Below are 144,179 nucleotides of genomic sequence, written 5' to 3' on the forward strand. Positions count from 1 at the left end.
GTTGTTAGCTCATCAACTTATCTGGATTTGTGTGCTCTGTTCTACATTGTGATGTCATGTAGTGGTAGTTTTCAAGTTAACAGCTCCTTTTACCTTTTGTTTAGATTAGTAATTCAAGATCTGAAATCATCCAAATGATTGTAGTGAAGCTGTATGGAGTTTAAAACACAGTGGAGCACTTCCTGTATCGCCACATGATGACATCACAAGGTGGAACAGAGTGTTTTCTGTTTGAGAGAAGAACTCAGTTTAAATATGCAGGGTTTGTGTATTAAACTTGTGTGAATGAAACAAAACACAACTCAGGTCTGTTTTTAATGAGGAAACAAGATTAAAACATAGATCAGAAAATAGCATAATATGGGCTTTTTAAGATGTAACTTTTAAGCCAGAAGTTTCTTAGCGCCTTCAATTAGCTGACCATTGTAGTGTTTTGTTCCCCATTGCACATTATGGTATTCTGTATATAGTTATTCTGTATATACTTAAGCGTCCAATGGTATATTCTAAAAAAAACAAAAAAACAAAAACAAAACAGAATAATATATAGCAGCTTTTAATGGCCGCATTTAGGTAATAATGGAAAATGTATTCAAAATGTATTCAGCACAATTTCAGAGGCATATTATTTCCACTTGAATCATCTACAATAGCTTTAGACATAAATCCCTGTTGATGGATAAATAGCATTTGGTCCTTTTGCACCTTTAAAGTAATTAGTGGGATTTATAGACTTCCTCTCTGATGACCTCCATGTTTCCGCCTGAATGTGAGTGCACAGATCCTGGGCGGATTGTTCGTCTGATGGACTCTCAGGCCTCAGATGAAACAATGAATTTGGCTCTGATTACTCGTGTGCTATTAGTCTCTCCATTATGGCCGCCCTGAGGATTAGCCGACAGAGTGTCAGCCCGTATTTAACAGTAATAACCTTTCATTTGGCTGCCTTCTGCTCCCATTCCTCTTGTATCTCACATCTATAGTGCTCTCATCAACTGCATGGACTCAGGACAACACAGAGATCTTTGACAAAACTAATATTTTGCCAGTTCCCAACTTATTAGGGCTGTAGTGCTATTGTCGATGGAGTTTTAGTCAACCAAAAGTTTTACTTCTCAACTAAGTATTTTATAGATTTTAGGGATTATTATGGATCTGCAGCAGTTACAGCAGGTCTGTAGTGAGTTAACTGAAGATTTGGAAGTGAATCATATGTTTAATCTTTATATTTTTCATAACAATACACAGTTTCCTTTTATTTTTCTGCATAAATACTTGTTTTGCATGAACTCCTGGGTAGTTCTTATGAAGCTTTTAACCATATTATACTGTTGTTCCCTCATCAAAACCTTTTTTTGCTTAGTTCATGTATTAAGCTGAACACTCTCTGAGCACTCAAAAATGCTCAATTTGCATTCGGCCCGTTTTGTTGTGTCTTAGATAAAGCTCTGGACTACTCCTACCCATTTCTTCAGGCCGTAAACCATCACTACAAAAGCATAGCTCTATTGGCATAGCATCACAGGGATAGGGACTGCATAAATACTTGTTTTGCATGAACTCCTGTGTAGTTGTAGTGTACTGAGTGCAGTTTGGGTCAGATTATTGACCTTATTCCGCCCACTTTTCTTGTAAATGCTACTAAACCCGTGCTTTTTTTGTGGTGGCACTTCTGGATAAGCGGGAATGCCATTCATTTCAATAAAGAATTTGAGAAAAGTTTTTGGCTAAAATCTGATATAAAGTAGGTTTGTTTGTGTAAAATGTTCAATGTTCATGTGACCAACAAGTCAACAATGCACCGATTCTCTGGGAGGCTTTATAACAGCTTTGTAGTCGGCTTTGTAGAACTGATTTAACCAAGATCCGCAGTCCCATACTAAATAATACAACCCCAATTGAGGTGCCCATGGAAACATCTGGAATGGAAACTTCTGGAATAAGGTGAATACAATGTGCAATACTTAAGTCACTTTACGAAGATGTTATATTAGAGTCTAGTTTTAGTTTATTTTTAAGTATATTTTTTAAGTTATTTTAAACTATTCTATCTATTATCTTGTTTTATTGCATGTACCATTTTCCTTCTGTTCTTTAACTGTGCGGTGCAATACTGGAATTTCCTCACTGTGGGACTAATAAAGGCATATCTTATCTTATCTTATCTTATCTTACAAATCCATCCATCCATTTTCTTCTGATTATCCGAGACTGGGTTGCGAAGGCAGCAGTCTAAGAAGGGACTCCCAGATTTCCCTCACCCCAGGCACGTCCTCCAGATCCTCCGGTGGGACTCCAAGGCGTTCCCAGGCCAGTCGAGAGACATAGTCCCTCCAGCATGAATAGAGATATTTAATAGTTTTGCTAATTGATTGGCCAGGAATGTTTTTAATCAAACAAGAATTTCTTGAGTTGACTACAGCTTAGTTGCTTATTTATGCTACCTAAACTAACTATCCTTGGACAACTGGCCAGCAAGTTAAAAGGTAAACTTTTACTGCTACTGTTCCGCTGCCAAATAGAAGGGGGCCAAGCTCACAGCATACAGTATTTTTCCATTTGCCTTACTAATCACAGTCACTTACTCACAGTACATAATAAATAATAATAATACATATTTATTTATAGAGCACTCAATCTATAGAATCATTAAAATTGGATCAAACTAATCCAATAATAAATAAATAACTAAAATAAAAAGAAAAATCAATAAATAATCATCATTATCATTCATTCAGAACAAAATCTATGACGTTTCTTCCTCATGTTCACCACATGGTAAACAGCTGCTGTACTTTCTTCCTTACTGTTTACTCATAAGGCTTTTTTTTACAATGTTTTTTTTTTTTTTTTTTTTTAACATGGACGGACCAGGTGTTTCTGTACTTGGTTAATGTGCTTGTTAAAAATTCCCATTTGAACTCCAGGACAGAAAACCATACTGTCTTTGTAAAATACTGGAAAAAGCATGTAGACTTAGCTGGCCTGGCAAACAAGCACAGGGCACATCGACCACTCTGAGGAAAGTGAAGTTGTTAATTAATTATTTCTAATCCTGCCTATAACATGGCGACTTTATTTACGACTGAGCTAACAACATTAAAAACATTCATAATAATTGCAGTGGTTTTCTCATTCCAGTGCACAAAGCTATGCACCGGGGGATCAGCCCACTAAAGCCAGGGCCAACTCATCCCGAGGCTAATGGGCCATCACTAACTCACCCATGTGTGCTTTGGAGATGGCTTCTCCACAGATTGTTACTGTTTTAGTGAATCGGTCTTAACAGCCTTGGATTATGGTGCCAGCAGTGCACCGTCAGGTCCTGGTGTGGTTGGCTAGCCACACACACAGCACACACACAAGGTACAACTGCAACATTTTAACTGAAGCAAGAACAATGATTAATTGATTCTGTCATTGTGCGCCAATAACAGCCTTTAACCACGGCCACTTAACCAATCACCTCTCAAGCCATTCATATAAATGAACTGTCATATGCACAGTGTCCATAAATGACAACTATGACACATATTATGCGAAACTGACTTAATGAAGCTTTCAACCATGTTGTCCCCTCACTTTCTGCTTAATTCATGCATTAATCCAAGGTTGTCTTCTCTGAGCACTCAAAAATGCTCCATTTGCATTTGGCCTGTTTTGTTGTGTCATAGATAAACACCGGACTATTATATCAGGCCATAAATCATCACCACACTCATTCTGCTTTCTGACTGTGTTCACAGCAAAAGCAAAGTTCTATTGGCATAGCATTCACACACAAATTTGTTTACTACTTGTTGTTAGCATTACTGTGGCAGCAAAACTCACCTCTGGCTTCTGGCTATAAACTCTTCACTGTGAATATTTAGTATGCCCAGAATACATGAGGTAAATGAGGAACAACTTTGGGCTACTGCACACCGTTTAAAATTAACTAGTTCTGTTTCTTATGTTTTAGCACAGTAAAAATCAGATATAGTGCCTTTAAAGCATAGAGTACACAGGTCTTTCTCCATAAAACCACATATTCACATGTTTCACTTTCATTCTTGATGCTCTGAGTCCCCCTCCTTTTTTGAGATTAAGCTCAAATTCCCCTGTAATCATTTAGTTGACTAAGCTCTCATTGACCATTTAGTGACCTCTGATACTGTGAAACCTACTGGATTAGAATCATACCAGACACAAGTCACGTGCAAAGGACAACACATAAAACTACACTGTAAAACCTGTACACACACATTTACTGCCATCAGTGTAGTATCTGACCTGTGCCCCGTAGTGCAGTTCAGCGGCTGTTCCAATCATTGACCCAAATAATCCTCCATACTCCAGCCTATACAGTGGAGTGCTGATTAATGCGAGGTCGGCCCTAATCACAACACCAGTGCCCCCCCCCCACACACACACACGCATGCACGCACACACATACACACATACACACGAACACACACCCCTCCCCACTGCACCAAAACTCCCTGGCTATTCTTGGAGCCTGCTCAAATCACCATGGCCACTCATTGTTAGCCTCTCTTTTCCCCGCGGGCCAGACACAGAAAATAACTTTCCCTTTTCCCGGGCATCCTCTGATACGTAGCTAAATGAAGACATACAGCCCGAGGTCCAGCGGCCCGCTCAAGGTAACCTCTGCTGTCAGCGCACATTCACACAGGCCAGTTTGTGGGTATGTGTGTGTGTGTGCTGGACATGTACTTGCTCATGAGCACAGGTCCAAATCTTTAAAGGTCCACAGTTTGTGCATGTGTAAAGCTGCTTAGCTCTTAGTTTATTCGTATAGGGGTAGCTGTGGTTGAGCAGAGATATACCTAGCACATCAATCCATTCATCAAGAGGGTATTACATATTTAACATTTATTTATCCAGGTAGGTTGATTGAGGGCCAGTTCTTATTTACAAAAACCTGGTCAAGAGGAAGCACCACAAGGAGTACACGAAGAGCAGAACAGTGAGTTCAATGCATAGTAAACATACAATTGAAACATCAAATCTTTCACATATCAGGCTATTTACAATATGTAAGAGTAGAACAGAGGCACTTAAAAACAGGTGCACACATGCAACTGCATCTCTTAAAGGGCCCATATTACACTTTCTATTATATGTCATTTTCTGCTGTTATGTTGTTTCCTCACTTTGAGTTTTGTTTTGTTTCACTGACATTTTTAACACACACATTTTTAGGTTGAGTTCTTCATAAAACCCCACAAGAGTCAATTGTGCTTAATACAGGACCTTTAAGAAGGAGTTAAATGCAGATGAATGGATCAAAGTACGGTTCAGTGTTTATTACAACTCATTTAATCATTGCCAGAAAAATGGAAGTGCAGTAACCATGGTGATAAAGTCCCTGGAACACAGGTTACGAGCGTTGTTTGAGCTATTAAGAAGGGAATGATGGTGCTGAGGGTTTTTTACTAATGATTGTTTTGTAAATCAAATGATACCAGCTGTCAGAATGAAGCAGAGGATGTGAGAACTCTGCTGAAGCACAGTGGAGTGAAGCAATGGGAACTAAGCTAAAACAATGTCTGTGATTGGCAAAGAACTGCATGCTGAAGGCCAGCCAAGAATACACACTTCTTCAATACTTTATGAAGATGTGAGTCTGGTCACTGGTTATATCTCCCTGGTTTCAGATCAACGGTAGTGACATGTGGAATAGTCAATCATCAAATGGTCCATGGTATCAAACCAAATATGGCTGCGCAAAGAAAGTCAAAGATATCACAGGGGGCTGAAAAAAAATTACGTATTTCTGCAGAATTAATGAGCGAAGCCCTAAAGTAAACATTAAATTTGACGTGTTTTGCTCTCACTGATGGGTAAACAATAAGCTCTTCCATTTCCCACACATCACTGAAATAAACTAATCTGACTGGATAGCTCAGGTGAGTGGACATGAATTACCACAAAATGATATATACTAGAGGGGGAGGACATTCATCATGGAAAGAGATAATTTTTATGCCAGACTGAAAGACTGGAACAACATTTCCATGGAAACAAGCAGGAAAAGGTCCATCTCCAGGCCACATGAAGTCAGGTTTGTGGCAATACAAGTCCGCTTACAGTAAGGACGCATGTTTTTCAGTGCAATAAATGAAAAAAAATTGTCCTGTATTGTCCTACATTTGATTCTGGCCTACCCCTATCTCCACACATTTCTCTGTACTTGAGATTATATGAAAAAATAAAATAAAATCTGACTCTGGCTCGCCCTCTCCGGGTGGGAGTCTCTGCCTCAAGTGGAGGAGTTCAAGTATCTCGGGGTCTTGTTCATGAGTGAGGGACAGACAGAGCGTGAGATTGACAGTTGGATAAGTGCAGAGTCTGTTGTGATGTGGTCGCTGTATCCGTCTGTTGTGGTAAAAAAGGAGCAGAGCTGAATGGCAAAGCTCTTGATTTACCGGTCAATCTACGTTCCTACCCTCACCTATGGTCATGAGCTCCGGGTAATGACTGAAAGGACAAGGTCGCGGATACAAGGAGCCGAAATGAGTTTCCTCCGCAGGGTGGCTGGACGCTCCCTTAGAGATAGGGTGAGGCGCTCGGTCACACCGCATGAGCTCGGTGTAAAGCCCCTGCTCCTCCATGTTAAGAGTCCCGCTGGGACGAGGCCCCGGAAAGGACCCAAGACACTCTGGAGGGACTATGTCTCTCGGTTGGCCTGGGAACACCTTAGGGTCCCACCAGAGGAGCTGGAGGACGTGTCTGAGGTGAGGAAATCTGGGAGTCCCTGCTTAGCCTGCTGCCCCCACGACCCAGCCCTGGATAAGAAGAAGAAAATAGATTGATGGATGGATGGATGGATGGATCGGTCATACATGAAAATCTACTATTTGCTGGAGTGAAATGCAACTCTGCATGTTCTATGTAGACTACCAGTCAAAAGTTTGGACAGACATTTTCTTTTATAGTTTCTATTTATTTACATTGTAGATTTTCACTGAAGGCATCAAAACTATGAATAGATGCATATGGAACTCTCAAAACTTGAAATAAAATGTAAATAAATAAATACCCACCCTTTGCTTAGTACCCTCTTTGCACTTTGTATTTCGTGAAGTAAAAAAAAAAAAAGTGATTTATCCTTTCTTTTTTGAAACATAGTTTCATATATCTAGATTTATATATTTGGCGAGTTGACTAAGCTCTCTCTGACCAATTTGTGACCTCTCACACTGTGAAAGATACAGGATTCCAATCATACCATACATAAGTATGTATGACTTGTACTGAGCCTATGTCTAAACAGATAATGCACCCTATTCTTCAGTCTATGGTTCCTTCTCTTCAGAGTTTGTGCATTTAACTGTAAAAGGCTCTAGGGGTGGGGGGTTGGATGTCTCTGTGCTAGCTGAATTCATGCTTGTGTAAATGAAGCATAGGATCTGCTCTCCTCTGATACTTCCAGCGTGTTCATGGGTGCCATTCCGCTGCCACTTTAGCCTAGGCTGATGGCGCGTTCAAACAGAGGTGGGGAGGAGATGTGGCTGTGATGAATGAACTGGCGAGTATAAATGGAATGAACCCAGAATAGAGGTCTTTCATCTCACTGATAAGGCTGTCCTGATTACATCTAAATGTAGAGCAACATTTAGCGGCCGATCAATCAAGAGGAGCAGCAAAAGTGTGGGAGGAGACGGTGGAAATGAGTCCCAAAATGGTCGCCCAGTCTTTAATTTACTGTGACAGTGCATTAGCAGCCATCCGCTGGTCCCAACAATCAGCTATAAGTCGTCAGCAGCTAATGTAGCGTTTCAGCAGTGCGGCTCTGTTTAGTTTTTCCTCTGCTTATTCTCCTCAACCCCCTTTTGTAAAACCCATCTGGCCTGAACCCTGGGGGCGCGTCTTTAAAAAGCTGTCTCCGTTCTATTGCAGCGCGGTACAGTAAGTAGGCCTTAGCCCAGCACAAAGGAGGCCAACATGCACTCTGCTTTGGTAAGGAGATTCCTCGAGAGGAGGAATACATATTCTAATACGCCCGGGACCTGCACATGCTCCACATGTAAGACAAAAACAGGCTTTATGTGCCATCTTTGCATTACACATTTAAATGTTTCAAGTGCCTAAAGAATGTAGGAACTCCAATATGTTGAGCATGTTGCACTTTCAAAGCAACCAACAGGGTATCTTTGTCTAATCGTTCTTTCTCTTCTAGAACAAGTACCTTGGGTGTTGGGGTAAAATAATTCACAATTAGTGAGATTTGAGGTTGCTAAAAAGTCTGTTGATGGGATAGACTTTTAGTGTCTACGTTGTGATGAAGGAAGACTTAAGCCTCTATATTTGAAGCAACTACCATACTATAAAAATTACAATAGAATGACCTAACCTATGCACTCCGCAAAGCATTTTGCAGGGTAATAACTAATAGAGAAGCTACTGACAAGGACCCAGCTGCCTGACACCATGGCCCTTTTCCAAACTGCATTAAGTGGTGTTTTAAATGGAGTGAGCACTGAGAAGGTGTAGCTCATCAGTTCTTTAAGGTGTGAAAAGCTGCAGTTTACGCATTTGTCCAGCCAATGGCGCTGCGCTCCCTTCTGGTTCATTTCGCGCTTTTTCTAGTGCAAGACTGGCATACCCTAAAGTATAAGTAAATATACTTTAGGGTATGCTAGTAACACCTAGGGCTGAAAGTATTTTGCAATCATAGATCAGCTGCATTCTACCTGCAGCCATCCAATCCCTGCACAGATTGGGCCTGCAGACGTCACTGCACATATCAGGGATGTACTGTCATCGTTCACTGAAATAACTGGTTTGTCCAGAACGGTCTCCTGTCCCAAAAAGGAATTACCTCTTCCAGTGTTCTCAGCGGAGTGCAGATTGCTTCGGGAGTTCTTGATGTATTGTGTAAAAGAGAGGAAAACCCAAACAGCCAACAACACAACAACAGTCAAGCAGGTAGCACGTCTGCCCGTAACTCTTAATGATTGATTGGTGTTATTTCATTAACACATACAGTGGGTACGGAAAGTATTCAGACCCCCTTAAATTTTTCACTCTTTGTTATATTGCAGCCATTTGCTTAAATCATTTAAGTTAATTTTTTTTCCTCATTAATGTACACAGCGCCCCTATTGACAGAGAAACAAGAAATTGTTGAAATCCTTTGCTGTGACCCTCATGTATTTAATTCAGGTGCTGTCCGTTTCTTCTGATCATCCTTGAGATGGTTCTACTCCTTCATTGGAGTCCAGCTGTGTTTGATTAAACTGATTGGACTTGATTAGGAAGGCCACACCCCTGTCTATATAAGACCTTACAGCTCACAGTGCAGGTCAGAGCAAATGAGAATCATGAGGTCAAAGGAACTGCCTGAAGAGCTCAGAGACAGAACTGTGGGACGGCACAGATCTGGCCACGGTTATAAAAAAATTTCTGCTGCATTTAAGGTTCCTAAGAGCACAGTGGCCTCCATAATCCTTAAATGGAAACATTTGGGATGACCAGAACCCTTCCTAGAGCTGGACATCCGGCCAAACTGAGGAATCGGGGGAACCCAAAGTTCACTGTGGCTGAGCTCCAGAGATGCAGTCGGGAGATGGGAGAAAGTTCTAGAAAGTCAACCATCACTGCAGCCCTCCACCAGTGGGGTCTTTATGGCAGAGTGGCCTGATTGAAGCCTCTCCTCAGGGCAAGACACATGAAAGTCCACATGGAGTTTGCTAAAAAAAAACACCTGAAGAACTCCACGATGGTGAGCAATAAGGTTCTCTGGTCTGATGAGACCAAGATAGAACATTTTAACCTTAATTCCAAGATGCATGTGTGGAGAAAAGCAGGCACTGCTCATCACCTGTCCAATACAGTCCCAACAGTGAAACATGGTGGTGGCAGCATCAGGCTGTGGGGTGTTTTTTAGCTGCAGGGACAGAACGACTGGTTGCAACTGAAGGAAAGATGAATGTGGCCACGTACAGGGATATCCTGGATGAAAACCTTCTCCAGAGTGCTCAGGACCTCAGACTGGGCCGAAGGTTCACCTTCCAACAAGACAATGACCCTAAGCACACAACTGAAATAATGAAGGAGTGGCTTCAAGACAACTCTGTGAATTGAGCATCTCTGGAGAGACTTGAAAATGGCTGTCCACCTTCAACATCCAACCTGACAGAACTGGAGAGGATCTGTAAAGAGGAATGGCAGAGGATCCCCAAATCCGGGTGTGAAAAACTTGTTGATTCATGGCTGTATTAGCTCAAAATGTGCTTCTACTAAATACTCTCCGGTGTGTATAATGACTAAAATAAATTACTTAAATGATTTTAACAAAGGGTTGCAATATAACAAAGAGTGTAAATTTTAAGGGGGTCTGAATACTTTCCGTACACACCGTATATGTGAAAGGGATCCCTTAGACCCACCTGTCCCAGCGGGTAAACCCTTTCATCCTTGGTGTTTAAATGTCTGTCAAACCCTCTTCATTTGGACATGACTGTTGGAGCATGGCCTTTATCTGGAAGAAAATTAAGCTTCTATTCTCATCAGCGAAAAAGATGTATTTTGAGGTGGATGAGCCTCATAGATGTGTCATATATGAAAAGTGTCAATTATGATATGATCTCTAAAAGAAAAAAAAAAAATATTTGAATCACAGGTTAATTGTGGCCATCAGTGCACTCCAACTTCAGCTCAATTTGAGGAGACAGGCAAGCGGTTCATACAAAAAGCAAGTTTAGGGTGAGACTTTGGTCAGACTGGGCTCTGGTCCTGTCATGTTGTTGAAAATAACCAAAATAATACCTTCCAGATTAAATGCGATTAATCACAAGTTAACTCAGGATAATCATGCAATTAATTGTAATTTTAATCGACAGCCCTATTATTACTCAATCTAAAAAGTCAGTTTTGTTTCAGATCACCCCAGTTATAATCAAATTATACACACATTTTACATATAAAATGTTTTTTTGTTGTTGTCTTTTTTTTTTTTTGTGATCAGAGAGCTGGTCCGGACCAAAACGTTGAGGGCTGTTTTGTTTTCCCAGTTCAACCCGGTACACATTCATTTAATTTTCAGATCCGGCAAGCTAAGGTGGAGCGAATATAACAGGGCAAAGTAAAAATATTTATAGTAAAGGCACAATGCATTTCTGAACAAACCTTGTAGGCATTGGTATAGGCCATAATATTACTTGTCATCGGATCAAAGCAAAAATCACTGTGTGTTTTTTTTTATCTCTTGCAGATGTTGAGATTAGCTCCTCTGCTGCTTCCTCACTTTGTCTTCCCAGGTCACCAACCCAGGTCGGGATAGCCCTGTAGATGAGGCCAGCTCTGTACATCCATGGGTCACTTGTGGGACTAATGGCTGCAGTGATGGATTACAGTAATACCACTCTATCACACAGTGCTCAGGAGCGTTTACAGTGGGTTGTTTTCAGTTATCTGCTCATCCATCTTCAGACTGTGAGACCCTGTGCTCCTCATGGTTTCTGCCACCAACACTCTCCACAATGAAGAGGTCTGTTCAGGAGAATACTCAGGGTTACTGTTTTCACCTTGCAAGCATTTCAAACTCGATCTCGATACTAAGGTATACACTCGATACTCAATACTAATTCCAATACTACAGTGATAATAAAACATACTCTTTCTAATAGAATGTTATTTTCAACATGAAAACATTGTACTTTCTTAAATATTATCATGCTGCCTTATTTCTGTGTATTTTCTGTGTCATCCAGGTAGGTTCCACTGTGGTCCATGCACGTATATGTGTCTTATACTTGTTCTGATACAGCTCAAGATCATTCTAAAGCTGTTCAGGTTCATTCCTGTCCTGTGAATGTGACTTTTTTAGTATCAATACCTGCTCAAATGAGTATTTAGTTTTGATACTAGTTTTCAGTTAGTACCTGATTCTTTTGACAACCCTACTTAGGATATACTGCTGTTAAAACATGTGAATCATTCTGTGTTTACTACCACGTGTACTTGTCCCTTAGGTGGGTTTATCATACGTCAACCCCTCTGAGGCAAAAGGTTAAACCAGGGAACGGCTGCAGTGCAGTAGATGAGGACGCTTTCCCATATGAGAGGTCAGGAATATCAAACTGAATGAGTAGCCAACTGCACATGTTCTACAATGATGGGAAAAGCAGAATAACTACATACCGTAGGCGGTCTGGGAACTGAATATGAGAAGTTGCTTGTGGAAGTGATTATTGAAGTGTGTGAAGTCAGTAATTGTACTTGGTGATAAGGTTGAATGTAGCTCCCAACAAGGCGCTTTCACATTTAATTTCAAGAAATAATGGAGCATAACAGTCTCGCCTACTTCGAACTCTGCTCAGCTTCCAAAAGTAAATTTCCTATTCATTTTTCCCATAGAGTTCCCACAGAGTTTGAAGGCTAACCAGCTAGCCAGCTTTGGGGTGACTAATGTCCCAACAAAGGGTGGGCGGTCACTATTGAGCTCCATTATGGTAGAACTATAATAGAGAAACTATTTGTAAGAGTTTGAAGTGGCATTTATTGGCCTCAAACTTCTCTCCTCTGAGTTGGTTATTACTTCACTTAGTTTTCTTTTTCCTTGTAAGCAACTTTGTGTGTTTTGACATGAATGTACAATACCTTTCAACGACTGGCTAATCTCCCTAGAACTCTGAAAGATATGACGCAGTCTATGCAATCAAATATTCTAAAAAGTACACGTGCCAGGTAATGATTTAATGACGCAGACAAACTACAAAAGAAAACTCCGGGCTTGCTGCCATTTATTCTCACTTGTATTGAACTATTTTAGGTACAAGCATGTCTGGAGCGCTATAGGAAAAGTGTTTGTTCCTGGCATACTAGGCAAGAAGGCAAGTAGTTCTGAGTGTACCCTGCAACCTAAGAGATCCATGCTCTTTGTAGACATTAGTATAGTGTTTTTAAATATGCCTCCAAAACACAAAAACACAAAAACTAAAACAGACCTTCAGATAAATCTTCATAATTGAAAATGCAAATGTCCTTCCAATGTTTGTTGTTCCGTACTTGGCCAGCCAGAACCACACGCTTTGACAAAACTTTACAAAGACAAGTGGGTCTGGAGCCGTATCTTCTCTCCCCATTTTCAGGGTGCGTGACCATCAGGCGAATTAACCGATCAGAGACACATGCTCCGTTCATGTCGAAAACAAACACATGACAAAAGGGGAAAAATTATAAAGGACATAAAGGATTGAGAAACAGCGTAGATTTGAGCAGAATCAACAATCAAAGCACCATAAAATAATAAGTTACATATTGTTGTGAATGTCTATTATCCAGTTCCAGACCCTTCTGGATTCGAGCAGAATGTAGACATGACTGGCTGGTCAGGTAATGTTGTTCCATAAACTAGATCCAAATGTCCCAATCTGATTATCACATTAGAAGCCAACTGTCATTCTTTGTGCTTTTAATAACAAGTATAGAGTGTAACCAGCCCACACAGTTACCTGTCAGTCTGCAAAATGTCACTTAAATAAACCTGCTCATTGACTTGCTCATAATGACTATTGACTATAACTGAAGGAAAGCGACACCGGCTCTGAGCCAGAGCAGGCTTTCTAATCCTGACAGACAGCTCCAGCCTGGCACAGTGCACTTACCACCAGCATACACTTTACACAGCTCATTTGGCACAGTCCACTGTTTCAAGACACACATCGTAATACAGATCAAATTTGTTTCTGAAAGGAAATTAAAACAAAATAATAAAAAAAAGTATAAAAATATACAAATGCACTTAATGTTTGGTTTATGTTATATTTTCCCACTCTATTATGCTGTTTCTTCATCAAAAACATACCTGGAGTTGTGTTTTGTTTTATTCAGAAATGTTTAACACACATGCCCTTCATTCAAGTTCTTCTCTCAAACAGAAAACACTTCACATTGTGATGTCATGTGGTACAGGAAGTACTCCTGTATTTTTAAAACTCCATGCATCTTCACCAGAATCATTTGGATCATTTCAGCCCTGAAATTTCTCATCACTACTGAACTAAATGTAAAAAGGTCACTGTTAAATTGAGAATTACTACTATATGACATCACAAGGTGGAACAGAGCATTTTGAGCATTGGTGATATAGACAGACTGTCGTAAAGACTGACTGGAAGGACCAAAGAGACAGAACTCGGGGAAAGGTTTAACAGTGTTTATTTACAGATTTTCAAAGTGCAATATGACGGTAGATTGATGGGTGAGTTGAGAGCAGAGTGTTTGCCACGGTCCAGGGGTAGAGCAGGAGTGGCAGAGTCTGAGACGAGATGAACGGTCCCGTTAGGGAAGAGCAGAGCTGAATGGGTCCAGGAAGTGGGATCTAGTGAGGAGCAAAAGTATCCAATTCAACAGGAGTCAAAAAACATGAACAAAGCTACGCAGATGATCTGGTGCTGAGTGTCAGGTCCTGGCCCCTCTTATTCTCCCCAGATGCAGCTGATTGAGGATTAGCTCCAGGTGTGCACGGGAGGAGCACAAATCTTCACCCAGCTCCAGGCTCAGACACAGAAGGAAGGGGAAAAGGTTCAAAAAATGGCAGGACTGACAGGGATCATGACACAGACTAATAAAAGATTACTTAAAGATGTGTGAATGAAACAAAACAACACTCCAGGTATGTTTTGGAGGCTTTAACATGGCTTAAAGCTCACATTAGTCTGTTTTGTATAATATAGGACCTTTAGAGATGCATTATATTATATACCACCAAGATGTTTTTGCTTTACTTGGTTTTTTTCACTGAATGACATTAAAACTTTTTTTTTTTTTTTTTTTTTTTTTTTTTTTATATAATGTTCCTATTGTTAGAAGATACATTGAAAAGTACGTTTAATGCCATACTGTGAAAAATCCCCGGTGGACCAATAACATCTCCATGGAGACAAGATGGTGACTAACCGTCCACCAGAAAAGTTGCATAGTGGAACTACAATTTTTCTACTACAACTACAATTACAGCAAATGTCAGTATTGCTGTAGTTGTATATAAGACAAAAGCTCCATTTGTATCTTGAAATGTTTGTGTCCTTGGAAACAATCTCATGCTTTCTCCCAAAAGATAGCACACAACTAAATTAGTTCATTTTTTGGGGGTACAGTTTTTTTTTTTTTTCAGTCTTTGCCCAGTACACATATATTGTATAAGCAACTGAAGTTTGTGAAAAGCACTTTTGAATTAATTGCGGTGATTAGTTCATAGTTATGCTGGGGATGCATAAGTTAAGTGAGGAATAACTTCATCACTGCAAACAGTTTAAACTGTTTAAAAAGAACTTGCTCTCTGCGTGTTTTTAAGGCAATAAAAGTCAGGTACAGCGCAGTGTAAGTTCCAGGTTGTTGTTTTACATCTAATCACCTCAGGGTTTGTATGGACAGCTTTGTTCCATAGACATAGACATTTTGCTGTAGCCCTTTTGTAAAACAATGGTTTTAGGGTTTTGAAAGTAACCACTTGTCTGTGCATGAAATGGTGACAAAGCAATCACATAAGCAGCGCCATTATTGTGTCTTACAAAACAGCATAGATGTACATAACATCCATTGTCAGCCCATCTCATCAACTGCCTGCTACATTTAGAATGCTTTGCATAGTTATGGATCCATTATCCGTGACAGTAGTGGTGATTTTATGCAACGCCATATGATTGGATATTGTCATGCTCATCTGAAATACTGTCATGACTTAGGTGCTCTTAAATCTTGTTGTCAAAAAGATGTATTCAGTTTTCATCTTTACCTAGTGACCCAGGTGTCTAATCTACTTCTGCTGAGAAACAAATTTGATATTTCAGCTACTTCTTGAAGCTGCACCATCCAGCTTTTGGTGGAGGATGTGCCACCTGCTTCTCTCTATTCCCTACAATTATTTTAGCCCTTTGATCCAACTCCAGCACATTAATGCATGTCATGAAAATTTTATGAATGTACACAATACGGTATGCACTGAAAATACTGCACCTGCAAATGTATTGCACAATGCAACATCTGTGACAGCCTCATCTTCAAAGAGTCTTACAGGATGATTTCTGGCACACCTGATATTTGCAGAGTTGCACTTAGTTCCATTAACAGTGGTCTTTGGTTGCCCAAACACACAATATACTAAGTTACACAATCTGGACACCAAAAGCTCATTTGTAGTGTGAGATTTATTCAGTTCAGTGAAGTGATTTCTCTCTTGGATCTTTAGTGAAAAATGGTTAATGTACTCCATGGTGATGTTCATAATTGCAGAACAGCAAAGGAGAAATCAGAATGACATAGTAAAACAGTTTGAATGCCACTACTACGGTGCAAAATAGTCATAATTAGTGGTTGCTGGAGAACAGACACCTGGTTTGTCAGGGCTGTCCTGAATGCAGCCCCACTGTGGGCATCTCCTGCCTGTTCCTACTATCCTCTATCATCATCATCGCCATCATCATCATTATCATCATCATCATTCTCCTCTTTGTCTTCCGTACAGTCTCGGTTGAAGCTAATCCCTAACCCCCAGACATATGAGCAGGATTACACAGCATACCACCACCTGCACAGTACATTTAAGAGTAGGAAGAGCAGTTAGTTACAGAATACAAGATGTTTCCAGGAGTGGTAAGGAATAATTACAAATATGCAGTTCACTCTAATTGAGTAGATTAAGTAGATTATGAAACCTGTACTCATACTTGCAATTCAGTATAATTTTGGCAGGTCCCAATTGTCCCAACCCCACTTTAGTAGTGTTTTTCATGAATAGTTTATTTTTCTTAATATACATTTTGGCAGCAGTAAATATACTTGTAATTGAATACATTTTAGCCATGTAACTTTACTTTGATTTAAGAAGAACTTTTCAGTACTCTCTTTACTTAAGTTATGGAGATGCGCATTCAAAGAAATTTCTTCACCAAATTTTGTTGGAGGTTTTAAATATACTAACTTTTGGGATGAACTGTACATGTACTTGAACTGCATTCAGAAGGATGCAACTCAAGCAGGTCTTCACCGATCCAATCCTATTTTTCCTATAAAAGCCTGCAAGTGGCTCAGGTTCCACCGAGACTTGAACTCGGATCACTGGATTCAGAGTCCAGAGTGCTAACCATTACACCATGGAACCTCTACACAAAGAACAGAAAATCTGAGTGTTTCAAAGTCTGTAGGTATTGGGCCAGTATTACTCTATGTTCAATTAAGGAACGTGATCTGGGTTTAGAACATCTTGAGACTAGTTACTGTTGCCCTATTGTTTTGGCAATAGTAATGCTGCAAAATACCCCTTAAATATAGTATTACTCTACCTTAAAGACCCATCACTTGCTTGATAACGTATCCTAAATCTTTGAGCACACTCTATTTTCCTTTTGAAATGCGACTGCACATTTGCCCCTCAATTTGCAACATAGGCATGATTCACATTAAGCTCACTACGTGACACTAAACCAACCTTATTTGTTAAAGGAATGTGGATGCTGGCTCAATTCATGAGTAGTAATAGATGATTGAACTTGTAATTTTGGCAGCCTACTTGAGAGGAAATTTGCCCGAGTGCTTATAGAGTAATAATTACCAACCAAGTAGGTCACCCCAATGGGCACATTACCATTGAGGTTCCATGGTGTGTACATTACTGCACCGCAGATGAGTAAACCTCTGACTGCAGTTTGTGTAGCGGTTCCATGGTGTAATGGTTAGCACTCTGGACTCTGAATCCAGTGATCTGAGTTCAAGTCTCAGTGGAACCTGAGCAGCTTGCCAAGTTTTGAATTAGGCATAATCCACTTGGTGAGAACTGTAGGTCTGTGTTTTTAGAGTGTACCTCCAGTTATGCACTTGATTACCACTGTATACATTACAGCACCGCAGATGAATAAGCTTGTGATTGTGGTCGCCTATCTCAGCGAAAACTTGGATGTGGATGCTGGCTCAATTCATGAATAAAATTAGCAGCGTCCTTGATTTAAATTGTTCTCAATAATAATTCCCTTTATCAGGCCAAGAGGTGAGGTTTATGTGTCGCTATAGAGGTTCCATGGTGTAATGGTTAGCACTCTGGACTTTGAATCCAGTGATCTGAGTTCAAATCTCAGTGGAGCCTGAACAATTTGCAAACTTTTGAAATAGGCATAATCTACATACATCACTGAGGTTCCATGGTGTGTACGTTACTGCACCGCAGGTGATTGTGGTTGCCTGACTCACAATTTGGCCCAACAACCATAGACATTGAGAAACTTTTCCATTCTTCGTATAGAGGTTCCATGGTGTAATGGTTAGCACTCTGGACTCTGAATCCAGTGATCCGAGTTCAAGTCTCGGTGGAGCCTAAGATACTTGCAGAGTTTTGAAATAGGCATAATCCACTTGTTGAGAACTGTCAATACTGTAGGTCTTTGTTTTTGTTGCGCTCTAGAGTGTACCTCCAGTTATGCACTTGTTGAAGTCACACTGTCAATCACCAGAGTATTGAGACTTTCTCTGTATATTTAAATAGATGAATGAAGTTGTATTTTTGACAGCCTACTTGAGTGAATATTTGGCCCAGTACTTACGGAGTACCAATTACCAACCAATTAGATGACTCAAATAGACACATTACCACTAAGGTTGCATTGTGTAAAGGTTACCGCATGCTGGACTCTGAATGCAAAGCTCTGAGATCACATCTCGGTGGGATCTGATCTTCTCACACTGCAACTGTTACTGTTACTCTACTGATGGTGTGTTGTTGCAATAGTAATGCTGCAAAATATCCCATCAAAGAGAGTGTTACTATCCTAAAGCACCATCACTTGCTTCATAACATATCCTAAATCTTTCAACAAACTGTATTGTCTTTTTGAAATGTGACTGCACCAGGTGGATTTTGTCTCTTTCAATTTCCTCAGCAACCTCAGCAACTTGCTAAGTTTTGAAATAGGCATAATCCACTTGATGAGAACTTTCAATACTGTAGGTCTGTAAGCAGTTATGCAAAATACCCTACCCTATGTTAAATTAGGGACCGTGAGCTGGGTTTAGACCACATGTGTCAAACTCAAGGCCCGCAGGCCAAATGAGCCCTCCACATCTTTTCATGTGGCCCTCGACAGGGTAAATTGAAAGGTATGATGGTCTGAAAATGTCGTTTTATTGGGAGATACAAAGTTACGCAGCTATATTTTTACATCTTTCCAAACACATATGCTATATTTGGCACTTGAATAAGTAATAAATACAAAAACAGTTAATTAACAAGTTTAAAAAAGTTGTTAAAATTATTTTACTTCTGGCGCTTTGACGGCAGCCATTTTGCTGATGTGGCCCTCGGTGAAAATGTGTTCAACACCCCTGGTTTAGACTGTTGTGAGACTGGTTACTTTCAACATTACTGTGGAAACTTTCAGTTTGTTCATTTAGGATATGTTATCAAGCAAGTGATGGGATATTTTGCAGCATTAGTATTGCAACAACACATCATCTCTGGGGTAACAGTATCTAGTTTCAACCCAGCTCACATTCCCTAATTTAAGATTGAGTAACACTATGCACTTGTTTTTTTCACACAATCAACATCAACATAAGTTTCAGTCAGGTTCCACCGAGACCTGAACTCAGATCACTGGATTCAGAGTCCAGAGTGCTAACCATCACACCATGGAACCTCTGTAACTGCAAACGTGTTGTATTCACCTCATGGTCGGACAAAGGGCCAAAATTGCAGTAAGATTTCCATAGGAAAATACAGTTTGTTGAAAGTAACCAGTCTCACAACAGTCTAAACCCAGATCATGTTCCTTAATTTAACAGAGTAATACGATATTTGTCCTTGAGCACAGTAAGAATTTTTCTTCACAAATTCAGTGGATTAGCTTCAAGTTCCACTGAGACTTAAACTTTGATGGCTGGATTCAGAGGCCAGAAAGCTAACCCTTACACCATGGAGCCTCTACACAAAGAAAGAAAACTCTGCACGATTGGCTGCCACAATGATGAACTCATTCATCTAATTGAATGAGTTTATCACATTCCAGGTGTGAGAAATAAGGTTGGTTTAGTGTCACTTAATGCTAACCATACCTATGTTGCAAATTGAAATAAACAAGATCCACCTGGTGCAGATCATATTCCCTAATTTAACATTGAGTAATACTATGTGATAGGTACTCTGTAAGTACTGGGTAATTTTTTCACTCAAGTAGGCTGCCGAAATTAGAACTTCATTCGTCTATTTAATCTATATTTTGTGACTACAACAAGTGCAAAACTTGAGTTCTTTTCACACAATCAAAGCATAAGTTTCAGTCAGGTTCCACCGAGACTTGAACTCGAATCACTGGATTCAGAGTCCAGAGTGCTAACCATTACACCATGGAACCTCTATGTTAGGTTGTCCCTTGGGGTCACCTACTTGGTTCGTAACAAAAGAAGACGTTGGAATGTGTAAACTGGACAAGTAGGCAGTGAAAATATTGTTTTAGTGACTTCTAGAAGTGCATAACTGGATACACTTGTTCTTTTCACACAATCAAAGGGTAAAGTTTACTCAGGTTCCACCGAGATTTGAACTCGGATCACTGGATTCAGAGTCCAGAGTGCTGACCATTACACCATGGAACCACTGCAACCATCTGCATGTTGTATTTACCTCACAGTCTGATAAAGTGCAGTCAGATTTCAACAGGAAAAAAGTAACCAGTCTCATGATGTTCTAAACCTAGCTCATGTTCCTTAATTTAACATAGAGTAATATTATATTTATCCTTGAGGACAGTAAGCATTTCTTTAGACAAGCTTCAAGTTCCACTGAGACTTAAAGTCTGATGACTGGATTCAGAGACCAGAGTGCCAACCCTTACATCATGGAACCTCTGCACAAGGGTAGGAAACACACAAACTGGCTGTCTCCAGGTGGAACATGTTTATTTCAGCATTTTGTGAGTCACTCAAGTTCATCAAGTTCTGAACTTGATCCAACGTGCAGAGTGCTAACCAATACACCATGGAAGCACTGTGGGTATTCAGTAGCTGTCTTCACCTCGTGTGCTTATAAGTGGAACACATTTTTTGGGGAACAGTTTAAATCAGGGTATCCCAACCTTTTTGACTCACAAGCTAATTTAGATTCAGCAAATCTAGAAGATCTACCTTCAAATTATGTAAATTATTATTATTTTTATTGTAGGCATTCATAACTTGCCTTGTAAATCCAGAATGATATCTCTGTGTATTTTGGACTAGACCTGTTTCAAGCCCAGGCAAACGTGATTGTGTAATCAGAGTTGTTTTGTTTTTTCAGTCATGCATGACAAACAAAGGAGCTCATTCGCCACCTATCATTTACATATAAAATCAAACTTATCTCATCTCAGATTAATAGAGTTTACTGCTTTGTTCATTGATTCTACAGACATCCACAATGTTTTTCAACCCCCTGTTATATATTTTTTTCCATTATTTTCTCCGATGTGGACGGATCATGTGTGTCCCTGATTAGCTAATACACCTGTCAATCACACCAATCTGAAAAGGGCCACATTCACCAATGACCAGACTCACATTTTAGTATTGAGGACTTAAGTGTGTGTTTTGGATCACACATGCAGGTTTTTTATTATTGTTTATGTTCATGGTAACACTTAGGGGAGGGAATGGGAAACTGAGAGAAAGTCCAACACAAATTTGGTTTGAACATTCAAGTTAAACAATATTTTCACCTTAAATTGCGTGCAGTATAGATTGCTGATATTTCCAGCATGGGAACAAACTTTTAAACTTGGGATAGTGTCACTTGCAAGAGATGTGCTGGCTCCAAAAAGTGATGCTGTTGCTTGCTGTTTATAGTGCTGCTTCAACCAGTTGGAGGAGGCTTGAAGCTAACACTGAGTGAAGACATTGTTATCAGATTGCAGCACACGGTTAAGCAAGGCTAAGCCCTGTGCATTACTTTGAGATTGATATTGATCTGAGCAGAGTGGCGTTCAGCTGACTGCGGGCATGTGTCCCAAATGTTACCAGAGTCATCATTAAAGACAAATTGACTTATTGACATTTAAAAAAGCAGCATCTCCAATCACAGTTTGACAGTAAATGTAGGAACCATACATGTGGAGGTCGAAGGGCGAACAGTGGATACACCATAGGAAACACTACATTCACATTGCAATTGCTATTGCTGACTTTTAACCTCATATGGTGTAACAAAAAACAAAATACCTGTTGCCACATGATGCCTTTACACCAGGGAAATACAACCACGGCTGGTGCAGGGCTTGTGTAATGCTGGATTCAAGTCAGGCAATTACTCTTCATTATAATTGTAGAGTTACAATAAACAATATGTTTTAAATGACATTCTGCCCCACTATTGGAACAAATCTATTAATCTAATCTACAGTGAATTGCAAGTTGCAAATTGCAGGACAGATGGACCTTGCATTCCTTTGACAATGGTGGTTCCAGAGAATTATTCTTGTGGGTGAGTTAAGATTATATGAAGAAAGAGTGTACAATATACCATTAAACAATACAATCAACATGAATTACAACTACAATTAAGTCTTAATTAAATCTTACTAACTCTCAAAGGCAGAATACAATATGCCGGATTTCTTTTTTTTTTTCTTTTTAAATAAATTCATAAACAAAACAACAAACAATTAACATTATTGTTGTGTAGTCTGTTTGTAGACTATATATGTTAGGTTATTTTTTAGCCCATAGCTAACCTACAGCCTTTGTTGGGAGGGTTTCAAGACTTTCTTGCCTTGCCATAGTTCCCATTGATAGTAAATGATAGTAAAATTATAAATTATAAAATCTTGATAGTAAATCAATTTTTTTTTTTTTTTTTTCAGTTTCACCCAAAAGAGTGCTGAGACCAGAATCTATACTCTTTGTATACATTCGTGAAGAAGAAAAACGTGTAACTGCTTATCTCTCTGACATAACAGACTGAACAGTGATAGTTGTTGATATTCAACAAACACAGATCTTATGCCATCATTCACCCTACTGGTGCTTATGTCTGAGTAAGACAAGCAGCACAAGTACACCTAATGGTGCATGTGTGTGCATTATTTACATAGGAAACATATCATCTAGGCTACTACATTTTATTCATAGGAAATATATCATCTATCATTTTATTATTGTTTATATTACAAAAAAAAAACAAAACCAAGTTTGGTTCACATTTACTGTACCAGTCAAACCTTATTAGGCCCGAGCACCAATATGCAAGAATAAAGGAAAATAGCAAAAATCAAGCAGTAAACAATAATGCATAGAGAATTTTGTGGTTTAAAAAAAATGTTGTTCAATGAGTGCTAATTCTGAGTGAAGACCCATAAATATTGAAAGATGGCTCCGTAGCGCCACCTCAAAAATCCATTTACATTGTCCCAATGGGAGTCCTGCCCAGAAAAATGTCATCATAGATGGATGAAAGTTAGCATCAAAATTGGTCTTGTCAGGACATGATAAAATGTATATTATGGCCCGTCCTAAACCCTATAGGAAGTCGGCCATATTGGATCAAATCGGAGATTGGCAGAATCTCCAATCTCCCATCATAATCTTTTGACATCTCCTCCAATAGTTTGCATCAAAATCACAAAAGACACAAGCCCATGTGCAATAAAAGAGCAAAAAAATCAGTTACATTTTAAATAAAATGTTGGGTGTGGTCATGTCATGCCATGTCCAATGTCCATTTTTGGGTAAAAAAATAATAAATAAATAAATCTGTCTTTCACGGATTTGAATGGAGCCAATGATGTGCATATGCACATTTTTGAGCTGGATGTAATGACAGGAAAATTAGGGCTCCATCTTTTAAGATGGCTCAATAGCGCCCCCTTAAAATTGTATAAAATAATAATAATAATAATAATAATAATAATAATAATAATAATAATAATAATAATAATAATAATAATAATAATAATAATAATAAAAGCCAAACTTTTTGTCATGGACTTGTGAAATAATTTACAGAGAGGCTCTTTATAATGGGGAACAATGTAACAAGTAAGTACAAAGTGTAAGTGACAAAGTCACATCTAGACCATGTACTTTAATGAACTTGTCCTAGGGCTTTTATTCAACAGACTCCAAACTGAGGCAGCATTATCAAGACATATCTCGGATCAAAAGTTGTTTTAAAAAATTTACAAAGTCCCAGGCTGTGTTCCTAATGAGCTCCTGACTCTTTTTATGAGCTCTTAACATGACAACGACTCTACATTATGTTGTTTGTTTGTCATTATGTTGTTTGTGTATTTTAATGACCTGGACATAATGATATGTAACCTAAATTTCTATCTTTAAAAATAGCTCTTCAGAGCGCCCTGCACAGCTGTAATAGACTTAAACTAATGAAATTTAGTACAGACATCCTTTATGTGACCCTGACCAAAAAAGTCTATGGGGACCACACCCTAACACTGATGTGAAAGCAGCCATTTTGAATTTAAATATATAGATGTCCAAAATCTTGCACTCATACTTTAACAAATTTGTCCTAGGGTTTTTATCTGACGGATTCCAAACTGAGGCAGCATCAACAGGAGATGTCTCGTGTCAAAAGTTGTGAAGATCAGTTGTCTCTCCAATCCTTCACTTCATAGTTAATAGTGCTATTAATAAAGTCTCCATTTGTAATTAGAGTCACCACCTGCCCCTGTTGTATTCTCACATATCACCACTAGATGCTATCTACATCACTGCTGTCTGACAGTGAGATTAGCATTATCTCTGGCTTTACACATGATTGGTGGGAGTTTCAAATAAATGTTAAACTGAAGAAAATGCCTGACAATCAGAGTGATAACTGAATTACTGTTGGCCTTTGACACACCTCATTCCCCCAGTTTGTCTCACACTGACTTTATTGTCTCTTTCTGCAGCCTTCGACATAATGCATAAATCAGAGACAATTGTTTTTGATTTAGCTCCATCTCTCACCAGAAAATAATAGGAACATAAATTGAGTTTTCTGTTTGAAAGTGTGACATTTTAGAGCGCAAACTGCATTGACATAGGCCTGTTTGAATTTTTTAGTCTACTGCATGCTTTTACTAATGTATAATTTATAGCCTCTCAAAGTGCTTTACATCGCAGAATTCATTGACTGCTCACACACAATGGCCATACCTGCTTGTCAGTGCTTGTCTAATCTTAACAGATTTTGGAAGCTAAGCAAGACTGGGGCTGGTTAGTACTAGGATTGAAGAGTTATACTATAATGAGGTGTAACAGTGGGGCAGCAGTGGCTATCGTGGAAGCTGTAAATGTGTCCTCAGGCAAGACACTTCACTCAACTTACCAAGTGTGAAAGTGGTGTGTGAGTGTGGTAGCCTCCCACAAATCAGTTGCCTTGCTTCTATCAGTCAGTTAGTATCTTAACACTAACAAGTATGCAGTGAATGAATAATGCACTGTAAAGCACTTTGGGTGTCTTGAACGGCGCTTTATAAATCAAATGCATTATTACTGAAGTTGTGACTGCCAAACAGTGCCATCCCTTTTCAGCCTCCAATTACAAAGACACATTCAAACTGTCAAGTAAGAAGAAATAATTGCCTAAGGATGCAGGGAGATTATGCAAAGCAAGTAGTGGGGATTGAGTGGCGGTGAGTACGTCTGTGTATTCTTCAGTTTATCCTCAAACTGGGATTTTGGCTCAGATCTGGAGGAGGCTGCCCTTGGTATGCCCTTTCCACTTAAAGGTGCACTATGTAACTCTTCTGATCCGTGTGCCACGTGCTTGCTCCACAGTATGGTATTAAACTATCCTGCATTTATGGAATTAGTTGTTTTTAATCCAATCCTCTTTTTGCTATTTAATATATGACAGTTTCCAAAGTGCTGCAAAAGAAGACAGCAAAAAACAGTAAATAAACAATAAATTAAAAAGCATTAAAATATGTAAAGCTAAAATGATTAAAACAATAAAATAAATAAATTCATATAAATAAAACCAAAAGACATAGAGGACCACACAGCTGTTAAAAGTCAGAGAATAAAAGGTCAGAGCTGCCTCAAAGCATACGCTGGAGTGTAAATAAAAGCTAACAAAACGCCTTGAAAAACTGGTTGAAAGATGTCTCAAATGGAGAATATTTGCCCATAGGAAAGTTTACTTTAGTGATATTTGTGTGCTAAAATTGTTAGGAGCCTGAGTTTGAAGATGGGTTTCTGCTGACTCACCTTTCTGCTTGACCTATCACCCCTCACATGACGGATCACATGATTTCCCTGTTCTTTTTTATCGTTTTTTTGGATTTATTAAAGACAGTGTGTAAAGGTGATGGAGGAACATTTGCCTGAGAAAGACGGAGTGTATGGATTCTTTGTTACATGAAGAGAGGCCCAGATTCAACCAGTGCATGTGTCATTCAGCAAGACACTTTGACAACTTGTAAAGGCTGCTTTATAGTCCATTCTGCATCCAGCTAAGAGCAGGCATCATGACGCCATCTTTAAACTTCTATATATAATCATTGTTTTGTTGGAATCTACTGTTTAATTTGTATTTGTTTTTTGTTTTTTACTAGGACAATAAACAATGTTTAGCTGTTCCAAGCTGTTTTGGAGCAGTTGTCCACATAGTCTTTGTGGATCAAACAATCACAGCCCTTGCGGTCAACAGAAATTCAACGCAAAGTAATTTTTTTGTCAAGCATGTACACAGCAGAAGAAACACCGCAAGCTTTCTGATTTGTTGTCATGTGTTTCAGGGAGCTGTGCAGCACCTCCGCTTTGACTGGACTATGAACCAGCCTTTAGTGTGGTCAGATTGGAAGCTCTGTCTCAGTCATTCCCACCAAGAAGTGCGAAAAGTGAATGAATAATCTATACTCTGGATGAATGAAGGATTACTAAATTTCGATCTATACTGCAGTAGCATCAGGCCTGGGTCTACAGGGGTGCAAAAGCGTGCATTGCCACCTCAGTTAAAACTGTTTGCAACCTCATTTCAGGTGCCTAAAATATTGCCACATAAAGGAAGCATATTATATTTGCACCATGTGAGACTCACCCTCAGTCAGTTTGGTCTGCACCCAGACCTGAGCAGATCAGGACATAAGTATTTAGTCAATAACAATTTAACTTTTTATACTATATTGTAAATTAGTATATTCATTTTTACTGACATATTAAATGCAAATATACTGAGCCCATTTGGAGTCAAATTAGACCCTTGTACAGGGTGTCAAATACAGGGCTATTTTTGGGGTTTTAGTTTCTTCACAGATTTGTCATACTCCTACACCACATTTATGCAGCTGAGCCTTCAGTACTTTTGTTATTTATGTAATTATTATTATGCGTCTAGAAATCAGTGACATGAATGACATATGACAGCTCTACAAATGTGTAAGGCACTTACTGTGCAAATGTACATTCATGGAGAGATACTAACATCAGCAGAGCACTGGTCAGACAGGTGCACTGGTCAGACAGGTGCACTGGTCAGACAGGTGCACTGGTCAGACAGCTGCACTGGTCAGACAGGTGCACTGGTCAGACAGCTGCACTGGTCAGACAGGTGATAGGTGCTCCTCATGTGTCACAAACATCACCTGAAACACAGCCCTGAGTTTGAACAGTAGAACACTGACCTCTCACAGATGAAAATTTAAAACAAAAAAACAAAACAAAAAACGTGTTATTCCTGAAGAAATGTCCTGTATTTCCCTGAAGCGGAGTAGTTCTGGAACTGCAACATTTTCCTCCACACACGAGTAATATTCCTGTTGTTTCACTAAGACTGTTGCTCCTTCATAAACACACTTGTGAGTTGAGACAAGCTCCTCGCTGCCTCCTCTGCTCCATTCACATCCTCCATTTCACCCAAACAGCTCTGAAACTATTTGATTAAATGACTTCCTGTATTTCTAACTTACATCTAATCACTAGAAACGTGAAGCTACAAACAATGACTGAGTTATTTTTAGACACAAGACACAAGTATTGAAAGTTGACGCTTACGTTGCCATCTCCTGCTGCACATGTGCTCTCTCCAGAAATCTTATCAGATGTTCAATTCCTCCATGGGTTTATCGTGGGTTTATTCAGCGCTGTTTGAGCCTGCTGTGGTCCTCAGTAAGCCTATAAAATAACCAGCTGGCCTCTTGGGCTGCAAAAGCACATGTTCAGAGTGCAGTGCGGTGTGTTGGATATAATAATAGAACAGAGAACATTTAGGTTTTTAAAAGCAGGCTCAAGACCCATCTTTTTAGCACAGCTTTTGATTAGTATTTATCATTTTAGTTTACTTCTCTATTTATTTAGTCTTATTTAGGCTGGCTAGTGTGTTTATGTTTTACTTATGTTTTATTTACTTGTTTAGTTTTGACTTATTTTATTATTTATTGATTATTTTATTATTTATTTATTTTATTATTTATTTTATTATTTATTGACTTATTTTATTAGTTTTGACTTATTTTATTATTTTTAATCATTTTAGATTTGCCAGTGTTTCCTCTGAGGAGCCCTCTGCACCGGGAGCTGTGGTTGGCTGTGGCTGCTGGGCCCTGGCTCGTGGGCCCTGGAGGTTTGGTCTTGACCTCATCTCTTCTCTGGGCCCTGGGCTGGTGTCCTGTGGCTGTGGGTGACCCTGCTCCTGGTGCAGATGGTTCCTCTGGTGGCGCTCTCTCATCTGGTTCATCTTTATCCAGCCTATTGCACTTAAACATATTTTAAATGAAACCAAGGTATTTTAACATGTGTTGGGGTGGGGGGTGGGAGTGTGTGTTGGGGTGGGGGGTTGTTTGGTTGTGTTTATTGATGTGTTGGGGTTGGGTTGTTGGGCTGTGGGGTGGTTGGGTGGGTTTGGTGGGTGGGACTGATTTTAATGCTTTGTAAAGCACTTTGTGTTACTTTTTTTTTTATGAAAAGTGCTCTATAAATAAAGTTTGATTTGATTTGATTTGATTAATTTGTAACTATTTAATTATACTTTTGACACAGGATGATTTTGATTGCCCTGACCACATGCCACTGCTATATTGTTGTTTGGAGAAGTTTGTTAAGAAGGTAAAGTGCTACATAAATCAAAGCTATTGTTATCATTGTTTATATCCAGTGTGCCGTCTGCTGAAGCGTTCCCCTACATCTGAAACAGAATTGTCATAGAGCCAACTATCAGACTGGATGCTTGTGTGACGGATGGTACAAGAGCTCAAAAAGTGTTTTACAGCTTTCAGTAGGCTTATATGAATGCATTTCTGAAGTTCAAAATGTGTGTAATCTTTGCATTTATAGTAAAAGCCAAAGTTAAATCTGTCAACTGTACAAAAAGTTGTAGGAGTGAAGATGTTTTGCTGCTCATCCAAGCCGCTTCTTCAGTTCCGGTCAGTTTGCTGGTGGACGCTGCCTTATATCTATCTGAAGGGAGGAGCTAACTACACTGAATGGAAGAGTGCAGTGAGCGTTACATTGGAGAAACTAAGCAGCCACTCCATAAAAGAATGCACCAACACCGTCACAAAAGCTCCTCAGGACCCCAGTCTGCTGCACATCTCCAGCTCAAAGACACTAACCACTCCTTTGAAGATAGTGAGGGTCAGATCTGAGAACATAAATATTAAAAAGTAATCAAAAGCACAGTGCAGAACAACCCAATGAACTGCCACGCCACTGCTGGTAAATACCTCCATCACTCTATAGTGTCAGAAAACCTTTGAATGAATGTTAAGGCTAGTATTTAGCATCTTAAAATCTCTGTTGGTTTAACATTAACTATGTTTGTACCAAATTTCATTTGTCTAGGATGAAAAAGGTCTCTCGTTGCCATAATGTTTTTTGATTTTTGAGGTGGCGCTATTGAGTCATTTTGCAACATTTATTTTGTTTCACATAAAAATACAACATTTGTCGCCAATCTTGAATTTTAGGCCATAGTTGGATTAGTGTAGAACATCTATTTAGTCTACAACAAAGTCCAGTACTCTGAACCCCATGTATTTCAATGATACATTTATTATGTTACCACGGTAACATAGTTGCAGATAGAGGTATGTTCTCATTGGCTTTTTTGTTCAGTTTGCCAAGCCAGATGTCCATGCTGAATTTCAAATGTTTATGTCAAAGTAATTTTTTTGATCCAATTCAAAAGTTCAAGGGGGCGCTGTGGAACAAAAAAAATTCTGACATATACAAATTGTATATCATTTCATGCAGATCAAGATTTTAAACAAAATGTATATTAATGCCGGGAAATAGGATACTGCATGTGTGAGTTATGGGCACTTTAACACTTCAAAATATTGTTTTTTTCTTTGATTGCTGGCCACACCCACATTTTATGATGTAGAAAAATCCAAGACAGTTCCCTATAATCCCACATGGGGCTAGTTCATTTTGACCAATTTGCATGTTTCTTGAATGAAAATCCATGGCGCAAAAAATCTAAATGTGAGAGGTAAAATTTTGAAAAAATGGGGTTCCGCTCACAATGGCCAACTTCCTGTAGGGTTTAGGGCGGGGTCATAATATAATTTTTTACTTGTCTTGACATTTTCGATGTTTCAAATTTCATTTGTCTATGATAAAAAAGGTCTCCCATTGCCGTAATGTATTTCAAATTTTGTGGTGGCACTATTGAGTCATTTTGAATTATACATTTTTTTGAACATCAAAATAATAAATTTTTCACCAACCTTGAATTTTGGATCCAATAAAATTGACTTTTCGTTAACATTCAGGGGGTCAAAAATGGCTTCAATCTGGCCACCAAAATAAGAATAATGGAAACGCATTTTCCACCCATTATTTTTCTCCTAAACCATAACAGCTACAGTCATGTGACTTTCTCACATTGTGCCCCATCACAAATAAGGCCCCTGGGAATTTTTTCACAAGTCCACGTCAAATCGATTGTCTTCTACAAATTTTTGAAAATGAAATTTGAAGAGGGCGCTAGAGAGCCATTTTGTGAGTGGTGCCTTGATTTGCACATCATTGTGTTCACCTCACAAATGTGCATAAACACTTTATTAGCGTTTTCCCAACAAAAAATATGTGAAAGAGAAATATTTTATTGAAATTTTCAAAAAATTGCGATTTTGTTGGAAATTCACCCTGACCACACCCAAAGTCATAATTAAAATGTGACTGATAATCTTTAATCACACATGGGTTTAGTGGGATTTGGCCAAATTTGAAGTATTTGTGAAGAAAACTGTGTGAGGAAATGTCCTGAATGCGAGGGTGTGCACTTTTGTCATTCCCGAGGTTGATCCAATATGGCCGACTTCCTGTACATTTTAGGGTGGGGCCACAATATAATTTTTGTCATGAGTTTCGGATTTTTACGTTGACTTTTTTCCGAGTCGGCTCTTTGGCCCCATGAAAATCAAAGTTTGAGGTGGTGCTACCGAGTCGTGTTTTGTTATTTTTTCTCGGGGTCTTTTGTGACAATTAGAGGTCGTCGAGTTCTAATTTTTGACACCACTCACTGCCATGTCGGGGCATATTTACTACTTTTATTTTTGCCATATTCCATGCTCTGGACACGGTTTTAATGAGTCCCTCGCCGGGACGTTGTCCCAGGCTCGGACCTAATAAACTTCAGACAGTGTCAACTTTGCTTGTCAATGCTTAAAACATGTGTTTGCTTATGATTGACACCAAGGTTGGCTGATAAGGTGAGGGTTGTGGTTACTGGAGCCCCACTCTCCCCCACCATTTTTCAAACCTACAAACACAAAATAATGTAGTCTACTCCATTCAGTGTAATGAAGAGTGCAGTGAGTAGTACACTGGAGAAACTAAGCAACCACTCCATAAGAGAATGTACCAACACCAGCGCAAAAGCTCCTCTGGACCCCAGCTCGCTGTACATCTCCATGTCAAAGCCTCTAACCACTCCTTTGAAAACAGTGAGGTACAATATTAGCCAGAGAAAAAAAAAAAAAAAACGGTTTGAGAGGGGACATAAGTAAGCTATTTTTGTTAGGAAAGATGGTCATTCCTTAAACAGGAATTGGGGCCTTAGACATCATCGATCCCCCATCTATAACTCTATCCTCAGACCCAAACAAAGAGAACAATAGCAGGGTAGTTAAAGGTTGAATAGGGTGGTTTCAGCTGAAACTTAAGACAATAGCTGTTTACAGTTTCAGTGTAGTTAGCCACTTCCTTCATATAGATATAAGGCAGTGTCCACCAGCAATCTGACCCGAAAAGCAACGTCTTCACTCCTACAACGATTTGTCCAGTTGACAGATTTCAACGTCATCTTTTGTTATGAACCAAGTAGGTGACCCCAAGGGGCACATTAGCACAGAGGCTCCAGTTTTATCGATATTGTCCTCAAATTTGAAATGTGAGTGGTCAACAATATTTTCAGTTGAGATATTGTATATTTTTATCCCCAGCTACCTACTCCAGCTTTCTACACCTTCATTTAAAGCAAAAAATGTAAAAGTTCACTTTATCAGGCCATGAGGTAAGAACGAAATACGATGGGTATTTCGTTCTTCCCACTGAGGATCTGTGGTGTAATGGTTAACACTCTGCACTTTGAAGCACGTGATCAGTGTTCAGTATTTGTTGGAATTGCTTCAAACAGGAAAGTCTTGAAAGACATACTTTTCGTGGTGAAATCTGTCCCCACTGTAATTCTGTGTTTTTATTGTTTGCACTCTGGACTCCAGATATGAACTTCTTGAAGTCGCAAAATCAATCGCTAAAGTATTGAGACTTTCTTTCTTTTTCTGGACTTTGGCACAGTAGTAATAACCCAAGTTTAGCAGCCCCTTTGATTTTAACTTTTCTCCAATACCTACATAGTTCCCTTTATCAGGCTGCGAGGTGAGGAGGTTCAATGGTGTAATGGTCAGCACTCTGGACTTTGGATCTCAGGTTCCACCGAGTTCAAGTCTCGGTGGAACCTGAGTGAAGTTTACCCTTTGATTGTGTGAAAAGAACAACTGTATCCAGTTATGCACTTCTAGAAGTCACTAAAACATTAATATTAATATTTTCACTGCCTACTTGTCCAGTTGACAGTTTTCAACGTCTTCTTTTGTTACGAACCAAATAGGTGACCCCAAGGGGCACCATAATGCAGAGGTTCCATGGTGTAATGGTTAGCACTCTGGACTCTGAATCCAGTGATCTGAGTTCAAATCTCGGTGGAACCTGACTGCAGCCATTTTCATTGTGTGAGAAGAAAAAGTGCATCCAGTTATGCATTTGTTGAAGTTACAATATATATAAATTAATTAGATGAATGAAGTTATAAATTTGGTTGAGTACCAATTACAAAGTATTACTCAATGTTAAATTAGGGAACATGAGCTGGGTTTAGACCATCGTACGACTGGTTACTGTTACCCAACTGATGATGCGTTATTGGAATAGTAATGACACATTAAACCAGAGGTTCTATTTTGTAAATGTGGTCGCACACTGGACGCTGACGCCAGTGAACTGAGATCAAATCTTGGTGATCTTCTCAACAGCTTTTGAAATAGAAAGAATTTGCAACATATGTATGATTACCATTAAGCTCTCTACATGACACTAAACCAACCTTATTTCTCAAAACTGGAATGTGGATGCCTCCTTGATTTAAACTGTTCCCCAATACCCAATAATAGTTCCCTTTATCAGGCTATGGGGTGAGGAGGTTCCATGGTGTAATGGTTAGCACTCTGGACTTGGTTAGCACTCTGGTTTACCCTTTGATTGCGTGAAAAGAACAAGTGTATCCAGTTATGCACTTGTAGATGTCTCTATAACAATATTTTCACAGCTTACTTGAGAGAAAAGCCCCAATAGCCCCAATACCCAGAGTAACAACCGAGTAGATGTCTGTTTAATCCCTCAGTCGTCCATAGCAAAAGACGAAGATTAAATCTTTCAATTGGACAAGTTATTGTAGGAGTGAAGACATTTCACTGCTCATCCAAGCCAAAGTGAAGGAGGAGCAACACGTGGAGGAAGCCCTCTCTGCTTGTGCCTATCCGAAATGGGCCTTCAATAGATCCAATAGAGCTAAACAGGACCATAGGGAATCTGAACCTAGAAGGAAAGGTGTAACTATTCCTTACATAGCTGGTGTGTCTGAAAAACCTCAGAGAATTTTCAAACAGTATGAGATTCCTGTCTTTTTCAAACCTACAAACACAAAGTAATGTAGTCTACTCCATTCAGTGTAATGAAGAGTGCAGTGAGTAGTACACTGGAGAAACTAAGCAACCACTCCATAAGAGAATGTACCAACACCAGCGCAAAAGCTCCTCTGGACCCCAGCTCGCTGTACATCTCCATGTCAAAGCCTCTAACCACTCCTTTGAAAACAGTGAGGTACAATATTAGCCAGAGAAAAAAAAAACGGTTTGAGAGGGGACTTAAGTAAGCTATTTTTGTTAGGAAAGATGGTCCTTCCTTAAACAGGAATTTTATCCCCAGCTACCTACTCCAGCTTTCTACATGTAACCCAGGTGATAAATCCTTTATATCTCTTTTCTCCCCTTTCTCTCTCTCCTGGTGTTCCAGCCTATATTTTGTCTAAGTTGCCAAATCTCACGGTACTTTTAGTCATTCTTGGGGTTTTTGCACGTCATTACATCACATGGTTCACTCTAGCCAATCACAGTGAAGGTTCCGTGGTCACGTGATACGACGGGGCCAACCGGAGTTATTATCATACCGGTGCTAGCTGGGTGAGGCTAGAGGTGTGTGGGGAAGGCTAATGGAGAGGCGTGCTGCAGGGAACCGTTTGCTGTGACTCGCACACAAGTTAAAAAGGGCTGTGTGTGATATATCTGCGGAACCGGTCAGGTCTTTGACCCCGATGGCGAGCTAGTGAAGAAAGCCTACAGCGTTTACCTGTCCTGAGAGAGACGCTGACCTGTCCTAAGAGAGACGCTGACCTGTCCTAAGAGAGACCGCGCCGCGGAGCACGCAACGTGGAGCACGCATCGCGGAGCACGCATCGTGGAGCACGCGTCGCGGAGCTGCACTTCTCCCACCGGGCTGGTAGGGGGCTCTTGGCAGCCCATCATACTCTCCCAACACACCCACACCCATTGTTCTAACACACACACCTGTGGAAACTTTCCTGGAACTCTTTTGCACCTACCTCTCCCTCTGGAACCCAGTCCTCTCCCAGATGGGGCTTTGAACTGTGTGTGAGCTGGGTAGACATTGATAAGTTGCCTTTTTGCACATTAATTGGACTCAGACCTTTTCAATCTAGTGCAATAATTGTGGAACTCTGACACATGGCACTTTAACAATTATTGACTCTCTTGGTATTATTGCACTGCCATTATTGGTTTTGCATTGAATTATTTTTGAATTGTTTCAAGCGCTTGCTGATTGTAAATACTTACTGCACTTTTGAATGGCCATTCATGTGAACTGTTTGTCTTAAATGTTGCATGTCATTTATTATTTGTAATATATGGTACCAACCAAACTCAAGTTCAGTCTCCTGTCACTCCCTCCTAGAGCGTTCTCTAGTCTTCTGATTATTAGCCCATTAACCCTTTCTTACCACATAGCGACTGCACCATAGTATTGCCTCACTGCTAATTGATCACGTAGTTGCTACATATTTTGTGGCGAGCTAGCCAGGAGGGTTGTACAGGTGGACTGAATCTGGAAAATAGTAAAGTGACATTTGTTGCAAACATGGACACTTTGGCGAAATATGGCATAAAGATTCCAAATTCTGTTGCGGTTAAATACTCAGTAAAGGCAGAAATAGATGATGAAGTTGTTGAGTTCTTGGCTAAGTATGGTAAATTGTCACAAGTTAAAGGTATCTCAGAATCAGATTGCATTTTTGAACATATGATTCTTGTTGAGTTTGAGTCAAGTGAAACTCTAGCTACTTTGAGAAAGATTTTGCCGTACACTTATGCTAGTACTGAAAAAGTTAAATATGATATTTGTGAGCTTGCAACTTTGTGCTCTGAGTGTGAGAGTAAGCTTAAAACGCAAACTTACCTGAGTGACTTGGAAAGCTTAGCCAGACTTACTGGTCAAACCTATGCAGAGGTCCTCAAAGGAGTCATGCTCTGTCACTGAGCTCAGGAAGGAAGATGGGAATGATGATGTGGATGAGGATGTGAAGTCGTCGCTTTCTGAGGGCTCATCTGTACCTGAAGTGAAGGAAGAGCGGCCACAACCCCAAATGAATTCTGATGACTTTGTGCAGCGCCATTATATGCCCAGGCATTCGGTTGCAGCCATGTCAATTCCTGATCTGAACCCACCAGGCGTCCAACGGTGCATAGTAGAGCATATCATCAAGAGTGACGACAGCGCTTCACATTTGTCCCCCCAGAAACTTCGATCATTCTCTGGTCGAATCCCAAGACCCCCACATGAAAGTGACTTTGAAACATGGCGCTCTGGTGTTGAATTACTTCTCCAAGATCCTGCTGTTTCTGATTTACAACGTTCAAGGAAAATTGTCGAAAGTCTCTTCCCACCAGCAGCAGATATGGTTAAACATCTCAAACCAGAAACTTCCCCAAAGACTTACCTCCAAATACTGTTGGACCTGTTGAAGGCAGGAGTGATACGTGAGTCGGAGTCACCCTTTTCGTCACCGATCGTGGTTGTCCGTAAGAAGAACGGAGATGTGAGACTGTGTGTCGATTATCGTAAGCTCAATCTTCATACCATCAAGGATGCTTACGCGCTCCCAAATTTAGAGGAGTCCTTCACAGCTCTCACTGGCTCCCGATGGTTCAGCGTTCTTGACTTGAAGTCAGGATATTACCAAATTAAAATGGCAGAACTGGACAAACCAAAGACAGCATTTGTAACCCCATTGGGCTTTTGGGAGTTTAATCGCATGCCACAAGGCGTTACCAACGCGCCCAGCACATTCCAACGTCTCATGGAAAGATGCATGGGCGATCTACATCTAAAGGAGGTTCTGGTCTTCCTGGACGACTTAATTATCTTTTCAGAGACCCTCGAAGAACATGAGAGCAGGTTGCTGCGAGTTCTACAGCGCCTTAAAGATTATGGCCTCAAGTTATCGCCAGAAAAATGCAAGTTTTTCCAGTCGTCAGTGCGTTACCTGGGCCATATTGTCTCAGAGAAGGGAGTGGAGACTGACCCCGACAAGATTAGTGCTCTCAAATCTTGGCCGATCCCAAGAACACTCAAGGAGTTGCGGTCCTTTTTGGGGTTCACGGGGTATTACCGCCGATTTATCCACGGGTATGCGGCCATCGCCAAGCCCCTGAACGATTTGACCAGAGGGTACTCTCCAACTCATAAAGGCAAGAAACCAACACCCAAAATTCAGCTTGACCCCAAACAACCATTTAACGAAAGATGGACAAGCAGTTGTTTGGATGCATTCAACACGCTAATCGACAAACTTACAACGGCCCCTGTGCTTGGATTTGCAAATCCAAAAGAACCATACATCCTGCACACGGACGCAAGCTCTACAGGTCTTGGAGCAGCTTTGTACCAAGAGCAGGATGGGAAGTTGTGTGTCATAGCGTATGCCAGCCGGGGACTGTCTACGAGCGAGTCCAGATACCCAGCGCACAAACTGGAATTTTTAGCGCTCAAGTGGAGTGTCACTGAGAAATTTCATGATTATCTGTATGACTCTAGTTTTACCGTAATGACGGACAACAATCCACTTACGTACATCCTGACATCTGCCAAGCTCAATGCGGCCACTCACCGTTGGCTTGCTGCCCTCTCGACATATGACTTCAAACTGCAGTACAGGGCAGGAAGTCAAAACCAAGATGCAGACGCGCTCTCCCGTCGTCCCCATCACCTGCCAGCTGATCCTCACAGCCAGAAAGAATGGGACCTGGTCAATCAGTTCACCCGTGACCACCGTGACAACGGCACTGCAGTTCAACTCGATCCAGACGTTGTGGCCGCCATTTGTCGCAGCTGTCTGGTGAGAGCTTCCAGTCTTGAGAGTCCAACTGACAACTGCATCACTTTGGTTGAGTCTCTCAGCATGTCTGTCACTGCCATTCCCGACAGTTATGCTGATGAGGCTCACCAGGGGCTTCCAGTCGTGCCGTCACTATCCCACGTAGATCTCCAGGAGAAGCAGAGAGCCGACCCCTGTCTGCGTGAAGTTATTCACCAACTCAGAACTTGTGAGAAAATCCCCCCCACTGTGCACAAAGAGCTGCCAGATGTTGCCCTCCTGCTGAGAGAATGGAACCGTCTCGAGCTTCAAGACGATCTCCTGTATCGGAGAAGGCAAGAGGGAGAGCATGTGTCCTTCCAGCTGGTACTTCCCGTAGAACTACGACCTGTGGTCCTTGCCAGTCTTCATGATGATATGGGTCACATGGGGGTGGAAAGGACACTTGACCTCGTGAGATCACGCTTCTTCTGGCCACGCATGGCAGTAGATGTAGAAACAAAGATAAGAGCATGCAACCGCTGCGTTCGATGGAAGGCACTCCCTGAACGAGCAGCGCCGTTGGTGAATATTAAGACCAGCCGACCCCTTGAACTCCTGTGCAGGGACTTCCTGACGCTTGAGCCTGATCGTTCCAACACCAAAGACATCCTGGTCCTCACAGATCATTTTACCAAGTACGCCGCGGCCATACCAACTGTCAATCAAAAGGCGAAGACAGTTGCTAAATGTCTGTGGGAGAATTTTATTGTTCATTACGGCATCCCAGAACGTCTGCACACGGATCAAGGGCCCGATTTCGAGTCTCACCTCATAAAGGAACTCTGCGAAATCGAGCTGATGTATGGACGCTCACCAAGGCTACCTGTAGACCTCGCCTTTGGTCTTCCAGTTCGAGATGCCTCTTCCACCTCGCACTCTCAATATGTGCAGAACCTCCACTCCCGCCTGGAAGAAAGTTATCAGCTAGCGTCCAAGAATGCAGCCAAGTCTGCTGGGAGGAACAAAACTCGTTTCGATCTTCGGGTTAAACCTTCAGTTTTGGAAGAAGGAGACAGAGTACTTGTCTGGAATTTTCGACTCCGGGGCAAACACAAGTTGGAAGATAAGTGGGAGAAGGACATTTACATTGTTGTCAAACGTGCTGGAGATCTTCCCGTTTACACTGTACGTCCTGAACCTGATCCAGCTGGACAAACTCGAACCCTGCACCGAGACCTCCTGCTTCCATGTGGCTTCTTACCTGAGAGCCGAGAACCGGAACTGCAACCCATTCCAACTCCACGTAAACATCACACTCGCAGTCAACGCCAACCAGTTGTTGATCAAGAAGAGTGTTTGAGTGAAGAAGATGAATGGAGAGTTCCGCAAATCTCAATTTCACAACCTGTGAAGTTCCTTGTTGAAAGTCCAATTCCTGAAACTACACACTTACCTGAAAGTAACCTACCTGATGTTGGAGAGTCCTCCCGTGTGTCCGACGCTTTGGATCCATCTTCATCCAGTGAGGAGAAGGATGCTGGTTCTGGAGAACCTGTGGAACAAAGGGAAGTGGAACAGGATGAATACTTACCTCAAGAAGTTCTACCAGATCGTGAAGATTCCATTGTCCCTGAGACGCGGCCATCAGAAGGAAGTCCAGAGCTCGGGGGCCCGGCAGTGACATCTCCCAATTCGGCTTTGCAACCACCTACTGTTTCTGGTGATGCACTTACCTCTACTACTGACTTTGAGGGTAGTGATGTAGTACATGCCACTAACCCTACAGGTGCTGTTGACTCTGATTCTACTATCCGTCAGTCAACAAGACAACGACAACCTCCAAAGCGCTTACAGTACACCGCTTTGGGTAAACCGCTAATCTCTGTTGTGCAAACGCTATTTCACAGCTTAGCTGACGCATATCGTGAAGTTTTTAGCACTCCCACTTCTGAACGTCTGTTTACTTCGATCTCTCTGTAGCATCATGCACCGGAGTTGCATGGATTTAAGGGGGGAGGGTGTAACCCAGGTGACAAATCCTGTATATCTCTTTTTCTCCCCTTTCTCTCTCTCCTGGTGTTCCAGCCTATATTTTGTCTAAGTTGCCAAATCTCACGGTACTTTTAGTCATTCCGGGGGTTTTGCACGTCATTACATCACATGGTTCACTCTAGCCAATCACAGTGAAGGTTCCGTGGTCACGTGATACGACGGGGCCAACCGGAGTTATTATCATTCCGGCACTAGCTGGGTGAGGCTAGAGGTGTGTGGGGAAGGCTAATGGAGAGGCGTGCTGCAGGGAACCGTTTGCTGTGACTCGCACACAAGTTAAAAAGGGCTGTGTGTGATATATCTGCGGAACCGGTCAGGTCTTTGACCCCGATGGCGAGCTAGTGAAGAAAGCCTACAGCGTTTACCTGTCCTAAGAGAGACGCTGACCTGTCCTAAGAGAGACCGCGCCGCGGAGCACGCAACGTGGAGCACGCATCGTGGAGCACGCGTCGCGGAGCCGCACTTCTCCCACCGGGCTGGTAGGGGGCTCTTGGCAGCCCATCATACTCTCCCAACACACCCACACCCACCTAACACACACACCTGTGGAAACTTTCCTGGAACTCTTTTGCACCTACCTCTCCCTCTGGAACCCAGTCCTCTCCCAGATGGGGCTTTGAACTGTGTGTGAGCTGGGTAGACATTGATAAGTTGCCTTTTTGCACATTAATTGGACTCAGACCTTTTCAATCTAGTGCAATAATTGTGGAACTCTGACACATGGCACTTTAACAATTATTGACTCTCTTGGTATTATTGCACTGCCATTATTGGTTTTGCATTGAATTATTTTTGAATTGTTTCAAGCGCTTGCTGATTGTAAATACTTACTGCACTTTTGAATGGCCATTCATGTGAACTGTTTGTCTTAAATGTTGCATGTCATTTATTATTTGTAATATATGGTACCAACCAAACTCAAGTTCAGTCTCCTGTCACTCCCTCCTAGAGCGTTCTCTAGTCTTCTGATTATTAGCCCATTAACCCTTTCTTACCACATAGCGACTGCACCATAGTATTGCCTCACTGCTAATTGATCACGTAGTTGCTACATACACCTTCATTTAAAGCAAAAAATGTAAGCAAGGATGAGAAAAAAAAAATATTTTTTTATGTGTGTTCCAAAGTGAATAAATGCTTAGCAGACATAATTACAATGATTCTGACACTTGTGGGTAAAATTATACGGTGTTACCTTTACAAAGACCCCAAACTTGTGTATATACTACAGAGGGTTTGATAATGGTCATCATTTTAATTTGGAGAGGTCAGAACAAAGACAATTTCACCAAAATGACCCAGAAATCTAAGAGGTTAATTTAAACTACCCCCTCTATACCTACAAAGTTCACTTTATCAGGCCATGAGGTAAGAACGGAATACGATGGGTATTTCGTTCTTCCCACTGAGGATCTGTGGTGTAATGGTTAACACTCTGCACTTTGAAGCACGTGATCAGTGTTCAGTATTTGTTGGAATTGGTTCAAACAGGGAAGTGGTGAAATCTGTCCCCACTGTAATTCTGTGTTTTTATTGTTTGCACTCTGGACTCCAGATATGAATTTCTTGAAGTCGCAAAATCAATCACCAAAGTATTGAGACTTTCTCTCTTTTTCTGGACTTTGGCACAGTAGTAATAACCCAAGTTTAGCAGCCCCTTTGATTTTAACTTTTCTCCAATACCTACATAGTTCCCTTTATCAGGCTGTGAGGTGAGGAGGTTCCATGGTGTAATGGTCAGCACTCTGGACTTTGAATCCAGTGATCCGAGTTCAAGTCTCGGTGGAACCTGAGTAAAGTTTACCCTTTGATTGTGTGAAAACAACAAGTGTATCCAGTTATGCACTTCTGGATGTCACTAAAACATATTATATTAATATTTTCACTGCCTACTTGTCCAGTTGACAGTTTTCAACGTCTTCTTTTGTTACGAACCAAGTAGGTGACCCCAAGGGGCACCATAACGCAGAGGTTCCATGGTGTAATGGTTAGCACTCTGGACTCTGAATCCAGTGATTCGAGTTCAAATCTCCTGGAGCCTGACTGCAGCTTATCATTTTCATTGTGTGAGAAGAAGAAGTGCATCCAGTTATGCACTTGTTGAAGTTAGAATATATATAAATTAATTAGATGAATGAAGTTATAAATTTGGTTGAGTACCAATTACATAGTATTACTCAATGTTAAATTAGGGAACATGAGCTGGGTTTAGACCATCGTGCGACTGGTTACTGTTACCCAACTGATGATGCGTTATTGGAATAGTAATGACACATTAAACCAGAGGTTCTATTTTGTAAATGTGGTCGCACACTGGACGCTGACGCCAGTGAACTGAGATCAAATCTTGGTGATCTTCTCAACAGCTTTTGAAATAGAAAAAATTTGCAACATATGTATGATTACCATTAAGCTCACTACATGACACTAAACCAACCTTATTTCTCAAAACTGGAATGTGGATGCCTCCTTGATTTAAACTGTTCCCCAATACCCGATAATAGTTCCCTTTATCAGGCTGTGAGGTGAGGAGGTTCCATGGTATAATGGTTAGCACTCTGGACTTGGTTAGCACTCTGGTTTACCCTTTGATTGCGTGAAAAGAACAAGTGTATCCAGTTATGCACTTGTAGATGTCTCTATAACAATATTTTCACAGCTTACTTGAGAGAAAAGCCCCAATAGCCCCAATACCCAGATTAACAACCAAGTAGATGTTTGTTTAATCCCTCAGTCATCCATAGCAAAAGACAAAGATTAAATCTTTCAATTGGACAAGTTATTGTAGGAGTGAAGACATTTCACTGCTCATCCAAGCCAAAGTGAAGGAGGAGCAACACGTGGAGGAAGCCCTCTCTGCTTGTGCCTATCTAAAATGGGCCTTCAATAGATCCAATAGAGCTAAACAGGACCATAGGGAATCTGAACCTAGAAGGAAAGGTGTAACTATTCCTTACATAGCTGGTGTGTCTGAAAAACTTCAGAGAATTTTCAAACAGTATGAGATTCCTGTCTTTTCTGTCTTTTTCAAACCTACAAACACAAAGTAATGTAGTCTACTCCATTCAGTGTAATGAAGAGTGCAGTGAGTAGTACACTGGAGAAACTAAGCAAACACTTCATAAGAGAATGTACCAACACCAGCGCAAAAGCTCCTCTGGACCCCAGCTCGCTGTACATCTCCATGTCAAAGCCTCTAACCACTCCTTTGAAAACAGTGAGGTACAATATTAGCCAGAGAAAAAAAATGGTTTGAGAGGGGACTTAAACACTTAACGTTCCAACGGCCTGCGGGCGGCCTGTAGCCTTTACGTTACAACTTTACAGCAATGTATGTGTATTTCTGTGTCACCCACACAAACAATCTACACATCAAATGAAAACTACGGCATTCATCTTTCTGAATATGTAAACCATTTACACCTCGAATCACCACAGTGCTGACAGGAAAGCCATTTTTACAGAGAAGGCAGAAATGTGGATTTGGACTTCACTTACCATTGAGCGCTCTGGTTCTGTCAAACATCAACATATTCACACAAAGTTGGTCTCATTCGTTCTTACCACATAGCGACTGCACCATAGTATTGCCTCACTGCTAATTGATCACGTAGTTGCTACATACACCTTCATTTAAAGCAAAAAATGTAAGCAAGGATGAGAAAAAAAAAAATATTTTTTTATGTGTGTTCCAAAGTGAATAAATGCTTAGCAGACATAATTACAATGATTCTGACACTTGTGGGTAAAATTATACGGCGTTACCTTTACAAAGACCCCAAACTTGTGTATATACTACAGAGGGTTTGATAATGGTCATCATTTTAATTTGGAGAGGTCAGAACAAAGACAATTTCACCAAAATGACCCAGAAATCTAAGAGGTTAATTTAAACTACCCCCTCTATACCTACAAAGTTCACTTTATCAGGCCATGAGGTAAGAACGGAATACGATGGGTATTTCGTTCTTCCCACTGAGGATCTGTGGTGTAATGGTTAACACTCTGCACGTTGAAGCACGTGATCAGTGTTCAGTATTTGTTGGAATTGGTTCAAACAGGGAAGTGGTGAAATCTGTCCCCACTGTAATTCTGTGTTTTTATTGTTTGCACTCTGGACTCCAGATATGAATTTCTTGAAGTCGCAAAATCAATCACCAAAGTATTGAGACTTTCTCTCTTTTTCTGGACTTTGGCACAGTAGTGATAACCCAAGTTTAGCAGCCCCTTTGATTTTAACTTTTCTCCAATACCTACATAGTTCCCTTTATCAGGCTGTGAGGTGAGGAGGTTCCATGGTGTAATGGTCAGCACTCTGGACTTTGAATCCAGTGATCCGAGTTCAAGTCTCGGTGGAACCTGAGTAAAGTTTACCCTTAGATTGTGTGAAAACAGCAAGTGTATCCAGTTATGCACTTCTGGATGTCACTAAAACATATTATATTAATATTTTCACTGCCTACTTGTCCAGTTGAGTTTTCAACGTCTTCTTTTGTTACGAACCAAGTAGGTGACCCCAAGCGGCACCATAATGCAGGGGTTCCATGGTGTAATGGTTAGCACTCTGGACTCTGAATCCAATGATCCGAGTTCCAATCTCGGTGGAACCTGACTGCAGCTTATCATTTTCATTGTGTGAGAAGAAAAAGTGCATCCAGTTATGCACTTGTTGAAGTTACAATATATATAAATTAATTAGATGAATGAAGTTATAAATTTGGTTGAGTACCAATTACATAGTATTACTCAATGTTAAATTAGGGAACATGAGCTGGGTTTAGACCATCGTGCGACTGGTTACTGTTACCCAACTGATGATGCGTTATTGGAATAGTAATGACACATTAAACCAGAGGTTCTATTTTGTAAATGTGGTCGCACACTGGACGCTGACGCCAATGAACTGAGATCAAATCTTGGTGATCTTCTCAACAGCTTTTGAAATAGAAAAAATTTGCAACATATGTATGATTACCATTAAGCTCTCTACATGACACTAAACCAACCTTATTTCTCAAAACTGGAATGTGGATGCCTCCTTGATTTAAACTGTTCCCCAATACCCGATAATAGTTCCCTTTATCAGGCTGTGAGGTGAGGAGGTTCCATGGTATAATGGTTAGCACTCTGGACTTGGTTAGCACTCTGGTTTACCCTTTGATTGCGTGAAAAGAACAAGTGTATCCAGTTATGCACTTGTAGATGTCTCTATAACAATATTTTCACAGCTTACTTGAGAGAAAAGCCCCAATAGCCCCAATACCCAGATTAACAACCAAGTAGATGTTTGTTTAATCCCTCAGTCATCCATAGCAAAAGACGAAGATTAAATCTTTCAATTGGACAAGTTATTGTAGGAGTGAAGACATTTCACTGCTCATCCAAGCCAAAGTGAAGGAGGAGCAACACGTGGAGGAAGCCCTCTCTGCTTGTGCCTATCCAAAATGGGCCTTCAATAGATCCAATAGAGCTAAACAGGACCATAGGGAATCTGAACCTAGAAGGAAAGGTGTAACTATTCCTTACATAGCTGGTGTGTCTGAAAAACTTCAGAGAATTTTCAAACAGTATGAGATTCCTGTCTTTTCTGTCTTTTTCAAACCTACAAACACAAAGTAATGTAGTCTACTCCATTCAGTGTAATGAAGAGTGCAGTGAGTAGTACACTGGAGAAACTAAGCAACCACTTCATAAGAGAATGTACCAACACCAGCGCAAAAGCTCCTCTGGACCCCAGCTCGCTGTACATCTCCATGTCAAAGCCTCTAACCACTCCTTTGAAAACAGTGAGGTACAATATTAGCCAGAGAAAAAAAAAACGGTTTGAGAGGGGACTTAAGTAAGCTATTTTTGTTAGGAAAGATGGTCATTCCTTAAACAGGAATTGGGGCCTTAGACATCATCGATCCCCCATCTATAACTCTATCCTCAGACTCAAACAAAGAGAACAATAGCAGGGTAGTTAAAGGTCGAATAGGGTGGTTTCAGCTGAAACTTAAGACAATAGCTGTTTACAGTTTCAGTGTTGTTAGCCACTTCCTTCATATAGATATAAGGCAGTGTCCAACAGCAATCTGACCCGAAAAGCAACGCCTTCACTCCTACAATGATTTGTCCAGTTGACAGATTTCAACGTCATCTTTTGTTATGAACCAAGTAGGTGACCCCAAGGGGCACATTAGCACAGAGGCTCCAGTTTTATCGATATTGTCCTCAAATTTGAAATGTGAGTGGTCAACAATATTTTCAGTTGAGATACTGTATATTTTTATCCCCACTTACCTACTCCAGCTTTCTACACCTTCATTTAAAGCAAAAAATGTAAGCAAGGATGAGAAAAAATATTTTTTAAGTGTATAAATGCTTAGCAGACATATTTACAATGATTCTGACACTTGTGGGTAAAATTATACGTCGTTACCTTTACAAAGACCCCCAACTTGTGTATATACTACACATGTGGTAAGAACGACATACTCATTGCCACTGAGGATCTGTGGTGTAATGATTAGCACTCTGCACTTTGAAGCCCGTGATCAGAGTTCAGTGTTTGGTGGAACTGGTGCAAACAGGGAAGACTTGAAGTAGTATTGAGACTTTCTCTCTTTTTCTGGACTTTGGTACAATAGTAATAACCCAAGTTTAGCCGACCCTTTGATTTTAACTGTTCTTCAATACCGACATAGTTCCCTTTATCAGGCCATGAGGTGAGGAAAATGTGTATGTTTCCACAGAGGTTCCATGGTGTAATGGTTAGCACTCTGGACTCTGAATCCAGTGATCCGAGTTCAAGTCTCGGTGGGACCTGACTGAACCTTACTCTTTGTTTGTGTGTAAAGAACCAGTGCATCTAGTTATCCGCTTGATGAAATCACAATATCAATCACATGAACATTGGGACTTCCTCTAGGTCTTTAATAGATGAATGAAGTTTTGGCAGCCTACTACTGTGAAAATGTGGCCTATTGCATTCAGAGTACTAATTATCCACCAAGTACGTGACCCAAATAGACACATTAAATCAGAGGTTCTATTGTGTAAAGGTTGCCGCACACTGGATGCTGACTCCAGTGAACTGAGATCAAATCTTGGTGGAATCTGATCTTCTCAACAACCTTTGAAATAGAAAGAATTTGCAACATATGTATGATTACCATTAAGCTCACTACATGACACTAAACCAACCTTATTTCTCAAAACTGGAATGTGGATGCCTCCTTGATTTAAACTGTTCCCCAATACCCAATAATAGTTCCTTTTATCAGGCTGTGAGGTGAGGAGGTTCCATGGTATAATGGTTAGCACTCTGGACTTGGTTAGCACTCTGGTTTACCCTTTGATTGCGTGAAAAGAACAAGTGTATCCAGTTATGCACTTGTAGATGTCTCTATAACAATATTTTCACAGCTTACTTGAGAGAAAAGCCCCAATAGCCCCAATACCCAGATTAACAACCAAGTAGATGTTTGTTTAATCCCTCAGTCATCCATAGCAAAAGACGAAGATTAAATCTTTCAATTGGACAAGTTATTGTAGGAGTGAAGACATTTCACTGCTCATCCAAGCCAAAGTGAAGGAGGAGCAACACGTGGAGGAAGCCCTCTCTGCTTGTGCCTATCCAAAATGGGCCTTCAATAGATCCAATAGAGCTAAACAGGACCATAGGGAATCTGAACCTAGAAGGAAAGGTGTAACTATTCCTTACATAGCTGGTGTGTCTGAAAAACTTCAGAGAATTTTCAAACAGTATGAGATTCCTGTCTTTTCTGTCTTTTTCAAACCTACAAACACAAAGTAATGTAGTCTACTCCATTCAGTGTAATGAAGAGTGCAGTGAGTAGTACACTGGAGAAACTAAGCAAACACTTCATAAGAGAATGTACCAACACCAGCGCAAAAGCTCCTCTGGACCCCAGCTCGCTGTACATCTCCATGTCAAAGCCTCTAACCACTCCTTTGAAAACAGTGAGGTACAATATTAGCCAGAGAAAAAAAATGGTTTGAGAGGGGACTTAAACACTTAACGTTCCAACGGCCCGCGGGCGGCCTGTAGCCTTTACGTTACAACTTTACAGCAATGTATGTGTATTTCTGTGTCACCCACACAAACAATCTACACATCAAATGAAAACTACGGCATTCATCTTTCTGAATATGTAAACCATTTACACCTCGAATCACCACAGTGCTGACAGGAAAGCCATTTTTACAGAGAAGGCAGAAATGTGGATTTGGACTTCACTTACCATTGAGCGCTCTGGTTCTGTCAAACATCAACATATTCACACAAAGTTGGTCTCATTCGTTCTTACCACATAGCGACTGCACCATAGTATTGCCTCACTGCTAATTGATCACGTAGTTGCTACATACACCTTCATTTAAAGCAAAAAATGTAAGCAAGGATGAGAAAAAAAAAAAATATTTTTTTATGTGTGTTCCAAAGTGAATAAATGCTTAGCAGACATAATTACAATGATTCTGACACTTGTGGGTAAAATTATACGGCGTTACCTTTACAAAGACCCCAAACTTGTGTATATACTACAGAGGGTTTGATAATGGTCATCATTTTAATTTGGAGAGGTCAGAACAAAGACAATTTCACCAAAATGACCCAGAAATCTAAGAGGTTAATTTAAACTACCCCCTCTATACCTACAAAGTTCACTTTATCAGGCCATGAGGTAAGAACGGAATACGATGGGTATTTCGTTCTTCCCACTGAGGATCTGTGGTGTAATGGTTAACACTCTGCACGTTGAAGCACGTGATCAGTGTTCAGTATTTGTTGGAATTGGTTCAAACAGGGAAGTGGTGAAATCTGTCCCCACTGTAATTCTGTGTTTTTATTGTTTGCACTCTGGACTCCAGATATGAATTTCTTGAAGTCGCAAAATCAATCACCAAAGTATTGAGACTTTCTCTCTTTTTCTGGACTTTGGCACAGTAGTGATAACCCAAGTTTAGCAGCCCCTTTGATTTTAACTTTTCTCCAATACCTACATAGTTCCCTTTATCAGGCTGTGAGGTGAGGAGGTTCCATGGTGTAATGGTCAGCACTCTGGACTTTGAATCCAGTGATCCGAGTTCAAGTCTCGGTGGAACCTGAGTAAAGTTTACCCTTAGATTGTGTGAAAACAGCAAGTGTATCCAGTTATGCACTTCTGGATGTCACTAAAACATATTATATTAATATTTTCACTGCCTACTTGTCCAGTTGAGTTTTCAACGTCTTCTTTTGTTACGAACCAAGTAGGTGACCCCAAGCGGCACCATAATGCAGAGGTTCCATGGTGTAATGGTTAGCACTCTGGACTCTGAATCCAGTGATCCGAGTTCAAATCTCGGTGGAACCTGACTGCAGCTTATCATTTTCATTGTGTGAGAAGAAAAAGTGCATCCAGTTATGCACTTGTTGAAGTTACAATATATATAAATTAATTAGATGAATGAAGTTATAAATTTGGTTGAGTACCAATTACATAGTATTACTCAATGTTAAATTAGGGAACATGAGCTGGGTTTAGACCATCGTGCGACTGGTTACTGTTACCCAACTGATGATGCGTTATTGGAATAGTAATGACACATTAAACCAGAGGTTCTATTTTGTAAATGTGGTCGCACACTGGACGCTGACGCCAATGAACTGAGATCAAATCTTGGTGATCTTCTCAACAGCTTTTGAAATAGAAAAAATTTGCAACATATGTATGATTACCATTAAGCTCTCTACATGACACTAAACCAACCTTATTTCTCAAAACTGGAATGTGGATGCCTCCTTGATTTAAACTGTTCCCCAATACCCGATAATAGTTCCCTTTATCAGGCTGTGAGGTGAGGAGGTTCCATGGTATAATGGTTAGCACTCTGGACTTGGTTAGCACTCTGGTTTACCCTTTGATTGCGTGAAAAGAACAAGTGTATCCAGTTATGCACTTGTAGATGTCTCTATAACAATATTTTCACAGCTTACTTGAGAGAAAAGCCCCAATAGCCCCAATACCCAGATTAACAACCAAGTAGATGTTTGTTTAATCCCTCAGTCATCCATAGCAAAAGACGAAGATTAAATCTTTCAATTGGACAAGTTATTGTAGGAGTGAAGACATTTCACTGCTCATCCAAGCCAAAGTGAAGGAGGAGCAACACGTGGAGGAAGCCCTCTCTGCTTGTGCCTATCCAAAATGGGCCTTCAATAGATCCAATAGAGCTAAACAGGACCATAGGGAATCTGAACCTAGAAGGAAAGGTGTAACTATTCCTTACATAGCTGGTGTGTCTGAAAAACTTCAGAGAATTTTCAAACAGTATGAGATTCCTGTCTTTTCTGTCTTTTTCAAACCTACAAACACAAAGTAATGTAGTCTACTCCATTCAGTGTAATGAAGAGTGCAGTGAGTAGTACACTGGAGAAACTAAGCAAACACTTCATAAGAGAATGTACCAACACCAGCGCAAAAGCTCCTCTGGACCCCAGCTCGCTGTACATCTCCATGTCAAAGCCTCTAACCACTCCTTTGAAAACAGTGAGGTACAATATTAGCCAGAGAAAAAAAATGGTTTGAGAGGGGACTTAAACACTTAACGTTCCAACGGCCCGCGGGCGGCCTGTAGCCTTTACGTTACAACTTTACAGCAATGTATGTGTATTTCTGTGTCACCCACACAAACAATCTACACATCAAATGAAAACTACGGCATTCATCTTTCTGAATATGTAAACCATTTACACCTCGAATCACCACAGTGCTGACAGGAAAGCCATTTTTACAGAGAAGGCAGAAATGTGGATTTGGACTTCACTTACCATTGAGCGCTCTGGTTCTGTCAAACATCAACATATTCACACAAAGTTGGTCTCATTCGTTCTTACCACATAGCGACTGCACCATAGTATTGCCTCACTGCTAATTGATCACGTAGTTGCTACATACACCTTCATTTAAAGCAAAAAAATGTAAGCAAGGATGAGAAAAAAAAAAAATATTTTTTTATGTGTGTTCCAAAGTGAATAAATGCTTAGCAGACATAATTACAATGATTCTGACACTTGTGGGTAAAATTATACGGCGTTACCTTTACAAAGACCCCAAACTTGTGTATATACTACAGAGGGTTTGATAATGGTCATCATTTTAATTTGGAGAGGTCAGAACAAAGACAATTTCACCAAAATGACCCAGAAATCTAAGAGGTTAATTTAAACTACCCCCTCTATACCTACAAAGTTCACTTTATCAGGCCATGAGGTAAGAACGGAATACGATGGGTATTTCGTTCTTCCCACTGAGGATCTGTGGTGTAATGGTTAACACTCTGCACGTTGAAGCACGTGATCAGTGTTCAGTATTTGTTGGAATTGGTTCAAACAGGGAAGTGGTGAAATCTGTCCCCACTGTAATTCTGTGTTTTTATTGTTTGCACTCTGGACTCCAGATATGAATTTCTTGAAGTCGCAAAATCAATCACCAAAGTATTGAGACTTTCTCTCTTTTTCTGGACTTTGGCACAGTAGTGATAACCCAAGTTTAGCAGCCCCTTTGATTTTAACTTTTCTCCAATACCTACATAGTTCCCTTTATCAGGCTGTGAGGTGAGGAGGTTCCATGGTGTAATGGTCAGCACTCTGGACTTTGAATCCAGTGATCCGAGTTCAAGTCTCGGTGGAACCTGAGTAAAGTTTACCCTTAGATTGTGTGAAAACAACAAGTGTATCCAGTTATGCACTTCTGGATGTCACTAAAACATATTATATTAATATTTTCACTGCCTACTTGTCCAGTTGAGTTTTCAACGTCTTCTTTTGTTACGAACCAAGTAGGTGACCCCAAGCGGCACCATAATGCAGGGGTTCCATGGTGTAATGGTTAGCACTCTGGACTCTGAATCCAGTGATCCGAGTTCAAATCTCGGTGGAACCTGACTGCAGCTTATCATTTTCATTGTGTGAGAAGAAAAAGTGCATCCAGTTATGCACTTGTTGAAGTTACAATATATATAAATTAATTAGATGAATGAAGTTATAAATTTGGTTGAGTACCAATTACATAGTATTACTCAATGTTAAATTAGGGAACATGAGCTGGGTTTAGACCATCGTGCGACTGGTTACTGTTACCCAACTGATGATGCGTTATTGGAATAGTAATGACACATTAAACCAGAGGTTCTATTTTGTAAATGTGGTCGCACACTGGACGCTGACGCCAATGAACTGAGATCAAATCTTGGTGATCTTCTCAACAGCTTTTGAAATAGAAAAAATTTGCAACATATGTATGATTACCATTAAGCTCTCTACATGACACTAAACCAACCTTATTTCTCAAAACTGGAATGTGGATGCCTCCTTGATTTAAACTGTTCCCCAATACCCGATAATAGTTCCCTTTATCAGGCTGTGAGGTGAGGAGGTTCCATGGTATAATGGTTAGCACTCTGGACTTGGTTAGCACTCTGGTTTACCCTTTGATTGCGTGAAAAGAACAAGTGTATCCAGTTATGCACTTGTAGATGTCTCTATAACAATATTTTCACAGCTTACTTGAGAGAAAAGCCCCAATAGCCCCAATACCCAGATTAACAACCAAGTAGATGTTTGTTTAATCCCTCAGTCATCCATAGCAAAAGACGAAGATTAAATCTTTCAATTGGACAAGTTATTGTAGGAGTGAAGACATTTCACTGCTCATCCAAGCCAAAGTGAAGGAGGAGCAACACGTGGAGGAAGCCCTCTCTGCTTGTGCCTATCCAAAATGGGCCTTCAATAGATCCAATAGAGCTAAACAGGACCATAGGGAATCTGAACCTAGAAGGAAAGGTGTAACTATTCCTTACATAGCTGGTGTGTCTGAAAAACTTCAGAGAATTTTCAAACAGTATGAGATTCCTGTCTTTTCTGTCTTTTTCAAACCTACAAACACAAAGTAATGTAGTCTACTCCATTCAGTGTAATGAAGAGTGCAGTGAGTAGTACACTGGAGAAACTAAGCAAACACTTCATAAGAGAATGTACCAACACCAGCGCAAAAGCTCCTCTGGACCCCAGCTCGCTGTACATCTCCATGTCAAAGCCTCTAACCACTCCTTTGAAAACAGTGAGGTACAATATTAGCCAGAGAAAAAAAAAAACGGTTTGAGAGGGGACTTAAGTAAGCTATTTTTGTTAGGAAAGATGGTCATTCCTTAAACAGGAATTGGGGCCTTAGACATCATCGATCCCCCATCTATAACTCTATCCTCAGACTCAAACAAAGAGAACAATAGCAGGGTAGTTAAAGGTCGAATAGGGTGGTTTCAGCTGAAACTTAAGACAATAGCTGTTTACAGTTTCAGTGTTGTTAGCCACTTCCTTCATATAGATATAAGGCAGTGTCCAACAGCAATCTGACCCGAAAAGCAACGCCTTCACTCCTACAATGATTTGTCCAGTTGACAGATTTCAACGTCATCTTTTGTTATGAACCAAGTAGGTGACCCCAAGGGGCACATTAGCACAGAGGCTCCAGTTTTATCGATATTGTCCTCAAATTTGAAATGTGAGTGGTCAACAATATTTTCAGTTGAGATACTGTATATTTTTATCCCCACTTACCTACTCCAGCTTTCTACACCTTCATTTAAAGCAAAAAATGTAAGCAAGGATGAGAAAAAATATTTTTTAAGTGTATAAATGCTTAGCAGACATATTTACAATGATTCTGACACTTGTGGGTAAAATTATACGTCGTTACCTTTACAAAGACCCCCAACTTGTGTATATACTACACATGTGGTAAGAACGACATACTCATTGCCACTGAGGATCTGTGGTGTAATGATTAGCACTCTGCACTTTGAAGCCCGTGATCAGAGTTCAGTGTTTGGTGGAACTGGTGCAAACAGGGAAGACTTGAAGTAGTATTGAGACTTTCTCTCTTTTTCTGGACTTTGGTACAATAGTAATAACCCAAGTTTAGCCGACCCTTTGATTTTAACTGTTCTTCAATACCGACATAGTTCCCTTTATCAGGCCATGAGGTGAGGAAAATGTGTATGTTTCCACAGAGGTTCCATGGTGTAATGGTTAGCACTCTGGACTCTGAATCCAGTGATCCGAGTTCAAGTCTCGGTGGGACCTGACTGAACCTTACTCTTTGTTTGTGTGTAAAGAACCAGTGCATCTAGTTATCCGCTTGATGAAATCACAATATCAATCACATGAACATTGGGACTTCCTCTAGGTCTTTAATAGATGAATGAAGTTTTGGCAGCCTACTACTGTGAAAATGTGGCCTATTGCATTCAGAGTACTAATTATCCACCAAGTACGTGACCCAAATAGACACATTAAATCAGAGGTTCTATTGTGTAAAGGTTGCCGCACACTGGATGCTGACTCCAGTGAACTGAGATCAAATCTTGGTGGAATCTGATCTTCTCAACAACCTTTGAAATAGAAAGAATTTGCAACATATGTATGATTACCATTAAGCTCACTACATGACACTAAACCAACCTTATTTCTCAAAACTGGAATGTGGATGCCTCCTTGATTTAAACTGTTCCCCAATACCCAATAATAGTTCCTTTTATCAGGCTGTGAGGTGAGGAGGTTCCATGGTATAATGGTTAGCACTCTGGACTTGGTTAGCACTCTGGTTTACCCTTTGATTGCGTGAAAAGAACAAGTGTATCCAGTTATGCACTTGTAGATGTCTCTATAACAATATTTTCACAGCTTACTTGAGAGAAAAGCCCCAATAGCCCCAATACCCAGATTAACAACCAAGTAGATGTTTGTTTAATCCCTCAGTCATCCATAGCAAAAGACGAAGATTAAATCTTTCAATTGGACAAGTTATTGTAGGAGTGAAGACATTTCACTGCTCATCCAAGCCAAAGTGAAGGAGGAGCAACACGTGGAGGAAGCCCTCTCTGCTTGTGCCTATCCAAAATGGGCCTTCAATAGATCCAATAGAGCTAAACAGGACCATAGGGAATCTGAACCTAGAAGGAAAGGTGTAACTATTCCTTACATAGCTGGTGTGTCTGAAAAACTTCAGAGAATTTTCAAACAGTATGAGATTCCTGTCTTTTCTGTCTTTTTCAAACCTACAAACACAAAGTAATGTAGTCTACTCCATTCAGTGTAATGAAGAGTGCAGTGAGTAGTACACTGGAGAAACTAAGCAAACACTTCATAAGAGAATGTACCAACACCAGCGCAAAAGCTCCTCTGGACCCCAGCTCGCTGTACATCTCCATGTCAAAGCCTCTAACCACTCCTTTGAAAACAGTGAGGTACAATATTAGCCAGAGAAAAAAAAATGGTTTGAGAGGGGACTTAAACACTTAACGTTCCAACGGCCCGCGGGCGGCCTGTAGCCTTTACGTTACAACTTTACAGCAATGTATGTGTATTTCTGTGTCACCCACACAAACAATCTACACATCAAATGAAAACTACGGCATTCATCTTTCTGAATATGTAAACCATTTACACCTCGAATCACCACAGTGCTGACAGGAAAGCCATTTTTACAGAGAAGGCAGAAATGTGGATTTGGACTTCACTTACCATTGAGCGCTCTGGTTCTGTCAAACATCAACATATTCACACAAAGTTGGTCTCATTCGTTCTTACCACATAGCGACTGCACCATAGTATTGCCTCACTGCTAATTGATCACGTAGTTGCTACATACACCTTCATTTAAAGCAAAAAATGTAAGCAAGGATGAGAAAAAAAAAAAATATTTTTTTATGTGTGTTCCAAAGTGAATAAATGCTTAGCAGACATAATTACAATGATTCTGACACTTGTGGGTAAAATTATACGGCGTTACCTTTACAAAGACCCCAAACTTGTGTATATACTACAGAGGGTTTGATAATGGTCATCATTTTAATTTGGAGAGGTCAGAACAAAGACAATTTCACCAAAATGACCCAGAAATCTAAGAGGTTAATTTAAACTACCCCCTCTATACCTACAAAGTTCACTTTATCAGGCCATGAGGTAAGAACGGAATACGATGGGTATTTCGTTCTTCCCACTGAGGATCTGTGGTGTAATGGTTAACACTCTGCACGTTGAAGCACGTGATCAGTGTTCAGTATTTGTTGGAATTGGTTCAAACAGGGAAGTGGTGAAATCTGTCCCCACTGTAATTCTGTGTTTTTATTGTTTGCACTCTGGACTCCAGATATGAATTTCTTGAAGTCGCAAAATCAATCACCAAAGTATTGAGACTTTCTCTCTTTTTCTGGACTTTGGCACAGTAGTGATAACCCAAGTTTAGCAGCCCCTTTGATTTTAACTTTTCTCCAATACCTACATAGTTCCCTTTATCAGGCTGTGAGGTGAGGAGGTTCCATGGTGTAATGGTCAGCACTCTGGACTTTGAATCCAGTGATCCGAGTTCAAGTCTCGGTGGAACCTGAGTAAAGTTTACCCTTAGATTGTGTGAAAACAGCAAGTGTATCCAGTTATGCACTTCTGGATGTCACTAAAACATATTATATTAATATTTTCACTGCCTACTTGTCCAGTTGAGTTTTCAACGTCTTCTTTTGTTACGAACCAAGTAGGTGACCCCAAGCGGCACCATAATGCAGAGGTTCCATGGTGTAATGGTTAGCACTCTGGACTCTGAATCCAGTGATCCGAGTTCAAATCTCGGTGGAACCTGACTGCAGCTTATCATTTTCATTGTGTGAGAAGAAAAAGTGCATCCAGTTATGCACTTGTTGAAGTTACAATATATATAAATTAATTAGATGAATGAAGTTATAAATTTGGTTGAGTACCAATTACATAGTATTACTCAATGTTAAATTAGGGAACATGAGCTGGGTTTAGACCATCGTGCGACTGGTTACTGTTACCCAACTGATGATGCGTTATTGGAATAGTAATGACACATTAAACCAGAGGTTCTATTTTGTAAATGTGGTCGCACACTGGACGCTGACGCCAATGAACTGAGATCAAATCTTGGTGATCTTCTCAACAGCTTTTGAAATAGAAAAAATTTGCAACATATGTATGATTACCATTAAGCTCTCTACATGACACTAAACCAACCTTATTTCTCAAAACTGGAATGTGGATGCCTCCTTGATTTAAACTGTTCCCCAATACCCGATAATAGTTCCCTTTATCAGGCTGTGAGGTGAGGAGGTTCCATGGTATAATGGTTAGCACTCTGGACTTGGTTAGCACTCTGGTTTACCCTTTGATTGCGTGAAAAGAACAAGTGTATCCAGTTATGCACTTGTAGATGTCTCTATAACAATATTTTCACAGCTTACTTGAGAGAAAAGCCCCAATAGCCCCAATACCCAGATTAACAACCAAGTAGATGTTTGTTTAATCCCTCAGTCATCCATAGCAAAAGACGAAGATTAAATCTTTCAATTGGACAAGTTATTGTAGGAGTGAAGACATTTCACTGCTCATCCAAGCCAAAGTGAAGGAGGAGCAACACGTGGAGGAAGCCCTCTCTGCTTGTGCCTATCCAAAATGGGCCTTCAATAGATCCAATAGAGCTAAACAGGACCATAGGGAATCTGAACCTAGAAGGAAAGGTGTAACTATTCCTTACATAGCTGGTGTGTCTGAAAAACTTCAGAGAATTTTCAAACAGTATGAGATTCCTGTCTTTTCTGTCTTTTTCAAACCTACAAACACAAAGTAATGTAGTCTACTCCATTCAGTGTAATGAAGAGTGCAGTGAGTAGTACACTGGAGAAACTAAGCAAACACTTCATAAGAGAATGTACCAACACCAGCGCAAAAGCTCCTCTGGACCCCAGCTCGCTGTACATCTCCATGTCAAAGCCTCTAACCACTCCTTTGAAAACAGTGAGGTACAATATTAGCCAGAGAAAAAAAATGGTTTGAGAGGGGACTTAAACACTTAACGTTCCAACGGCCCGCGGGCGGCCTGTAGCCTTTACGTTACAACTTTACAGCAATGTATGTGTATTTCTGTGTCACCCACACAAACAATCTACACATCAAATGAAAACTACGGCATTCATCTTTCTGAATATGTAAACCATTTACACCTCGAATCACCACAGTGCTGACAGGAAAGCCATTTTTACAGAGAAGGCAGAAATGTGGATTTGGACTTCACTTACCATTGAGCGCTCTGGTTCTGTCAAACATCAACATATTCACACAAAGTTGGTCTCATTCGTTCTTACCACATAGCGACTGCACCATAGTATTGCCTCACTGCTAATTGATCACGTAGTTGCTACATACACCTTCATTTAAAGCAAAAAATGTAAGCAAGGATGAGAAAAAAAAAAATATTTTTTTATGTGTGTTCCAAAGTGAATAAATGCTTAGCAGACATAATTACAATGATTCTGACACTTGTGGGTAAAATTATACGGCGTTACCTTTACAAAGACCCCAAACTTGTGTATATACTACAGAGGGTTTGATAATGGTCATCATTTTAATTTGGAGAGGTCAGAACAAAGACAATTTCACCAAAATGACCCAGAAATCTAAGAGGTTAATTTAAACTACCCCCTCTATACCTACAAAGTTCACTTTATCAGGCCATGAGGTAAGAACGGAATACGATGGGTATTTCGTTCTTCCCACTGAGGATCTGTGGTGTAATGGTTAACACTCTGCACGTTGAAGCACGTGATCAGTGTTCAGTATTTGTTGGAATTGGTTCAAACAGGGAAGTGGTGAAATCTGTCCCCACTGTAATTCTGTGTTTTTATTGTTTGCACTCTGGACTCCAGATATGAATTTCTTGAAGTCGCAAAATCAATCACCAAAGTATTGAGACTTTCTCTCTTTTTCTGGACTTTGGCACAGTAGTGATAACCCAAGTTTAGCAGCCCCTTTGATTTTAACTTTTCTCCAATACCTACATAGTTCCCTTTATCAGGCTGTGAGGTGAGGAGGTTCCATGGTGTAATGGTCAGCACTCTGGACTTTGAATCCAGTGATCCGAGTTCAAGTCTCGGTGGAACCTGAGTAAAGTTTACCCTTAGATTGTGTGAAAACAACAAGTGTATCCAGTTATGCACTTCTGGATGTCACTAAAACATATTATATTAATATTTTCACTGCCTACTTGTCCAGTTGAGTTTTCAACGTCTTCTTTTGTTACGAACCAAGTAGGTGACCCCAAGCGGCACCATAATGCAGGGGTTCCATGGTGTAATGGTTAGCACTCTGGACTCTGAATCCAGTGATCCGAGTTCAAATCTCGGTGGAACCTGACTGCAGCTTATCATTTTCATTGTGTGAGAAGAAAAAGTGCATCCAGTTATGCACTTGTTGAAGTTACAATATATATAAATTAATTAGATGAATGAAGTTATAAATTTGGTTGAGTACCAATTACATAGTATTACTCAATGTTAAATTAGGGAACATGAGCTGGGTTTAGACCATCGTGCGACTGGTTACTGTTACCCAACTGATGATGCGTTATTGGAATAGTAATGACACATTAAACCAGAGGTTCTATTTTGTAAATGTGGTCGCACACTGGACGCTGACGCCAATGAACTGAGATCAAATCTTGGTGATCTTCTCAACAGCTTTTGAAATAGAAAAAATTTGCAACATATGTATGATTACCATTAAGCTCTCTACATGACACTAAACCAACCTTATTTCTCAAAACTGGAATGTGGATGCCTCCTTGATTTAAACTGTTCCCCAATACCCGATAATAGTTCCCTTTATCAGGCTGTGAGGTGAGGAGGTTCCATGGTATAATGGTTAGCACTCTGGACTTGGTTAGCACTCTGGTTTACCCTTTGATTGCGTGAAAAGAACAAGTGTATCCAGTTATGCACTTGTAGATGTCTCTATAACAATATTTTCACAGCTTACTTGAGAGAAAAGCCCCAATAGCCCCAATACCCAGATTAACAACCAAGTAGATGTTTGTTTAATCCCTCAGTCATCCATAGCAAAAGACGAAGATTAAATCTTTCAATTGGACAAGTTATTGTAGGAGTGAAGACATTTCACTGCTCATCCAAGCCAAAGTGAAGGAGGAGCAACACGTGGAGGAAGCCCTCTCTGCTTGTGCCTATCCAAAATGGGCCTTCAATAGATCCAATAGAGCTAAACAGGACCATAGGGAATCTGAACCTAGAAGGAAAGGTGTAACTATTCCTTACATAGCTGGTGTGTCTGAAAAACTTCAGAGAATTTTCAAACAGTATGAGATTCCTGTCTTTTCTGTCTTTTTCAAACCTACAAACACAAAGTAATGTAGTCTACTCCATTCAGTGTAATGAAGAGTGCAGTGAGTAGTACACTGGAGAAACTAAGCAACCACTTCATAAGAGAATGTACCAACACCAGCGCAAAAGCTCCTCTGGACCCCAGCTCGCTGTACATCTCCATGTCAAAGCCTCTAACCACTCCTTTGAAAACAGTGAGGTACAATATTAGCCAGAGAAAAAAAAAACGGTTTGAGAGGGGACTTAAGTAAGCTATTTTTGTTAGGAAAGATGGTCATTCCTTAAACAGGAATTGGGGCCTTAGACATCATCGATCCCCCATCTATAACTCTATCCTCAGACTCAAACAAAGAGAACAATAGCAGGGTAGTTAAAGGTCGAATAGGGTGGTTTCAGCTGAAACTTAAGACAATAGCTGTTTACAGTTTCAGTGTTGTTAGCCACTTCCTTCATATAGATATAAGGCAGTGTCCAACAGCAATCTGACCCGAAAAGCAACGCCTTCACTCCTACAATGATTTGTCCAGTTGACAGATTTCAACGTCATCTTTTGTTATGAACCAAGTAGGTGACCCCAAGGGGCACATTAGCACAGAGGCTCCAGTTTTATCGATATTGTCCTCAAATTTGAAATGTGAGTGGTCAACAATATTTTCAGTTGAGATACTGTATATTTTTATCCCCACTTACCTACTCCAGCTTTCTACACCTTCATTTAAAGCAAAAAATGTAAGCAAGGATGAGAAAAAATATGTTTTAAGTGTATAAATGCTTAGCAGACATATTTACAATGATTCTGACACTTGTGGGTAAAATTATACGTCGTTACCTTTACAAAGACCCCCAACTTGTGTATATACTACACATGTGGTAAGAACGACATACTCATTGCCACTGAGGATCTGTGGTGTAATGATTAGCACTCTGCACTTTGAAGCCCGTGATCAGAGTTCAGTGTTTGGTGGAACTGGTGCAAACAGGGAAGACTTGAAGTAGTATTGAGACTTTCTCTCTTTTTCTGGACTTTGGTACAATAGTAATAACCCAAGTTTAGCCGACCCTTTGATTTTAACTGTTCTTCAATACCGACATAGTTCCCTTTATCAGGCCATGAGGTGAGGAAAATGTGTATGTTTCCACAGAGGTTCCATGGTGTAATGGTTAGCACTCTGGACTCTGAATCCAGTGATCCGAGTTCAAGTCTCGGTGGGACCTGACTGAACCTTACTCTTTGTTTGTGTGTAAAGAACCAGTGCATCTAGTTATCCGCTTGATGAAATCACAATATCAATCACATGAACATTGGGACTTCCTCTAGGTCTTTAATAGATGAATGAAGTTTTGGCAGCCTACTACTGTGAAAATGTGGCCTATTGCATTCAGAGTACTAATTATCCACCAAGTACGTGACCCAAATAGACACATTAAATCAGAGGTTCTATTGTGTAAAGGTTGCCGCACACTGGATGCTGACTCCAGTGAACTGAGATCAAATCTTGGTGGAATCTGATCTTCTCAACAACCTTTGAAATAGAAAGAATTTGCAACATATGTATGATTACCATTAAGCTCACTACATGACACTAAACCAACCTTATTTCTCAAAACTGGAATGTGGATGCCTCCTTGATTTAAACTGTTCCCCAATACCCGATAATAGTTCCCTTTATCAGGCTGTGAGGTGAGGAGGTTCCATGGTATAATGGTTAGCACTCTGGACTTGGTTAGCACTCTGGTTTACCCTTTGATTGCGTGAAAAGAACAAGTGTATCCAGTTATGCACTTGTAGATGTCTCTATAACAATATTTTCACAGCTTACTTGAGAGAAAAGCCCCAATAGCCCCAATACCCAGATTAACAACCAAGTAGATGTTTGTTTAATCCCTCAGTCATCCATAGCAAAAGACGAAGATTAAATCTTTCAATTGGACAAGTTATTGTAGGAGTGAAGACATTTCACTGCTCATCCAAGCCAAAGTGAAGGAGGAGCAACACGTGGAGGAAGCCCTCTCTGCTTGTGCCTATCCAAAATGGGCCTTCAATAGATCCAATAGAGCTAAACAGGACCATAGGGAATCTGAACCTAGAAGGAAAGGTGTAACTATTCCTTACATAGCTGGTGTGTCTGAAAAACTTCAGAGAATTTTCAAACAGTATGAGATTCCTGTCTTTTCTGTCTTTTTCAAACCTACAAACACAAAGTAATGTAGTCTACTCCATTCAGTGTAATGAAGAGTGCAGTGAGTAGTACACTGGAGAAACTAAGCAAACACTTCATAAGAGAATGTACCAACACCAGCGCAAAAGCTCCTCTGGACCCCAGCTCGCTGTACATCTCCATGTCAAAGCCTCTAACCACTCCTTTGAAAACAGTGAGGTACAATATTAGCCAGAGAAAAAAAATGGTTTGAGAGGGGACTTAAACACTTAACGTTCCAACGGCCCGCGGGCGGCCTGTAGCCTTTACGTTACAACTTTACAGCAATGTATGTGTATTTCTGTGTCACCCACACAAACAATCTACACATCAAATGAAAACTACGGCATTCATCTTTCTGAATATGTAAACCATTTACACCTCGAATCACCACAGTGCTGACAGGAAAGCCATTTTTACAGAGAAGGCAGAAATGTGGATTTGGACTTCACTTACCATTGAGCGCTCTGGTTCTGTCAAACATCAACATATTCACACAAAGTTGGTCTCATTCGTTCTTACCACATAGCGACTGCACCATAGTATTGCCTCACTGCTAATTGATCACGTAGTTGCTACATACACCTTCATTTAAAGCAAAAAATGTAAGCAAGGATGAGAAAAAAAAAAATATTTTTTTATGTGTGTTCCAAAGTGAATAAATGCTTAGCAGACATAATTACAATGATTCTGACACTTGTGGGTAAAATTATACGGCGTTACCTTTACAAAGACCCCAAACTTGTGTATATACTACAGAGGGTTTGATAATGGTCATCATTTTAATTTGGAGAGGTCAGAACAAAGACAATTTCACCAAAATGACCCAGAAATCTAAGAGGTTAATTTAAACTACCCCCTCTATACCTACAAAGTTCACTTTATCAGGCCATGAGGTAAGAACGGAATACGATGGGTATTTCGTTCTTCCCACTGAGGATCTGTGGTGTAATGGTTAACACTCTGCACGTTGAAGCACGTGATCAGTGTTCAGTATTTGTTGGAATTGGTTCAAACAGGGAAGTGGTGAAATCTGTCCCCACTGTAATTCTGTGTTTTTATTGTTTGCACTCTGGACTCCAGATATGAATTTCTTGAAGTCGCAAAATCAATCACCAAAGTATTGAGACTTTCTCTCTTTTTCTGGACTTTGGCACAGTAGTGATAACCCAAGTTTAGCAGCCCCTTTGATTTTAACTTTTCTCCAATACCTACATAGTTCCCTTTATCAGGCTGTGAGGTGAGGAGGTTCCATGGTGTAATGGTCAGCACTCTGGACTTTGAATCCAGTGATCCGAGTTCAAGTCTCGGTGGAACCTGAGTAAAGTTTACCCTTAGATTGTGTGAAAACAACAAGTGTATCCAGTTATGCACTTCTGGATGTCACTAAAACATATTATATTAATATTTTCACTGCCTACTTGTCCAGTTGAGTTTTCAACGTCTTCTTTTGTTACGAACCAAGTAGGTGACCCCAAGCGGCACCATAATGCAGGGGTTCCATGGTGTAATGGTTAGCACTCTGGACTCTGAATCCAGTGATCCGAGTTCAAATCTCGGTGGAACCTGACTGCAGCTTATCATTTTCATTGTGTGAGAAGAAAAAGTGCATCCAGTTATGCACTTGTTGAAGTTACAATATATATAAATTAATTAGATGAATGAAGTTATAAATTTGGTTGAGTACCAATTACATAGTATTACTCAATGTTAAATTAGGGAACATGAGCTGGGTTTAGACCATCGTGCGACTGGTTACTGTTACCCAACTGATGATGCGTTATTGGAATAGTAATGACACATTAAACCAGAGGTTCTATTTTGTAAATGTGGTCGCACACTGGACGCTGACGCCAATGAACTGAGATCAAATCTTGGTGATCTTCTCAACAGCTTTTGAAATAGAAAAAATTTGCAACATATGTATGATTACCATTAAGCTCTCTACATGACACTAAACCAACCTTATTTCTCAAAACTGGAATGTGGATGCCTCCTTGATTTAAACTGTTCCCCAATACCCGATAATAGTTCCCTTTATCAGGCTGTGAGGTGAGGAGGTTCCATGGTATAATGGTTAGCACTCTGGACTTGGTTAGCACTCTGGTTTACCCTTTGATTGCGTGAAAAGAACAAGTGTATCCAGTTATGCACTTGTAGATGTCTCTATAACAATATTTTCACAGCTTACTTGAGAGAAAAGCCCCAATAGCCCCAATACCCAGATTAACAACCAAGTAGATGTTTGTTTAATCCCTCAGTCATCCATAGCAAAAGACGAAGATTAAATCTTTCAATTGGACAAGTTATTGTAGGAGTGAAGACATTTCACTGCTCATCCAAGCCAAAGTGAAGGAGGAGCAACACGTGGAGGAAGCCCTCTCTGCTTGTGCCTATCCAAAATGGGCCTTCAATAGATCCAATAGAGCTAAACAGGACCATAGGGAATCTGAACCTAGAAGGAAAGGTGTAACTATTCCTTACATAGCTGGTGTGTCTGAAAAACTTCAGAGAATTTTCAAACAGTATGAGATTCCTGTCTTTTCTGTCTTTTTCAAACCTACAAACACAAAGTAATGTAGTCTACTCCATTCAGTGTAATGAAGAGTGCAGTGAGTAGTACACTGGAGAAACTAAGCAAACACTTCATAAGAGAATGTACCAACACCAGCGCAAAAGCTCCTCTGGACCCCAGCTCGCTGTACATCTCCATGTCAAAGCCTCTAACCACTCCTTTGAAAACAGTGAGGTACAATATTAGCCAGAGAAAAAAAAAACGGTTTGAGAGGGGACTTAAGTAAGCTATTTTTGTTAGGAAAGATGGTCATTCCTTAAACAGGAATTGGGGCCTTAGACATCATCGATCCCCCATCTATAACTCTATCCTCAGACTCAAACAAAGAGAACAATAGCAGGGTAGTTAAAGGTCGAATAGGGTGGTTTCAGCTGAAACTTAAGACAATAGCTGTTTACAGTTTCAGTGTTGTTAGCCACTTCCTTCATATAGATATAAGGCAGTGTCCAACAGCAATCTGACCCGAAAAGCAACGCCTTCACTCCTACAATGATTTGTCCAGTTGACAGATTTCAACGTCATCTTTTGTTATGAACCAAGTAGGTGACCCCAAGGGGCACATTAGCACAGAGGCTCCAGTTTTATCGATATTGTCCTCAAATTTGAAATGTGAGTGGTCAACAATATTTTCAGTTGAGATACTGTATATTTTTATCCCCACTTACCTACTCCAGCTTTCTACACCTTCTTTTAAAGCAAAAAATGTAAGCAAGGATGAGAAAAAATATTTTTTAAGTGTATAAATGCTTAGCAGACATATTTACAATGATTCTGACACTTGTGGGTAAAATTATACGTCGTTACCTTTACAAAGACCCCCAACTTGTGTATATACTACACATGTGGTAAGAACGACATACTCATTGCCACTGAGGATCTGTGGTGTAATGATTAGCACTCTGCACTTTGAAGCCCGTGATCAGAGTTCAGTGTTTGGTGGAACTGGTGCAAACAGGGAAGACTTGAAGTAGTATTGAGACTTTCTCTCTTTTTCTGGACTTTGGTACAATAGTAATAACCCAAGTTTAGCCGACCCTTTGATTTTAACTGTTCTTCAATACCGACATAGTTCCCTTTATCAGGCCATGAGGTGAGGAAAATGTGTATGTTTCCACAGAGGTTCCATGGTGTAATGGTTAGCACTCTGGACTCTGAATCCAGTGATCCGAGTTCAAGTCTCGGTGGGACCTGACTGAACCTTACTCTTTGTTTGTGTGTAAAGAACCAGTGCATCTAGTTATCCGCTTGATGAAATCACAATATCAATCACATGAACATTGGGACTTCCTCTAGGTCTTTAATAGATGAATGAAGTTTTGGCAGCCTACTACTGTGAAAATGTGGCCTATTGCATTCAGAGTACTAATTATCCACCAAGTACGTGACCCAAATAGACACATTAAATCAGAGGTTCTATTGTGTAAAGGTTGCCGCACACTGGATGCTGACTCCAGTGAACTGAGATCAAATCTTGGTGGAATCTGATCTTCTCAACAACCTTTGAAATAGAAAGAATTTGCAACATATGTATGATTACCATTAAGCTCACTACATGACACTAAACCAACCTTATTTCTCAAAACTGGAATGTGGATGCCTCCTTGATTTAAACTGTTCCCCAATACCCGATAATAGTTCCCTTTATCAGGCTGTGAGGTGAGGAGGTTCCATGGTATAATGGTTAGCACTCTGGACTTGGTTAGCACTCTGGTTTACCCTTTGATTGCGTGAAAAGAACAAGTGTATCCAGTTATGCACTTGTAGATGTCTCTATAACAATATTTTCACAGCTTACTTGAGAGAAAAGCCCCAATAGCCCCAATACCCAGATTAACAACCAAGTAGATGTTTGTTTAATCCCTCAGTCATCCATAGCAAAAGACGAAGATTAAATCTTTCAATTGGACAAGTTATTGTAAGAGTGAAGACATTTCACTGCTCATCCAAGCCAAAGTGAAGGAGGAGCAACACGTGGAGGAAGCCCTCTCTGCTTGTGCCTATCCAAAATGGGCCTTCAATAGATCCAATAGAGCTAAACAGGACCATAGGGAATCTGAACCTAGAAGGAAAGGTGTAACTATTCCTTACATAGCTGGTGTGTCTGAAAAACTTCAGAGAATTTTCAAACAGTATGAGATTCCTGTCTTTTCTGTCTTTTTCAAACCTACAAACACAAAGTAATGTAGTCTACTCCATTCAGTGTAATGAAGAGTGCAGTGAGTAGTACACTGGAGAAACTAAGCAAACACTTCATAAGAGAATGTACCAACACCAGCGCAAAAGCTCCTCTGGACCCCAGCTCGCTGTACATCTCCATGTCAAAGCCTCTAACCACTCCTTTGAAAACAGTGAGGTACAATATTAGCCAGAGAAAAAAAAACGGTTTGAGAGGGGACTTAAGTAAGCTATTTTTGTTAGGAAAGATGGTCATTCCTTAAACAGGAATTGGGGCCTTAGACATCATCGATCCCCCATCTATAACTCTATCCTCAGACTCAAACAAAGAGAACAATAGCAGGGTCGTTAAAGGTTGAATAGGGTGGTTTCAGCTGAAACTTAAGACAATAGCTGTTTACAGTTTCAGTGTTGTTAGCCACTTCCTTCATATAGATATAAGGCAGTGTCCAACAGCAATCTGACCCGAAAAGCAACGCCTTCACTCCTACAATGATTTGTCCAGTTGACAGATTTCAACGTCATCTTTTGTTATGAACCAAGTAGGTGACCCCAAGGGGCACATTAGCACAGAGGCTCCAGTTTTATCGATATTGTCCTCAAAATTGAAATGTGAGTGGTCAACAATATTTTCAGTTGAGATACTGTATATTTTTATCCCCACTTACCTACTCCAGCTTTCTACACCTTCTTTTAAAGCAAAAAATGTAAGCAAGGATGAGAAAAAATATTTTTTAAGTGTATAAATGCTTAGCAGACATATTTACAATGATTCTGACACTTGTGGGTAAAATTATACGTCGTTACCTTTACAAAGACCCCCAACTTGTGTATATACTACACATGTGGTAAGAACGACATACTCATTGCCACTGAGGATCTGTGGTGTAATGATTAGCACTCTGCACTTTGAAGCCCGTGATCAGAGTTCAGTGTTTGGTGGAACTGGTGCAAACAGGGAAGACTTGAAGTAGTATTGAGACTTTCTCTCTTTTTCTGGACTTTGGTACAATAGTAATAACCCAAGTTTAGCCGACCCTTTGATTTTAACTGTTCTTCAATACCGACATAGTTCCCTTTATCAGGCCATGAGGTGAGGAAAATGTGTATGTTTCCACAGAGGTTCCATGGTGTAATGGTTAGCACTCTGGACTCTGAATCCAGTGATCCGAGTTCAAGTCTCGGTGGGACCTGACTGAACCTTACTCTTTGTTTGTGTGTAAAGAACCAGTGCATCTAGTTATCCGCTTGATGAAATCACAATATCAATCACATGAACATTGGGACTTCCTCTAGGTCTTTAATAGATGAATGAAGTTTTGGCAGCCTACTACTGTGAAAATGTGGCCTATTGCATTCAGAGTACTAATTATCCACCAAGTACGTGACCCAAATAGACACATTAAATCAGAGGTTCTATTGTGTAAAGGTTGCCGCACACTGGATGCTGACTCCAGTGAACTGAGATCAAATCTTGGTGGAATCTGATCTTCTCAGCAACCTTTGAAATAGAAAGAATTTGCAACATATGTATGATTACCATTAAGCTCACTACATGACACTAAACCAACCTTATTTCTCAAAACTGGAATGTGGATGCCTCCTTGATTTAAACTGTTCCCCAATACCCGATAATAGTTCCCTTTATCAGGCTGTGAGGTGAGGAGGTTCCATGGTATAATGGTTAGCACTCTGGACTTGGTTAGCACTCTGGTTTACCCTTTGATTGCGTGAAAAGAACAAGTGTATCCAGTTATGCACTTGTAGATGTCTCTATAACAATATTTTCACAGCTTACTTGAGAGAAAAGCCCCAATAGCCCCAATACCCAGATTAACAACCAAGTAGATGTTTGTTTAATCCCTCAGTCATCCATAGCAAAAGACGAAGATTAAATCTTTCAATTGGACAAGTTATTGTAGGAGTGAAGACATTTCACTGCTCATCCAAGCCAAAGTGAAGGAGGAGCAACTCGTGGAGGAAGCCCTCTCTGCTTGTGCCTATCCAAAATGGGCCTTCAATAGATCCAATAGAGCTAAACAGGACCATAGGGAATCTGAACCTAGAAGGAAAGGTGTAACTATTCCTTACATAGCTGGTGTGTCTGAAAAACTTCAGAGAATTTTCAAACAGTATGAGATTCCTGTCTTTTCTGTCTTTTTCAAACCTACAAACACAAAGTAATGTAGTCTACTCCATTCAGTGTAATGAAGAGTGCAGTGAGTAGTACACTGGAGAAACTAAGCAAACACTTCATAAGAGAATGTACCAACACCAGCGCAAAAGCTCCTCTGGACCCCAGCTCGCTGTACATCTCCATGTCAAAGCCTCTAACCACTCCTTTGAAAACAGTGAGGTACAATATTAGCCAGAGAAAAAAAATGGTTTGAGAGGGGACTTAAACACTTAACGTTCCAACGGCCCGCGGGCGGCCTGTAGCCTTTACGTTACAACTTTACAGCAATGTATGTGTATTTCTGTGTCACCCACACAAACAATCTACACATCAAATGAAAGCTACGGCATTCATCTTTCTGAATATGTAAACCATTTACACCTCGAATCACCACAGTGCTGACAGGAAAGCCATTTTTACAGAGAAGGCAGAAATGTGGATTTGGACTTCACTTACCATTGAGCGCTCTGGTTCTGTCAAACATCAACATATTCACACAAAGTTGGTCTCATTCATTCCGTAAAGGTCCAGAGAATATAATCCAGTCAAGAAATTATGTCCACAAAGGAAGTTAGATCCTCCATGTCCAATCTGCTGCAGGAAAGTGAAATCTGTCCCGTCACTTCTCTGCATTTCTTTTGTCGATTTCAGGCATTATAAACTTCTGACAGTGCCAACTTTATTCCTCAGTGCAAAACAAACTTGTTAGCTTGTGATTGACACCAACGTTGGCCAATAAGGTGGGGGCTGTGGGTTACTGGAGCCACGGACAGTGAATGAGAGCTACAGATGACTGGAAGAGTACGCCCCACTCTCCCCCTTGTAGAATCAAGCTGTTACATTACACACTTTTAGTGATGTTTTCCTCTTAAAGCCCATGAACTGCGAAACACGCTGATGCGTGACATGCAGTGGTTTACTGTAAACAGATGGAGTTTTCTGCGCGTGTAAAAAGACGAGAGCAATTCAAAGGCAATTTCACCAAAATAACCCGGAATGCTAAGGGGTTTTAAGTAAGCTATTTTTGTTTGGAAAGATGGTCATTCCTTAAACAGGAATTGGGGCCTTAGACATCATCGATCCCCCATCTATAACTCTATCCTCAGACCCAAACAAAGAGAACAATAGCAGGGTAGTTAAAGGTTGAATAGGGTGGTTTCAGCTGAAACTTAAGACAATAGCTGTTTACAGTTTCAGTGTAGTTAGCCACTTCCTTCATATAGATATAAGGCAGTGTCCACCAGCAATCTGACCCGAAAAGCAACGTCTTCACTCCTACGATTTGTCCAGTTGACAGATTTCGTCATCTTTTGTTATGAACCAACTAGGTGACCCCAAGGGGCATGTTAACACAGAGGTTCCATGGTGTAATGGTTAGCACTCTGGACTCTGAATCCAGTGATCTGAGTTCTAATCTCGGTGGAACCTGACTGCAGCTCAACATTTTCATTGTGTGAGAAGAAAAAGTGCATCCAGTTAGGCACTTGTTGAAGTCACAATATATATAAATAAATTAAATAGATGAATGAAGTTGTAATTTTGTCTGAGTACCAATTACATAGTTTTACTCAATGTTAAATTGGGGAACGTGATCTGGCTTTAGACCATCATGAGACTGGTTACTGTTACCCAACTGATGATGTGTTATTGGAATAGTAATGCTGCAAAATACCCCATCAAAGATAGTATTACTCTATGTTAACCTGTTATAGATATGTTATAGATCTGACAGCCCTACATTACAAAATTACAGCAATGTACATATACTTCTGTATCACCCACACAAACAATCTACACATCAAATGAAAGCTACACCTCCCGTCTTTTTGAATATGCAAGCCATTTTCACCTGCAATCACCACAGTACTGACAGGAAAGCCATTTTTACAGAAAAGCAAAAAACAAAAATGGATTTGGATTTCACTTACCTTTGAGGGCTCTGGTTCTGTCAAACATCAACATATTCCTAGAAAGTTGGCATCATTCTTTCTAGAGAATATAATCCACTCAAGAACTTATGTCCACAAAATAAATTAGAGCCTCCATGTTGAATCTGTTGCAGGAAAGTATTCCATTAGTATTTTTTTTTGCATTTCTTTTGTAAATTTTAGGAATAATTAAAACTGCAAGCAGTGATAAAGCCATCGCCACCCATTGCGACCGCAGGGTACACGCCACCGCGAAGATCCTGCCTTTCGTTCTCGCTTACATCGCCCCTCCCCCCCAAAATCAGCGTCTCAGTAATACTACTCCATTCATTCCAATGAGACCATTTATCACATTGTCACGCCTGAATGGTTGAAAATAGAGGTGTGTCTTCGATGACTTTTTTGATCAATATAATGAGAGGAATAGTTGTACCAAATTACAATGTTTAGTCTATGACAAAGTAATAATTTTTCATCCTAGTTAACCAAAACCCAAATATTTCAATGAGAAATGCCATGCCATGAAAATAGAGTTATATTCTCATTGGCTTTTTTGTTCAGTATGTGAAAAAGTATGTTCATGCCAAATTTCAAATGTTTGTGACAAAGTAATTTTTTAGCATACTATTAAAAGGTTCAAGGGGGCGCTGTGGAGCATTGCAATGTTTGACATATGTAAATTGCATATCTGTGCACTCAGATCAAGATTTTGAACAAAACTTATATTAATGCAGGGAAATAGTATACTGCATGTTTGAGTTACGGGCCATTTAAAATTTCAAAAAACGTCTTTTTTCTTTGAAGGCTGGCCACACCCACATTTTATAACTTAAAAAAATCCAAAAGAGTAGCCTATAATCCCACGTGGGTCTAGTTAATTGTGACCATTTTGCAAGTTTCTTGAATGAAAATCCACGGAGTAAAAAATCCAAAAGTGAGAGGTAAAATTTTGAAAAAATGGGGTTCCGCCCACAATGGCCTGTAGGGTTTAGGGTGGGGTCATAATATTTTTTTTTACTTATCTTGACATGTTCTATGTTTGTACAAAATTTCATTTGTCTACGATGAAAAAGGTCTCTCATTGCCGTAATGTATTTTGATTTTTGAGGTGGCGCTATTGAGTCATTTTGAAACATAATTTTTTTTGCACATGAAAATACAACATTTTTTGGCAACCTTGAATTTTAGGCCATAGTTTGATTAGTGTAGAACATCTATTTAGTCTACAACAAAGTCCAGTACTCTGAACCCCATGTATTTCAAAGACACATTTTTTTATGTTACCACGGTAACATAGTTGCAGGCAGAGGTATGTTCTCATTGGCTTTTTTTGTTCAGTTTGCCAAGCCAGATGTCCATGCTGAATTTCAAATGTTTATGTCAAAGTAATTTTTTTGGTCCAATTCAAAAGTTCAAGGGGGCGCTGTGGAGCGATATAATGTCTGACCGATGCAAATTGTATATCATTGCCCTCAGAACAAGATTTTGAACGAAACGTATATTAATGCCAGGAAATAGAGAACTGCATGTTTGAGTTACAGGCCATTTAAAACTTCAAAAAACGTCTTTTTTCTTTGCAGGTTGGCCACACCCACATTTTATGACTTAGAAAAATTCAAGAGAGTACCCTATAATCCCACATGGGTCTAGTTGATTTTGTCCAGTTTGCAAGTATCTTGTATTAAAATTCACAGTCTCAAAAATTCAAATGTGGGGTAAAATTGGGTTCTGGCCACAATGGCCGACTTCCTGTAGGGTTTAGGGTGGGGTCATTATATAATTTTTTACTTGTCTTGACATGTTCTACGTTTGTATCAAATTTCATTTGTCTATGATAAAAAAGGTCTCTCATTGCCGTAATGTATTTTTATTTTTGAGGTGGCGCTATTGAGTCATTTTGAAAGAATAATGTTTGTGAACATCAATATAATTATTTTTTTGCCAAACTTGAATTTTGCGTCCAATAAATTTGACTTTTTGTTAACGTTCAGGGGGTCAAAAATGGCCTTAAAGCGATAAGTATAATAATAATAATGGATTTTTTTTTTCCACCCATTATTTTTCTCCTAAAAAATAAAAGCTACAGTCATGTGACTTTGTGCGTTTGTGAGGTTGTGCTCCATCACAAAGAAGGCCCCTGTAAATTTTTTCACAGGTCCACGACAACTCGATTGTCTTCTATGAATTTTTGAAAATGAAAGTTGACGAAGGTGCTAGAGAGCCATTTTGTGGCCATTGGCCCAATGAAAATGAAAGTTTGAGGGGGCGCTACCGAGTTGTCTTTTATTATTTTTTCTCAGGGTCTTCAGTGATAATTAGAGCTCATCGAGTTCTAATTTTTGATAGCACTCACTGCCATGTCGGGGCGTGTTTACTACTTGATTTTTGCCATTTTCCTGGCTCCGGACGTGGTTTTAATGAATCCCTCGCCGGGACGTTGTCCCAGGCTCGGGCCTAATAATGGAAATTATTTTTTTCCACCCATTTTCTCCTAAACCTTAAGAGATAGAAACATATGACTTTCTCACAGGGTTTCTCACAATTCCATGACAAATAGATTGTTTTTGAAAATGAAATTTGAAGAGGGTGCTAGAGAGCCATTTTGTGAAATAGTGCCACGATTTACACATCATTGTGTTCAGCTCACAAATGTGCATAAACGCTGTATTTTCCCAACAAAAAATTTGTAAAAGAGAAATATTTTATTGAAATATTCCAAAAATTGTGATTTTGTTGAAAATTTACCATGACCACACCCAAAGTCATATTCAAAATGTAATTGATAATCTTTAATCACACATGGGTTTAGTGGGATTTGGCCAAATTTGAAGTATTTGTGAAGAAAACTGTGTAAGGAGATGTCCTGAATGCGAGAGTGTGCACTTTTGTCATTCCCGGGTTTGATCCAATATGGCCGACTTCCTGTACATTTTAAGGCGGGGCCATAATATCATTTTTGTCATGTCCCGACATGTTCTATTTTTTTTTACGTCAGTTTCAGATTTTTACGTTAACTTTTTCTGAGACGGGCTTCCATTTGCCTCATGAAAATCAAAGTTTGAGGTGGTGCTACCGAGTCATCTTTTGTGTTTTTTCTCGGGGTCTTTTGTGACACTTAGAGCTCATCAAGTTCTAATTTTTGATACCACTCACTGGCATGTCGGGGCATGTTTACTACTTGATTTTTGCCATTTTCCGGGTTTTGGACGCGGTTTTAATGAGTTCCTCGCCGGGACGATGTCCCAGGCTTGGGCCGAACAAGCTAACTGCTGTCATGGTAACCAGATACATTCCATGGTTGCTAATAGTTGCATATATAAGCACTTACATTCTGATTTTCTGCCATTTTCTCTCTGCACTCGGAGAAAGAAGCTAAGCTAAGCTAACTAGCTAATAGCATCAAGCTAATCGGCTAATTCTTTGTTTGTTTTTCAGCAGAACATGAACTCAACTGGGTTCAAATTCAACCACTTCAGCTCTCGGCATGTCCCAGGTCAGATGACTTTACTTTGTACTATACTTTACCTACATTTTGACCAGTGGTTCTTAACGTGGGTTCGATCGGGGGCTAGGGGTTCGGTGAGTCAGTCTCAGGGGTTCGGCGGAGGTCAAGACACACACCCGACTCATATGATTCGCGGACTGCGAGCGTCTCCACACGCTGACCATGTTCCAATTCAACAAATGCAACCTTTGATGTTCCTATCGAAGTACTTGCCCGGTTAAAAATTAAAATCATTTCAGTGTGGTAGTATTAAAAAGGTCATGTCTTTGTAAAAAGGTATATATGTAATTTGTTGTGAGTTCATGCATTGTATTGGTTTTATTCTTTGAACACAGTAATGTTAATGCATGAATCATTTTGTGCACCAGTAAAACATGTGTCTTGAATTTGAAAAAAAAAAAAAAAAAAAAAAAAAAAAAAAAAATATATATATATATATATATATATATATATATATATATATATATATATATATATATATATATATATATATATTTTTTTTTTTTTTTTTTTTTTTTTTTTCAATAAAGAAGGTTTGGTGAATATGCATATGAAACTGGTGGGGTTCAGTACCTCCAACAAGGTTAAGAACCACTGATTTAGACATTTAATTTATGTACAAAATATTAAATATATTCTGTTTAACGCTAGTAGTTATTAGCTAACTGTGAGAGTCAAATGTTGCTCCCTTGATGTCCGTGCAAATTGGTTAGAGTTGGCCACAAAATAACAAATTTCTTGGGTTATTCTTAATCTTATTAAGTAATAAAAAGTATTTATACTGATATGTATTTGGGGAAACTACTACTCAAGGAGCGGTGCAAGAAACGCAATTGTTCAGATTATTTCATATTCTCAACATAAAGCTTTTGTCACTAAACTAAGTTGGAGTAAAGTTTCTGATGTCTGTGTAGACCCTCAGTCGTCCAGGTCTGATCCATAGCAAACAACGAAGTTAAATCTGTCAACTGAGCAAATCTTGTAGGAGTGAAGACGTTTCGCTGCTCATCCAAGCTGCTTCTTCAGTTCTGGTCAGATTGCTGGTGGCCACTGCCTTTAAATCTATATGAGGGAAGAGCTAACTACACTGAAACTGTAAACAGCTATTGTCTTCAATTTCAGATGAAACTTTCCTATTTAGCCCTTAACGACCCTGCTATTGTTCTCGTTGTTCTGGGTCTGAGGATGGAGTTCACTATCTTCAAAGGAGTGGTTAGTGGCTTTGAGATGGAGATGCACGGCAGACTGGGGTCCAAAGGAACTCTCCCGCCGGTGTTGGTACATCCTCTTATGGAGCTTGCTATAAAGATTCTGTTGTTCAAAAAGTAAAATGTAACTGAGTACTACACATCTCTGCTTATAGACTTCCTCACAGTGGGAAATGTCATAGGTGCAGGGCTGGTGAGGCGTCTATTTATTCAACATAAGTGACATCATAATAATTGTGATAGGCCTGCTCTAGACTCAGTGTGGGTTATGGGTCAGGTGTCTATTTTTAACCTATTTGATACATGTTAACAATAAAGAAGGGAATATATTGTCATTTGTTTAACTAAAATTAAGAAAACCATGCATATAATGAGCATAAGGCAAAAATACACCAGCAGAAGTCCCTGAGATTATATAGTGACCCACACGTGAGTAGAGGATTGACAGTGTTTAGCGCTCTTTTCACAATGTAAAACCATAACAACAAACCTAAAATTAAATCAAAACAAGCTAACCGCTGTCATGGTAACCAGATACATTCCATGGTTGCTAATAGTTGCATATATAAGCCCTTACGCTCCGATTTTCTGCCATTTTCTCTCTGCACTCGGAGAGAGAAGCTAAGCTAAGCTAGCTAATAGCACTAACTAGCTAATAGCATCAAGCTAATCGGCTAATTCTTCATTTGTTTTTCACTGGATCTTGAACTCAATGGGCCTCAAATTCAACCACTTCAGCTCTCAGCATGTCCCAGGTCAGATGACTTTACTTTTTTACTATACTTTACCTACATTTAGACATTTAATTTATGTACTAAATATTAAATATATTCTGTTTAATGCTAGTAGTTATTAGCTAACTGTGAGAGTCAAATGTTGCTGTCACTTGATGTCCGTGCAAATTGGGTAGAGTTGACCACAAATTTTACTAATGAGATTAAGAGTAACCCAAGAAATCTGTCAAGTAGCAAATAGTATTCATAAGAAGTATTTGGGGAAACTACTACTGAAGAGCGGTGCAAGAAACACAAATGTTCAGATCATTTCATATTGTCAACATAAAGCTTTTGTCACTTGTTGACTGTTACTTCAAACTAAATATTACTTAAGTACGAGTAAAGAGACGATTGTTCAAAAAGTAAAACGTAACTGAGTACTACACATCTGTACTTATAGACTTCCTCACAGTGGGAAGAGTAACCAAAATTGTATACTCCAGTACTGTTACTTCAAACTTTAGATGTGCTCATAGAAGTTTGTTTTTCAGGGGTTGTGGTCGTTGATGGATGTTTGGTCACAGGACGGACTCTTTACATCGCAGAGGAGCCCTCGGAGGAGCCTCTAATCCCACATGAACCTAGTTCATTTTGTCCAATTTGCAAGTTTCTTGAATGATAATTCACAGTGTAAAAAATTCAAATGTGAGAGTTACAATTTTGAAAAAAATGGGTTCCGCCCACAATGGCCGACTTCCTGTAGGGTTTAGGGTGGGGTCATAATATAATTTTTTACTTGTTTTGACATGTGCTTTGTAGCAAATTTAATTTGACTATGATAAAAAAGGTCTCTCATTGCTGTAATATATTCTGAATTTTGAGTTGGCGTTATTGTGTCATTTTGAAAGAGTAATTTTTTTGAACATCAAAATAATTCATTTTTGGCCAAACTTGAATTTTGAGTTCAATAAAATTGGCTTTTCATTAACATTCAGGGGGTCAAAATGGCCTCAAAGCAGTAAGTATAATAATAATAATAATGGAATTTTTTTTCCCACCCATTATTTTTCTCCTAAACCATAACAGCTACAGTCATGTGACTTTCTCACATTGTGCCCCATCACAAATAAGGGCCCTGTGAATTTTTTCACAAGTCCACGACAAATTGATAGTCTTGTATGAATTTTTGAAAATGAAATTTGAAGAGGGCGCTAGAGAGCCCTTTTGTGAGAGAATGCCTTGATTTACACATCATTGTGTTCAGCTCACAAATGTGCATAAATGCTGTATTAGCTTTTTCCAAACAAAAATGTGTGAAAGAGAAATATTTTTTTGAAATATTCCAAACATTTTGCTGAAAATTCACCCTGACCACACCCAAAGTCATATTCAAAATGTAATTGGTAATCTTTTACACACAGGTTTAGTGGGATTTTACAAAATTTGAAGTGTTTGGAATGAAAATTGTCCGAGGAGATGTCCTAAATGTGAGGGTGTGCACTTTTGTCATTCCCAGGTTTGATCCAATATGGCCGACTTCCTGTACATTTTAGGGCGGGGCCATAATATCATTTTTGTTATGTCCTGACATCTTCTATTTTTTTACGTGAGTTTCGGATTTTTACGTTGACTTTTTTCCAGTCAGGCTACCATGTCTGGCCCCATGAAAATGAAAAGTTTGAGGTGGCGAGTCGTCTTTTGTTATTTTTTCTCAGGGTCTTCGGTGACAATTAGAGCTCGTCAAGTTCTAATTTTTGATACCACTCACTGCCGAGGTGTGTGTACTACATGATTATTGGCATTTTCCATGCTCCACACGAGTCCCTCGCCGGGACGTTGTCCCAGGCTCGAGCCTAATAATAATAATAATAATAATAATAATAATAATAATAATAATAATAATAATAGGTATTATTATTATTATACAGTATAATGCAATAATAGACTTGATTACAGCTTAAGCTCACACTTGTAGATAAAGAAGTACATTCCCTTTAAAAATAGGATAGTGCTTCCCCATTTCTTAACCACTGACACAAGCTATAGGAGAGCATTCATCCCGGTTATGGCTTCAGAGATAAAGGATTTCTCAGCTCTCTATGTCCTGATCTGGGGCATTCTCAGCCATCATCCAGAAGGGATGAGGTTATACTCCTCATCATTAAATCCAACATTTTATTTGAACTTTTATTGCATGGGTTTTGTGTCTTTTGGCGAAATTTTTGTTTTTGAAAGAAACTGTTGGAGGAGATTATGATGAGTGATTTTGTCAATCCCGGATTTGATCCAATATGGCTGACTTCCTGTAGGGTTTAAGGCGGGGCCATAACATAATTTTTTACATTTTTACATTTTACATTTTCATTTGTGTACAATGACATTTTTCTGGGCCAGGCTCCCATTGGTGCAATATAAATAGATTTTTGAGGTGGCGCTACTGAGCCATCTTTCAATATTTTTTCTTGGAGTCTTCACTCAAAATTAGAGCTCACTGAACTCTCATTTTTGATACTTCTTAATTGTCTATACATCATTGTTTACTGGTTGATTTTTGCGATTTTCCTCAAAATTGTACAAATTTAATTGTAAATTCAATGTACAGATAGATTAACCATAAACCAGGTCAAACTGTCAATGGCTAAGAGGCAATTTTCATCTCCATAACAACTCAGTATTAAAATGTGATGCCTCATGAACCCGACCTCCTTCCTGCTGCAGTTTATTGAGTTTGTCTGACTTCTAAAAGACCACAGGGAAACATGGCTTGTGCTAATATTGTGAAACCTCCAACGCAAAGCAATAACGTCTCCATGGTGACAAGCAGGTGGTAGACCTTGCTTCTAGAAAAGTCACATAGCACACCTTGAGTGTAATTTATCAGTGGACTAAAATGTATCTACAATTCAATCTCTTCTTCCTACACACACTTTCTCAAATGTACCTAATCTGAAAAAGTATTTGCAAAGACAATATGGCAGAAGTTGTGTCTCTAGATGTGGAGCTGGGCAGGTACAGTGGCTGTTACCAGGATTCCATAATGAATAATGCTGGATTACACAAGCGGCCTGCAATGTGTGCCTCTCTCCTCGCCGCTCAATGGGGATATGATTGTGTGGGTAATTGGATAGCCCAGGAAAACAATGGCAGCTAATCACTGGTGCATTGTGCATTATGGAGCAGCTACGTGGCTCGTTTAGTGTCGCCACAGCTGCAGTAACTTTTGCTCTTTTAGCTCAGAAGACAAATGGGTTGTAATGCTGCTTGAATGCTCTTGTACCTGATTGAATTATACTGAATGAATGCATATTATTATGGTTTGGATGCACATATGCACAGCCCTTTTGTGGAGTCGTTAGACAGCATCAACAACAAAACACCAGTTGCCATTACTGATTACTTATGAGATGCGGAATATGCACAGTTGGCGGGAAGTCTGCTCTTTGAAAAAATAATTAAAACAAAATGAGCATGAATGAATTGCTAATGCAGACATTGCTGCTGACTGCATAGTTTGAAGAGGTTACAGTGGCATGGTGGCTATGAGCCCCTGCAGAAAGTAGTGGTGCAAGAAATTACTCAAATAAGAATTAGAATTTATTTGAAAGCACCTTGAGATGCAGCATCTCATTTTTAAGGAGGACCAAGAACACACAATGTATAAACAGTTTACAAATCCATAAGAGTATGGTCGCTTTCACACTGTGAAAATGTCCATACATTACAATCAACATAAAAGAGGATTCGTTCCAAGAGCAGTTGCGCTTGGGCCATTGTGAATCCAACAGTCGCATTCTGGACCGCATTAAAAGTCCGTTCTGAGCATACATGAAACAAGTGGTCTCAGAGTGGCTCCACTGACACTCCGGAGCGAGACAAGTGCAGTGTGAACATGGCCGACCTGGGCCAACCCATGTAACCCGGTGTTACAGCCCGGCCCATGTGACCACAACAAAGGAAGGGGGCAGACAAGACTGAAAAGGTTTTAAGCTCTCTGCTGGGGTGAATATTTGATCATTTTCAATAAATATGTGCAGATTGTGCTAAAGTTCATTGTGTCGATCAGCTGATGATGTGGCCAGATGGAGTCGAGCCAGGGGAGCAGCACCAGGGCATAAGAGACGGGTCCGTTTTATAGGCGGATGGATGCGCTGGGCCCTAGTGCATCCAGGTCACCTCCAAAAATACATATTATTATTATTATTATTAATAAAAAAATCATGGCACAACAGGGGCTGTGACAGCGGTGCATGTGCAAATAACACACACACGCAATAGTGTATGGTCAAATGGAAGACCAACACAAAATCATACCTGAAGGAGTGATGCAAGTATTCAAACACAAATGTTTGAATACTTTGATTTTGTCAACATAAAGCTTTTGTCACTTGTAGACTTGAGTCATTTTCACACGTGTTAGTGGCTCTGTGGACCGACCCCAGTGAAAGCATGATTTTAGTTTTATTTGTTGTTCTCTTAAACCTTACTGTGTGTTACAAACACACAGTAAGAATGTGACACGTGCTTATTTTAAGATGTCTACACTGGAAACTGCTACTTTGGTTATTGGATTCAGCTCTTCATCTTTAGGTTGACAAGAACCCTGTAATGCATCTTTACAGCAACTGCAAGCATCTTTTTATTCTACCTTCATGTAAACAGTTAACGGTATATCCATTTATGACCCTGTACAGGCAGTATGGAAAATTAAGTCCTCATGGGACCAGTGTTCTATAGATAGTACATTTCACAGGGTATAAGTAATAGAAAGCTCCTTTGTAATGTAACACACATGTGCCTGCTGTCTGCACCTACACTCTTCTGATATCAGATAAACTTCTTTCAACTCTCTACCTGGTCTGCAATCACTTCCTTGACAATAACACCTAGTAGACACCAGATCTAGTTCTGTTTACTTACTTCTGGGTCGATCTTGTTCACATACATTGCACATCATGCACCCCAAACAGGCATGGGCCATGTGAAAGTCCATCAGATGATTGCTGAACTTATTTCTATGTATGTGAATACGCACGCACATGCTCCCTTCCCCTATATGCAGTGGTATTTTCTTCACCAAGGCTCACCTGCGCAGACAGAGGCAGGAGGAGACGTGTCGCTGATTTTAAGTTGATCCAAATTGCCTCGTCAAGCGAACATGTCAAACAGCAGCTCTGCAGCGCACATATAAATCCATGATCCGAGCGCTTTTTTGCTCAATTCCACGCAGTTTTACTGTCACAGCGGGCTGCGTAGGTAGGCTCGAGGTCTCCAGAGTGTGCGTGGAGCTGCTTTGATACCTCCTGTTTCAAGTGCTCTTTGATCGGCGTTTTACTACCGGCCAGAATGTGACTGTTTGCTTCACACCAGCCCAAGCGCACTGCTTTTACATCGACCTAACAAATGGCAGTGTGAATGACCTAGGAGGTAACATTTTATTAAAAAATTTAAAATTTGTGTAATAAATAAATGTTCTTTGGTTAATCTATGTGGCAAAACCAGCCAATTGAGAGCTGCTTGTCAGTCTGTTTTCACCTATCCCCTATCTAAAATAACAAATCAGGCTCCAGGTCATACATATGATGTTAAACATGTCGTGGATCCATTTGTCAGCATTAAAAATTAGTGATTAAACTGCTAGAAAAATGTCACGAAGACGTCAGTTTTGAACAAGTCAACAGTAAATCGATATATATATATATATATATATATACACACACACACACACACACACACACCCACACACACACACACAATGGTATGTTATTACAATTATGCCTTCTTTATCCATCAATCTAAAACACACACAATAGGTTACCCTTCAAAGAATTCCTGTGAATGAACAGACTCAAATCTAGAGATGGGTCCCTTGGGTGCTACTCTGCAGTCTTCTCTTCTGACAGGGTGCACCAGCGGCGTTGAAGAATGGGTCATGCACAGAGAACAAACTTTCCAACAAGGACAATACACTGTACCTTAACCTTAATAGTCTTTGCGGCCCCTAAACTCTGATTTCTTGGCACCAACTGGCATCAACTCTCTCAAAGCTATTTTTTGGTAGAATATTCTGGATCCAGCTTTGGCCCGGGACTGGCCTCCACATCCGGGAGGCGTCTGTGATGAATAGCCTCGTGTCGGCTCCTCTGTCACCACAAACAGAGCCAAAGCTAACCGCGTGTACAGTTTTACAGCAGAAAGCACTAATACTCGCCTTTTAAAACAAGAGGAATATATCACCAAGCTGTGTCCCATTGAACATTTATGAATGTGTCATCCATAGCACATGTTTAAATGATGTTAGCTAGCTCCAGTTGGAAATGACCTGATGTTTAATTGATGTCTTCAGATGCAACAGAGCCTCCTGTCCTTGCTAATAGTATTCCAGGCAGGCTGATGGCAAAGCATGTCGGATCAATAATGTATATGCTTCTTTTACAGTAGCTTTCATAATGACACCATTATCCTTCAGAGGTCAAGGTAAGATGGTGACGTTCTCCCATGGTACAGGTATTCTAAGAAATATATGTTTCATGTCATGAATGAAAAATGGAAGATCTACTGATAAAAAGAACATGCTCATTGAAAAGATTGAGTCTCGCAGATTATTGGTACAGAATGAACAGGCTGTTATATATACATAGGCTATTGTACAATGTAGACTGTATATTCCCTAGGGAAATTTGTGCTTTATTTGAACCAGTCCTTTAAAGCTGCAGAAGGAGGCAGTAGGTATCTAATTCTAACTCGTCCATCGCTCTCATAAACCCTTTGGCACATGCATTAATTTTTGCGGATGGCGAAGTGAAACAGGGGTGGACCCAAATGCTGTAAATCAGAGCGCTGCTTTCGGCACCTGCTCCCGGGTTGACGAGGAATAAAAATACTTTATGATTAGCCGCAGACAGACAGACAGCTCATTTTGTCACAAGGCACTACTTTTATAATTTACACAAAATTAATCTTTCACATAAAAGTCTGTTACCCCAAATTGAATTATTAGCAGTAGCATTTAGCATCCCCTCCCTGAACTGCCACCTTAACGTGGTGGAGGGGTTTGAGTGCCCGAATGATCCTGGGAGCTATGTTGTCAGGGGCTTCATGCCCCTGGTAGGGTCACCCATGGCAAACAGGTCCAGGGGGAGGGGTCAAATGAGGAGCGGTTCAGAAGCCCCTTATGAAGAGAGTTAAATCAAGGCAAACTACGTCGTCCAGACCGGCGTTACCGGGGCCCCACCCTGGAGCCAGGCCTGGGGTGGGTGATCGACAGCGAGCGCCTGGTGGCCGGGCTTTTCCCCACGGGGCCAGCCGGGCTCAGCCCGAAGGAGTGACGTGGGGCCGTCCTCATGTGGACCCACCACCCGCAAGGTGATCCGTAAGGGGCCAGTGCATGAAGATCTGGGCGGCAGTCAAAGGCGGGGGCCTCGACGACCGGATCTCTGGACATGGAGACTAGATCTGGGGACATGGAATGTCACCTCACTGGGGGGGAAGGAGCCGGAGCTTGTGCGGGAGGTTGAGCATTAACCGACTAGATATAGTAGGCCTCACCTCCACACACAGTTTGGGCTCTGGAACCCAACTTCTTGAGAGGGGCTGGACTCTCCATTTCTCCGCCTTCGGGTCGGGGACAGGTCTCTCACTGTTGTGTCGGCCTACGGGCCAAACAGCAGTGCAGAGTACCCGGCCTTCTTGGAGTCCCTGGGAGGGGTACTAGACAGTGCACCGACTGGGGACTCCGTTGTTCTCCTGGGGGACTTCAACGCCCATGTGGGTAACAAACAGTGACACCTGGAGGGGCGTGATTGGGAAGAATGGCTTCCCTGATCTGAACCCGAGTGGTGTTTTGTTATTGGACTTCTGTGATAGTCACAGTTTGTCCATAACAAACACCATGTTCGAGCACAAGGGTGTCCATTGGTGCACGTGGCACCAGGACACTCTAGGTCAGAGGTCGATGATCGACTTTGTTGTCATGTCATCTGATCTCCGACCGCGTGTCTTGGACACTCGGGTGAAGAGAGGGGCTGAGCTGTCAACTGATCACCACCTGGTGGTGAGTTGGATCTGCTGGCAGAGGAGGAAGCCGGACAGGCCTGGCAGACCCAAGCACAACGTGAGGGTCTGCTAGGAACGTCTGGTGGAGCCCTCTGTCAGAGGGGTCTTACACTCAGACCTCCGGGAGAACTTCTCCCTGATCCCGGGGGAGGTTGGAGACATGGACTCCGAGTGGGCCATGTTCTCCACCTCTATTGTCGATGCGGCCGCTCGTAGCTGTGGTCGTAAAGTCTGCTTGTCGTGGCGGCAATCCCCGAACCCGGTGGTGGACACTGGAAGTAAGGGATGCCGTCAAGCTGAAGAAGAAGTCCTATCGAGCCTTGTTGGCTCGTGGGACTCCTGAGGCAGCTGATTAGTACAGGCGGTCTAAGCGTGCTGCGGCTTGTGCGGTTGCAGAGGCAAAAACTTGGGGTTGGGAGGAGTTCGGGGAGGCCATGGAGGAGGACTATTAGACGGCCTCAAAGAAATTCTGGCAAACCGTCAGACGCCTCAGGCAGTGCTTCACCAACACTGTTTACAGTGCGGGTGGAGAGCTGCTGACCTTGACTGGGGATGTTGTCGGGCGGTGGAAGGAATACTTTAAGGTTCTCCTCAATCCCCCCCTCATTTCTTCCGAGGAGGAGGCAGAGACTGGGGACCCGGAAGTGGAGTCATCCATCACCCTGGCTGAAGTCCCCGAGGTGGTTGGCAAGCTCCTCGGTGGCAAGGCTCCGGGGGTGGACGAGATCCGTCCCGAGTACCTCAAGTGTGTGGATGTTGTGGGACACATCTTTGCAACATTGCGTGACAGTCGGGGACAGTACCACTGGAATGGCAGACCGGGGTGGTGATCCCTCTGTATAAGAAGGGGGACCGGAGGGTGTGTTCCAATTACAGGGGAATCACACTCCTCAGCCTTCCCGGTAAGGTCTATTCCAGGGTACTGGAGAGGAGAATCCGACCGATAGTCGAACCTCGGATTCAGGAGGAGCAGTGTGGTTTAACCCTAACCCTAACCCTAAGGTCTACTCCAGGGTACTGGAGAGGAGAATCTGACCGATAGTCAAACCTCGGATTCAGGAGGAGCAGTGTGGTTTTCGTCCCAGTCGTGGAACACTGGACCAGCTCTATACTCTCCATCGGGTCCTTGAGGGTTCATGGGAGTTTGCCCAACCAGTCCACATGTGTTTTGTGGATTTGGAGAAGGCATTTGACCGTGTCCCTCGTGGTGTCCTTTGGGGGGTGCTCTGGGAGTATGGGGTCCGGGGCTCTTTGCTAAGGGCTGTCCGGTCCCTGTATGACCGGAGCAGGAGCTGTGTTCATTGCCGGCAGTAAGTCAGACCTATTCCCGGTGCATGTTGGACTCCGCCAGGGCTGCCCTTTGTCACCGGTTCTGTTCATTATATTTATGGAGAGAATTTCTAGGCGCAGCCAGGGGCCGGAGGGTTCTGGTTCAGGAACCACAGGACTTCATCTCTGCTGTTTGCGGATGATGTTGTCCTGATGGCTTCATCGAGCCAGGACCTGCAGCAGGCACTGGGGTGGTTTGCAGCCGAGTGTGAAGTGACTGGGATGAGAATCAGCTCCTCCAAATCCGAGGCCATGGTTCTCGACCGGAAAAAGGTGGTTTGCCCTCTCCGGGTGGGTGGTGAGTCTCTACCTCAAGTGGAGGAGTTCAAGTATCTCGGGGTCTTTTTCATGAGTGAGGGAAGGATGGAGCGTGAGATTGACAGGCGGATCGGTGCAGCGTCTGCAGTGATGCGGTCGCTGTATCGGTCTGTTGTGGTGAAGAAGGAGCTGAGCCGGAAGGCGAAGCTCTCGATTTACTGGTCAATCTACGTTCCTACCCTCACCTATGGTCATGAGCTCTGGGTAATGACCGAAAGGACAAGATCGCGGATACTAGCGGCCGAAATGGGTTTCCTCCGTAGGGTGGTTGGGCGCACCCTTAGGGATAGGGCGAGGAGCTCAGTCACACGGGAGTAGCTCGGAGTAGAGCCGCTGCTCCATGTTGCGAGGAGCCAGCTGAGGTGGCTCGGGCATCTGCTCAGGATGCCTCCTGGACGCCTAGGGAGGTGTTCTGGGCATGTCCCACCGGGAGGAGGCCCCGGGGAAGACCCAGGACACGCTGGAGGGACTCTGTCTCTCGGCTGGCCTGGGATCCCACTGGAGGAGCTGGAGGACGTGTCTGGGGTCGGGGAAGTTTGGGAGTCCTTGCTTAGACTGTTGCCCCCGTGACCCGGCTCCGGATAAGCAGATGGAGATGCTCCATCCATCCGGAGGATGGATGGAGCATTTAGCATTTATTAGCAGTTATCTTTTTTGTACCAGCCGAAGCCCGTAAAACAGAGCGCGTGGAGAAAATCCAGACACAGCGACTCCACACACCTACATGATGCGGGACATTCTTAGTGAGAATAAGAATGACAGGTTTAGCCTTACAATCACAGTGCTGTTTGAACCTGTTGAGCTGTTACTTTTAAAATGTACGGTTTGACAATGAAGCAAATATATTAACGACCAATTAGCAAATGAACACCTCACTGCTCCAGGCCCTGATGCAGCTTAGTCCCTCAGACACTAATTGTCTCTGATGTGTTTGAACAATCAATAAAAGTCACTAATTGACACCATTTAGTTTTTTTTACAAGCTAATGGCATTGCAGGTTATTAAAAAAATGCATCAATCAATGTAGAATTATAACAACCCCTTCGAGCACCACCAACACTCACATACCAACCACATTTGTACTAGGCACTGTGGGTGGAGTGTCTTGCCTAAGGACATTTGAAGATCAATCAGTGAATCAAAATCTCTGTACTTGTTCCCGTGGGGCAATTTAAACACAGCAGGAAAATATAATAATAATAAAAAAGCTAAAACAAAAGTCTCAACGGGTAGGGTCATCATATCCAGAGTCAGGCCAGTTTGAGGGAGAGCAGCAGTCCCAGAACAAAGGCATCTCCCTCCTCTCTGTAATCTGTGTCCTGCAGCATCACAGTAGCCTCCAGGGGGAGCCAGGTAAACTCTGGACACAACACAGAAAAGCCTCTTCTAAGCCTCTCTCCCCTCGGTTGTTTCAGTCGGTGATGCGACGGGCCGTTTTCTCAAAGTGTTTCCTCTGGAATGTCTTCTGACACATTTGGTGTAGAAAGCCCATTGCATTATTGTAAAAAAGTAATTCTTTCAGAGCTAGCTGAAATAGTTATCTTCAAGCAGGGTTCCCATGGATACAGGAAAAACTACTGGAAACAGTCAGTAGTCCTTAACTCATGTCCTTTAAATTGTACAACCTGCACTTCTTAGTTCAAAATCTGCAAATATCAAGGTAAAAAATGTAATAGAAATAAAAATAAAAAAAGTTCAATAACTGTTCAGTGTGGCAGCCAGTCAACCACAAGAGCAGATAACCATAAAGGATGTTATCATTTTAATACTAAATACTCCCCCCAAAGCACAAATGTCTTCTTTAAGATAAGTTGGTAGAAAATGATCCAGCTCTTTATTAAAAAGACCCAGACTAGACGTATGCCGGACGTGACTATTAGTGAATGAGCAGACTTCGGTGCCGCACAGACTTGGAGGTGATTAAATGTGGACGACGTCACGCTGGGCGGCAGAAGTTTGGCAGAGTTTGGGCAGAGCTGGATTCCCGGGGCCTCACAGAGCTGCCTTCATCTGCACAGCATGGACGTTTCTGTCTCCTCCCTTCATTCATAATTTAATATGCAAATCTATGTCCTGACAATGAAGTGTGTTCAGCAGCATTGTGGATTCATTTGACAAATGTGCTGTTTGGAGAGAGATCAAAATGTGAATCATTATAAATAGCAAATACTGGGGCTGTTTAGGTATTACAGTTTCTTTTATAAAGAAATACACGTTCCTGCTACTCATTGTGGTTGTATAACCACAAAACTTGGTAACTCTATAGTATAGAGACCATAATTTTCTGAAATGCATGGGATTCTTACTACACTTGCTGTACTCAATGCCAGATATTTATGTAACAAGTCATTTTTAATTAATTATTTTATTTCTTCATTTAATCTTGACTTTATGTTTTTAACCGAAACATGGCTCAACAAAAGCACAGGTAATGCAATTCAAGTGGAATCAACTCCAAACAACTTCAAATTTGAATCTGAAACACAAACAGCCAAGTTTGTCTCCAGTATGTTAGACTACTGTAACGTCCTGCTCACTGGCCTCTTCAAACGAGCCTTAACACAGCTGCAGTACATCCAGAACACTGCTGCTCGGGTCCTGACTAGAACCAGGAAGTACGAGCACATAAGTCCTGTGCTCAGGTCTCTACATTGCCTTCCTGTAGCTCAACGAATAGACTTTAAAGTAGCTCTGCTTGTGAACAGGTCTCTCCATGGACCAGCACCAGAGTACATCTCCGACATATTAGTGCCATATGAACCATAAACTTGCTCTGCTTTTCCCTTGCCTAGTTTAAAGGAGACTCACTAAGCAAATTCCACTTTTGAGAATTTTTGAATTTTAAATGGATTCTCCTCATCTTAAACTCAAATCAGAAGTTGCATTTTGATTGTCTGACCAGCCAGTCTCTTATACATTCTGTTTGTATCGAGAGGGACCTCAAACCTCCGTCCTAACATGAGACAGTCCAACCACAGCTGTAGCACTTGCCTCTCAAATACGAAAGAAATGTCTTGAAATTTCTTAAAATTACAGCTTGTTGGTTCTGCAGAAATCCACGCTGTTACTAAGTCCTTTGTGTTATTTTTGCTTTTTTACTTGAAAGCCACCATGTTTGTTTTGACACACAGATCATGCGTCTGATTGTTTAATCAGTGCCACTCAACTGAAATCAGCTACTGGGGCAAAGAAATTCAAAAGAAAATGAGTACAGCCACTTTAAAAATTATAATCTATCTGAGTCATAACTATATCCTACCAGAAAAAAGCACCATATATCTTCTTTTATCACTACAAAGTAGTCAACTTTATTATAAGGATGGGACGATATAAAATTTTAGACTCACGATTTTCGTGGCCAAAATAATCGTGATTAACGATATTATCATGGAGTAAAGGACCTTATTTTTTGATGGATTGGATGCTGTTCTCGATCGGTAAGTGTGGTTTATTCTGCTATTGACTTAATTGTAGGTAAAATATACCGTGTATAATCGTTAGCATTACTTCTGTGCACGTAGTGCGTATTCGGACCATGCGCTCTGGCACATTTGTGTTCAGCTGTATGAATTAGACTTAATTTGTCTATTGTTTAAAAGGTGTTGTTTTATTCTGCAGTTTGCATTGTTGTAGGTAAAAATCTAAGATGTACACACATTAGCATCTCATCTGTGCGCACGGGTGAGGTGCGCGCTGGTACATTCCTGTGGAGCGTTTCGGATCAGACTTTGTTATTGTTAATATCTGGTAGAATATAGTTCAGACATAGATGAGCACAGAAGCTACAAGTGTCATTGCCATGACAGAGTGGGCAAACACCAGAACTAACATCTAAACATTGTATTGGAACTGGAAACATGAGGCAGTGTGGTGCCATAAAGGCGATTATAATCATGCGCGATGATCGCGATTATTAAAAAATGCCACGAATGATTAATTGCGGACCTTTTTTATCACGATTAACAATATTATCGTATATCGTCCCATCCCTACATTATTATTGACAGTTATTATATATGCTTTAAGGCTGTGAAACCCCTCACCACACACTTTATACACTTTTCTCAGACAGAGAAAGAGTGGGACCACTGTATATATTTTCCCTACACAGCACACTTCTGGAGAGAATTGTTCAGATAATGTTGGGTATAAAACTGTCCCTTGGGATTTCTGTGTAAATATAGCTGAAAATGTTTTGTACCCATTGTCTAAAGCAAAGCTTAATTAGAGGGAAAAAAAAGTTCTTTAGAATGTATTTGAATGAATATATTTCTATTGTAAAATGGCTTGGTTTTAACAGTGAGTGAAGAGACAGAGATGCACAAATGCTGACACCCAGTTTTGTGAGGACAGCTTGTGCTTGGGGGATTTGACAATCAATATTAATCAGTGTTTCCCCTCAAAACCTAAAATATGACTTCCATTTTAAAGCATTGCTCAGAGCGCTTTTGTAAACCACAGGCTTTATCTTTTAATGCAGTAAAGCTGTCCCATTTTGGTCCCTCCCCTCTCCAACCGAATGAACCAATCACTCCTCCAGACTCTGATGATAACTGACACTAAAACTATTACTTAAAGAAGACATATAATGCTTCCAAGTATTTAGAGTTAAAAACTGTTCCTGATTTTTACTGTCTTGAAAATGTGAAAAACAGAACTAGTATTTCAAACTGTTTGCAGTGGTCCAAAATGATTCCTTAATTACCTTAAGCATTCTGAGCATCTTAATTATTCACAGTGATGAATGTATAAGCGCTTTTCACAGTAAACTGAAATATTCCTCTAAAGTGGTCCGTTGACTTCCTGTTCAAAGCTGCAGAACTGTGAGGTCCTTCCTCTTCATAGTGGCATTTCACCGGAACAAGATGAAGATTTCGATATATGCATTTTTGTTGTTAAATGGTTATGTGACATTTTTACCCTACATGTATGACCTACAGTTTTGTTTGAATAATTGCAAGCATAGGCAGAAATCACAGGGGGGACGGGAGGGTCTGGACTCCCCCTTTGCTGACTACTGTCCCCTCTCCCTTCTTACTGCCCCCCCTCCCTTTACATTAACACTTTATGACAAATAGTGAATTATGGTAAAACTTCTTTGTATATTAGAATGTATACAGTATCCACACAATTCACTGTCATTAAATAAGTCTGAAAACCCACCCCTCCCTGTTGTTACACACTAGTTTAGTCCGTTGCTCTAGCGACATACACGTGCGTGTCAGGGCTTTACATTTGCTGTCATTTTTCACGCCAAAGAGACAGAAAATCGACAAAAATGTTTAGCTAATGCCAATAAAGCCCCATTGTATCATTCAGAAAGTCAGTTTTCGTATTCTGTTCCATTACTTAATGTAAAACGTGTCACAGTAATGTCCAAACATGACGAAAAGGTGAATGGATATTAAGTCATAGTTTCACAAAACGCAGAGTAAGTTACTGAGCTTCACTGTTTACCGAATATAATGTCATTGACTTTGAAGAATGAAAAAAAAAATATATATATATATATATATATATATATATATATATATATATATATATATATATATATATATATATATATATATATATGAGCAGCCGTTACAAAACTTTGACCACGCTTCGTGTCAGGTAAGTTTTTTTGTTTAGAAAATTTAGGACACAATACCAGAGGGAAACGATGAATATAGGCTTGATAAGTACGGTATTTGAACTTGTAAGGTGCTTCTGGACAGTCAGTGTGACCAGGGTGTTCTGAGATAAAACATCAAATGCTCCAACTGAATGAACAGCAGGTCACAACACATGTCACAACTGTGCCTGCACCAACAAATGGCACCACTCACATTTAGCCACTGGGTTTTAACATCTGTGGTAAGCGCAGTGTATTTTCTTACCAGTAACAGAAGAGATGAAAAAAGTGAAAAAGGTCGTCTGATGCAAACACATTTAATTTTAGAATGTCTTTGGCCCATATTAGGAAATTAAAGAAACCACTGAATAATACTGTGTTGAGTAACTGACCTACATAAGCATATAAGCTACTTAAAAGGACTTTTAGCAATGGTAGCATATGTCTTTGATGTTTTATAAAAGTGCAATATGCTAATTTTTGTGTAGTTGATCTGCCACCTGCTTGTCTCAGTAGAGTTGTTATTGCTTTACCTAGAGTGGTCCATTGTATGGCAGTAACTTATCTATAGCCACAAAGACAGGCAGGTATGCCATCAGGTCAACTTAGGGGATCCTGCTCCCTGCTGTTTTTGACAACTTTCTTGGTAATAAAAGCACCACATTTATTACTCTATAGTAAAATGATTTCTGGATGTACTCATATGACATGGGAAATTTTAAAATGTATGCAATACTCCAGTGGTGTAGTCTACATTTTGCTAGTGGGTATATTGTTATAATTTTACAAAGGTGCAAGACACTGATTCATTGCAGTTTACATATAGCACAGATGTGGGACCTGCTCCAACACCCACGTTGTTTTGTGGACAGAAGCAACATGCCTGGGAACCAGAATACACACCTCTCTAATACTTCACAAAGATGTGGTCTGGTTCAGATGGACATGTTTGACAAGCAAACAAACACGCATGGTCTGTCTGTATCAAAACAAATACAACCGCTTACATGGAAACAAGAAAGGAAAGCATATTACCAACTCTGTTAATCTGAGGTGAAAGATGTAATTTTGTGTGTAAATGATAGGTGACCAATGAGCTTTTTCAAATCTGATTGCACAAATGTGTTTCATTTGGGCTTTAGATACAACGGAGTGACTGATAACCCTGTCAGGACTAACACTCCCCCATACAGTCTTTGTCCCCTGTACACACAAAGGAGTTAGGTGGGTCATGGATTTTAAATGCACTCTTTTTAAAGCCCAAGATTCACTTGGTTGCATGATGTTTTTTTGTTAGTTTTCTTTCCAGTTTTCACCAGGATTTTAATGTGTTCCACTTTGCTGATGTGATTACATTCATGAATTATGTAATGTTAAAAATAATCATGTGGTGGTGCTACACTAGGTCTCAAAATATACTCCAAAATAAACCTACAAATAAATATCCATCCATCCATTTTCTTCCGTTTATCCGGGACTGGGTCGCGTGGGCAGCAGTCTGAGCAGGGACTCCCGAACTTCCCCCACCCCAGACACGTCCTCCAGCTCCTCCAGTGGGACCCCAAGGCGTTCCCAGGCCAACTGAATTAGCCAAAATAAATAGTTTCCACATAATACTTTAAATACAAATAATATGGGACCCACTATTTTTATTCTTGATGTGATATACTACCATTAAAACGTTCATTTAAGTTTCATTTTAGAATCATTTTATTTTTGTGTTCAATAAATTCAGGAAGAAACCAAATAAATGTGGAATAATACAGTCAATTAAACATATGAATATGTGCATAATGTGCATGCAGAATGATGCATAAATGAGCTTGTATCTCATTAATATACACAAAAACATGAATGCATTTACAGCTTGTTCATGGATCATTCACTCATCAGGTAAAGGCAAAGGGGAGAAGTGTCTTATTTTCAACAGTAACCTGCTGTAGTTGCAAAATTATTGGTGTGAGGCAAAGACAACAGACAAATGTGCAGACGGAATAAACGTACATGCTGTCTTCATGGTGTCTTCATGTGTCGCTGAGATGTGTTTTGAGCGAGGCAGGTGTGTGTATCAGAAAGTGAAATTCAAGTAGAAGAGAAAAGCAGAACCTTGTTTTGTTCTAACTACAGTGGATGCGCACCTTACACTAGAAAAGTTACATAGTGCATTGTTTTTAAAAAATAATTGATGTACTGATACAATACTCAGTATGTCTGCAGTCTGCAGCTTAAAGGGCCCATATTACGTTATGTTCTGGTTTAAGTTATAATGTTGACTCTTCATCAAAAACAGACCTAAAGTTGTGTTTTGTTTCACTCACACGTTTAACACAGAAACCTGCAGATTTAGACAAAATTCTCTTAAACAGAAAACACTTGGTTCCAGCTTGTGATGTCATCATGTGGTAATACAGGAAGTGCTCCACTGTGTTTTTAAAGTCTTTACACGTTCACTAGAATCATCTGAATGATTTGAGCTCTGTAATTGCCAATCTCTACTGAACTAAAGTTAAAAGGAGCTGTTAACTACCACTTCATGACATCATAAGGTGGAAAAGAGCATTTTGAGTTTTGGAGATGTAGACAGACTAATAATAAAGAATTACACAAACATGTGTGAATGAAACAAAAAACACAACTCCAGGTCTGTTTTTAATGAGATAACATTATTCTAAAATGACGTTAAGCTCACAAGAGTCTATTTTGTGTAATGTAGGACCTTTAAGTGTTGTTTTTAGCTTGTTATAAACTGATTTTCTTCTCTAATGCATCAGGTGATGGAGGCTTGGGCCCCTCCGTTGGGGTTTTCCATACAGCTTTCCTGATAACTAGGAAAGTTGAGTTGTTTGTGTAATCCTTCAGTGGCCAACTTTCTTTTGTCAGGAAAGCTACGGTATTTTCTTGGTTTTAAGTTTGTGTATAAAAAAGTTCAAAAAGCCAGAAAAAAAATACAAATACAAAAAATAACAATATAACACTTTTAAACTATTGAGTTGAAAATATTTTGACCTTGCATGAACCCAATCTATTTTCTGGGACATTATCTAATTTGGTAGGACGAGGGTAAAGGACTAAATTCAAAGTGCAGCCAAAATTGTCCCTATAGCTGTGACATGCTGAACAAGGCCGGGTTAGCCCAGGTTAACCGTCTTGTGTTCCCACTGGAGCTTAACTGTTTCTGGCCTTCGACTATTCACACAGCCCCCAATCAAAGCATCGACCCGGCCTGCCTGTGCTGGACCCCCCCCCCCCACTCCCACCCTCACCCAAAGGACCGGAGTGTAGATCCAGGAGCAAGTAAACAGGAGCTGAATGTGGGGGCAGCTGATTCTCCTGCAGTGTTTAAGAGATTGATTACAGCGCAGCTCAGAGCTCTGTTTGCACACGGCTCTCTCAAACAGATGTGTGCTGCTCCAGCCTCCCCCGATGCTCTGGCAGGGAGAGCTCAACAGGCTTATGCTATTGAAAGTGGGGATTAGCATATGTATTCTAGGTTTGAAAAGAATTGATAATAATATGACGGTGTTACCCAGGTGCTACAGAGTCAAATCTCATAGCTCAAGTGCTCTACTCCTGGTGCACTGTAAAAATGAGACATGGATCTGCAGAGGCTGCACTAGCACTGATTAACTGATTGGGATTGTCAGCACAATTAATGTAAGGCTCCTTCCGCTCTCTTATTGGGTAATCATCTTACCAACGCTTTTGTGATATACAGTGGTCCCTCGCTATATCAGGGTTCACCTTTTGTGCAATTTTGCATGTTTTTTTTATAGACACATTGTATTCTGCGTCCTGATTGGCTCTCCTGTACAGTACAGAATGCATTCAGCTTGACAGATTTACATAAATGTTGGATGCTAGCAGTGTGACTCTGAAGTGCTGTATATCAATGAAACGTTCTGCACCGTCAATGGCACCTGCGCCCACGCCCAAAAGGCAGAGGAAGATGCTAACCAGAAAAAGTTGGACTTCTGGACATGCTGAGGGAAAATAGAAGTTAGAAGTTAGCTGTAGGGGGCGCCATTACAGAATAAATGAATCTCCCGTTTGTCACAAAAAGAAGGAGTAAAATAACATAAGGACAGCAGCAATAGTTTATTGAATAGTTTGAACAAGGAGCAAAAAGGGTTGTAACTGCAACAAGACCATCGTGCGGATGGTGTCTGCTTTAGCTTTGTCCATCAGTGACTGCAGGAAAAAGAACATTACGTTGGACAACAACATCATCTGCACAAAAGCTAAAACGCTTTATGAAACCATTGCTGACAGAGATAGCATTCATGACGAGGAGAAGGATGATGCAGGCCATCAATGAGTACTTTTCACACAGTACCAAGCCCATTTAATGCCAGAAGGGGCTGGTTTGATTTCAGAAATGCTTTGGACTCAAAAGTGTTTCTCTGCACGGAGACTAACTATGTTCTTCACTTGGACAAAGACACTACAGCAGGGCGGTGCCAGGACGAAGAGCATGGTCAGAGAAACTGTGAAATATGCCTGAGCCACTATCAATCATTTCTGTGTTTATGTCATATCATTTATGTGTTCAACCTGGTAGGCTGTTCATTAAAATAAAATTTGTGAAAGCTGTCATTTTTATTTACACTACAGTACAGTGTTTGTTTTCGTTCTATAATGCTGTGCTTTTTTTTTTTTTTTTTTAATCTACGAAGGTTTGAACTTTGAGAGGGTTTAAACGAGAAATGTGAAAAAATGTTAATGCCTGTCTGAGAAAAGTGTATAAAGTGTGTGGTGAGGGATTTTACTGCCTTAAAAAAAAAAAAAAGAAAAATTAAAAAAATATATATATATACATTTTTAGAATGTAATAAACGAGGGAACACTGTATTTCTAAACCATAGACTGTCAATGGATCTTTACAAATAAACAAAGGTGTAATTATTTTGAGATGCAAATGACAGCCTGTGTATTAGTAAAAGATCCAGAGATGGAATGTATTCAAGTACTTAAAAATGAACTGTTTGAGAATTCATTTAGTGCAAATAAAAACAATTTGACAGCATATGGGTATTTTATAAACCACCTTTCTATTCCCTGCTGTCATGGTGCACCTTAATTAGCTGTCATGTGCTCCTCTCAGAACTCACATAGTCCATTCACTCCTCTGTACCAGGCTCAGCTCTGGTCCACTTAAGCCTTATGTCATTAAAATTGCCTTAGTGCCAGCTGCAGTGTTAGGCCAACCACTGTGGAGACGAGGATAGAGCAGATTTGTTATTGATTTTAAGAATGTGGAAGTTCTTGTTAAAAAATGTTGTGGATATGTTTAAATAAAGTAACATTGAGAAACATCAACAATATCGTGAGTACAGAGCAGCACCGGTAGTTATAGCTGGGATTTCACAGCACAGAATAAGAGAGTATTTAAGTGTGTGTAACTCATAGATCTCACAAACCCATTAGCAAATTGTTAATATGAACAATGCAACAATACTGTTATTTTCAGATTGCAAAGTGAAACCAGTCAGAACGATCCTTTTGCCAAATATGTATATATATATATATATATATATATATATATATATATATATATATATATATATATATATATATATATATATATATATATATATATATATATATATATATCTCACTGCCTCCGATGACCACGGGCACCACTGGTACCTTCACCTTCCAGGCCTTCTCCAGCTCTTCTCTGAGCCGCTGGTATTTCTCTAGTTTCTCACATTCCTTCTTCCACTTGGTTCTGTGATGTCCACCACAACGGCTTTGCTCTGTTGTTTATCCACCAGCATATATAATTCCTGCTGGATCTGATCACTGACTGGGCGAAGGCATTTATTGCATTGGTTTTGTTGGTTGGGGCTGGCATCTCATAAGTTTGATTGAAGTAAGATTTGAATGAGGCAGGCAGTAGCGTCTTGGCAGCACTAGAAGTTGATCATTGTACCTACTAAGTCAGGTGACTTACTAGTTTAATTATACAGCTACTTATTTCCAAATGAAATAAAAAATCCCTAAGCATCCTGAATATGGAGGACTAAAAATGACATAATTGGGCCTAAATAAATACAAGAATAAATGTTAGAATGTATGAAGTCAAATGGTGAATAAAAATATAAATATGTAAATAAATTAATTTACACATTATGCATACATTCTGGGGATTGAACAGCTAAACTACGCTTGCTTTTAAACTTCTGTATTAATGTATTCATTTTAACACTGATTTATTTGTATGTTTATTATAACTTTTATTTGTTTACATTTTTAAAAATTATGTTACTGCTACTAATACTACTAATACTACTGCTGCTTCAAATACTAGTACTACGGCTTCATATACCACTATTAGAACTGCTACTACTACTAATTCTTCAAATACTACTACAAATAATATTACTACTTCAAATACCACTATTGCTATGTCAATTACTACTTCAAATACAAACACAACTACTACTACAGCTTCAAATACTACTACTACTATGTCAAATACTAGTGTAACCAGTTCATATATAACTCTATAATAACACAAAATGGTGCTTTTGTTTATTACAGTTTTGTTCATACCTGGTGTTTGATTTACTGTACACCCTTTGTCCTCCTGCCACTTCTTCTGTGTTTTTTCTTCTTCTTCGTGTCACCTTTGTCATGCCTCTGATATAAATTCTACGTTTGACCGCTGCCTCTTCACTTTGCAAACGGAGTACTGGGGAGAGATCAGTCACCTATTATAATCTCCTTTTTATTTCGACTTTATTTGTATCTATAATTATGTTTTACTTGCATTTAAGTTTTCTGTCATTGTGATCCAGGTGTGTTGTTTTAGTCCTTTGTAAATGCAGTACTGCAAAGAGTTTGGGCTGGACCGATACATAGCAGTACACGTGGATCCTACAGTATTTTCTCTCATTGTGACCCAGATCAAACCTCCAACAGTTCCCACTGCGCCCCATGGCTCCTAAATACATCACTAACTACACAAAACAACACAGAAGTAGTATTTTACGCAGAAGTAGTAATAGTATTTGAAGTAATAGTAGTAATAGTAGTAGCAGTAGTAGTAATATTGTTGTAGTTGTATCTGAAGTAGCAGCAGCAGTATTTGAAGCAGTAGTAGTAGTAGTAGTAGTAGTAGTATTTTAAGTAGTAGTAATAATAATAGTATTTGTAGTAATAGTAGTAGTATTTGGGGTATTAGTAGTAATAGCATTTGAAGTAGTAGGAGTAATTGTAGTAATATTTGAAGTATTAATACTAGTTGTATCAGCAGTTGTAGTAGTTATATCTGAAGCGATACCAATTCAGATACTTGTATTTGAAATAGTAGTAGTAATCTCTGAAGTAGAAGTAGTAGTAGTAGTAGTAGTAACAGTAGTAATAGCAGTAGTAGTAGTAGTAGTAGTAGTAGTAAAAGTACTAGCAGTAGTAGTAAAAGTAGTAGTAGTAGTAGTAGTAGTAGCAGTAGTAGTATCAGTAGCAGTAGTAGTAGTAGTAGTAGTAGTAGTAGTAGTAGTAGCAGCAGCAGTAGTAGTATCAGTAACAGTAGTAGTAGTAGTAGTAGTAGTAGTAGTAGTAGCAGTAGTAGTAGTAGCAGTAGTAGTAGTAGTAATATTTGGAGTATTATGATTTGAAGTAGTTGTAATAGTAGTATTTGTAGTAGTAGTAGAAGCAGTTGTAGTAACAGTAGTAGTAATAGCAGTAGTAGTTGTTCTGATGATCACAGTCAGCCCCGCCCACTCATTTACATTTAAGAAATCAAAGAAAAGTGGAAAAAATTAATGTGGAAATAAACACATAAATGTTAAAAAAGCAGTGTGTGTGTATGTGTGACTGTTTAAGCTCCAGAAAGCATTAATGTGTAAGTGCAGTTATTTAGGTGTATTTGTATTCACCATTTAATTGAATACATGCCAACATTTATTCTTGTATTTATTTATTTCTAATTATGTCATTTTTGTTGATCCGTATCGATCGTTTGCCCGTCAGTTCATACATTATCTTTTCCCACGAGAGACAAACTGACATATTTGTATCCAGTGTCTCACAGCCGGGTCTATGATCTCTCCTCCACTAAAATGAAATGCATACTTTAGCATTCAGTCGGCTCACTGTCTATAAACTATGTTCCTGGGAACAGGCCAAACAAGAAAAAATCTTGGGTCCAATATAAATAGCCTAAACATAATTTATATCTTTTATCTACGACAGTGCATTAGGGCCACTTACAGATGAAGGGGAAAAACATGCAAATTTATGAGATTTAAGGCAAGGAAATCTGCTGGGAAAAGTGGCAAACTTGTGAGAAAAAGTAGTAATTAGTGAAGAGAAAAACATGCAATGGGGAAAAAGTAGAAAAATGTGAGAAAAAAATACAATTTTTTCCTCATATATATACTTAGTATATAAAGAAACTGCAGTTGTCCCTCACTATATCGTGGTTCACCTTTCGTGGCCTCGCTGCTTCGTGATTTTTTTTCAGTGCAATTTTCCATGCTTTTGTTTTCAAGCGTGTGCATTGTGTTCTGCGTCCTGATTGGCTGTTGGACTGTAGACCATTGTCCATCAGTCTCCTCCGTGCCGTGTCTCCTGTACAGTACAGAATGTCTTCAGACAAATTTACATAAATGTTTGATCGCAGTGTGACTCTGAAGTGCTGTATGTTTGCAAGTTTTCTCCCCGACAAAACCCACAATGTCGATGAAATGTTCTGCACCGACAGATTTCAGAAACACTTTGGACTTAAGTGTTTCTCTGCACGGAGAGGACGAGAACAACACATTTAAAGTGACCATCGAGGAAGAGGGATATAATATACGAAAGTTTGAACTTTGAGATTGTTTAAACAAGAGAAATGTAAGAAAATGTTAATGCCTGTGTGAGCAAAGTGTATAAAGTGTGTGGTGAGGGGTTTAACAGCCACAAAACATATATAATAATTGTAAAAAAAAAAGCGGATTACTTTCGCCTATTGCGGGTTACTTTTAGAACGTAACCCCCGCAGTAAACGAGGGACCACTGTAAACTCTAAATTACCTTTGTTTGCTACTAAACTTTTAATACTATTATGTACTGATACTAGCACCTTTTGGGTCATTTTAGTGAAGACAAATTTGCAGCTTTCTGGTTAAAAATGTAAACAAATTTGTGTGTCCTGGGTGCTTCATGACATCACATAAGACTGCCCTGATTACAGCCAGCTATTTCTCATTGTAAAAACCTGGCCTAGCTCCAGACCCCGCCCTTCCTTGCTCCGCACTCTCCTCTGTCGTCCTCAGTTTACCAGCTCTAACTGAAATGTGGCGGAGGGCGGAGTTTAAGTCTTTAAACTCAACGGCGAGAAAGAGGCTATTACATTATAATAGGGCACCAACTGACACATTATAACCATACAGTAGATAGATTTGGTCTAGATTATTAGGATTTTGTCTGTGGTGATACAGAACAGTGCATTTCACAGAGAAAAAAATTCACCTCTACCTTCTGTTCAGTATTGTTCGGTTACAGATGACGTCACAACATCAACATTCTATAAGCCAATGTCAAGATCCCAGTCTGCCCCTGTGTTCTTGTGCTGTCTTTCCCCTTCCCTTCTGTGTCTGAGCCTGGAGTTGGGCGGAGACTCTGGTACCAACCATTGCACCTGTGGAGCACACAGGCACTAAGGATCCTACAAACTCCGCCAGATCGTCCGTGTATGTCCCGTGGTACAGTTCTGCTTGGCTCATTCTAGTTTTTTGTGAGCATGATCTCTGTACTCAGCTGGTTATTCTTATATTTCTCCAGATCCTACTCCTTGGAACTACCCTGCACTTCCACCTCCAACCCAGCTCTCCACAACCGATACGAACACCTCAGTCTCCGACCCCACTACCTACTACCGGCTCAAAGACGTCACCCCACTCTCTACTATCTGCTCCGTCAATCTGCATTTACATTTCTGTGGTTGGAAATAAACTCTGTTCAACTTTTTACCCCGAGTCAGAATCTTTTGCAGTTTAATCAAACATGTTAATACATTGTTTTCGGTGAATCTAAAACAATAAAAGGTAACATGGTGCTCTAATATGTAATGTGTTAGAAAGTAATACCCTATAGAAGTTTAATATAGTTAAAATGCAGATTTTCATTGTAGTATAGTGAGTTCAAGGGTCTAGTCATAAATAGAAATGATCAACAGAAAGTTCAACATTTGTGAAATTAGCTTTTGGATAATTCATGACAAAGTTAATAGGAAAGTCTGGTTCCTGCCCCTCATCTGTCAGTATAACATCATCACAGTTTAGCTTCTGAAAACCACCAATAGTTCACATATTGATACTTGTGATGCTAACTGTAGGGAGGCTCTATCTGAGGTTTTGTTAGACTTTAATCTGAGTTTTATTTCAAGACAATTATTATCTACTCCTCCCTTACCTCTGAAACGGTTCCCTTACCTCCCAAAACTGCTGCTGCCGTTCTTACTCTCAAGAAACCTGGTTCAGTTACTGACTTCAATAACTTCCACTCCTTCCTCTAACCTTCTAAAATAAAATAAAAAATCTTTGAAAAAACAGTTTCCGCTCATCCACTTTTGAGCTTTTATTTTTTCTCATCTAATCTCCATCAGCATCAGTGTTCCCCAGGGCTCTGTCTTAGGTCCTGTGCTGTTCACCCTCTATCTACTCGCTCTCACAAAAACATCATTTACACTTCCACTGCTACACTGATGACATCCAGGTCTACCTCCCCAGCAAACCAACCTCCACTATCCCACCCTTCTCCCTAATGAACTGTCTTGATGAAATTATATCCTAATTCAACTTAAAATTTCTCAAACTCAACGGCAATAAAACCAAACTTCTTCTTGTAGGCACCAAATCCACCCTAGTCCTTTCTCCATTCCCAGTGACGACTCCTCCATCTCTCCCTCCCCCTCAGAGTCTGAGTGAAATCCTCGATAGTCTCTCTCTCCTTCTCCTCTCATATCACTCGCACCACCTACTTTCACCTCCGCAACATCCACCACCTCCCCCCTTCTCTAATTCCACAGTCCACTGCCGTTCTTGTTCACAGCCTTGTCACCTTCCGTCCGGAATACTGCAATTCCCATCTGTTTGGTCTACCACAAAAAAGCTCTCCATAAACAACTGGACCAAAACTCAGCATCCTGCATCATCACACACACACACACACACACACACACACACACACACACAGTCTATCAACCAAATCACACACATCCTTCAGCAGCTCCACTGACTCCCATCACACACACATTCAGCACAAAATCCTGCTCTTCACATCAAAGCTCTCCACAACCTCACACCTCCATCTCTGCCTCACGCGCTCGCTCCCTCCTCTCCTCTCTCCAGCTCGCTCCCTCCTCTCCTCTCTCCAGCTCGCTGGTCATTCGGGAGACCACAGTAGCTCAGTCAGTTGTGTGTTTGTCCACTGACCTGAAAGTTGGTGGTTCAAGTCCTGCTCTTGACTTAAGCATCACTGAGTAGCTCCCACAGATGAATGAAGTTTTGTCCTTGGGCAAGACACTTAACCTCCCCTCCCCATGCGTGTGTGTGAGTGGATGTAAAGCGCTTGGAGTGCCTTAAAGGTGGAAAAACTCTATAAAAACGTGACCATTTAAAATCTCGTCACCAGGGGGAGCAGAGCCTTCAGCTGCTCTGCTCCTCAGGGCTAGACTGCCCTCCCTCCTGACCTCCACAACACAGACTCACTCCCACACTTGTGCTTGTTTATTAGTGTAAGGTGACGTAGAGCTGGGGTGTCAAACTCAAATTCACAGAGGGCCAAAATAAAAAAATGGGACTGACAAACTAAATATTGATTGAAAAAAATGTACAACATTTGCATGTTTTTCAGAAGTAGTAGATTAAATTTCACTGAGACAACAGGTAGCAGATGCTAATAAGTGTCAACAGAAGTGGTGGGGGCTGGCGCCAATGTATTTGCAAAGCATTGTGGAATTCGTAGTATTAGTGATGCATGCGCTATACTTGTGCAGCGGCCGGCGGGCCAGCTTTACTACATAATTGATATGATCTCACGGGCCAAGCATAATTATATTGAGTGCCAAAACTGGCCCGTGGGCCTGAGTCTGACATGTCTGCTCTATATGATCACAGCTTTTCTGTGGGACAGGTTACAGTAGAGAAAACAGACTACAAAGACCAATTTGTAGATTTGCTTGCTGAAACAATTGTAGAGGAGGTACATTTTTTGTTTTGGGCGCGCAAATGAAACCTTCTGTAGCCTTAATTAACTTGGAGGGATGAATACCAGTGATTGTATTCACTGCAAATTTATTGCATTTAACAGACTGACCAGTTATGTATGGTATTCCAGTGACCACAGTCTGGTTAAAATTTCAGATGAGCTAGCCAGGAGTCGATATACACGATATATTTGATTTGATATATTTGTAATATATCTTGCACTGTTTGCTTTGGATAGATAAAATATATTCTTGCATTTGAATGAAATGCAAAGGAAATATTTCAACTTGAAAATTTTGTAGAAAGCCTGCCATGACCCGGATTCGAACCGGGGTTGCTGCGGCCACAACGCAAAGTACTAACCTCTATACGATCACGGCTTTTCTGTGGGAGAGCTTACAGTAGAGGACCCAACCTACAACAACCTATCCATCCATCCATCCATTTTCTTCCGCTTATCTGGGGCCGGGTCGCGGGGGCAGCAGTCTAAGCAGGGACTCCCAGACTTCCCTCACCCCGGACACGTCCTCCAGCTCCTCCGGTGGGACCCCAAGGCGTTCCCAGGCCAGCCGAGAGACATAGTCCCTCCAGCGTGTCCTGGGTCTTCCCCGGGGCCTCCTCCCGGTGGGACATGCCCAGAACACCTCCCTAGGGAGGCGTCCAGGAGGCATCCTGAGCAGATGCCCGAGCCACCTCAGCTGGTTCCTCTCAACGTGTAGGAGCAGCGGCTCTACTCCGAGCTCCTCCCGTGTGACCGAGCTCCTCACCCTATCCCTAAGGGTGCACCCGGCCACTCTGCGGAGGAAGCCCATTTCAGCCGCTTGTATCTGCGATCTTGTCCTTTCGGTCATTACCCAAAGCTCATGACCATAGGTGAGGGTAGGAACGTAGATTGACCGGTAAATCGAGAGCTTTGCCTTCCGGCTCAGCTCCTTCTTTACCACAACGGACCGATACATCGACCGCATCACTGCAGACGCTGCACCGATCCGCCTGTCAATCTCCCGCTCCATCCTTCCCTCACTCGTGAACAAGACCCCGAGATACTTGAACTCCTCCACTTGGGGCAGAGACTCACCACCCACCCGGAGAGAGCAAACCACCTTTTTCCGGTCGAGAACCATGGCCTCGGATTTGGAGGAGCTGATTCTCATCCCAGCCGCTTCACACTCGGCTGCAAACCGCCCCAGTGCCTGCTGCAGGTCCTGGCTCGAAGAAGCCATCAGGACAACATCATCTGCAAACAGCAGAGATGAAATCCTGTGGTTCCCAAACCAGGCCCCCTCCGGCCCCTGGCTGCGCCTAGAAATTCTGTCCATAAATATAATGAACAGAACCGGTGACAAAGGGCAGCCCTGGCGGAGTCCAGCATGCACTGGGAACAGGTCTGACTTACTGCCGGCAATGCGAACACAGCTCCTGCTCCGGTCATACAGGGACCGGACAGCCCTTAGCAAAGAGCCCCGGACCCCATACTCCCAGAGCACCCCCCAAAGGACACCACGAGGGACACGGTCGAATGCCTTCTCCAGATCCACAAAACACATGTGGACTGGTTGGGCATACTCCCATGAGCCCTCGAGGACCCGATGGAGAGTATAGAGCTGGTCCAGTGTTCCACGACCAGGACGAAAACCACACTGCTCCTCCTGAATCCGAGGTTCGACTATCGGTCGGATTCTCCTCTCCAGTACCCAGGAATAGACCTTACCGGGAAGGCTGAGGAGTGTGATTCCCCTGTAATTGGAACACACCCTCCGGTCCCCCTTCTTATACAGAGGGACCACCACCCCGGTCTGCCATTCCACAGGTACTGTCCCCGACTGCCACGCGATGTTGCAGAGACGTGTCAGCCAAGACAGTCCCACAACATCCAGAGACTTGAGGTACTCAGGAAGGATCTCGTCCACCCCCGGAGCCTTGCCACCGAGGAGCTTGCCAACCACCTCAGTGACTTCAGCCAGGGTGATGGACGAGTCCGCCTCTGGGTCCCCAGTTTCTGCTTCCTCCTCGGAAGACGTGACAGTGGGATTAAGGAGATCCTCAAAGTATTCCTTCCACCGCCCGACAACATCCCCAGTCGAGGTCAGCAGCTCTCCACCCGCACTGTAAACAGTGTTGGTGAAGCACTGCTTTCCCCTCCTGAGGCGTCGGACGGTTTGCCAGAATCTCTTTGAGGCCGTCCGATAGTCCTCCTCCATGGCCTCCCCGAACTCCTCCCAACCCCGAGTTTTTGCCTCTGTGACTGCCCGAGCCGCGGCACGCTTGGCCCGTCGGTACTCATCAGCTGCCTCAGGAGTCCCACGAGCCAACAAGGCTTGATAGGACTCCTTCTTCAGCTTGACGGCATCCCTTACTTCCGGTGTCCACCACCGGGTTCGGGGATTGCCGCCGCGACAAGCACCACAGACCTTACGACCACAGCTACGAGCAGCCGCATCGACAATAGAGGTGGAGAACATGGCCCACTCGGAGTCCATGTCTCCAACCTCCCCCGGGATCAGGGAGAAGCTCTCCCGGAGGTGGGAGTTGAAGACCCCCCTGACAGAGGGCTCCGCCAGACGTTCCCAGCAGACCCTCACAATGCGCTTGGGCCTGCCAGGTCTGTCCGGCTTCCTCCTCCGCCAGCGGATCCAACTCACCACCAGGTGGTGATCAGTTGACAGCTCAGCCCCTCTCTTCACCCGAGTGTCCAAGACACGCGGTCGGAGGTCAGATGACACGACAACAAAGTCGATCATCGACCTCCGACCTAGAGTGTCCTGGTGCCACGTGCACCGATGGACACCCTTGTGCTCGAACATGGTGTTTGTTATGGACAAGCTGTGACTAGCACAGAAGTCCAATAACAAAACACCGCTCGGGTTCAGATCGGGGAGGCCGTTCCTCCCAATCACGCCCCTCCAAGTGTCACTGTCGTTACCCACATGGGCGTTGAAGTCCCCCAGGAGAACAACGGAGTCCCCGGTTGGTGCACTGTCTAGTACCCCTCCCAGGGACTCCAAGAAGGCCGGGTACTCTGCACTGCCGTTTGGCCCGTAGGCCGACACAACAGTGAGAGACCTGTCCCCGACCCGAAGGCGCAGGGACGCGACCCTCTCGTTCACCGGAGTGAACCCCAACACGCAGCGGCTGAGCTGTGGGGCAATGAGCAAGCCCACACCAGCTCGCCGCCGCTCCCCGCGGGCAACGCCAGAGAAATGGAGAGTCCAACCCCTCTCGAGAAGTTGGGTTCCAGAGCCCAAGCTGTGCGTGGAGGTGAGGCCGACTATATCTAGCCGGTAACGCTCAACCTCCCGCACAAGCTCAGGCTCCTTCCTCCCCAGCGAGGTGACATTCCATGTCCCCAGAGCTAGTCTCCATGTCCGGAGATCCGGTCGTCGAGGTCCCCGCCTTCGACTGCTGCCCGGATCTCTCCGCACCCGCCCCTCATGGCTCCTCCCGCAGGTGGTGGGTCCACGGGAGGACGGCCCCACGTCGTTTCTTCGGGCTGGGCCCGACCGGGCCCCGTGGGGAAAGGCCCGGCCACCAGGCGCTCGCTGCCGAGCACCCACCCCAGGCCTGGCTCCAGGGTGGGGCCCCGGTAACGCCAGTCCGGGCGACGTAACTGGCCTCGTTGTTTCTCTATTCATGATGGGCTTCTGAACCGCTCTTAGTCAGACCCGTCTCCCAGGACCTGTTTGCCATGGGTGACCCTACCAGGGGCATGAAGCCCCCGACAACATAGCTCCCAGGATCATTCGGGTACTCAAACCCCTCCACCACGTTAAGGTGGCGGTTCGGGGAACCTACAACAACCTACAAAGACCAAATTGTCCAAAAAAATGTATTTGATGAGATTTACTTGCTGAATGTCCTTGATTTGGACAAGCAAATGAAACCTTCTTTAGCCTTAATTTACTTGGAGGGATGATTAACAGTAATTTTGATCACTGTAGTGTAATTGCATTTAACAGATTGACCAGTTAAGTTGTCCAGTGACCACAGTCTGGTTGAAAATTCAGATGAGCTAGCCAGGAGTCGAACCTAGAATCTTCTGATCCGTAGTCAGACGCGTTATCCATTGCGCCACTAGCCCAGACTGCTGTGTATTCTGGCAGTAGCGTGTTAGCTGTGCCCATGTATATACATATATCGAGTCCATGCACTACCCCCCATTACATGAACTTGTACTACTGGTATGACTGATCAAAGATCGCCCAACACATATTTGAAAGACGTGAAATAGTATAACTGCACAAAAGAGGATTGTATATTTTGTCACATTAGTAAAAGTTGCCAAAATATTTTGCACTGTTCGTTTTGGATAGTTAAAATATATTCTTGCATTTGAATGAAATGCAAAGAAACATTTCAACTTGGAAAATGTGTAGAAAGCCTGCCGTGACCCGGAGTCGAACCGGGGTTGCTGCGGCCACAACACAGAGTACTAACCTCTATACGATCACGGCTTTACTGTGGGAGAGCTTACAGTAGAGGAATCAACCTACAACAACCTACAAAGACTAGATTGTCCAGAAAAAATCAGTTGATCAGATTTACTTGCTGAATGTCCTTGATTTGGATGAGCAAATTAAACCTTCTGTAGCCTTAATTTACTTGGAGAGATGATTGACAGCACTGGTCAACACTAAATTTATTGTCTAAGATTTTTTAGCTGATTTAGGATCATTTTGATGTGCTTAATCCAAAAATCACATTGGTTTTGCTCAATCAGGTCAATGTTCTGAACTAAGCTACATATTTATTTTTGGACGATTTTGTTTACATGTATGAGTATTTTCACGTCATATGATGCAAAATTCTGTTATATTTCTCGCTATAAACAAATTCTGAAGATTTTGCATGTGCCAACTTATGACTAATTGTTTTTTTTTATATTACAAGTGAATGAAATGGCTTTGACTAGAAGATCTTGCAAAAATCAGCCTGACATATTCTGCTACATCTGCGGTGAATACACCAATGTTCCTAACAGGAATCAAGTCACAAGTTTCATAAAGCGTGCTTACCATGCTTATTTTGGGATTAAACTTGGTGACCAAGATGAAGCTTGGGCGCCACACATGGCATGCAAGTCATGCACCGAGTATCTGCGTCAGCGACTAAAGGCAAGAAGAGTTGTCTGAAGTTTGGAATTCCCATGGTTTGGAGGGAGCTGACATATAGCTACTTCTGGGCTATTGATGTGACTGGGATCAACAGAAAGAACCGAAGCAGCCTCAAGTATCCTGACCGTGAATCAGCACGTTGTCCTGTAGCTCACTGTGATGAAATTCCAGTACCTGTCTTTGCAGAAGTTCCTGACATCAGTGACAAAGATTCCTCCAGTGTGGTTTTAATGATGATGCTCCACATCCTTTTTCCCAAAAGGAGCTAAATGTTCAGGTTTCCTGAGAATCTGGGATCACTGAGTGATGAGCAGGTGGAGAGATTCCATCAGGACATAAAAGAGATGGAGAGCAGGTATCAGGGACGCTGGGATGCAGTCATGATGGCTGATTACTGTTGGACTCTGAAGAGAGACATCCCTGCTGCTGAGCATTCAAGGGGTTCATAGAAGCAGAAGTTCATGTCCTGAATTTTGCACAATGATAACGTAACATTCCAATTTACATGTACTTACCTTTATCAATTAACATAATGTAACATTTAATTAATACATTCTGTTAGAAAACTATTTTTTATCTCCTAAAACATTTTTGGATGAGAAATATTAAAGAAAATCAACTGATAATGTCACAAAATTGTAATCAATTCAGTCAGAAGATTGGATTTTTCAAAATCAAATTAGCATAAAAACCTGACCTGACTGAGAAAAATGGATATCATTTTTGGATTCAGCGGTGCAAAATGGTCCTAATTCAGTTGAAAAAACACAGACAACTTTCAAAAATGTTTTTTTTGTAACCCAGTGCAGTGATTTTATTCACAGCAATTTCATTGCATTTAACAGACTGACCAGTTAAGTTGTCCAGTGACCACAGTCTGGTTAAAAATTCAGACGAGCTAGCCAGGAGTCGAACCTAGAATCTTCTGATCCGTAGTCAGACGCGTTATCCATTGCGCCACTAGCCCAGACTGCTGTGTATTCTGGCAGTAGCGTGTTAGCTGTGCCCATGTATATACATATATCGAGTCCATGCACTACCCCCCATTACATGAACTTGTACTACTGGTATGACTGATCAAAGATCGCCCAACACATATTTGAAAGACGTGAAATAGTATAACTGCACAAAAGAGGATTGTATATTTTGTCACATTAGTAAAAGTTGCCAAAATATTTTGCACTGTTCGTTTTGGATAGTTAAAATATATTCTTGCATTTGAATGAAATGCAAAGAAACATTTCAACTTGGAAAATGTGTAGAAAGCCTGCCGTGACCCGGAGTCGAACCGGGGTTGCTGCGGCCACAACGCAGAGTACTAACCTCTATACGATCACGGCTTTACTGTGGGAGAGCTTACAGTAGAGGAATCAACCTACAACAACCTACAAAGACTAGATTGTCCAGAAAAAATCAGTTGATCAGATTTACTTGCTGAATGTCCTTGATTTGGATGAGCAAATTAAACCTTCTGTAGCCTTAATTTACTTGGAGAGATGATTGACAGCACTGGTCAACACTAAATTTATTGTCTAAGATTTTTTAGCTGATTTAGGATCATTTTGATGTGCTTAATCCAAAAATCACATTGGTTTTGCTCAATCAGGTCAATGTTCTGAACTAAGCTACATATTTATTTTTGGACGATTTTGTTTACATGTATGAGTATTTTCACGTCATATGATGCAAAATTCTGTTATATTTCTCGCTATAAACAAATTCTGAAGATTTTGCATGTGCCAACTTATGACTAATTGTTTTTTTTTATATTACAAGTGAATGAAATGGCTTTGACTAGAAGATCTTGCAAAAATCAGCGTGACATATTCTGCTACATCTGCGGTGAATACACCAATGTTCCTAACAGGAATCAAGTCACAAGTTTCATAAAGCGTGCTTACCATGCTTATTTTGGGATTAAACTTGGTGACCAAGATGAAGCTTGGGCGCCACACATGGCATGCAAGTCATGCACCGAGTATCTGCGTCAGCGACTAAAGGCAAGAAGAGTTGTCTGAAGTTTGGAATTCCCATGGTTTGGAGGGAGCTGACATATAGCTACTTCTGGGCTATTGATGTGACTGGGATCAACAGAAAGAACCGAAGCAGCCTCAAGTATCCTGACCGTGAATCAGCACGTTGTCCTGTAGCTCACTGTGATGAAATTCCAGTACCTGTCTTTGCAGAAGTTCCTGACATCAGTGACAAAGATTCCTCCAGTGTGGTTTTAATGATGATGCTCCACATCCTTTTTCCCAAAAGGAGCTAAATGTTCAGGTTTCCTGAGAATCTGGGATCACTGAGTGATGAGCAGGTGGAGAGATTCCATCAGGACATAAAAGAGATGGAGAGCAGGTATCAGGGACGCTGGGATGCAGTCATGATGGCTGATTACTGTTGGACTCTGAAGAGAGACATCCCTGCTGCTGAGCATTCAAGGGGTTCATAGAAGCAGAAGTTCATGTCCTGAATTTTGCACAATGATAACGTAACATTCCAATTTACATGTACTTACCTTTATCAATTAACATAATGTAACATTTAATTAATACATTCTGTTAGAAAACTATTTTTTATCTCCTAAAACATTTTTGGATGAGAAATATTAAAGAAAATCAACTGATAATGTCACAAAATTGTAATCAATTCAGTCAGAAGATTGGATTTTTCAAAATCAAATTAGCATAAAAACCTGACCTGACTGAGAAAAATGGATATCATTTTTGGATTCAGCGGTGCAAAATGGTCCTAATTCAGTTGAAAAAACACAGACAACTTTCAAAAATGTTTTTTTTGTAACCCAGTGCAGTGATTTTATTCACAGCAATTTCATTGCATTTAACAGACTGACCAGTTAAGTTGTCCAGTGACCACAGTCTGGTTAAAAATTCAGACGAGCTAGCCAGGAGTCGAACCTAGAATCTTCTGATCCGTAGTCAGACGCGTTATCCATTGCGCCACTAGCCCAGACTGCTGTGTATTCTGGCAGTAGCGTGTTAGCTGTGCCCATGTATATACATATATCGAGTCCATGCACTACCCCCCATTACATGAACTTGTACTACTGGTATGACTGATCAAAGATCGCCCAACACATATTTGAAAGACGTGAAATAGTATAACTGCACAAAAGAGGATTGTATATTTTGTCACATTAGTAAAAGTTGCCAAAATATTTTGCACTGTTCGTTTTGGATAGTTAAAATATATTCTTGCATTTGAATGAAATGCAAAGAAACATTTCAACTTGGAAAATGTGTAGAAAGCCTGCCGTGACCCGGAGTCGAACCGGGGTTGCTGCTGGCCACAACGCAGAGTACTAACCTCTATACGATCACGGCTTTACTGTGGGAGAGCTTACAGTAGAGGAATCAACCTACAACAACCTACAAAGACTAGATTGTCCAGAAAAAATCAGTTGATCAGATTTACTTGCTGAATGTCCTTGATTTGGATGAGCAAATTAAACCTTCTGTAGCCTTAATTTACTTGGAGAGATGATTGACAGCACTGGTCAACACTAAATTTATTGTCTAAGATTTTTTAGCTGATTTAGGATCATTTTGATGTGCTTAATCCAAAAATCACATTGGTTTTGCTCAATCAGGTCAATGTTCTGAACTAAGCTACATATTTATTTTTGGACGATTTTGTTTACATGTATGAGTATTTTCACGTCATATGATGCAAAATTCTGTTATATTTCTCGCTATAAACAAATTCTGAAGATTTTGCATGTGCCAACTTATGACTAATTGTTTTTTTTTATATTACAAGTGAATGAAATGGCTTTGACTAGAAGATCTTGCAAAAATCAGCCTGACATATTCTGCTACATCTGCGGTGAATACACCAATGTTCCTAACAGGAATCAAGTCACAAGTTTCATAAAGCGTGCTTACCATGCTTATTTTGGGATTAAACTTGGTGACCAAGATGAAGCTTGGGCGCCACACATGGCATGCAAGTCATGCACCGAGTATCTGCGTCAGCGACTAAAGGCAAGAAGAGTTGTCTGAAGTTTGGAATTCCCATGGTTTGGAGGGAGCTGACATATAGCTACTTCTGGGCTATTGATGTGACTGGGATCAACAGAAAGAACCGAAGCAGCCTCAAGTATCCTGACCGTGAATCAGCACGTTGTCCTGTAGCTCACTGTGATGAAATTCCAGTACCTGTCTTTGCAGAAGTTCCTGACATCAGTGACAAAGATTCCTCCAGTGTGGTTTTAATGATGATGCTCCACATCCTTTTTCCCAAAAGGAGCTAAATGTTCAGGTTTCCTGAGAATCTGGGATCACTGAGTGATGAGCAGGTGGAGAGATTCCATCAGGACATAAAAGAGATGGAGAGCAGGTATCAGGGACGCTGGGATGCAGTCATGATGGCTGATTACTGTTGGACTCTGAAGAGAGACATCCCTGCTGCTGAGCATTCAAGGGGTTCATAGAAGCAGAAGTTCATGTCCTGAATTTTGCACAATGATAACGTAACATTCCAATTTACATGTACTTACCTTTATCAATTAACATAATGTAACATTTAATTAATACATTCTGTTAGAAAACTATTTTTTATCTCCTAAAACATTTTTGGATGAGAAATATTAAAGAAAATCAACTGATAATGTCACAAAATTGTAATCAATTCAGTCAGAAGATTGGATTTTTCAAAATCAAATTAGCATAAAAACCTGACCTGACTGAGAAAAATGGATATCATTTTTGGATTCAGCGGTGCAAAATGGTCCTAATTCAGTTGAAAAAACACAGACAACTTTCAAAAATGTTTTTTTTGTAACCCAGTGCAGTGATTTTATTCACAGCAATTTCATTGCATTTAACAGACTGACCAGTTAAGTTGTCCAGTGACCACAGTCTGGTTAAAAATTCAGACGAGCTAGCCAGGAGTCGAACCTAGAATCTTCTGATCCGTAGTCAGACGCGTTATCCATTGCGCCACTAGCCCAGACTGCTGTGTATTCTGGCAGTAGCGTGTTAGCTGTGCCCATGTATATACATATATCGAGTCCATGCACTACCCCCCATTACATGAACTTGTACTACTGGTATGACTGATCAAAGATCGCCCAACACATATTTGAAAGACGTGAAATAGTATAACTGCACAAAAGAGGATTGTATATTTTGTCACATTAGTAAAAGTTGCCAAAATATTTTGCACTGTTCGTTTTGGATAGTTAAAATATATTCTTGCATTTGAATGAAATGCAAAGAAACATTTCAACTTGGAAAATGTGTAGAAAGCCTGCCGTGACCCGGAGTCGAACCGGGGTTGCTGCGGCCACAACGCAGAGTACTAACCTCTATACGATCACGGCTTTACTGTGGGAGAGCTTACAGTAGAGGAATCAACCTACAACAACCTACAAAGACTAGATTGTCCAGAAAAAATCAGTTGATCAGATTTACTTGCTGAATGTCCTTGATTTGGATGAGCAAATTAAACCTTCTGTAGCCTTAATTTACTTGGAGAGATGATTGACAGCACTGGTCAACACTAAATTTATTGTCTAAGATTTTTTAGCTGATTTAGGATCATTTTGATGTGCTTAATCCAAAAATCACATTGGTTTTGCTCAATCAGGTCAATGTTCTGAACTAAGCTACATATTTATTTTTGGACGATTTTGTTTACATGTATGAGTATTTTCACGTCATATGATGCAAAATTCTGTTATATTTCTCGCTATAAACAAATTCTGAAGATTTTGCATGTGCCAACTTATGACTAATTGTTTTTTTTTTATATTACAAGTGAATGAAATGGCTTTGACTAGAAGATCTTGCAAAAATCAGCCTGACATATTCTGCTACATCTGCGGTGAATACACCAATGTTCCTAACAGGAATCAAGTCACAAGTTTCATAAAGCGTGCTTACCATGCTTATTTTGGGATTAAACTTGGTGACCAAGATGAAGCTTGGGCGCCACACATGGCATGCAAGTCATGCACCGAGTATCTGCGTCAGCGACTAAAGGCAAGAAGAGTTGTCTGAAGTTTGGAATTCCCATGGTTTGGAGGGAGCTGACATATAGCTACTTCTGGGCTATTGATGTGACTGGGATCAACAGAAAGAACCGAAGCAGCCTCAAGTATCCTGACCGTGAATCAGCACGTTGTCCTGTAGCTCACTGTGATGAAATTCCAGTACCTGTCTTTGCAGAAGTTCCTGACATCAGTGACAAAGATTCCTCCAGTGTGGTTTTAATGATGATGCTCCACATCCTTTTTCCCAAAAGGAGCTAAATGTTCAGGTTTCCTGAGAATCTGGGATCACTGAGTGATGAGCAGGTGGAGAGATTCCATCAGGACATAAAAGAGATGGAGAGCAGGTATCAGGGACGCTGGGATGCAGTCATGATGGCTGATTACTGTTGGACTCTGAAGAGAGACATCCCTGCTGCTGAGCATTCAAGGGGTTCATAGAAGCAGAAGTTCATGTCCTGAATTTTGCACAATGATAACGTAACATTCCAATTTACATGTACTTACCTTTATCAATTAACATAATGTAACATTTAATTAATACATTCTGTTAGAAAACTATTTTTTATCTCCTAAAACATTTTTGGATGAGAAATATTAAAGAAAATCAACTGATAATGTCACAAAATTGTAATCAATTCAGTCAGAAGATTGGATTTTTCAAAATCAAATTAGCATAAAAACCTGACCTGACTGAGAAAAATGGATATCATTTTTGGATTCAGCGGTGCAAAATGGTCCTAATTCAGTTGAAAAAACACAGACAACTTTCAAAAATGTTTTTTTTGTAACCCAGTGCAGTGATTTTATTCACAGCAATTTCATTGCATTTAACAGACTGACCAGTTAAGTTGTCCAGTGACCACAGTCTGGTTAAAAATTCAGACGAGCTAGCCAGGAGTCGAACCTAGAATCTTCTGATCCGTAGTCAGACGCGTTATCCATTGCGCCACTAGCCCAGACTGCTGTGTATTCTGGCAGTAGCGTGTTAGCTGTGCCCATGTATATACATATATCGAGTCCATGCACTACCCCCCATTACATGAACTTGTACTACTGGTATGACTGATCAAAGATCGCCCAACACATATTTGAAAGACGTGAAATAGTATAACTGCACAAAAGAGGATTGTATATTTTGTCACATTAGTAAAAGTTGCCAAAATATTTTGCACTGTTCGTTTTGGATAGTTAAAATATATTCTTGCATTTGAATGAAATGCAAAGAAACATTTCAACTTGGAAAATGTGTAGAAAGCCTGCCGTGACCCAGAGTCGAACCGGGGTTGCTACGGCCACAACGCAGAGTACTAACCTCTATACGATCACGGCTTTACTGTGGGAGAGCTTACAGTAGAGGAATCAACCTACAAAAACCTACAAAGACTAGATTGTCCAGAAAAAATCAGTTGATCAGATTTACTTGCTGAATGTCCTTGATTTGGATGAGCAAATTAAACCTTCTGTAGCCTTAATTTACTTGGAGAGATGATTGACAGCACTGGTCAACACTAAATTTATTGTCTAAGATTTTTTAGCTGATTTAGGATCATTTTGATGTGCTTAATCCAAAAATCACATTGGTTTTGCTCAATCAGGTCAATGTTCTGAACTAAGCTACATATTTATTTTTGGACGATTTTGTTTACATGTATGAGTATTTTCACGTCATATGATGCAAAATTCTGTTATATTTCTCGCTATAAACAAATTCTGAAGATTTTGCATGTGCCAACTTATGACTAATTGTTTTTTTTTATATTACAAGTGAATGAAATGGCTTTGACTAGAAGATCTTGCAAAAATCAGCCTGACATATTCTGCTACATCTGCGGTGAATACACCAATGTTCCTAACAGGAATCAAGTCACAAGTTTCATAAAGCGTGCTTACCATGCTTATTTTGGGATTAAACTTGGTGACCAAGATGAAGCTTGGGCGCCACACATGGCATGCAAGTCATGCACCGAGTATCTGCGTCAGCGACTAAAGGCAAGAAGAGTTGTCTGAAGTTTGGAATTCCCATGGTTTGGAGGGAGCTGACATATAGCTACTTCTGGGCTATTGATGTGACTGGGATCAACAGAAAGAACCGAAGCAGCCTCAAGTATCCTGACCGTGAATCAGCACGTTGTCCTGTAGCTCACTGTGATGAAATTCCAGTACCTGTCTTTGCAGAAGTTCCTGACATCAGTGACAAAGATTCCTCCAGTGTGGTTTTAATGATGATGCTCCACATCCTTTTTCCCAAAAGGAGCTAAATGTTCAGATTTCCTGAGAATCTGGGATCACTGAGTGATGAGCAGGTGGAGAGATTCCATCAGGACATAAAAGAGATGGAGAGCAGGTATCAGGGACGCTGGGATGCAGTCATGATGGCTGATTACTGTTGGACTCTGAAGAGAGACATCCCTGCTGCTGAGCATTCAAGGGGTTCATAGAAGCAGAAGTTCATGTCCTGAATTTTGCACAATGATAACGTAACATTCCAATTTACATGTACTTACCTTTATCAATTAACATAATGTAACATTTAATTAATACATTCTGTTAGAAAACTATTTTTTATCTCCTAAAACATTTTTGGATGAGAAATATTAAAGAAAATCAACTGATAATGTCACAAAATTGTAATCAATTCAGTCAGAAGATTGGATTTTTCAAAATCAAATTAGCATAAAAACCTGACCTGACTGAGAAAAATTGATATCATTTTTGGATTCAGCGGTGCAAAATGGTCCTAATTCAGTTGAAAAAACACAGACAACTTTCAAAAATGTTTTTTTTGTAACCCAGTGCAGTGATTTTATTCACAGCAATTTCATTGCATTTAACAGACTGACCAGTTAAGTTGTCCAGTGACCACAGTCTGGTTAAAAATTCAGACGAGCTAGCCAGGAGTCGAACCTAGAATCTTCTGATCCGTAGTCAGACGCGTTATCCATTGCGCCACTAGCCCAGACTGCTGTGTTTTCTGGCAGTAGCGTGTTAGCTGTGCCCATGTATATACATATATCGAGTCCATGCACTACCCCCCCATTACATGAACTTGTACTACTGGTATGACTGATCAAAGATCGGCCCAACACATATTTGAAAGACGTGAAATAGTATAAATGCACAAAAGAGGATTGTATATTTTGTCACATTAGTAAAAGTTGCCAAAATATTTTGCACTGTTCGTTTTGGATAGTTAAAATATATTCTTGCATTTGAATGAAATACAAAGAAACATTTCAACTTGGAAAATGTGTAGAAAGCCTGCCGTGACCCAGAGTCGAACCGGGGTTGCTACGGCCACAACGCAGAGTACTAACCTCTATACGATCACGGCTTTACTGTGGGAGAGCTTACAGTAGAGGAATCAACCTACAAAAACCTACAAAGACTAGATTGTCCAGAAAAAATCAGTTGATCAGATTTACTTGCTGAATGTCCTTGATTTGGATGAGCAAATTAAACCTTCTGTAGCCTTAATTTACTTGGAGAGATGATTGACAGCACTGGTCAACACTAAATTTATTGTCTAAGATTTTTTAGCTGATTTAGGATCATTTTGATGTGCTTAATCCAAAAATCACATTGGTTTTGCTCAATCAGGTCAATGTTCTGAACTAAGCTACATATTTATTTTTGGACGATTTTGTTTACATGTATGAGTATTTTCACGTCATATGATGCAAAATTCTGTTATATTTCTCGCTATAAACAAATTCTGAAGATTTTGCATGTGCCAACTTATGACTAATTGTTTTTTTTTATATTACAAGTGAATGAAATGGCTTTGACTAGAAGATCTTGCAAAAATCAGCCTGACATATTCTGCTACATCTGCGGTGAATACACCAATGTTCCTAACAGGAATCAAGTCACAAGTTTCATAAAGCGTGCTTACCATGCTTATTTTGGGATTAAACTTGGTGACCAAGATGAAGCTTGGGCGCCACACATGGCATGCAAGTCATGCACCGAGTATCTGCGTCAGCGACTAAAGGCAAGAAGAGTTGTCTGAAGTTTGGAATTCCCATGGTTTGGAGGGAGCTGACATATAGCTACTTCTGGGCTATTGATGTGACTGGGATCAACAGAAAGAACCGAAGCAGCCTCAAGTATCCTGACCGTGAATCAGCACGTTGTCCTGTAGCTCACTGTGATGAAATTCCAGTACCTGTCTTTGCAGAAGTTCCTGACATCAGTGACAAAGATTCCTCCAGTGTGGTTTTAATGATGATGCTCCACATCCTTTTTCCCAAAAGGAGCTAAATGTTCAGATTTCCTGAGAATCTGGGATTACTGAGTGATGAGCAGGTGGAGAGATTCCATCAGGACATAAAAGAGATGGAGAGCAGGTATCAGGGACGCTGGGATGCAGTCATGATGGCTGATTACTGTTGGACTCTGAAGAGAGACATCCCTGCTGCTGAGCATTCAAGGGGTTCATAGAAGCAGAAGTTCATGTCCTGAATTTTGCACAATGATAACGTAACATTCCAATTTACATGTACTTACCTTTATCAATTAACATAATGTAACATTTAATTAATACATTCTGTTAGAAAACTATTTTTTATCTCCTAAAACATTTTTGGATGAGAAATATTAAAGAAAATCAACTGATAATGTCACAAAATTGTAATCAATTCAGTCAGAAGATTGGATTTTTCAAAATCAAATTAGCATAAAAACCTGACCTGACTGAGAAAAATGGATATCATTTTTGGATTCAGCGGTGCAAAATGGTCCTAATTCAGTTGAAAAAACACAGACAACTTTCAAAAATGTTTTTTTTGTAACCCAGTGCAGTGATTTTATTCACAGCAATTTCATTGCATTTAACAGACTGACCAGTTAAGTTGTCCAGTGACCACAGTCTGGTTAAAAATTCAGACGAGCTAGCCAGGAGTCGAACCTAGAATCTTCTGATCCGTAGTCAGACGCGTTATCCATTGCGCCACTAGCCCAGACTGCTGTGTTTTCTGGCAGTAGCGTGTTAGCTGTGCCCATGTATATACATATATCGAGTCCATGCACTACCCCCCCATTACATGAACTTGTACTACTGGTATGACTGATCAAAGATCGGCCAACACATATTTGAAAGACGTGAAATAGTATAAATGCACAAAAGAGGATTGTATATTTTGTCACATTAGTAAAAGTTGCCAAAATATTTTGCACTGTTCGTTTTGGATAGTTAAAATATATTCTTGCATTTGAATGAAATGCAAAGAAACATTTCAACTTGGAAAATGTGTAGAAAGCCTGCCGTGACCCAGAGTCGAACCGGGGTTGCTGCGGCCACAACGCAGAGTACTAACCTCTATACGATCACGGCTTTACTGTGGGAGAGCTTACAGTAGAGGAATCAACCTACAACAACCTACAAAGACTAGATTGTCCAGAAAAAATCAGTTGATCAGATTTACTTGCTGAATGTCCTTGATTTGGATGAGCAAATTAAACCTTCTGTAGCCTTAATTTACTTGGAGAGATGATTGACAGCACTGGTCAACACTAAATTTATTGTCTAAGATTTTTTAGCTGATTTAGGATCATTTTGATGTGCTTAATCCAAAAATCACATTGGTTTTGCTCAATCAGGTCAATGTTCTGAACTAAGCTACATATTTATTTTTGGACGATTTTGTTTACATGTATGAGTATTTTCACGTCATATGATGCAAAATTCTGTTATATTTCTCGCTATAAACTAATTCTGAAGATTTTGCATGTGCCAACTTATGACTAATTGTTTTTTTTTATATTACAAGTGAATGAAATGGCTTTGACTAGAAGATCTTGCAAAAATCAGCCTGACATATTCTGCTACATCTGCGGTGAATACACCAATGTTCCTAACAGGAATCAAGTCACAAGTTTCATAAAGCGTGCTTACCATGCTTATTTTGGGATTAAACTTGGTGACCAAGATGAAGCTTGGGCGCCACACATGGCATGCAAGTCATGCACCGAGTATCTGCGTCAGCGACTAAAGGCAAGAAGAGTTGTCTGAAGTTTGGAATTCCCATGGTTTGGAGGGAGCTGACATATAGCTACTTCTGGGCTATTGATGTGACTGGGATCAACAGAAAGAACCGAAGCAGCCTCAAGTATCCTGACCGTGAATCAGCACGTTGTCCTGTAGCTCACTGTGATGAAATTCCAGTACCTGTCTTTGCAGAAGTTCCTGACATCAGTGACAAAGATTCCTCCAGTGTGGTTTTAATGATGATGCTCCACATCCTTTTTCCCAAAAGGAGCTAAATGTTCAGGTTTCCTGAGAATCTGGGATCACTGAGTGATGAGCAGGTGGAGAGATTCCATCAGGACATAAAAGAGATGGAGAGCAGGTATCAGGGACGCTGGGATGCAGTCATGATGGCTGATTACTGTTGGACTCTGAAGAGAGACATCCCTGCTGCTGAGCATTCAAGGGGTTCATAGAAGCAGAAGTTCATGTCCTGAATTTTGCACAATGATAACGTAACATTCCAATTTACATGTACTTACCTTTATCAATTAACATAATGTAACATTTAATTAATACATTCTGTTAGAAAACTATTTTTTATCTCCTAAAACATTTTTGGATGAGAAATATTAAAGAAAATCAACTGATAATGTCACAAAATTGTAATCAATTCAGTCAGAAGATTGGATTTTTCAAAATCAAATTAGCATAAAAACCTGACCTGACTGAGAAAAATGGATATCATTTTTGGATTCAGCGGTGCAAAATGGTCCTAATTCAGTTGAAAAAACACAGACAACTTTCAAAAATGTTTTTTTTGTAACCCAGTGCAGTGATTTTATTCACAGCAATTTCATTGCATTTAACAGACTGACCAGTTAAGTTGTCCAGTGACCACAGTCTGGTTAAAAATTCAGACGAGCTAGCCAGGAGTCGAACCTAGAATCTTCTGATCCGTAGTCAGACGCGTTATCCATTGCGCCACTAGCCCAGACTGCTGTGTATTCTGGCAGTAGCGTGTTAGCTGTGCCCATGTATATACATATATCGAGTCCATGCACTACCCCCCATTACATGAACTTGTACTACTGGTATGACTGATCAAAGATCGCCCAACACATATTTGAAAGACGTGAAATAGTATAACTGCACAAAAGAGGATTGTATATTTTGTCACATTAGTAAAAGTTGCCAAAATATTTTGCACTGTTCGTTTTGGATAGTTAAAATATATTCTTGCATTTGAATGAAATGCAAAGAAACATTTCAACTTGGAAAATGTGTAGAAAGCCTGCCGTGACCCGGAGTCGAACCGGGGTTGCTGCGGCCACAACGCAGAGTACTAACCTCTATACGATCACGGCTTTACTGTGGGAGAGCTTACAGTAGAGGAATCAACCTACAACAACCTACAAAGACTAGATTGTCCAGAAAAAATCAGTTGATCAGATTTACTTGCTGAATGTCCTTGATTTGGATGAGCAAATTAAACCTTCTGTAGCCTTAATTTACTTGGAGAGATGATTGACAGCACTGGTCAACACTAAATTTATTGTCTAAGATTTTTTAGCTGATTTAGGATCATTTTGATGTGCTTAATCCAAAAATCACATTGGTTTTGCTCAATCAGGTCAATGTTCTGAACTAAGCTACATATTTATTTTTGGACGATTTTGTTTACATGTATGAGTATTTTCACGTCATATGATGCAAAATTCTGTTATATTTCTCGCTATAAACAAATTCTGAAGATTTTGCATGTGCCAACTTATGACTAATTGTTTTTTTTTTATATTACAAGTGAATGAAATGGCTTTGACTAGAAGATCTTGCAAAAATCAGCCTGACATATTCTGCTACATCTGCGGTGAATACACCAATGTTCCTAACAGGAATCAAGTCACAAGTTTCATAAAGCGTGCTTACCATGCTTATTTTGGGATTAAACTTGGTGACCAAGATGAAGCTTGGGCGCCACACATGGCATGCAAGTCATGCACCGAGTATCTGCGTCAGCGACTAAAGGCAAGAAGAGTTGTCTGAAGTTTGGAATTCCCATGGTTTGGAGGGAGCTGACATATAGCTACTTCTGGGCTATTGATGTGACTGGGATCAACAGAAAGAACCGAAGCAGCCTCAAGTATCCTGACCGTGAATCAGCACGTTGTCCTGTAGCTCACTGTGATGAAATTCCAGTACCTGTCTTTGCAGAAGTTCCTGACATCAGTGACAAAGATTCCTCCAGTGTGGTTTTAATGATGATGCTCCACATCCTTTTTCCCAAAAGGAGCTAAATGTTCAGGTTTCCTGAGAATCTGGGATCACTGAGTGATGAGCAGGTGGAGAGATTCCATCAGGACATAAAAGAGATGGAGAGCAGGTATCAGGGACGCTGGGATGCAGTCATGATGGCTGATTACTGTTGGACTCTGAAGAGAGACATCCCTGCTGCTGAGCATTCAAGGGGTTCATAGAAGCAGAAGTTCATGTCCTGAATTTTGCACAATGATAACGTAACATTCCAATTTACATGTACTTACCTTTATCAATTAACATAATGTAACATTTAATTAATACATTCTGTTAGAAAACTATTTTTTATCTCCTAAAACATTTTTGGATGAGAAATATTAAAGAAAATCAACTGATAATGTCACAAAATTGTAATCAATTCAGTCAGAAGATTGGATTTTTCAAAATCAAATTAGCATAAAAACCTGACCTGACTGAGAAAAATGGATATCATTTTTGGATTCAGCGGTGCAAAATGGTCCTAATTCAGTTGAAAAAACACAGACAACTTTCAAAAATGTTTTTTTTGTAACCCAGTGCAGTGATTTTATTCACAGCAATTTCATTGCATTTAACAGACTGACCAGTTAAGTTGTCCAGTGACCACAGTCTGGTTAAAAATTCAGACGAGCTAGCCAGGAGTCGAACCTAGAATCTTCTGATCCGTAGTCAGACGCGTTATCCATTGCGCCACTAGCCCAGACTGCTGTGTTTTCTGGCAGTAGCGTGTTAGCTGTGCCCATGTATATACATATATCGAGTCCATGCACTACCCCCCATTACATGAACTTGTACTACTGGTATGACTGATCAAAGATCGCCCAACACATATTTGAAAGACGTGAAATAGTATAACTGCACAAAAGAGGATTGTATATTTTGTCACATTAGTAAAAGTTGCCAAAATATTTTGCACTGTTCGTTTTGGATAGTTAAAATATATTCTTGCATTTGAATGAAATGCAAAGAAACATTTCAACTTGGAAAATGTGTAGAAAGCCTGCCGTGACCCGGAGTCGAACCGGGGTTGCTGCGGCCACAACGCAGAGTACTAACCTCTATACGATCACGGCTTTACTGTGGGAGAGCTTACAGTAGAGGAATCAACCTACAACAACCTACAAAGACTAGATTGTCCAGAAAAAATCAGTTGATCAGATTTACTTGCTGAATGTCCTTGATTTGGATGAGCAAATTAAACCTTCTGTAGCCTTAATTTACTTGGAGAGATGATTGACAGCACTGGTCAACACTAAATTTATTGTCTAAGATTTTTTAGCTGATTTAGGATCATTTTGATGTGCTTAATCCAAAAATCACATTGGTTTTGCTCAATCAGGTCAATGTTCTGAACTAAGCTACATATTTATTTTTGGACGATTTTGTTTACATGTATGAGTATTTTCACGTCATATGATGCAAAATTCTGTTATATTTCTCGCTATAAACAAATTCTGAAGATTTTGCATGTGCCAACTTATGACTAATTGTTTTTTTTTATATTACAAGTGAATGAAATGGCTTTGACTAGAAGATCTTGCAAAAATCAGCCTGACATATTCTGCTACATCTGCGGTGAATACACCAATGTTCCTAACAGGAATCAAGTCACAAGTTTCATAAAGCGTGCTTACCATGCTTATTTTGGGATTAAACTTGGTGACCAAGATGAAGCTTGGGCGCCACACATGGCATGCAAGTCATGCACCGAGTATCTGCGTCAGCGACTAAAGGCAAGAAGAGTTGTCTGAAGTTTGGAATTCCCATGGTTTGGAGGGAGCTGACATATAGCTACTTCTGGGCTATTGATGTGACTGGGATCAACAGAAAGAACCGAAGCAGCCTCAAGTATCCTGACCGTGAATCAGCACGTTGTCCTGTAGCTCACTGTGATGAAATTCCAGTACCTGTCTTTGCAGAAGTTCCTGACATCAGTGACAAAGATTCCTCCAGTGTGGTTTTAATGATGATGCTCCACATCCTTTTTCCCAAAAGGAGCTAAATGTTCAGGTTTCCTGAGAATCTGGGATCACTGAGTGATGAGCAGGTGGAGAGATTCCATCAGGACATAAAAGAGATGGAGAGCAGGTATCAGGGACGCTGGGATGCAGTCATGATGGCTGATTACTGTTGGACTCTGAAGAGAGACATCCCTGCTGCTGAGCATTCAAGGGGTTCATAGAAGCAGAAGTTCATGTCCTGAATTTTGCACAATGATAACGTAACATTCCAATTTACATGTACTTACCTTTATCAATTAACATAATGTAACATTTAATTAATACATTCTGTTAGAAAACTATTTTTTATCTCCTAAAACATTTTTGGATGAGAAATATTAAAGAAAATCAACTGATAATGTCACAAAATTGTAATCAATTCAGTCAGAAGATTGGATTTTTCAAAATCAAATTAGCATAAAAACCTGACCTGACTGAGAAAAATGGATATCATTTTTGGATTCAGCGGTGCAAAATGGTCCTAATTCAGCTGAAAAAAACACAGACAACTTTCAAAAATGTTTTTTTTGTAACCCAGTGCAGTGATTTTATTCACAGCAATTTCATTGCATTTAACAGACTGACCAGTTAAGTTGTCCAGTGACCACAGTCTGGTTAAAAATTCAGACGAGCTAGCCAGGAGTCGAACCTAGAATCTTCTGATCCGTAGTCAGATGCGTTATCCATTGCGCCACTAGCCCAGACTGCTGCGTTTTCTGGCAGTAGCGTGTTAGCTGTGCCCATGTATATACATATATCGAGTCCATGCACTACCCCCCATTACATGAACTTGTACTACTGGTATGACTGATCAAAGATCGCCCAACACATATTTGAAAGACGTGAAATAGTATAACTGCACAAAAGAGGATTGTATATTTTGTCACATTAGTAAAAGTTGCCAAAATATTTTGCACTGTTCGTTTTGGATAGTTAAAATATATTCTTGCATTTGAATGAAATGCAAAGAAACATTTCAACTTGGAAAATGTGTAGAAAGCCTGCCGTGACCCGGAGTTGAACCGGGGTTGCTGCGGCCACAACGCAGAGTACTAACCTCTATACGATCACGGCTTTACTGTGGGAGAGCTTACAGTAGAGGAATCAACCTACAACAACCTACAAAGACTAGATTGTCCAGAAAAAATCAGTTGATCAGATTTACTTGCTGAATGTCCTTGATTTGGATGAGCAAATTAAACCTTCTGTAGCCTTAATTTACTTGGAGAGATGATTGACAGCACTGGTCAACACTAAATTTATTGTCTAAGATTTTTTAGCTGATTTAGGATCATTTTGATGTGCTTAATCCAAAAATCACATTGGTTTTGCTCAATCAGGTCAATGTTCTGAACTAAGCTACATATTTATTTTTGGACAATTTTGTTTACATGTATGAGTATTTTCACGTCATATGATGCAAAATTCTGTTATATTTCTCGCTATAAACAAATTCTGAAGATTTTGCATGTGCCAACTTATGACTAATTGTTTTTTTTTATATTACAAGTGAATGAAATGGCTTTGACTAGAAGATCTTGCAAAAATCAGCCTGACATATTCTGCTACATCTGCGGTGAATACACCAATGTTCCTAACAGGAATCAAGTCACAAGTTTCATAAAGCGTGCTTACCATGCTTATTTTGGGATTAAACTTGGTGACCAAGATGAAGCTTGGGCGCCACACATGGCATGCAAGTCATGCACCGAGTATCTGCGTCAGCGACTAAAGGCAAGAAGAGTTGTCTGAAGTTTGGAATTCCCATGGTTTGGAGGGAGCTGACATATAGCTACTTCTGGGCTATTGATGTGACTGGGATCAACAGAAAGAACCGAAGCAGCCTCAAGTATCCTGACCGTGAATCAGCACGTTGTCCTGTAGCTCACTGTGATGAAATTCCAGTACCTGTCTTTGCAGAAGTTCCTGACATCAGTGACAAAGATTCCTCCAGTGTGGTTTTAATGATGATGCTCCACATCCTTTTTCCCAAAAGGAGCTAAATGTTCAGGTTTCCTGAGAATCTGGGATCACTGAGTGATGAGCAGGTGGAGAGATTCCATCAGGACATAAAAGAGATGGAGAGCAGGTATCAGGGACGCTGGGATGCAGTCATGATGGCTGATTACTGTTGGACTCTGAAGAGAGACATCCCTGCTGCTGAGCATTCAAGGGGTTCATAGAAGCAGAAGTTCATGTCCTGAATTTTGCACAATGATAACGTAACATTCCAATTTACATGTACTTACCTTTATCAATTAACATAATGTAACATTTAATTAATACATTATGTTAGAAAACTATTTTTTATCTCCTAAAACATTTTTGGATGAGAAATATTAAAGAAAATCAACTGATAATGTCACAAAATTGTAATCAATTCAGTCAGAAGATTGGATTTTTCAAAATCAAATTAGCATAAAAACCTGACCTGACTGAGAAAAATGGATATCATTTTTGGATTCAGCGGTGCAAAATGGTCCTAATTCAGTTGAAAAAACACAGACAACTTTCAAAAATGTTTTTTTTGTAACCCAGTGCAGTGATTTTATTCACAGCAATTTCATTGCATTTAACAGACTGACCAGTTAAGTTGTCCAGTGACCACAGTCTGGTTAAAAATTCAGACGAGCTAGCCAGGAGTCGAACCTAGAATCTTCTGATCCGTAGTCAGACGCGTTATCCATTGCGCCACTAGCCCAGACTGCTGTGATTTCTGGCAGTAGCTTGTTAGCTGTGCCCATGTATATACATATATCGAGTCCATGCACTACCCCCCATTACATGAACTTGTACTACTGGTATGACTGATCAAAGATCGCCCAACACATATTTGAAAGACGTGAAATAGTATAACTGCACAAAAGAGGATTGTATATTTTGTCACATTAGTAAAAGTTGCCAAAATATTTTGCACTGTTCGTTTTGGATAGTTAAAATATATTCTTGCATTTGAATGAAATGCAAAGAAACATTTCAACTTGGAAAATGTGTAGAAAGCCTGCCGTGACCCGGAGTCGAACCGGGGTTGCTGCGGCCACAACGCAGAGTACTAACCTCTATACGATCACGGCTTTACTGTGGGAGAGCTTACAGTAGAGGAATCAACCTACAAAGACCGAATTGCCCAGAAGATTTACTTGCTGAATGTCCTTTATTTCAGAATCAGAATCAGAAGACTTTTATTGCCATAGTCTGTGAACACAGTTCACAAACTAGGAACTTGATTCGGTGAAAAAGTGCAACATAAACACACTGAATAAATACAAATAAAAATAAGGGCATGCACAAAGTTAAAAAGATATGCTTACAAAAAAAAAAAATCAAATGAAATACTTAAGGGGAGAAAATATGTACAACAGCAGCATCAGAACAACAGTGCAAAGTGGCTTATTAAAGTGACCGGTGTTATTAAGTGTCCAGTTTAGTGCAGATATTATTAAGTGTTCATGAGACAAACAGCAGAGGGGAAGAAACTGTTCTTATGGCGAGAGGTTCTGGTCCCAATGGACCGTAGCCTCCTGCCAGAGGGAAGTGGCTCAAATAGTCCATGTCCAGGGTGAGAAGTGTCAGCTGCTATGCGGCCTGCTCGCCCCCGAGTCCTGGAGATGTACAGGTCCTGTAGTGATGGAAGGCTGCAGCCAATCACCTTCTCAGCAGAGCGCATAATGCGCTGCAGTCTTTGTCTGTCCCTGGCAGTGGCCCCAGCGAACCACACAGTGATGGAGGAGGTGAGGATGGACTCAATGATGGAAGTGTAAAACTGCACCATCATCTGGACTGGCAGCTTGAGTTTCCTCAGCTGCCGCAGGTGGAACATCCTCTGCTGGGCTTTCTTGATGAGGGAGCTGATGGTCGGCTCCCACTTGAGATCCTGGGTGATGCAGGTGCCCAGGAAGCGGAAAGAGTCCACAGTGGTGATGGGGGAGTTCGTCAGGGTGAGGGGAGGCAGGGGGGCTGTGACTTTCCTGAAGTCCACAATCATCTCCACTGTCTTCTGGGCATTGAGCTCCAGGTTGTTGCTGCTGCACCAGGACACCAGCCGGTCCACCTCCCTCCTGTAGGCAGACTCATCGCTGTCCGAGATAAGTCCGATGAGGGTGGTGTCATCCGCAAACTTAACCAGTTTGACGGAGTCGTGGCTGGAGGTGCAGCAGTTGCTGTACAGGGAGAAGAGCAGGGGAGAAAGTACGCAGCCCTGTGGAGATCCTGTGCTGATAGTCCGAGTGTCCGAGACATTCTTCCCCAGCCGCACGCGCTGTCTCCTGTCTGTCAGGAAGTCAGTGATCCACCTGCAGGTGGAGTCAGGCACGTTGAGCTGAGCGAGCTTGTCCTGGAGCAGAGCAGGGAAGATGGTGTTGAATGCAGAGCTGAAGTCCACAAACAGGATCCTGGCATAGGTTCCCGGGGAGTCCAGATGCTGGAGGATGAAGTGAAGGGCCAGGTTAATGGCGTCGTCCACAGACCGATTGGCTCTGTAGGCAAACTGCAGAGGGTCCAGGAGGGGGGAGGTGAGGGACTTGAGGTGGTGCAGGACCAGGCGCTCAAATGATTTCATGACTACAGACGTCAGCGCCACAGGTCTGTAGTCATTAAGTCCAGTGATCCTGGGCTTCTTGGGGATGGGGACAATGGTGGACAGCTTGAAGCAGGCTGGGACATGACTCCAGGGAGGTGTTAAAAATGTCCATGAAGACAGGAGCCAGTTCCTCAGCACAGTGTCTAAGGGTGGAAGGAGAGACACCATCTGGGCCCGCTGCCTTACGGGGATTCTGCTTCCTGAAAAGCTTAGTCACGTCCTGCTCCACAACTATGAGGGCAGTGGGGAAGGAGGGGGGGTCCGAGGTGGGTTTGGAGGTAATGTCCATGATGGTGGGGGAGGAGGGGGAGGGGTGTGAAACTTCAAACCTCGCATAAAAGCCGTTCAACTTTTCTGCTAGTTGTTTGTTGTCCACGGCGGGAGGGGCTTTGGGCCTGTAGTTGGTGATTTGCCTAAGCCCTCTCCAGACAGAAGCAGAGTCGTTGGTGGAGAATTGCTGCTCCAGACGTGTATTGTACTTCGCTTTAGCCTTTTCCACCTCTTTGCTAAACGCATACTTGCAACGCCTGTAGCCTTCACGATCTCCTGCCCTGAAAGCCATCTCCTTTTCCCTCCTCAAATGTCTCAGTCTGGGTGTGAACCAGGGTTTAAAGTCACCCTGGTACATGATGGAATGATGCTGTCTTCACAGAACTGGATGTATGACGTCACAGTGTCTGTGTACTCATCCAAATTGTCTGTGGCCTTGAACACATCCCAGTCTGTAGTGTCCAAAAACGTGCGAAGCTCCTCCACAGCCTCACTGGTCCACTTCTTAGAAGTTCTCACAGCAGGTTTGGAGAGTTTCAGCCGTTGTTTGTAAGCAGGGATGAGGTGAACCATGACGTGATCAGAGAATCGTAGAGCAGCGCGGGGCACGACTCTGTAGGCTCCACTGACCGTTGTGTAACAGTGATCCAGCGTCTTCTGCTCTCTCGTCGGGCATTTAATAAACTGTTTATATTTGGGCAGTTCCTGGCTCAGATTTCCCTTATTAAAATCCCCCAGGATGATCAGTAAAGAGTCTGGGATGGTTCGCTCCACATCCAGAATCTGCTCCGCGAGCACGCGCTGGACCTCGTGCGTGTCCGCGCACGGAGGGATGTAAACAGCGGCCAGAATGAATGAAGTGAACTCACGTGGAGAATAGAAAGGCCTACAGTTAATGAAAAGATTTGGACGAGCAAATGAAACTTTCTGTAGCCTTAATTTACTTGGAGGGACGATTAACAGTAATTTTGGTCACAGCAATTTAATTGCATTTTACAGACTGACCAGTTAAGTTGTCCAGTGACCACAGTCTGGTTAAAAATTCAGACAAGCTAGCCAGGAGTCGAACCTAGAATTTTCTGATCTGTAGTCGTATTCTTGCATTTGAACGAAATGCAAAGAAAAAACATTTTAACTTAAAAGATCTGCTGTGACTTGGATTCAAACCGGGTTTGCTGTGGCCACAACTCAATGTACTAACCTGTATAGTCCTAGAGCAGTGGTTCTTAAACTGGGTTTGATCGAACCCTAGGGGTTCGGTGAAACAGTCTCAGGGGTTCGGCGGAGGTCAAGGCACATTGGTGAATTGAGACACAGCATGAGACACGGCCAGAGTGATGCCCCAGCATTGACTGGGAGGATCCCGGCGACAACTGTGTTCTGATTGGACGTCTTCAAGGGACCATGGAAGCACATTACCGTTATGACAGTAACATATTTAAAGAGCCCCATGCCTCTGCTTTGACATGCTGTTTGAATTTACATGAAGCACAATTGGTTGTGGAGTTACGGTGTGTGTTAAAATGTTAAAAATAATAAATAGCATAAATACAATAAGTTCATTATTGGAATACATAAAGTTAAAAATTAAAATCATTTCAGTGTGGTAGTATTAAAAAAGGTCAAGTCTTGTAAAAAGGTATGTATGTAATTTGTTGTGAGTTCATGCATTGTACTGGTTTTATTCTTTGAACACAGTGATGTTAATGCACGGTTCATTTTATGCACCAGTAAAACATACATGTGTCTTGAATTTGAAAAAAATCATATTTTATTTTTCAATAAAGAAGGGTTCGGTGAATGTGCATATGAAACTGGTGGGGTTCAGTACCTCCCACAAGGTTAAGAACCACTGTCCTAGAGTGTCCAGGAAGGTGCCTAATAAATAAAACATATTATAATTATTACAGTCTGACCACAAATAGCTTTACAGTCACAAGCATTGGCCTATAGTTTTTCAGTTAGTCACTGTCCATTCTGTATTTTTCCTTAAGTTTTCAGTCAATCTAAAAAACTTTTTTGGCTGTGTTTGTTAACGTGTGCATTGTGTCACCGTCGTATCAAATCACAGTTCTAAAGAAATCCAAACCAGCTGCTCTGACACCCCCACCCAAAACTGCACAGACATTTCCCCACCCCTTCTTGTGCCCCCCTCTCCTGCTTTTATATCACCACCCCGCGCACATCCCTGGAAAAGACTTTAAAGCGGTATTGTGGACTGAAAACAACATCCACGGGCCCTCTGGAGACCAATATGAAATGTGCTGTTTGGGCTGTGCTGTTGTTTTTCCATCTGTCTCCCCTGTGTGCACCGGGCTCCAAAACATTTTATTTACACTTTATCTCCTCTTATACTTTATTTATACACATTGTCACGTTGGATAGGAGTTTGTTTAGTGTTTTTTATGGTTTAGGAAAACACTGCTTTTGTAACACTAGAGCTACAGTTAGGCCAGACCAGGGCTGAATAACAACTGAACTTAAAGTCACAGTATGTAACTCCGAAAAATACACTAAAATAAACGCATGATATTTCATTTTGGTTGTGTTTTATTGCTTTGAAAAACATAGACAAACATGCATCCTTACTGTGAGCGGACTTGCATCTTCACAAACCTGGCTCCATAAATGTATCCCCACAGAGAATGTTCCGAAGTGCGGTTTTAACTTTCTATTTCTGTGGAATCATGCTGGAGGCGTACCACTTCCAGTAAGTTAGGTACTGTACCTTTAGGAAATTAGTAAGACTAAACCAGGACTACAGCAGGACCAAAGGCAGGACTAAACTAAGACCACACCTGTCTGTAGATTTGAATAATTTTACTAGAAATTTGAAAAAGTACATTTTAGATAATCAAATGTGTCCATATGAGTCTAGTTAATTTGTAATGTTGTGTATTCACTGTAAAAACCTGCACATGATTGATTTTTTATTTTTATTTTTAAATTGGTTTGGACTAATGTGTGTTCACTGCCCAGGGACTGCACATGGAAAGCAGCAGCAACTAAATCTGGTACAAATCATGTCTTCTTTCGTAAGATTAATGAATTGGTACACGGTCCCTGACAAATAAAGCATAAAGAAAGAAAGAAAGACCTGGGCCCTGAACTTTGACGCTAGGTTACGAGGTTAGAATTTTGGGGGTAACCTCACCTTCTATCAGATCCATCTCCCACCATATTGGAAAGATAAAAGGGCACCGCACTAAAGCATGTGCCAAAGTGGATATGGAATGTGATAAATGAATAATAAATAGCTCAAAAGTTGTTTTAGATCTAAACAATTTAAAAATAGCCACACTTTGATTTAAACCCTGGTTTGTACTTTTGGTATTCCTTGGCTCTCACAGAAACATTTCAGGGACTTCATCAAGAAGCTCAGTGGAAGTCCAAGGGTTTGCAGCACTGATGACAAAACAAAGGAAGGATACTTTGAGGATCTATCTAAACTACAAAATAAATAATAATAATAATAATAATAAATTAATAAATAAGTGAGTTATTTTACTTTTTTTCCATATATTTTGCTTCATATACACTGCTTGGCCAAAAAAAAAGTTGCCACCAAAAAAAAAAAAAAAAGGTCACACACTCACACATTTGGTTGTTTTTCCCATTAGCTTTGATAACTTCAAACATTCGCTGTGGCATTGTCTCGATTTCGCTTCTGCGGTGTCACAAGATTTATTCCCATCCAGTGTTGCATTCATTTTTCACCAAGATCTTGCATTGATGATGGTCGAGTCTGATGCTGCACAAAGCCTTCTCCAACACATCCCAAAGATTCTTACTGAGGTTAAGGTCTGGAGTCTGTGGTGGACAATCCATGTGTGAAAATGATGCCTCATGCTCCTGAACCACTCTTTCATAATTTGAGCTCAATTGGAGGCACAGTGGCTGTCCTGGTCTTTCTATGCAAAGTTTGTATCAACTCATCTTGACCAAGCTGAGCTCAAAATGTAGAGATGAGTCGTTGAGTACGGCACAGCACCGGCTCACTGCTCCTGACAGCACTGGTGAAACAATGGGTGTCATAAGGAATCAATAACATGTATGTATTTATTCATTCATTCGTCCTAAGGTAATTGTTTAGCTGTTTTGCCTAAACAGGTTGCTGTCATTTTAACCCATATGGTTGAGTATAATCTATTATTAATGTATTCATTAAAGAAGATGGAAGATGGACAGAGTGTTTGTATCCTCCACTGTTGATCCACTTGTCTCAGGCATAGCTCTGCAGTCCAAACAGGCCTGTGACTCAGCCTCTGTATCCTCCTCTCCAGCTGTGCTCACATTTCACCGGGCTCTGTTCCAGTCAAGCTCCCCGTCCATCACCCAGTCCTCGTCCCTCTGACCACTACTCTCATTACTGCCATCCCATCCCCAAATCTGGAACACACGGGGGGGAGAGATCTGTGTTTGCAGCCCAGCGGGAGCAGCCAGGTCTGGGGAGGGAGCTGCTGCCCGTCTGCCTGCACCAGGAGAAGGAAGGAGAAGAGGGGGGAGAGAATTGGCTGCAGTCCAATTACTGCCAACAGCCCGGCCTAAATCCACAACTCCAATTACGGCAGCGAGCACAGCCAGTCGGAGGAGCGGAGGAGCTGTCACCACACCGCGTCACTTCGAGGGCTGAGGAATAACAAAGTCAAAGACAATATGTGTCCCCAGGGTGCGGGGACCGGGGTAAAAATAGCAGCCCGTTGTATGGCCCCTGGCTGAGTCACCACAGGAGAAGCAGGTCGGGCTGGAGTCCTGAGAGAAGAATCACAGCATTATTCACACTTTAGAGGAGCTATCAGGGCCATTGTGCAGGGACCAGTGGATTCTTCAAAGGCCATGTGTTTTGGGGTCAAGACAACAAGACTACAATATTTTCGTTTTCTTTTACAAAAATCCTTTGCATTTGACACTTTTATTTATTTATTTGTACATAGAGATTATATATTGCAAGCAGGTCCAGAATGTCCAGAATGTCTCATTTTTTAAAACAAAGGGATATCATGTCTGATCACCACTTTCTTTATTGCATCTTTAGGCAGATTCAGACAATACTGTGCAGTTAGATTTGTTTATTTCAGTGATCCATGTGAAAAAAGGAGTTCATTGGTCACCCTTCATTCAGAACAAAATCTAATTTCTTTCAACTCAGATTAACAGTGCTTTGCTCATTACATCAGTGTTTTGTTATGTTATTTTTTTCCATATCTTTTTTCATAAATGACTTTCCTCCGCAGGGTGGCTGGGCACTCCCTTCGAAATACGGTGAGGAGCACCTCCCCGGAAGGAGGATATGGGGAAGACCCAGGACATGCTGGAGGGACTATGTCTGAGCCATGGGATCCCTTGGGAGGCACTGGAGGAAGTGTCTGGGGCACAGGAAGTCTGGGAGTACCTGTTTAGACTGCCATGCATGTCCCTGATTGGCTAATCTACATGTTAATCCCGCCCACCTGCACTGGGGAAGATTCCCTGATGACCAGACTCACATCTTTGCAAAGTAAAGAGTTCCCCAATCTGGGTCCATTGTTAACTCTTGTATCTGCTTTGTTTTTTTTGTTTGTTTTTTTTTACATTTACGTGCCTACCACAACAGGTTTATTACTATTTAATGTTAATGTTGATAGGTGCACATGTTTATATTTGTGTTTTAGTCTTTAGTTTGGTCTGTGAGGCTCAGGACTGGGACATCTGATGTGTGCTTGTTGGTGAGAATCTAGTTTGAAGTGTACTTTGCCACAAGTGCAGCAGGGTTCACTTCAATCAGATCAAGTATGAAGACGGGATGTCCAGATCTTGAGTCTTGGTCAGACCCAGGACTGACAATGAATGGAAGTTGGTTGCCATGAAAATGATTGAAAACAGGACAAGAAGTTTAAATTTTACAATTACTTTTTGCAGAATGTGTCTCTCTTACATTTTACTAGTTGCAAGTTTGAAGGAGCACAATGTAACTTTTGTAGAGACAAGTACCTGCTTGTCTCCATGGTGATGTTATTGCATCGCCTAGATGTAAGTTTATTGTATGGCAATAAACTATGGAAACAAACATGAGGCACAACAAGGCCAAGTTACAGGTCATATATGTGGAAAGGAGACCCACTCACAGTAACAATGCATGTTTTCCAGTATATTTTTGAACAATAAAAATGCCTGTGATTGAATAGACAAGTTTAATGCCATAGTGTGGGATGTTCCAGGGAAACCAATGACATCTCCATGGGAACAAGCATCAGCAAGGTTAAATTTTGCATCTGTAAAACAATTTATTTAAGTTATGTATACACAATTTCTTTGTTTATTCATTTTTTCATATTAATGTATCTATTTTTGAAAATGGTGTTGATCCCATTATAAACATGGCTTCCCGCGCTCCTCTCTGTGCCTCAAAGCTCAGCAGTAACCTGTGTTCTCCCTTCGGAGCACTGATGATATATGCGACTCCTAACAGGATTTGAACTAAAACAGCTCCACAATCAGTGCGACGTGTTCAGCTTTTGCACCCATAATATGCAAATTAGCCTGATGCAAATGCATTTTCACAATCCTGGAATTAAATAAGTCGTTATGTACAGAAACCTGGTGCATGCTAAATCTGTTCATTAGCATTCCTCCAAACTTTATTGCTCTTCTTTGGCTCGTGCTAGCTCTTTCTCAATTTTGTATTGAACAGATCTCTTCTATGGCCCGGGGAGCAGTTGCAGATTGCCATTGTTATCAAATAGATCCTGAGTTTTCCTGTGCATTGTAGCGTTATTGCCCGCTCTCGTATCCGCTCTTTTATAACCCTTTTGTGGGCTTTTATTTGTCCTTCGAGGCTCATAAGCAATCCACGCTCTGATTGATGCCTTCATTTTTTCCACTTCCTCCAGGCCTAGCAGCTACGCCGCCTCTCTTTTAATATCACACAAGCATTCGGTTTGCAACAATGAGGTACTTTTCCCGACGCTTTAATGACTCCAATACGGGAGTAAAGAGTTGGCCCAGCTTTGTCTGAGAGGCTTTATGAGCCGATGATTCTGCGCGGTGCTGCTGAGAGGGATTCAGGAGCAGTGGTGGAAACAGGAGCTGAAGGAGCCCGGGTTATTGCTAATGGTCGCCCAAACAGCACTTGTGAAGACTCAGTGAGACGTTGTAACTTCTGGTGCGTGGTCATCTACAGCAGGTCTTATGGCTCTACAATGAGTAATTGTGGAGAGCTGCTTAGTCTTGGCAGCACCATGGACAGCTCCGGCCCAGAACATAATGTGTTCAGTCTTTCATATGGTTTAAACTTTATAAACATTCATCCTGCTAGCTTAAATGAAGTAGCTAGCACTAAAGTACTCCTGGCTCTTACTCAATCTTGGACAGAATCCTTCTGCTAACCGTAAGGAGGGTTTGAATAGTGCCCGGGAGAGAGAGCAAGATGGCAGTACCAGAGGTTATTGCTTTGTCTGGAGTGGTCTACGATTTGACATTAAACTTGTCTGTTTCCATGAGGCAGGTGATTCCACAAGGCACAGCAGGTCAAATCTGTGGACTAGCGACTATTTTAAGCAATAAAAAAACACCTTTTTTACTGTCTAAAAATGTGAACTAGTTTAGTGTAAATGGCTGGCAGTGGTCCAAAGTTATCCCTCATTTACCTTGTGAATTTTGTGTATCCTAATTCACTATAATGAGTTTATAAGTGTTTTTTTCACAACTCTCAGAGGCCAAAGCAGAGTTTTGCCATCTCAGTAGAGCTAACAATGAGCATGCTAATGTGTACTTCCTGATTATGGGACAGTAAAATGCGTTCTCATTAGATACAGACATCACGCAGTTGACTTATTTTGACCTTAAGAGCTACTTATACAATATGTCTATACTGGGACAAAATTTGCTCAAATACACGGAGAAAATAAATACAAGCAGGATCAATACGTTTAATAGTGAAGGGTTGTGTAAAAGTTAGCATGGATTATTTCCAAAACTCTTTCAATTAGTTTTATCCCTTGATGTTTGTCCATGTGGTTGCACTGAGAGGAATTGTGGAGCAGCGGTGGAAACAGGAGCTGAAGGAGCCCGGGTTATTGCTGATGGTCGGCTGTATCTTCTGGTGTGGGGTGATCTACAGCAGGTCTTATGGCTCTACAATGAGTAATTGTGGAGAACTGGTTAGTTTTGGCAGCACCACGGACAGCGTCGGCTAAGTGTGTAATGAGCTCAGTGTTTTAAATGTCCGAGCTCGAACCACAAACACAGTATTTTCTTTTGTGATCTGTGTATTTTTGTCTTTTATAATATCTAGAAAAGGATACAAAATCTAAAATAAATAATAATGAATTTAATGAAAAGGAGCAAATAGATGATGCGTAATTTGGAGAATTGTATCAGTTTCAAATCAAGTACAATTTTACCACTAATACTGTTTCCCCAATCATCACCATCACAGACCAGGATTCATATTTTGAGAATAAACGTGGCACACTAATATTTGCAAAATAAATGAGTAAAACTAATCAAATCAACAGCTTGAGCCTGTTGTTGAGATGCATAGTCGAGATTAACAGCTCGTAGCACAAATTAAAAGTGCAGTTCTGCTTAATGAAGCTAGCTTGTCAAAAAGAGTGTTCATTTTAATTCATTCAATATCTGACTGTTGGGTGGGTACTGTGTAGATTAAAGGCAACGTAAGTTTATTTGTATAGCACAGTTCGTAATAAGGTAATTTAAAGTGATTTACAGAATAAAAAAGACATTGAAATCACAATAAAACAAATCAAAATAGAAATAATCACAAATAATCATCATAAAATTAACAAAAAAGCAGCAACGTGCAGAATAAAAACCATTAAAGTGGGACTAAACACCTGAACTCCACCCATAGCCACATTTAAAATAGAGTTTTTAAAATTGGGCGGTAGCTTGAAGACTAAAGAAAAGAGTGAGGGGCGAGGAGGGGCGGGGTATATGAGGGCATGTGAGGAACAGTGTGATTGGTCAAACAGGTTTCCACAAGTACATACACTACCAGTCAAACGTTTGGACACACCTTTTGTTACTTATTTTGCTATTTGCATTGTACATGACAACATATTCAAATTAGTTTCATTTTTGACGCTCTGAGTCCCCTTCCCCCTGCTCCCCAAGTCACGCCCCCTTCAGACTGACATCACAACACAATCAGAGTACATCCCTTTAATGGAACTATTGCATAATGCATCAGTTTGTGAAGTGCATTGTTTTGTATCCTGCTCTAAAGAGGGTTGGAATAGGGCCAGTGAGAGATCGCTAGATTACTCAAAGATGCATAGATGACATGTAAAATCTCTTCTGCCATGTTTTTAATGAGGGATTGTTTCAAAAAAGCCCATTTTAATTAGAACCCATTCTTTAACATTAGACTTGATATTTAAATGAATTTTAAATGTTTGTGTTATGTAAATTAACTCCTTAGTTACTTGTTCTGATGAGTAGCAATATTTCTGCCTGTGTCATTTTGTTTCTACATAGCAGGTAATGTGTCAGTGTGTGAAATGCCTGTTGTGGGTGTGGACAGTAAAACAGGTTAGTGTATATGTCTAATAATTAAATTACATCTTGTCCTCATCTCCCCTTGCTCTAAATGTGTGAACCACAGGAGAAGCTTGCATTCACAGCACTGCATGTGTTCAGTGAGCATTTAACTCATGTTAAGCTGCCAAAGATCTGCAGGGAGTCTAACTTAGATCTGTTCCATTAAACTCCTAAAGCCTCTCGGAATCTCCATTCATCCACAGAATTCCATCTCCTCTGCCTCTGGTGGTGAGTGAAAAGGTTGATTTCCCTGCAGGATCTGTGTGTTTGCTGGTGCTGGCGTCCCCTCCATGCTCACAGGTGGGTGCAGGTACATAGAAACCTGTCTAAACAGAAAACACAAATGTGGATCATTGTGTTCGCCATTGAGTTGCCAAACTCATCATCTCAACCATGTGCTCTTTATGAGCTTTGAGGCATGTTCCCTCATCATTAGTTTACTTGCATTTTGTGTGGAAATGCACTGCCTGGCAAAAAAAAAAAAAAAAAAGCCTCCTGTAGTTCGTCAGGTCGAGGTTCAGCAACAGCCTGTGGTCAAAGAACGAGGTCAGCTGACACCTGAATATACTGAATGACCAGGTTATTCCATCAATGGATTTTTTTCTTCCATGATAGCACATAAATTTCACACATGGATTGTCCACCACAGAGTCCAGACCTTGACCCCATTGAGAATCTTTGAGATGTGCTGGAGAAGACTTTGTGCAGCGTCAGACTCGACCATCATCAATGCAAGATCTTGGTGAAAAATTAATGCAACACTGGCTGGAAATAAATCTTGTGACGTTGCAGAAGCAAAATCGAAACAATGCCACAGTGTTGTAATCAAAGCTAAAGGCGAAACAACCAAATATTAAAGTGTGTGACCTTTTTTTTTTGGTGGTGACTTTTTTTTTTTTTTTTGACCAGGCAGTGTAGATAATATTTGAATAATCCTGTCTTGAGTGCTCAGAATTTATGTTTTCACCTACCCTCTATCCCCGTACACACACTTTTTCATATGAACTTGTGCGTTTCTTCAAATAACTTAGACTAGAGATCACCCATATAGGGTTAAACATTTTTTTGTAGCCATTTTCAACAATAAAAACACATGCATGAAAACCTGAAGGCAGCTCAGTGAGTTAATTCTGGAGCTTCTGAGCTTACACATGCAGTATGACCTGTCCCTGCACTGAAAATGAAGAAAAAACGTATGTATTTGTCCTCTATCTGCAGACACACACAAGAGCACAGGCTTCATACATTTCCTTTAATCATCTATCTGAAGGGAGAAGCTAAGTAAACTGAACCTATCTGTCATGAATTAAGCCCATTGAATTATCCTAAGGTACGAACTGTCACCTGAGTCATATTTAGCATGTGATGAAGAAACGCTGACCCCTCCGAGATCATGCATGAACGTGCGAGTGCGTGTGTGTGTGAATGGATTTCTCTTTAGTTCCCCCCATAGAGATATAAAGCAGTGTATTAACGTCACCAATGGGGCCCAATTAGAGGCTCGGTGTGCTGTGAGCGTGTGAGTGATGGCTCCGTCTGCCAGGCCCTGCTTAGCCTCCGCTCTCAGGCTCCCTCTCAGCTCAGCTCCAGAACCACTGACAAGTACAAAGTGGCTGTGATGGCGCACCGCTCAAACGCTTTACTGCCGCAGCCTCGGGATCGGCTCTGGACACGCTGCCAGAAAGAGATTTAGTCGTGGATCTGATCAGACGAAAAGCAAGCAGCAGTTATGGGTGACAGATGTGCCTGGGGTTTCCATGTACGGCACATGGAGGCCTGTACTGAATCAACAGCCATTTAATGTGACTGCACGGCTGCCTGGGGGAGGCTGGAGGTGTGTCCTTCAGGAGCAGAGCTGTAGTGGTGTCAGGAGGAGAGGAAGTGGAGACGTTATGGGGTCTGTGCCAGTCTGGACCACTGCCTCCGTCATGATGTGAGTTTGGGGATGCATTCACCCTTCACACTGTCACTGAGGCTAATCATTCTTGTTGGATTCTTGGTAGATTAAGGGAATGTTCTGCCTAACTAAGCGGAAAAAGCTCTCAAAACTATTACGTATCTCTATGTATCTGAAATAGTACTAGTAAACAATGTATTTATACACAGACGTTGTGAGGTTATAAATTTAATCTGCCTCTTTACATATAAATACCAAAAAATAATAAATATTTAAATAGCTCACTCCCTCACTCACTCACTCCTTTTGTCCTGTTGTTCCATATAAGACACCATCGACCGATTAATCGGGTAAACGACTAAGGCAAACAGCCCTAAAAATCACCACAACATAAGTGGGACTAAACAGGACCAAACCAAGTCTAGATTTGGATTCAATCTGGGCTAAACCTGGGACAAAGAAAGAATGATAGAGGTGTGTCCTTCAGGAGCAGAGTGGGGGTGAGGTCAGGAGAAGTGGAACTGAAGAGTCTCTGTGTCAGTCTGGACCATTGCTAGATCATGTGAGGTTTAAAGGTGCACTATGTAACTTTTCGGGCATGGGTGTGTTCCACAGTATGGCCAAATCTAATTTGCTTTTTTACTGCAGGTGTTTAAATTGTTCAAAAATCCCTTGAAAAGTTCTTAATCTAAGCAGACTCCATAGATCTGATCTGTAACTAGTCCCGGTAGCATTACCTTCTTGTCTCCATGGAGATCCATATGTTAATGCCATCATGTGGAACATTCTTATAAAAGCAATAGCATGAATTCAAGTAACTGGCCCTTGACTAGAAAAGTTCCTTCTCCTTTAATGAGTTTTAATGAGCTTTTAATCACGTGAGGCTCTTCAAAAGATCCTTGTAACATCTCTGAGCAGATGTAAATAATTACCTTTAACTTTCTATGTGATAAACTCAAACCATGACCTGGCAGAAGCAAGACTCATAATATGTAGCAGGTGTTGTCATTTATTTTTATTAACCTAATCAAAACTATGGTGCTGGCCCTTGTTAAAATCATGGTTGCCAGGTAGCAGTTATCTCTGTGCTATCTGCTGCCTGTGTCCAACCATCAAGTGAAATTACAAAACTAGATGAAATTAGGCAAGATTTTGGATAAAATTAGTCAATCGATGAAACGTTCTGCACAAAGGCACCTACAACGGTTTGAACTTTGAGAGAGTTTAAACAAATGTGAGCGAAATGTGAGAAAATGCTAACGCCTGTCTGAGAAAAGTGTATAAAGTGTGTGGTGAGGGGTTTTACTGCCTTAAAACATATATATATATATATATATATATATATATATATATATATATATATATATATATATATATATATATATATATATATATATATATATATATATATATATATATATATATATATATATTTAAATAAAGCTGACTACTTTGCGGATTTCTCCTATTGAGTACTTTAAGAGTAAAAAGAAAAAGTATTTCACACAAGGGTTGTTAAATTGTTAAATTGTTAAATGTAGTAATGTGGGGATATTGATTTAACAGTAGCACAAATTATTAGTTACTAGTTACCAAGAACATGGTAAAAATAAAGTACAGTACTTTATGACTTTGACTTCATCACCTTCCACCTTTGCCTGTCATATACACTTTAAAAAGTTCTACTAGATCAAAGTATTCCTCATTGAACAGGAATACATTCTGATTTGACATATGTCCAGTGAAGAACCCATACATCTCCACAGACTCAAGCTGATCATTTCACAGCTGGAATTGCTTTTACTGTGTCTCCTGTTAAAAGGCCACTCTCCCACTGCTGCGAGAAGAAGCCATCACAGAGCTGTTCATGTAAGTGTCCAAGAGCCAAATGAAAGAAGGATTGCAGTGAAAAAGCCTGTTCTGAATATGGACTCGACTCTTCAGTAAAAGTCTGTCCAAATGGTGACTGCTGTTTTTCACCAAAAGAAAGGTAGCATTTGTTTAGCTGCTGTTAATGTCTGTAATAATAATAATAATAATAATAATAATAATAATAATAATAATAATAATAATAATAATAATAATAATAATAATAATGATTTTTCACTTTTGAGAATGATGAGTGTGAACGAGCTCCAGAGGGTGGGGACAGCAGCGGAGAAGGCCCTGCCCCCTCAGATCTTATGTTTAGAAGGATTATAGGCTGTGTTCTTTTTTAGCACTTGAAGAAGGAGAAACTGAGGGAATTTTGTGAGAAACATACAGTGCATAGATCAGTATTTTACATTATATGCATTGTGTACGGACATACTGGTCCAGAACATTATATTTGAAGATTTTTTGAAAAGTAAGTGCAGAGCAGAGGGTGGATAAAAACAACAATT

At 40.7% G+C, this 144,179-nt stretch overlaps 37 non-coding genes across 37 annotated transcripts; 23 read left to right on the forward strand and 14 right to left on the reverse strand.

The window, feature by feature from the left end:
- Positions 1-17,041: 17,041 nt before the first annotated feature.
- On the reverse strand, positions 17,042-17,113 carry trnaq-cug (transfer RNA glutamine (anticodon CUG)). The gene has a single exon. It is a non-coding gene; the product is annotated as a tRNA-Gln (tRNA).
- A 553-nt stretch (positions 17,114-17,666) lies between these two features.
- Positions 17,667-17,738, forward strand: trnaq-cug (transfer RNA glutamine (anticodon CUG)). Its single transcript has one exon. It is a non-coding gene; the product is annotated as a tRNA-Gln (tRNA).
- A 281-nt stretch (positions 17,739-18,019) lies between these two features.
- Positions 18,020-18,091, forward strand: trnaq-uug (transfer RNA glutamine (anticodon UUG)). The gene has a single exon. It is a non-coding gene; the product is annotated as a tRNA-Gln (tRNA).
- A 157-nt stretch (positions 18,092-18,248) lies between these two features.
- Positions 18,249-18,320, forward strand: trnaq-cug (transfer RNA glutamine (anticodon CUG)). Its single transcript has one exon. It is a non-coding gene; the product is annotated as a tRNA-Gln (tRNA).
- Positions 18,321-20,279: 1,959 nt separating this feature from the next.
- trnaq-cug (transfer RNA glutamine (anticodon CUG)) lies at positions 20,280-20,351 on the reverse strand. Its single transcript has one exon. It is a non-coding gene; the product is annotated as a tRNA-Gln (tRNA).
- Positions 20,352-20,520: 169 nt separating this feature from the next.
- On the reverse strand, positions 20,521-20,592 carry trnaq-cug (transfer RNA glutamine (anticodon CUG)). Its single transcript has one exon. It is a non-coding gene; the product is annotated as a tRNA-Gln (tRNA).
- A 12,467-nt stretch (positions 20,593-33,059) lies between these two features.
- trnaq-cug (transfer RNA glutamine (anticodon CUG)) lies at positions 33,060-33,131 on the forward strand. Its single transcript has one exon. It is a non-coding gene; the product is annotated as a tRNA-Gln (tRNA).
- Positions 33,132-41,620: 8,489 nt separating this feature from the next.
- Positions 41,621-41,692, forward strand: trnaq-uug (transfer RNA glutamine (anticodon UUG)). Its single transcript has one exon. It is a non-coding gene; the product is annotated as a tRNA-Gln (tRNA).
- A 2,498-nt stretch (positions 41,693-44,190) lies between these two features.
- trnaq-uug (transfer RNA glutamine (anticodon UUG)) lies at positions 44,191-44,262 on the forward strand. The gene has a single exon. It is a non-coding gene; the product is annotated as a tRNA-Gln (tRNA).
- Positions 44,263-44,439: 177 nt separating this feature from the next.
- trnaq-cug (transfer RNA glutamine (anticodon CUG)) lies at positions 44,440-44,511 on the forward strand. Its single transcript has one exon. It is a non-coding gene; the product is annotated as a tRNA-Gln (tRNA).
- Positions 44,512-46,636: 2,125 nt separating this feature from the next.
- On the forward strand, positions 46,637-46,708 carry trnaq-cug (transfer RNA glutamine (anticodon CUG)). Its single transcript has one exon. It is a non-coding gene; the product is annotated as a tRNA-Gln (tRNA).
- Positions 46,709-48,939: 2,231 nt separating this feature from the next.
- trnaq-uug (transfer RNA glutamine (anticodon UUG)) lies at positions 48,940-49,011 on the forward strand. The gene has a single exon. It is a non-coding gene; the product is annotated as a tRNA-Gln (tRNA).
- Positions 49,012-49,188: 177 nt separating this feature from the next.
- trnaq-cug (transfer RNA glutamine (anticodon CUG)) lies at positions 49,189-49,260 on the forward strand. Its single transcript has one exon. It is a non-coding gene; the product is annotated as a tRNA-Gln (tRNA).
- Positions 49,261-51,510: 2,250 nt separating this feature from the next.
- trnaq-uug (transfer RNA glutamine (anticodon UUG)) lies at positions 51,511-51,582 on the forward strand. Its single transcript has one exon. It is a non-coding gene; the product is annotated as a tRNA-Gln (tRNA).
- Positions 51,583-51,759: 177 nt separating this feature from the next.
- Positions 51,760-51,831, forward strand: trnaq-cug (transfer RNA glutamine (anticodon CUG)). The gene has a single exon. It is a non-coding gene; the product is annotated as a tRNA-Gln (tRNA).
- A 2,126-nt stretch (positions 51,832-53,957) lies between these two features.
- trnaq-cug (transfer RNA glutamine (anticodon CUG)) lies at positions 53,958-54,029 on the forward strand. Its single transcript has one exon. It is a non-coding gene; the product is annotated as a tRNA-Gln (tRNA).
- A 2,232-nt stretch (positions 54,030-56,261) lies between these two features.
- On the forward strand, positions 56,262-56,333 carry trnaq-uug (transfer RNA glutamine (anticodon UUG)). Its single transcript has one exon. It is a non-coding gene; the product is annotated as a tRNA-Gln (tRNA).
- A 177-nt stretch (positions 56,334-56,510) lies between these two features.
- trnaq-cug (transfer RNA glutamine (anticodon CUG)) lies at positions 56,511-56,582 on the forward strand. The gene has a single exon. It is a non-coding gene; the product is annotated as a tRNA-Gln (tRNA).
- Positions 56,583-58,830: 2,248 nt separating this feature from the next.
- Positions 58,831-58,902, forward strand: trnaq-uug (transfer RNA glutamine (anticodon UUG)). The gene has a single exon. It is a non-coding gene; the product is annotated as a tRNA-Gln (tRNA).
- Positions 58,903-59,079: 177 nt separating this feature from the next.
- Positions 59,080-59,151, forward strand: trnaq-cug (transfer RNA glutamine (anticodon CUG)). Its single transcript has one exon. It is a non-coding gene; the product is annotated as a tRNA-Gln (tRNA).
- A 2,125-nt stretch (positions 59,152-61,276) lies between these two features.
- trnaq-cug (transfer RNA glutamine (anticodon CUG)) lies at positions 61,277-61,348 on the forward strand. Its single transcript has one exon. It is a non-coding gene; the product is annotated as a tRNA-Gln (tRNA).
- Positions 61,349-63,578: 2,230 nt separating this feature from the next.
- On the forward strand, positions 63,579-63,650 carry trnaq-uug (transfer RNA glutamine (anticodon UUG)). Its single transcript has one exon. It is a non-coding gene; the product is annotated as a tRNA-Gln (tRNA).
- A 177-nt stretch (positions 63,651-63,827) lies between these two features.
- trnaq-cug (transfer RNA glutamine (anticodon CUG)) lies at positions 63,828-63,899 on the forward strand. Its single transcript has one exon. It is a non-coding gene; the product is annotated as a tRNA-Gln (tRNA).
- A 2,125-nt stretch (positions 63,900-66,024) lies between these two features.
- On the forward strand, positions 66,025-66,096 carry trnaq-cug (transfer RNA glutamine (anticodon CUG)). The gene has a single exon. It is a non-coding gene; the product is annotated as a tRNA-Gln (tRNA).
- Positions 66,097-68,202: 2,106 nt separating this feature from the next.
- On the forward strand, positions 68,203-68,274 carry trnaq-cug (transfer RNA glutamine (anticodon CUG)). Its single transcript has one exon. It is a non-coding gene; the product is annotated as a tRNA-Gln (tRNA).
- A 2,339-nt stretch (positions 68,275-70,613) lies between these two features.
- On the forward strand, positions 70,614-70,685 carry trnaq-cug (transfer RNA glutamine (anticodon CUG)). Its single transcript has one exon. It is a non-coding gene; the product is annotated as a tRNA-Gln (tRNA).
- A 37,445-nt stretch (positions 70,686-108,130) lies between these two features.
- Positions 108,131-108,203, reverse strand: trnar-acg (transfer RNA arginine (anticodon ACG)). Its single transcript has one exon. It is a non-coding gene; the product is annotated as a tRNA-Arg (tRNA).
- A 1,927-nt stretch (positions 108,204-110,130) lies between these two features.
- trnar-acg (transfer RNA arginine (anticodon ACG)) lies at positions 110,131-110,203 on the reverse strand. The gene has a single exon. It is a non-coding gene; the product is annotated as a tRNA-Arg (tRNA).
- Positions 110,204-112,130: 1,927 nt separating this feature from the next.
- Positions 112,131-112,203, reverse strand: trnar-acg (transfer RNA arginine (anticodon ACG)). The gene has a single exon. It is a non-coding gene; the product is annotated as a tRNA-Arg (tRNA).
- Positions 112,204-114,131: 1,928 nt separating this feature from the next.
- trnar-acg (transfer RNA arginine (anticodon ACG)) lies at positions 114,132-114,204 on the reverse strand. The gene has a single exon. It is a non-coding gene; the product is annotated as a tRNA-Arg (tRNA).
- Positions 114,205-116,132: 1,928 nt separating this feature from the next.
- trnar-acg (transfer RNA arginine (anticodon ACG)) lies at positions 116,133-116,205 on the reverse strand. Its single transcript has one exon. It is a non-coding gene; the product is annotated as a tRNA-Arg (tRNA).
- Positions 116,206-118,132: 1,927 nt separating this feature from the next.
- Positions 118,133-118,205, reverse strand: trnar-acg (transfer RNA arginine (anticodon ACG)). Its single transcript has one exon. It is a non-coding gene; the product is annotated as a tRNA-Arg (tRNA).
- A 1,929-nt stretch (positions 118,206-120,134) lies between these two features.
- Positions 120,135-120,207, reverse strand: trnar-acg (transfer RNA arginine (anticodon ACG)). The gene has a single exon. It is a non-coding gene; the product is annotated as a tRNA-Arg (tRNA).
- A 1,928-nt stretch (positions 120,208-122,135) lies between these two features.
- trnar-acg (transfer RNA arginine (anticodon ACG)) lies at positions 122,136-122,208 on the reverse strand. Its single transcript has one exon. It is a non-coding gene; the product is annotated as a tRNA-Arg (tRNA).
- Positions 122,209-124,136: 1,928 nt separating this feature from the next.
- On the reverse strand, positions 124,137-124,209 carry trnar-acg (transfer RNA arginine (anticodon ACG)). The gene has a single exon. It is a non-coding gene; the product is annotated as a tRNA-Arg (tRNA).
- Positions 124,210-126,137: 1,928 nt separating this feature from the next.
- Positions 126,138-126,210, reverse strand: trnar-acg (transfer RNA arginine (anticodon ACG)). The gene has a single exon. It is a non-coding gene; the product is annotated as a tRNA-Arg (tRNA).
- A 1,927-nt stretch (positions 126,211-128,137) lies between these two features.
- Positions 128,138-128,210, reverse strand: trnar-acg (transfer RNA arginine (anticodon ACG)). The gene has a single exon. It is a non-coding gene; the product is annotated as a tRNA-Arg (tRNA).
- Between the last annotated feature and the right edge of the window lie 15,969 nt (positions 128,211-144,179).

The sequence above is a fragment of the Periophthalmus magnuspinnatus genome, chromosome 7 (genome assembly GCF_009829125.3).
Source record: "Periophthalmus magnuspinnatus isolate fPerMag1 chromosome 7, fPerMag1.2.pri, whole genome shotgun sequence".
NCBI classification, from domain to species: Eukaryota; Metazoa; Chordata; class Actinopteri; order Gobiiformes; family Gobiidae; genus Periophthalmus; species Periophthalmus magnuspinnatus.